At 44.6% G+C, this 144,179-nt stretch overlaps 2 protein-coding genes across 2 annotated transcripts; one reads left to right on the top strand and one right to left on the bottom strand.

The window, feature by feature from the left end:
• Nucleotides 1-10,435: 10,435 nt before the first annotated feature.
• On the bottom strand, nt 10,436-77,193 carry Slc38a4 (solute carrier family 38 member 4). The gene is made up of 16 exons (XM_052747500.1): nt 77,056-77,193; nt 38,526-38,759; nt 34,409-34,499; nt 33,778-33,893; nt 31,005-31,078; nt 30,420-30,512; nt 27,581-27,662; nt 27,412-27,494; nt 27,240-27,298; nt 26,225-26,500; nt 26,019-26,098; nt 24,804-24,904; nt 21,745-21,869; nt 15,336-15,480; nt 14,237-14,334; nt 10,436-12,918 (listed from the first exon to the last, which is right to left on the bottom strand). Exons 2-16 carry the CDS (start codon nt 38,645-38,647, stop codon nt 12,817-12,819), a joined length of 1,647 nt encoding a protein of 548 aa, XP_052603460.1. The 5' UTR covers nt 38,648-38,759; nt 77,056-77,193; the 3' UTR covers nt 10,436-12,816.
• A 60,339-nt stretch (nt 77,194-137,532) lies between these two features.
• On the top strand, nt 137,533-138,004 carry LOC128116324 (60S ribosomal protein L26-like). Its single transcript, XM_052747501.1, has one exon. The coding sequence runs from the start codon at nt 137,560-137,562 to the stop codon at nt 137,935-137,937; it is 378 nt and encodes a 125-aa protein (XP_052603461.1). The 5' UTR covers nt 137,533-137,559; the 3' UTR covers nt 137,938-138,004.
• The last annotated feature ends 6,175 nt before the right edge of the window (nt 138,005-144,179 follow it).

Genomic DNA, 144,179 nt, shown 5'->3' on the forward strand with positions numbered 1-144,179 from the left:
TAGCACATGGCTGAAATATGTTTAGCATAAGGCAACATGGGTGAAAGAGGCAATGCTCAATCCACGTTGGTTATTTTTATTTCATCGTTGCTAGCCAACACTGCTCGTCAGTGGGAAAAAGCAGCCCCTGTGCAGCTGTGGTCCACTCTCATCTTCTCGTGAGCTGGGGAAGGTCTTCGGACATGCTCCCCAGGGTGCCGGTGCTGAGAGGGCTTGGCTTCCGATGGGTGTTCCTGCTCCCCCTCCTGAGCCACACTTTCCCTGAATGCCTCATTCTGCTCTGCAACTTTGTTTCTTTTTCTCAGCTCTCTGGTGGACACCCCCCCACCCCCCAGCCCCTTCTCTTCCTTGGCTTTCTTTCTTGTCTTAAGAGTAGGAATTTCTAGAAACATTTGATGTTACTCTCTTTGACTTCACTATGAGTTAAATTTGCAAAGCATGCTAAGTATTTCCAGACACAATCTGAGCACTGTCTGAAGCTTCTCTTGTGTCGACTTCTTTCCAATTGACGTACTTCAGCCACACTCTGGGCCCTTCTTGCCCTGTAGTGATTTTCTTTTAGCATTTCAGGGATTAAACTACCTTGGATGTTATCCAAGAAGGACTTATTTCTTCTCCATCTTGCCCCTGAGTGAAAAACCCTGCAGGGGATCTTGGCTTTAGGACAGAGAGTCTAAATCCTATTATTGTAGTAGATAATGTATTACGAGGAAACCAATCAGTGTGGAGTATCGGGTCTAATTTCATGTAATTAAATGTAAACATTGTAAATAAAAACACTCCATTCTTCTAAAGGTTTCCTTTTGCACTGGTTTAGATATCTCGTTTTATACTTGCCTGCACTTCTGCTTAACAAGAGTGGGTCTGGATTCACGAGAAAACACCAAGAATATATTGAAACTGAACTCACAACTATTCATCGCCCATGCATTTTTACTTGGACGTTTTAAAACAGAGTATAAACGCAAGGTGTTTTTTAGACCTTGAAGAGTGCCTTCTGGTTAATCTTTATTGTCAACCTGATGGGATTTAGAGTCAATTAGGAAACTGGTGACATGTGTCTGTGGGGACATTTATAAGCGGGTATAACTGAGAAGCAATAGGATTACCCCGAAAGTGAGTGGCGCCTCCCATGGGACAGAATCAAAAGAGTAAGAAAAGGAAGGCAGCTAGAGGTTGGCATCCCCCACCCCCACCTCTGCTGCTTGACCCCCCCATGCTGTGAACCAATCCGCTTAACCATGCCGTCCCCACGACGACAGGCTGAACCTTCTGGAACCATGAGCCGAAATCAGTATTCCCTCTCTCCTCTTGATTTGTTTCTGTCAAGCAAGTTAGTTGCAGCTATACAAAAGCAACTAACACAGATAAGAAGAGAGCAGAGGGCATGGTGACCAAGATAAGTACCAGCAGCTCTGAGCAGTGGTACCAGAGCCTGCCTGCTCATGCTCGGGGAAGCTCACCCACAAAGCTGTCCTTGGACATTTGGAGTGTGCAGGCCCAGGATTCTGAGCAGGAACCCCTGGATCTGATTCGTCTGTGGTCTTCATAGATATCAGCTACTGTCTTTTCCTGCACTTCAAGTAAGTTGGTTTAATAGGCTGTTTTGTGGTCTTTCTGTCCATACAGGAATCACCATTTTTCCCTCTGTGGGGACTGGTCCATGTGATGGACACAGTGTACAGAACTCTCAGACTCTGAGACCGCAATGTTATCTTTGCTCAGAATTCCAGTTACAGTCCGTCACTGCAGAGAAGTGGAGGCAAAGCTTGATGATGCCAGCTAGTCACGTTCACAGTTAAGAGTCGAGAGAGAAAGCCAAGTGCTGTGACACATGCCTTTTAATCCTAACACTCGGAGAGACAGAGCAGGTGGATCTCTGTGAGTTAGAGGCGAGCCTGGTCTACGTAGTGAGTTCTAGGACAGCCAGGACTACATAGTGAAACCCTATCTCAAAAAACCAAACCAACCAAACATCACCCTTCACCTCCCCCACCCTTCCTACCCCCCCCCCCAAAAAAAAACCCACAGAGAGAATGAAGGTAACATGCTTACTTCTTAGCTTTTCTTTACTCTTTCAGGCCAGGGCCCCAAACCAGGGGATGACGCTGCCCTCAATGGGAAGGTCTTCTTATCTCAATTAAAGTTTAAGACAGTCCCCCACAGGCCAACCTGATCTACAACCCATCACTAAAAGTATCTTCCCTGGTGATTCTAGAGAGTGCCAAGTTGACAATTAAAACTCATCATCACACTGACTGTCAAATTTGTCTTCTAACTCTAGACATGGTTGAGTGAATGGGTCTACTAACAGGATACAGGTACAGTTGATGCACAAACTGGGCTGTCCTAGAAAGTGGGGACATATGGTCTGCTGCCCATAAGGCAACTATCTGAGTCTCACACAGGTACTAGATGGAGTTCTGTTGGGTCCGACAATGGCTGAATCCTTGACCGACCACAGATCACTTATGGGCTTTCATCCCCATCACGGAAGCACTTAGGTACAGTGAGTGTGATAGATGCTTTTCCGGGAGGGCATTGCAAACATCAGGATGTGATAGTTGAGAATGTGCAATCACCCTCAGAGATCTGAGCCTCCTTCCCCATCCTGTCTCCAGATCGTGCAATTGCTGAAAGTGAGGACTTTTAGGAGGTGATGGGCACCATGCTGACTACCTTATATACACTGACTCACAGTAGTTTGAATATGGAGGTGAGAGGGTTGAGGCACAGACAAGTCAGGGAAGTTTGCTAAGCTCATAAAGGCAAGAGGTGTTTGAACCCGGGCAGCTTCTGTCTGTAAGGCTTGTAGTCCTCATGCTCAATCATGCTTCTCATCTAGACAATCTGATTTGCTCATTGGAGCAATCGCTTTACGGGATTCCCTCTCTCTCTCTCTCTCTCTCTCTCTCTCTCTCTCTCTCTCTCTCTCTCCCCATCTCTCCCGCCCTCCTCTCTGTCCCTCAATCCTTTTTCTTCCCTTCCCTCCTCCGACTTCCCCTTTCCTTGTCTCCACTGCTTTCCCTTCCCAAACGTTTGCACTTCCTAGCCAAGCCGTACCCTTCCCTACATTCTGAACATCACTCAGGATTTCCTTTCCCAGGAAGCTATCTCTGCCCAGAGTGGGTGACTCAGCACTTCTGCGCATGTGTGCAGCCTGGGTTGATGCTGGTGGTGTTCCTTATTACCATTAAGTAATTATCTGCCTGTTTTATAGCTCCCAAGTCGATCTTAATCTCTTCCGAGAAAGCCTCTGTGTTCTCATTTATTTCAAATCCCTTCTTGGGTGTAATTGGGATCATGACTGACTTTGCCCACTCAAAGCATTCAATTATATGCTTGCTGAAGGATTGCAGAAGATCATGTGGTTATTCCCACTCAAGCTCAGAAGGCAGAAGTCCACAGAACTGCAGCGAAAGCATCTGCTCCGTGTAAGAATTCTATAGGACAGAAATGACATTCCCAAACCAGAGAAAACTTCTAATTACCTAGGAAGAAGACAATTTCCTCTTAGCAGCACATTCAGAAATAAATTACTGGTAAGAATCTAAGTATTTTAGATATACTTAAAAGTTTAAAACACAATGCTTTGATGTCCTTGGGTTTGGAGGAGAAAGAAAGGATATGACGGACTAGGTCAAAGCAAAGTGCTGTTATGTGAAAAAGATATTATAAGAAAAGTTATAAAAAACAGGAAAGGCTTAAAGAAAATGTCCGTAATATACAGACGATTACTGTCAGACATATTAAAATTTATGAATATATAAGAACCAAGTTGCTGTGGATGTAAAATGGCATAGCCACCATGGAAGGTGGGATGGAGACTGCTCAAAAAATGAAAATGGAATCTGCCATGTGACCCAGGAGACCCACTTCTAGGCATGTAGCCAAGAGATGGAAAGGAGGTTCTTAGACATCTGATGCCGAGAACCACGGTAACTGGGACATTATCCCCATGAGGTAGGGAAGGGCTGTTGTCCACTGAAGGAAGAATGGGTAAGAAAAACACAATGTGCCCAGGCGGAATGTCATTCAGCCTTAAGAAGGAAGGAAATATAAGCGCAGGCTAATTTCACACATAAATACACTATAATTGCATGTTTCTACCCCCCAATTCCTGCCACGACCCTGACCACCCTCTCTCACATTGATCTCTCTTCTATATTTATTTTCATTTTTATATTCATATATCTGGATCTATCTATCTATCTCATCTATCATATATATATATGCATGCAAGTGTTGAAGGCTGATCACTTAAGAATGGAGAAGTCCCACCCCTGGGGGGAAAAGCTGCCTCTTTCTCCATCACTATCCACTGTTCATCTAGGGATGACCTTGTTAAATTTTCCTCCATCTGTGTTGGCATGTCACCTGTGGGTCTTGTACAGGCAGCCATATTGTTGAGAATTCATGGGTGCAGCATCCCTGTCTTGTTAAAGGACATTATCACCAAGCAGTCATTCCGATCCCCAAGTTCTTACCATCCTTCTGGCCCCTCTTCTAGGAAGTTTCCTGAGCCTTAGGTTTTGTTATAGATGTCCCATTTGGAGCTGTGAGATACCCAGCCTCAAAAGAGACATCTCCTCCAGAGCCTCCAACCTCGCTAGCCAAGGGTTCTTGGCTAAGGTTTTAGTACCAGGTATTGAGAGGGTTTTAGGTCCAACCAGAGAGCTGTTGGTTACCGCCAAGATATGAGTGCCACTGTTGCGCCATGGGGGATAGCTTGCCAGGCCCATTTTAAATTGTGTGTCTGTGCATCTTTCCAGCCTCTTATTCCTGATTTTACAAGCTTCTCCTCAGTGGCCCTGCATTCTGCCTTCAGAGATGCTGCCCTGGGCTTGGCCCTGAGCTCTGATGAGCTGTTCACTGCTGTGTGGAACAGAAGTCACCTGTAACTACATTCCCATGGTTTTATGGGTCAGAAGAGATTGGCCGTCTCTGATACCAAACAGGAGAGGGGCCACTAGAAATCATCTAGTCACCCATCAGAAGTGTGTATTGCGGGCTGGAGAGATGGCTCAGCCGTTAAAGGCTAGGCTCACAACCAAAAATATAAGAAGTGTGTATTGCAGCCACTGTAGCCTAGTGCTATGAAAGTGGCTGGGTGTGCCAATAATGAGCAAGACAGGCAGAGTGTGCCCTCACCAGCTTACAGCCTGGAGGGGTGTGTGGATAAGGAATGAGCCAGCGTGGTCTGTGTTAAGTAGAAAGAAAGAGAAACCACAAGGTGTTCTGGGAATATTAACAGTGGTATACTAATTGTGACCACCTGGCATTTATGTGGATGTTGAGATCTGAACTTGGGTCCTTATCCTCGAACAGTAAATATTTAACCTGCTAGGCCATCTTCCCAGGCCCTCTGATGACTCTGTCTAGCGGTTCTCTCAGCTTCTGAGAGGTGGCTGGAGAAGTCCTCAGTTATAATTGTGGAATTATTTGTATCTTTTCATGTCTATCAATTTTTGCTTGAAGGGTCTTGAGTTCTGTTGTTGGAGTGTGGTAGGACATGCTAGGATGTGTTAGGATGGCCCCCTCTCTCTGCCGAGGTGATCTTTTTATTATTATGCACATGATAGGGGCAAAATGATACTCCTTGACTCTTCTGTCATCTAATTAATACAGACATTCCTTTCTCTATCATTGATTTTTATAAGTTTATCTCTTTTTTAATCTTTTTTTCTTCCCACCTACCCAGGTCATTGAATTTGAAGTCAATTTCTTACAAACAGCACATAATTATTAGGTTGTAGATTTATGTGTTCTTCCAATCACTATTGATTGGAATATTTAGATCACACTTGCCAATAAAGTAGCTATTAATATGTCAATGCCTAAGTCTGCTATTTTATTATTCATTCTCTTTGGTTTACTTTTTCCCTTCTACTTTCTTGGATTCTAGTGAGTTATCTAAACATATTTTTGTAATCCCCTAAATTTATTTATTTATTTATGTTGTTGACTATGTCTTTTGTTTGTTTGTTTGGGTTTTTTTGTGTGTTTGTTTGTTTTTTTCGAGACAGGGTTTCTCCATGTAGTTTTGGTGCCTGTCCTGGATCTCGCTCTGTAGACCAGGCTGGCCTCGAACTCACAGAAATCCACCTGCCTCTGCCTCCCAAGTGCTGAGATTAAAGGCATATGCCACCACCACCTGGCCTGACTATGTCTTTGTATTGTTTTTTTAAAGTAATGGTTCTCTCTGTGTCATGTTTATGTGTATTTTTATGTCTATGTATGTGACTTAATACAATCTACTGGTATCAATATCATCCAAATTGAATGTAATAGGGACCACCACTTCTATTTCAAACCATTACCTTCCCTATTAAAAATTTTGCTTTGGGACCAGATGATGATTCATTTTTAATAAAAATGTATTTATGGTCAGGTATGGTCATGCACACCTTTAATCCCAGAACTGGGGAGGCAGAGGCAGGTGGATCTCTGTGAGTCTGAAGCCACCCTGGTGGTAAGGTCCAGGGCAGCTAGGGCCACATAGTGAGACCCTGTCTCAAAAAATGTATTTATGAAGTTCACAGAGAAAAAGATACTCTATTTTAATTACCTGTATTTCTTGTTTTTCCTTTGTTTCTTCTTTTCTGTGTTCCAGCATTTGGGTTTTTTTATCATTGACTTTCTGATTGAAGAACTTGTTTTTTTAATTTTTTTAACATTTTATTATTATCATAGTTAATGATTTCAGAAGGTTTACAACACACTCTTTTCATTTCTTTTTTTGGAGGAACATAGCTATTTTACTTTGCTGCCTGAGAGATACTTTTGCTGGGTATAAAAGTTGCAGTGCCAATTCTCTTTCTTCCCTTGAAGATGCTACCGTACTTCTTTCTGATCTCCATGAGGAATCCTTAGACTTTTTTTTTTTTTAACTAGTATTCTCCTGTAGTTACTGTGTTATTTTGTCTCAAAATATCTTCAAGATTTCCTTGACATTAGTTTTTAGAAGCTAGACTACTAATTTAGCACCAATTTTGGGACATTTATGCTACTTGGGATTTACTCAGCATTTTGAATATGTAGATTTCAGCTTTAAGCTCCTTCTGCAAATCTAATAACAGAAATGTTGACTTGGTTTTTGTATTTTGTCCCACAGCAGCAGCACAGCCTTATTGTGCTTTGGGGGATTTATCCTTTGTTTCCACCTTCTCTCTCCTCCTGCTGTTCAGATACTAATTCATTCGAGTTCATTGACATGATCTTCCTTTGTGTAGCTGGAGAGTTCCTCTCCAGCTCCCACCAAGCCCCGGCAGTCCAACAGCCCACTTATAAAATAAACACACAGACTCTTATATTATTTAAACTGTTTGGCCTAATGGCTCAGGCTTCTAGCTATCTAGTTCTTTTATCTTAAATTAACCCATTTCTATAAATCTATACCTTGCCACATGGCTCGTGGCTTACCAGTATCTTACCTGTTGGTACTCATGGCTGCGGCTGGCAACGTCTCCTGACTCAGCCTTCCTGTTCCCAGAATTCTCTTCTCTGCTTGTCCTGCCTATACTTCCTGCCTGGCTACTGGCCAATCAGCATTTTATTTATACAGAGCGATATCCACAGCACCTTTGTCTCCACCTACCACTGGTACATTCAACAAGATGCACTTTCTGCTGCTGTATTTTTCATTGCTACATTTTATATTTGTCTGGTTCTTAAAAATCATTTTCCTTGTTGGAATATGTTAGTTTTTCAAAAAGAACTTATGGTTCACTGTTGAGTTTTTAGGGTGGGTGCCTTCAAAATCCTTGTCATCTGATTCATTTTAGTATTAGTATTAGATAGGTCTCCTTTTTTTTAAATTGTAGTTTTACTGGTTCTTGATGTGAAAGGTGATTTTCAATTATAGACTGGACAGTCTATGTCACATGTCTATTTCAATCCTTCATTGGAGCACACAGTTTTGTTTTTTTTTGTTTGTTTGTTTGTTTTTTTGGTTTTTTGAGACAGGGTTTCTCTGTGTAGCTTTGCGCCTTTCCTGGAACTCGCTTTGGAGACCAGGCTGGCCTCGAACTCACAGAGATCCGCCTGGCTCTGCCTCCCGAGTGCTGGGATTAAAGGCATGCGCCACCACCGCCCGGCTGGAGCACACAGTTTTTGACCTCTCTTGTGACACTAGTACTAATTGCAATTTAATTTTAAGAATCTTTGTTATATTATTTGCTTTGCTTGGCTTTCATGATTCTGTTCTGTCCATGGATTCTTGCTAATGATGCTTGGGACACAGAAATGCTTTCCCCAAGCCAGGTTGTAGGTGTCTCTGCTGGTGAAGGGTGTCTCCAGCTTGAAGAAAGGAATACAAAGATTTTGCTTTCTGGGATCTCAGTGTGACAGGATCCCTCAGCAAGTAGACCCCAGATATCTCAGTGTCTCTGAGCAGAGAGAGGAGTCCCAGGCACTAAGTTTCTGAGCAGTTCATAGTGGTCAAATCCCTTCTGTCCCAGAGGCTTAGTGGAAGAGGCTCCAGCCCATAGGAGCTAGTTTCTCTGGTTGCTTGTGGGAGAAGAGAGACATCTTCTCACACCAGGCTACAATGTTCTTTAGATTTGGAATTTTTAAAAAAAAAATCTAATTACTGAAAAGAGGACTTTTACAACTTGAGACAGAAGTTTTAATTTAAAACTCCTGTATACATGTAAAAGGAAAATATAACATAACATTGCTCATATGTAAAAGAAAAATATAACATATAACATAAAATAGAACATATATTTTATAACGTAAAATATAACATTGTCCATATGTTATATGAAAATATAAAATATAACTATTATTCATTTTTCATATGTAAACTATAAATCTTATGGGTCAATGTTTAATTTCTGCTTAAGAATCATAGATGTTTATATTTTTCACAGAATGATCTTTCTGCCATAAGTGCTTCTTGATGCAGAAGAAAGGCCACTGCTCTCACTGGGATGTCCCTTTATGCTCTATATATTGGACTCACATTTGGAGAACTCTAGGAGTGTAGGCAAGCACCTCTTCCTGAAAGGGCCTACAAGATGCCTCTGAGCTTCCAAGATGTGTGAGGCACTTAGAATCATATATATCACGACATTAGTCAGCCTACATCCCATCCTCTGTTTAATCTTCCTTTAATAATTTTTTTTTTTTTAAAAAGATGACTCGCCGGGTGGTGGTGGTGCACGCCTTTAATTCCAGCACTCAGGAGGCAGAGGCAGGCGGATCTCTGTGAGTTCGAGACCAGCCTGGTCTCCAAAGTGAGTTCCAGGAAAGGTGCAAAGCTACACAGAGAAACCCTGTCTTGAAAAAAACCAAAAAAAAAAAAAAAAGAAAAAGAAAAAGAAAAAAAAAGATGACTCAAATGTAAAGAAACAGACCAGAGAAATGTGTATCTGCAAGACTCTTGACCAAAAGCACTTCTTTAGTTTAAGGCAGCATGAACTTGCCAATGGGAAGAGGGGATCTTGCTGTTCTCAGTGGCCCACAACAGGCCTACAGTTTCTTCTTTTTCTTAGCTCCCTCCCATTCCACTCTCCAGCCAGTGGCTAGGACCATCTTTCTAAAATATATCTTTCACCTCCTTTTATATACTTCAGAGACATCTGCAGTATCTGGGGTAGCCTGTACACATATCAGGCACACAAGCAAACGCAAGCACTGTCCGTGGTATAGACTGGCAGATGTGTGTGGTAGAAAGAATGACCTGCCCCTGCCCCTCCCCACAAACGGTCATGTTAGTCCTTGCAGCTTAGGCAAGGGGACTTCATGGATGTGATTAGGGATCTTTACAAAGGGATATTATATGTATTATCTGGATGGACCCCATTGCAGTCACAAGAATCCTTAAAGCGAATGAGAGAGAGAGAGAGAGAGAGAGAGAGAGAGAGAGAGAGAGAGAGAGAGAGAGAGAGATCTGAATTGGAAAACCATACATTGTGAAGAAGTGAGGAGCCAAGGAATCAAGGTGGCTTCTAGAAGTTGGAAAAGGCAAGGGAATAGATTAGATCTAACCCTAGAACTCCAGAGAGAGGCAGAGCCAACCCCGCAGCTGACTTCCACAATAAAATAATGTTATTGATATCCTCTGACGTCTTTGAGATCGCACCTTACTGTGTAGCCCAGGGTGGCCTCAAATTGACAATTCTCCTGCTTCTGCTTCCCAGTGCTTGATGACAGGCACACGACCTCACACCTGGCTTTAAATTTTCTGTATGTGTTCACACCACTAAACGTGTGCTAATCTGTCACAACAGCAATAGTGTGTGTACATGTGTGAGATGAGGGCATAAGTGTGTTTTGTATCTTCAGGGGATGAGGCACTTGTACCTTCTGCCTATGCATAATGAATGTGCACCAGTTTGAGATGGGTGGTATTTAGACTTTCAATTTCGTTTCACATACAAATAATAACCCTCAGCCCTTCTTTATTGAGAAGAAAATAATCACAGCCGGGTCATTTGAAAAGTTCATTTATTATATACCAATATACAGTCTCTGTAATAAAAAAAAATCTTCCCAGTACATCGAACCACCTTACAAACGATATAAGAAAATAAAATTTGTATCTGTTTACAAATGGGTTCAATTTGCCAGAACAAGGTATTCCGCAAACCGGCCCTGCAGCTTGTGCAAACCCTAACCCTGAAGATGGCCACGCGAAAGAGCCGTGCTGTATGTAGTCTTTGGCGCTGTCATATTGCTCTTGAATAGTTATATAATTCCAAATGTGGATGCTTTCAAGTTAGTCATTCTCAATGTAAAATACTCAAAATATATACAGATTTTACAGTTTTCCAATATGTTTGGATTAACCTTTTATATTTACATTTAAATATGTTCGGACTAAACATATTTAATATTTGTAACATACCTTTTCCACTTCCTATCTTGGTTTATTTGTTGGGTGAATGAAAATGGAAAGAAATCTTAAAGATGCTATTTGGTGATTTTTTTTTTATCTCTTTCCCAAATCTTGATAACTTAAAAGTTATGATAGTTTCTAGTAATGCTCAATTTCTATTACAAAACACACCATTTTATAGTATTATAACTACGGAAAATGATACATAAAACAAATATATATTTTTTAGGCACGCTGCAGAAAAACTGTTTTAATATGACAGCATGATCATTATCTGTATGATATGTGTATTTCATACTTGGGTTTTACTGAAATGTAAAGTCTATAACAAATAATTGAAACAAAAATAGTAGTGAATGCCCCAATTCTAGGCAGTGAGTGGCAACTGAACTCTATCCCGTGAAAGCATCTACGGTCTGCCGGGTGTTGGTGGCGCACGCCTTTAATCCCAGCACTCAGGAGGCAGAGGCAGGCAGATCTCTGTGAGTTCGAGGCCAGCTTGGGCTACCAAGTGAGTTCCAGGAGAGGCGCAAAGCTACACAGAGAAACCCTGTCTCGAAAAACCAAAAAAAAAAAAAAAAACAAAAAAGAAAAAAGAAAAAGAATGGTGGTCTATGTTTTCATGTCATGTGAGGGCATTTGTTTCTAACCACTTAACATTATATTAACGACAGATGAATGTCAGCAAATTCCCATGAGAGCTAAGAGGAGCAGAGTCCTATTCTAGACATGCTAAACTCAAAGACCAATGCTGGTACCAGAAATTATTTACAAACAAAGAGTCCCTTTCTCTGCTAAGTTCCCATAGGTGATGATAGTGTTGTAAACAGTGAAGAGCATTACTGAACTACGTACAACTTTGGTTTTAATTTTTATATGTCTCCAATGGACAGATACATACCCATGGACTTTTGAGACCACTAGCTTAATTCCCTGCCCCAACCCAATAATATAAATGTTTTGACTGTGAAGAAAGAAAACTACACGTTAAAAAATAAAAATCCAATGTACCATATGTCAACATTCTGATAACTACAGAATGAGATTATATATACACAAATATGTAGCAAAATCACAGTTTCCTGCACTGAATGTTTATCAAATACAAATGTATCAAGCAATACTGGGTAGTGTGTCTCCACATGAATTATGGTCTTCTGAAAATTATGCCTGAGAATGGAAGACAAGAGGGCAAGCCTTGTTCAAAGACAAAAGTGTGACAAAAATACCAGGGGCAACGTGGAAAAGCAGATGCTGTCTCACTAGGCAGTTTAGCTGAAAGCGTTATTTTGTTGTTGTTATTTCTTGATAATTGAATACCCCCCCCCAATTTAATGAGATGTTTTAACGTTTACCATAAAAAACCCATCGACACTAATTCAGTGTAATAAGCAGGTTGGGCAAACTACCCTTTTAGTATTGAAACGAAGCACTCTAGACTGGTATCTGTCATTCATGGACCTCACAGGAACAGTTCCCAAGATACATGCCTGCCTCAGTCAGGCAACAGACCCTTAGTGGTGGTGCAGGATGGGAGATGGCCTTAAGTGATCACAGCTTTGCACTGGGGCATTTTTGTTTGATGTTCTGTGAATACAATTATTTGTTATCTGGGGTGGTGAAGTGTGGGGAGTGAGCAATGGGGGTGGGTGAGGGGGGTGGGGGCACAGTATTGTCTGCTGACCAAGACATGCAGCCACCTGGATTCTGCTTGCACACCTGCAGAACACACTTTGGGCGTCACACACTGCACTAGCAGACCTGGGTTGAAATGTGTGCCATGGATCTTTAATGCATTCGCCATCCCGACCAAACCCATCATTTCCTCTTCCATGGGTGTCAGGCAATGGAACTAGAAACTGTCTTTAGAATCTTCTCATTATTTCCCCTGGATAACATCCCAATCAAGGCAACTGAAATGTCCTTTGGAGCATAATTTCAGCCATTTCCAATAGAAAAGCTTTTCCCTAGGACTAGTGATGCTTGGTATTTGGAGGGTTGTAAATCCAGTCGATTATAATGAGCGCCATGCTTCCCATCATGAAGATAATTCCAGTCACAAGGAAGACCAAAGCCTGCAATTCAGAGGAAGCACATTAGGGAGCAGAGATGGGACCGCACAGTTTGCTCTAGGACAGTGTCACAGGGTGGTAATGTACCTTGTCTATTCTTAGTGACAAACGTCAAGTCGCTTTAAGAGCCTCGTTGGGAAAGGAGGGAAAACATACTGAAAACAAAGAGCATGAGGGCTGAGAAGAGAGTAACAGCTGATTGATTTGGTACAGGAAAATATGGGGACTACTAACAATTAAGCAATAGACGGAGACTCATGACCTCTTGGGTGGAAAGAGCCTGACGTAGTGAGAGGGGCATGTATGATACAACTCACACATCACATGAATAAATGAAAGGCCAGTGTACGTTGGCCATTTCTGAAAAAAGACAGACGTACAGGTATCTTCGTAAGGAGGAATATTGAGAACATCTGTACTTCAGAATTTTAACTGGAAGGGTTCTTAAATATTCCACATAGACCAATCTTCTAATTCTACCCATTGGAGAGCAGCAGGGGAAGGCCTAGGGGATGAGTTTACCCACTTTCTGTCTGGCCAAGATGAGTGTTTTCCTCAGGGTACACTGCTACAGACACCCAAGCCAGAGGGAACACACAGAGTGCAAGTTTGGGGGGAGGATGACAGGAGGGCTTTTCTACCAGGCTGCCCTTACATCCCTGGGCACCCCAGGGGGTAAACGGCTTCAAGACTCAAGCTTGGCTTTAGAAGCATTCTTTCCAAGCCTTACTAGAAGACCCTTTTAACTGGTCACCAATACTTACTATGGGTAAAATATCTTTTGGGATGTATGTTTCTATAATGGGTATTGTGGAAAGGAAATATGCACACCAGAGTTTAATAAGATAATATTTTATACCTGAAAAGACTGACTGAAAAATGATTGATTCTATTTTTTACAGAGCATACAGGGTTTGGTAGGAGGGAAACGAAAGCCATCTTTGCCCACGTGAATCTAGCAAATGGGACTAAATTGCCGCCATTGCCCACACCGGGAGAGAGCCCAGTACCTTCCTGTAATGTCCCATCATACCCAGCCTGGCACGGGATGCCAGTGTGCATGTAGCATGCATGCCTGTGGGGAAATAGACCAGGGCAGCACTTGGCCACCTAGAAGAACTCAGCACAATATTGAGCTATCTGCTACTTGAAATCCTAGAATCCTCTGAATGTCAGACATCCTCTCCTCCCCAACTGTTGTCCTGCCCATGTTCAGCTCTGGGGTCTTATTTTGGGGTCTTGTTTGTTTCATTTTTCCTAAACCGCATGTGTTTTCTGACTTCCTCTACATACAGTAGGGGACATTCTAAGTCTTACTTACCCCAACCTTTTGGGGGGACCTAAGAGGTTCCTTCTTGACAAGCTTGAGATAAAAAGCGGCTGGAAGGATGAAGATCAGCATGGTAGCCGACGAAGCCCCTGAGGAGAGGGATTCAGGGCAGGTTAGTGTCTCACAGTGGATACCCAGAGAAGCAGGGATCTGTAAGCACACACTTCAGGACAAACAAATATAACACTATTTTGTTTTTCTCGGCACTAAAAGCAACTTTAAGTCATAGTTCATCTTGATTATGTATTCTAGAATGTGTCTCCATAAAGAAAATTAAAATATGCCTCACATGATAGCTGTGTAAGTATAACTATAATAAGCAGTACAATACAAGTTGGCAAAGACTTAGAAATGTAACTACACACTCGGGGGGCTGAACTCAACACTCAAGCTTCCTGTCCACACCTGATTCTCTTAAAAGTCATCGTGGCCTAGCCAGGCAGTGGTGGCACACACCTTTAATCCCAGCAACTGGGAGGAAGAGGCAGGCAGATCTCTCTGAGTTCAAGGCCAGCCTGGTCTACAGAGTGAGTTCCAGCACAGCCAGGGCTACACAGAAAAACCTTGTCTCAAAAAGCAAAAAAAAAAAAAAAAAAAAAAGTAAAAAGTCATTCTACCCTGAAAATCTAGAAAACCCTTTGTACAGATTAAGAAATTAAATGCACCAACAGACCATGTGGTTAAAGGAAATGAGATGTTTTGGTCTATCAGCCTCCAGTTCCCCTAAAGACATCCTGAACACCCCAGCTGGCACTTACAGACTCGAGAGAGCTTATGGTAGTCAACCCTTACTTTTCCCTTGAAGACAGAGCTATGGCCTGTGCTCAAATCCTGTGTCTACCAAAAAGTATGTGATTTGATTTGAGGCTCAGCTTCTTTATCTCTTGAAAGGGCACTTGGACGAAATGGCTATAGGTGAATGCTAACATCAGTTAAGAGACAGAGAACACACAGGCAGTGTGGTCACTGAGCCGAGCAGGGGCTCATGGGATTCTTATTATCCTGAGAGGGACACAGTGCTGTCTTCGTATTTGCCATTTAAGGAGGCATAAGTCCGAACTAATCAAACAAAGGCTTTTCTGAAACTTACCTATGAATCCAAAGATGTATTTGATGGTGGGCACAAGGATGACCAGGACGTTGTTGAGCGCAATGATTATTGCGGCAATCAGGAAATGCTTTACCCAGCTGAAGGGTCTTTGGGGGAACAGCAGTGTGATCACTGAGGTCCGAATCTGCAAGGAGGGTGTTCAAAGACATGGTCACTTCTTCAACTTTTTTTTTTGGAGACAATGTTTCTCTGTGTAGCCTTGGCTGTCCTAGAACTTATTCTGTAGATCAGGCTGGACTGAAACTCACAGAGATCCACCTGTCTTTGCCTCCCGAGTGCTAGAATTAAAGGCGTGTATCAGCACCGCTGGATTGCTTTTAATTTTTGCTATGATTGTAAGTATTCTAGTCTAAAACGTTTTGCTTTTATTTTAACCACTCCCGAACCCTGCGGCCAAAAAAATATCTTGAGGCTTTTTTTCTCACATTTTCATTGTGGAAACACACACGGAGTAGCATATATCATAAGTTTATACAATTCAGCGGAATTCAGTCCCTTCATGTCGTGTGCCAACGTCACACTGATCTATGATGTCTGAGAGTGAGATCTTTCCTTGGTTGCATATCATGTGACCGCTTTCCTTGGATCTTAGAATTCTTTGTTCAAAAATAATCTTGGGCAGAAGAGATAAAATAGGGGCTCAGCCAGGCGGGGGTGGTGCACACCTTTAATCCCAGCACTTGGGAGGCAGAGGCAGGTGGATCTCTGTGAGTTTGAGGCCAGCCTGGTCTATAGAGTGAGTTCCAGGGCAGTCAAGGCTACACAGAGAAACCCTGTCTTCAAAAACCAAAAACCAAACAACAACAACAACAACAAAACAACAACAAAAACAAAAACCCAGTTCCATACAGCTTAGAGGCAGGGAAGCCCTTGTGATCGCTAACCACGTCTTATGCTCATTAGACCTGCCTAGGCGTTGAACCTAGACACTGAGGACTTAACCACAGACCGTGAAGCAGTTTCTGTAAACCTGGCTTTCTCTTTATTTTCCATTTTATTTAACATTTTCCACTGGTATTTGGGGTGGAGGGGGGGAGTGATACTTTTTGTGTTTCCTGTTTTCTCGTGCCCCCTCCCCCCGCCCCCACATTAATAGATTACAGATCCACAAAAGACAAACAGTGGGATTTAATAACCCCAACATTCCTCAGAGGTCCTGCTCAGTCATTTGCACTTAGCAGGCGCTCAGTAAATGCTGAATTAAACTGACAGCAGGAATCTTTTCACTCCCTTCGGGGTCCTCCACAGATTCCAGCCCCATTTCAGCAGCTGAAATACGGGGGGGCGGGGGGGGGGCGGGGGGGGGGGGGGCTCCAGGGAGGCTCCACTTGCAGGGGAGCTCAAGTAACTCAAGCAGACAAAGAGGTCGCTGTGGGAGAGGGGCAGAGAGCCTTTGGGTTTGGACAGCCCGGCCCAGAAACGTGCTTATCTTTGGAATCTCTTACGAGGAGGACACTCTTTTTGACTTAGTAGAATTACTCTATCGGCCTTTCAGTGAGCCAGCCCTTTGGTGAAGCTAGGGCTTCCTAAGTTCAGAAGTGATGGGATCGATTTTCACCTAAAAAGTTCAGTCTCGAAATCTCATGGTGCGGCGGGGACAGGAACTTGTTGCAGAGACAGCAAATGTGAGCTCCGTTTTGAAACATGTATGGACAACCCGAAAAAATGCAAGCTAAATCGCCTGCAGTTTCTCCCGGGGCATTCCTTTCATCCCATTCACGGAAAATGAAAGCCATCTGTGTGGGTCAAAAGGGTGTTTCATTTCTAGGACGGCAGACTGCACCATCCCGCCAATGGTTTAAGAGCAACTTTGTGTACGATTTTAAAAAGTGGATTAGTGAAAAATACGAAGCTCACTGTGAAAAGTACCTCAAGGAAGGGAAGGATGCCACTCTCCCCAGGAGCTGGGATGGACTACATTGTGACCTGTGATGAATGCCTGTCAGATATTGTGCACAGAGGCGGGGTTAGTGGACTTGGAGTAAGTTTTCTACAGTGGTGTGTGTTGCTCAAGGACATGTCTGACCGGGAAACTTACAAAGAAAGCAAGCTGCATGCAGCTTCATGTTTCGTGAAGATGCCACGCTTCTATATTTTTTTGTTTGTTTTTGTTAAAATGAAAGCATTCAGTTTAAACCAAACAAACAAAAACAAAAAGCCAAGTCAGGGCCAATCCTGTATGTCCAGGGTCTCTGAGAATGAGCACACTTTCCCAAGGTCATGTGGTAAAAGGTTTGGCCCTACTGAAATGAGAGGAGAGCAAATGTACAGGGGTAAAGGATCACAGTTGGAGTGAACGGGGAAAGCTTTGTTCTTATGGCAAGTGAGCTGAAGAGGATCTCTCACAGGACTGACGGGAACGTGGAGCACCAATACCCCCAGAAGAGGGCAACATCACCAGGAAGGGTAAGGCTGACCGTGGCCTTGGAGAGGGTTAGAAGAGGGTTGGAAGGAAACCAGTCATTATTCCACGTTACAGCGCTGCCTTCGTGAGAAAGTGGGTCCCAAAGGCTGGGGCAGGGTTCACCCACACCCTGTTCACCCACACCAGGACAACAGCGGCAACTCAGCCTTATTACCCACAAAGCCCCTGTGCCTTCCTCTTCCCCGTGTGCCCCTTTATCTACTGATGCAGACTGATGAGGGTATGAAAATGTGGGTCAGATGCTGCGAGGCGGGGAAGTCCCCAGCACCAGCCAGGGCTCCTGACACAGAATGACATTAGCAAGTTTCCATACACTTCCTGGGTAGAATGTCAATTGTCCTACAGACTGTCCTGTGCACAGCCTGTTGGGAGGCACTATGGAAGTCAAGTAGAAAGGGACAGCCTTGACTTGACATTTGACAAACACAGATTCTCTTTTTTTTTTTTTTTTGGAGCTGAGGATTGAACCCAGGGCCTTGTGCTTGCTAGGCAAGCACTCTACCACTGAGCTAAATCCCCAACTCCCAGATTCTCTTGTTGAGTAGAAAAGACGCCTTCTTCACGTTACAGGATTGCTTGGGGATCAGATCTTGGGAACACTAACTCTACCACATTTCTATGTCTATGTCTGTGCACGCTTCGGAACAGGAGGCCTGGAAGCAGGGCATGCTAAAGGGATGATTGTTCTGTGAGCAGAAGAAACAGCGGGCGCTGGAAAGTCTGAGAGGTGATTCTGAACACGCCACAGGTAGCACACGAGCCTGCCCACTTAGGAGAAATCATAAAGGTTGCTTGCTTTTCTGTCCTTGGTGGTGACATGTGAGCCTTGCTGTATGAAGGGAAGCATGGCTGCAAATGTCACTGTGCATGCTCTGGAAGGAGGTGCATCCATCCCCACAGTGGACTGCCTACCCACATCTAAGGAGAGCCCTGTGACGCTGCTAATGGGAAGCTAGCCTCAATTCACTCTACTTCCGCATCTGTCCGACAGACAGACAGATGGCTCCTTTACACTCGTGCTAAGAAGGAAAAGACCCAACCACAGCTGAGATGACAAAGAGGATAAGGGAAAACTGAGCGGGCAACTCTTATCCTCTCACCTAAGCAAGAGCTGGGTTACCGCGGGCTGCGAGAAGAAGAATACATAGTAATAGCTAAGGTAGAATGGAACCCAGACTAAGTTTGCGTTGTTACCTGCCTGTGAGGATACTGTGGCCGATAAAGAAGCTTCTTGGGGGTCAAGTGTTTCTGAATGCAAAGAAAGCTGTTGGGGAGAAACCATGTCTGCTGGGTGAGCCAGGCCCTCTAAGTAAGCCACGCCATGCAGGAGAGGCATGCCCTGCGGGAGAGCCAGGCCCTCTAGGTAAGCCACACCATGCAGGAGAGGCATGCCCTGCGGGAGAGCCAGGCCCTCTAGGTAAGCCACACCATGCAGGAGAGGCATGCCCTGTGGGAGAGCCAGGCCCTCTAGGTAAGCCACACCATGCAGGAGAGGCATGCCCTGCGGGAGAGCCAGGCCCTCTAGGTAAGCCACACCATGCAGGAGAGGCATGCCCTGCGGGAGAGCCAGGCCCTCTAGGTAAGCCACACCATGCAGGAGAGGCATGCCCTGCGGGAGAGCCAGGCCCTCTAGGTAAGCCACACCATGCAGGAGAGGCATGCCCTGCGGGTGAACCAGGCCCTTTGGGTGAGCCTGGCCCTCCAGGTGAGCCACGCCTGTGTTTGATTCACTGAAATCCTTGACCCCAAGTTACAAGAAATGAATAAAAACACTATCCATAATATCTACCTGTAACACGAATCCTAAAAGGTCTTATAAAGAGAAAACCCAGAGCCAGACATTGGGGTGAAAGCTGAAAGATCAGAGAAGCAGAACAGCCAGCCACGAGTTCTTACCCCTACAAAATCCTCAAACCTTAAGAGTGTGAGTTCCTGTTTCCTCACGCCTTATATTCCTTTCTGTGTCCTGCCATCTTACTTCCTGGGATTAAAGGTGTGTGTCTCCACTGCCTGGCTGTTTCTCTCATGTAGCCCAGTGTGGCCTTGAATTCACAGAGATCCCCTCTCAAGTGATAGGATTAAAGGTGTGTGCTACCACTGCCTAACCTCTATGTTTAAACTAGTGGGTGGCTCTGTCCTCCAATCCCCAAGCAAGTTTATTAGAGTACACAATATATCACCAAATCTATCACTCTGTCAGAAACACACCGGAATTTGTTTTAGATCTACCACTTTTAGAACTTGACTAGGACACAGAGGTCATCATTCTTTGTCACCAACACATTCATGGCCATTTGATTTACTTGTCCAGATCCTCATTTCCATGGATTCATGGCACACGAAAAAACTAGAGAAAGGTGGTTCACACGTTTCAGGAAAGGCAAGATTCACCCCAAGACCATTTTTCATTTTCAACGCTGTTGGCTCACCCTCTCTGCTGGCCACCATTCTGTCTGTGACCACTGTTCACATTTCCCTATAACTGTGGCAGTGAAAGACCATGCCACGCCCAGGAAATGGTAGACACTGTTTACTTCTCTGGATGTTGGGTCTTATGGCCAATTTTCATCCTTAATGGCCTCTAACACTGACAAACTACTGTAGTTCCTGATGATCAGATCAGCCTAGGGCATTCGCTCTTACACAGGATGAGAATTTTTTCTAAGAGAGGTTTGGGTTTTCAATGGTGAGAGAGAATATTTGTCGAGGCTGGCTTCTACTTCCCATTCTGGCAGTGAGCCTTGCATTGGCTTAACAGTTATTATCCACACGCTATGTGACCACCCCCACATCCATCCATCTCTCGAGACTATGGCTCAAAAACACCTTATCAAGGGCTGGCGAGGAAAACAAAGGTAGAGATTGTAACAGATCCCTTGCATAAAATAATCGATCAACAATGCAAGAGTTTCTGGTTCGCCAAAACCCACAAGGACTCCAGATATGCTTTTCACAGAGCAACTAGAAATCTCATCCTGTAGAACATCTGGCTCAAGCCTGAGCTCATAGACTAATGTTCCATGTGTGACATTCAGAATGCTCTCAGATATATTAGAGGCCAGGCGTTATTGAAGAGTAAAGTATTAGCCACGATAGCGACAAGGATTTGATTTCATGCGCTCATGAAAAAGGAATGTGACAAACTATGCTTCGGCAAACAAGCTCTCCTTAAAGTGACCACGGCACACTATTTCAGTTGCTCTCTTAGGCCGAGTCTTGTGTGGAACATTTTGTACATGGCGAAGCTGGTTGCTGGGCCACTCATTTTGACACCCCTAAAATGGATAAGTCAACTGAGTGTTTACGGAAGGGACAGAGTTGGCAGGCGGCTGAACACCTGTGTTTGTCCCTAGGTGGTGTTTTAACTCTTGTAGCCCAGTCCTTACCCCGGTACCGTGCTGTGAGCCCATGACAAACTGATACCCTGACTAGTGAGTGCCAAGGATCAAGACTCTCAAGTGGCAGAAGGCAGGTGTCCATTTTGGTGGGAGTGATCAAAACCCCCCTTCGGGTATGTCATTTACTTAATGAGTCTCCTTCCCATTAGATATCAGATTCAATAACCTGACCTTTAGCTCTTACTACCTCAGCACAGCCAACCGAGGCACAAACTGAAAAACCTTCCAAACCGTGGCAGGACGCAGCGTGGCCTTCGTGGCTCTGGCTTTCACATTTCCACAGTCAGAAGAACTGCTCGTAATTTTATTAGTTTACAGGTGGCAGCCCATGCTCTGCTCGTTTTTAATTTGAATTTAAAAATAAAGTTCATGTTTCCTCGCACACTTTAAAAACACCATCTAAAATGACCTGCTGTGTCTATATAAGAAGCGGTCAACTTTAAGTGGCTCCAGAATTCTGTGAGAAAATAATAATTGGCTGGGACGCACAACTGCAAATACACAGACACCCAAATCCACACTGAGTCAGAACAATGCACCGATCCTCAGAACATGGTGTACTTACTGGGAACAGGACAATGGGCACCGTTAGTGTCACCGCCACCAGGACTGCCAGGCGTACCATGAGCAGAGGGGTATCAAATGTGTAGACTTTGCTGTAAGCATGGAGTAACTCGTCTTCAACTTCCCCTGCAAGATGAAGAGTTGGGGGGTTGCTGAGTCGGCGCCGGCTACTTATAGAAAAACGCGTGACGATGATGGAGGAACAGGACAGTGGAAGAGGCCCAGGCCTGGGGATTCAGTTAGTCCTGAAGCTTGTGAAGCTAGAGCATGAAGACATGCTAAGATTCTTGACATGATTCGTACCCTAATAACTCTATGTCTGCTACAAAGGGCATCAGAAACCAGGACGGCATGTTCTGTTAAAAGAAAAGAAAAGCCTCAGCCCTACCAGCTTGTCCCACCCACGCCACCTCCATCCTCTGACCTGTCTGTCTGTCCACCTCCATCCTCTGACCTGTCTGTCCACCTCCATCCTCTGACCTGTCTGTCCACCTCCATCCTCTGACCTGTCTGTCCACCTCTATCCTCTGACCTGTCTGTCTGTCCACCTCCATCCTCTGACCTGTCTGTCTGTCCACCTCCATCCTCTGACCTGTCTGTCTGTCCACCTCCATCCTCTGACCTGTCTGTCCACCTCCATCCTCTGACCTGTCTGTCCACCTCCATCCTCTGACCTGTCTGTCCACCTCCATCCTCTGACCTGTCTGTCCACCTCTATCCTCTGACCTGTCTGCAGCAGCTTCTTTGTTCCCAGTGTGGAAACTCTAGGCCTGATGAACTGTGTGTGTGTGTGTGTGTGTGTGTGTGTGTGTGTGTGTCCGCGCGTGCCATGCATTCATTTATGGGGGGCAGAGGTCGATGTTGAGATGTTTTCCTCCATCACTTCTTTGCCTTACTTTTTGAGACAGGGGCTCTCACTGAACCTGGAGCCTGCCATTCTGGCCAGACTGGCCAGCCAGCAAGGCCCTGGGATCTGCCTCTTTGGTCCTTAGCACTGGGGTTACCGACACATGCCTCCGTACCCAGCTTTTACACAGGTGCTGGCGATCCCAGCTCAGGAGCTCTTGAGGTTCTAAAGGGATGTGTGTCTTATGCCGTGCATTAGAAAAGCATGCAAGGATGAAAGCGTGATTTTTACCGGACCTCCCTCCCAGTCACTTTATTCTAAGACTTCTCTGATGCCTTCTTTGAAGACAGCCAGTCAGCATGCCAGACACAAATGCACAGAGATACATATGAAATCCAGACAGGAGTGGCACACAGAGATGCATGTGAAGTCATATGCAGCCCGGTTTCCCCTCCATTCCTCTCAAGATGAGATGGGGGACGAGGGTTACAAATACACTCAGGGGTATTGATCTTGACTTTCACTAGCCTGTAACCAGTGAGAAGTTAATGCCAAACTGAGGGCAAGTGCTTGGTTAGTAGTCAAATATTAGTCAAACCGAAAAGACACCTACCTAAGCAAATGATGGCCTCCTCCTGAGACATTTCCTCCCAAATCTGTCATACACTCCATTTAATTTGCCAACTCAGTTAAAAAAAAAAAAAGTTGAGTTTCCAAGAGGAGGAAGAGCCACTTTGACTTACAACCTTGCATCAGTTTTTGAAATTCCATGTGTATGTATTATATGCACATTTCTTCTTCTATCTCAAAATAACTGAAATGTTTTCCAAAGTGTTGTATGTCTTGCAATAAACACTAACAGAACTCAAAAAAAAAGTTGAAGGTGTTTATTAAAATGTCTATTTGCGTTGACACCTTGACTAGTGTGAAAATATGATAACACACATATTTGATTGCAATAATTTCTCTATTGGGCTACACTTTCTGGAATGAGTAAATAATGCTAACCCCTTTGTGTACAGTTAAGATGCCAGACAGAATATATGTGTACTGTGGCAATGACATTTATACATATATATATATGTATACACACACACACACACACATTCACGCACACATAATTTCGAATACTCCCAGACTGAGGGAAATTCTTTTGTATCCTTTTTCTTAGGAATTTATTTCTATAACAGGACTGAATACAACGAAGTAGACATTTTACTCAGAGTTCTAAGATACCAGCTTTAACCGACTGGTAGAAAAGAAATCAGGTTCAAACTTGAGGACTATGGGTTTTTGCCATTTGCTTGGCAACCACTTTTCCCTGAAAAGAGTTTTACTACATGTAGTTGGATTCATTCTCATTGTTTCTAGCCCGAGCTGGACTGGGAAACCAGACAAAGAAATATCACTTAAGCTGGGCGGTGGTGGCGCATGCCTTTAATCCCAGCACTCGAGAGGCAGAGCCAGGCGGATCTCTGTGAGTAGGATACCAGCCTGGTCTACAGAGTGAGTTCCAGGACAGGCTCCAAAGCTACACAGAGAAACCCTGTCTCAAAAAAACCAAAAATCAAACAAATAAACAAACAAAAAAAATCACTTATACGTAAAGGAAATTAACTTAATTTGAGGGATTTACAATGTGTGCATGTCCAGATATGTGTGTGAAGGTGAACATACATGTACACACACATGTGTATGTAGATGCTAGAGGCTGGTGTTGGGTGTCTTCCTTAATTGCTTTCTACCTTATTTTCTGAGGCAGGGTCTCTCACGGACTCACAGCTCACAGATTTTGTTAGCTTAGCTAGTCTACAAGTCCCAGGGATTGTCCCGTCTCCACTTACCCAGTGCTGGGATTACAATCATGTACTACCATGAATGGATTTGTATGTGGGTGTGGGGGGATCTAAACTTGGGGTCTCATGCTTGGATGTCAAGCACTTTACCTACTCAGACATCATCCTAGCTGCAGTTTGAGAGATTTAAAAAAAAAAAATCACACATGACTTCACAAATTGCTGGAATCTATTAGCTGGGTGGATCCAGAGCTCATTTCCTTTGGAAAGTGGCAAGGCTAAGTTAGAGCGCTAATCAAGAGTGTACCATTTACATATAGACCATGCTACTCACAGGGGGAATGAAAAAGAATTTTATGCATCCAAGTGAATTATCATTCTAACCACAAAGAGAATGACTGGGGCACGGTGACCTACCATAGAAAGTTAGGTAGCCAAAGAGAGCGGCGAGCAGGTACATGATGAGCATTCCTGTGATGGAAATGTTGGACACTGTTTGCATCTTTCTCCGGGACCGACTGCGAAGAAAAAGAACACCAAGCTTCATTGTAAAAAACCTCTTTAAATATAACTTAAAATAAAAATTAGGAAACTGGGCTTTAGACACACAGCTTACAGCTTATCTAAATTTGTCTCAGAGAGCTAAGGAAGATTTATTTTCATTTCTCTTAAACAGTGTTCCTTTAATCTAAGTTCCTTTAATGTCAAGGAAGCCTGTCCACAGAAAATTAATGTAATTAACGAATTTAGTTACATTTAAATGGCCAGGATCCAACTGGCCCCATGGCAAAGCTTTCCTACTTCACACTGAGATGAATTCCATGTAGAAAATAATGTAAGGAATCAGCAAAGCCTTGCTACCAAGAGCTCAGAGCCTGGAGAAAATTTTATATTGTCACATGGAAGTTTCTAGAAACCAGTATAGAGAGCACTCACCACCCAATCTCCAGGCTTATGGAGTTCATATTGTATGTGATTCACAAGGTAAATCTAAGACCCCAAATAGCTGAACGTGTTCCAGGAACTTTATGAGGTAAATCAGAACTGACAGGACAAGGTGCCCCCACTGTTCAGGGTTAGAAAGTTAAGAATCATTGTCCAACACCCCAGCTGTTAGAATGGGTTCAGACCAAATGAGATGTCAACAACCTCAAAAGAAATTATTAATGAATCACAGATCCATGCACTGGTAGGACCTAGCCAGTGTACCCACTGCACACACAAGGCCATCTGTTCCGGTGAACACCTTTACGGCAAGGAACTGACCATGAGTAGCATCAGTTGCTTGGCAAGGCTGCCCTAACTCTTAAGTTTTCGTTATCATGAGTATTGTCATTTCCAGTTTCAACAAAGTCCACATTCAAACCCATACACCTGCCAAAATCAATGGACCCACTACCTCCTCCACCTGTGGGAAATCCTCCCCTGAACCATTATAGATGGACTGGAGAGGAAGCAGAGCTTGGCATGTGGGCTCCCTCAAACCTTGGTGAAACACATTACCAGTGGCTTGTTGTGGCACAAACCATCTCTGCTCAGAAAGCCACAGGATGTGCCTCCTCATGAAGCATCTTTGAATTCGTGAACATATTTCCAAATCAAACGAGAGTGCTAAAATGATGGCTGCCTTACTCTTTAAGTTCACTGTAGATGGGAAGGACCTCGGGATGGCACACAAAAGCAAAGGCTAGGATTGGAATCGCATAGGCGGTCTGTAAAACAAACACCATATGTTTAGAGGTCCAGCGTAGACAGCGACTCCAGTGCATCTCAGTATACGACGTAAAATTCAGAGACCACAGGGCTCGGCCCATGAGGGGTGAGGATCGGTCACTCACCCGGGAATTGAATACAAAGTATTTAGGTTGACACTTGTCACTGCTGTGGGCCTCGTATTCCACTCCACTGCTGTGAAGTGGACCTGTGGCCTGGTTCTCATCCAGCCCTGCTGGGTTCCGGTGAGTGTAATCCATCATGAAGTTCACATCAGTGCTGTCTGAGTTATTGGGTAACATAATCACGTGCATTGGAAGTGTGCTGTTGAACGTCAGATTTCCAACATTGTGATCCAGAACGGGCAGAGGGCAGGGTATTTGAAATTTTTTGTAAATCACCTACAGCCAGTCATTAAAAATTGAAACAACAAAAACAAAAGAAGTCAAGCTTTGAGGGGGAAACAATGAAATAAAAATCCATCTGTATGACTTAGGGGTACAGGTGAGGGAACTCAGTTGAGGGCTTCCTTAGTCTACTGGGCCGTGGAGACTCCTTGCCTCTGTCAAAGAAAAGAGCTGAACCATATATGATTGGCAGTACTACTTCCTAGTCAATAGTACCAGGCTTTGGAGAGTCCACTCCAGGCCTTTCTGGCTCTTCTATGACACAAGTCATCAAAAATTCTTTCCTCTTCTTTTACCTCTTTGGGGGAAAAGATTTACAAATTTTACATCTATGATATTTCAAGAAATATCTCCTTTGCTTGAGTCGATTTCTTCTTTAATTCCGCTTTGGTCAGCCTCCCTTAATGGGTAGAAAGTGGGAGAGAGAATGGCTGATCCATACAGACATGGCCCCAGCTTCTTCACGGCTGCTGTTTCCCCTACCATGGTCCTTTGTCTAAATGTTCACCCAGAGAGCCTGGAACACACCATGTGCTATATGACCTTGGCATTCTACTTCAACTATTTTTAAACTCATGACTGCCCCTTTCCCATTCCAAATTAGAATACAATAAAAATTGCTTGTGATGCAAGAACTGTTTCACGCCAGTGAGGTGCTTGGACAAAACTGGGGACACTAATGAAATATGACATGCTTGCCAGGCTACAAGGATGCTGTCAACAAAGCACTTACCACGCTGACAAAAAACACCATGCACGTCAGGGAAAATCCACTGGTGTAGCCAAGGTAACCTAGGAATTAGCAGAAATATTTTGGAAGGTGACTATAGTGTCAAAAAAAAAAAAAGCCTGCCAATTAGAATATGAAGTAAAGATAAATATACTTTCAGTTAGTGAATTAATACCTAAGTTTTTAAGGAGAGAGAGTGGAAGGATAATCCCCACAGACACAAATATGACGAGGTAGTTGCCATTGAGGTACCATTCCCTAGAAGAGAAAGAGAGAGGGCGTTGGGAACAGAAAAGATAGCAGAATGAGCTGCTTGGTATCACAGAGAGAATGTTAAGACATACCCAGTGTTTTCTTCAAGTCCCATGAATGCTCTAATTACTTCAGGTAGTTCGTATTTAATGATGAAGAGGTAGCTGGACATTGCTGAAATGGACAAAGGGGTCAGCTTAGTGGTGGTGTGCACACTCATCCCATACAAGCTGTAAGAAGTCAGAGCACTTGGGACATCCATTCATTCTCCTTGGAAAGGTGAGCATCTCATCCCTAAAACAGAATGCGAAGGCCCCCCTCACACTCCACAAGGCTTCCCAGCTCTCTTTCAAAGCAGACATGTGTCCTTCAAATGTGTACACAAGGGGCTGCCTCTAACAGTGTCTGTGCTGATTCTTGGTTGATCTGACTTGGGGAATCTAGGGGGCTTCGGGTCCCACATTTTCATTCTCACAGTTAGGGATCATTGTAGCTAAAGTTTTCCTGCCTGGCCCACAGTCAGGACAAATCTCTCTCACCTGCCAGTCCCACAGTCACTCAGACCCGACCAAGTAAACACAGAGACTTATACTGGTTACAAACTGTATGGCCATGGCAGGCTTCTTGCTAACTGTTCTTACAGCTTAAATTAATCCATTTCCATTAATCTATACCTTGCCACATGGCTCGTGGCTTACCGGCATCTTCCCATGCTGTTTCTCATCATGGCGGCTGGCAGTGTCTCTCTGACTCAGCCTTCCACTTCCCAGCTTTATTCTCCTCCTTGTCCCGCCTACACTTCCTGCCTAGCCAATGGCCAATCAGAGTTTTATTTATTGACCAATCAGCAACACATTTGCCATACAGAACATCCCACAGCAGATCATCATGGCCTGTGTTGCATGAATCTATGGGCCATTGTCTGATAAGAGAAGATGGAGGCCTAAACCAAGGTAGCTGAATGGTAAGGCAGGTCTCTGGGCACTCCAGTCACTTCAGCTTTCTCCAAGTGACACCTGTCGGGTCCTCTGTGGTCTCCCAGAGCCACAGAGAGACTCCCAGAGCAATGACCACTGAAAGTCTTCTAGACTGATAATAGAGTATAAGAGATAACAGCTTCTCCCCCATTTTGTCTGCTAAGGGTTTGGGTTTTTCCCTCTTATTCCAGTTTCCCATTGGTTAAGAAAAATTACAGAAAGGGTCAAATTTCACCTGCATTATTTTGAAAACATCATAAAATCTATAAAACCTCTCCCTGTATACATGTCTGTACACATATGTAAAACACGACAGCTTTGCCTCCAATTGGAGGGATTTGTGCAACACTCCGGTCCCAAGTCCACCGTTTGGTGCAGTTTGATTCGAATTTGTTATCTGACACATGGTCAGGGGTGCAATTAAAAAAGTAAAACTGACAGGGCTGAGGCTGTAGTTCAGGGGGTAGAATGATCGCCTAGCGTGCACAGGGATCTGGGTTCTAGTCCCCACACTACCACAACAGGGAAAGGCCAGTTTTACAGACACTCTAAGTGTGAGCCCCACCCTTCCGGTGTGGCTGTCCGAACAGGATCTATGTTGTACACTGAACTCTGACTAGTTTCAAATTAGTCCCTAAGCTTGCATGGAGGTAAGCATGGAATCGATCACTTCCGACAGTGTTGAGTTCTGTGGATTCCATCATTTGGTCGTCTGGAAAGTCTTGCAGAGAACAGGTGTATGTCATACTCTACCCTGCAGTTTAGGACATCAGGACTGTGAGGAGTTCAATGACACATCCAAGATCAGATTCTTGCAAAGGGCAGACTTTGAAAAAACACAAGGGCTCCCCCTTCACCCCCCCCCCCCGACTCTGGGTCACCGGCCCTTCTCTATTGTCAGAGCAGGATGGTTTCTCCCATGGCTGCTGTGTCGCCCGTCCACATGGCTTGGTTAATCTTTACAATGCCCATGGCCACAGCAGAATCCTACAGAGCGTCAACAGGAGGTGTTTCTGATGAGCTGGCTCGCTGAGGGACGGTTCGAGTTGAGGGCTCTTAACTGCCGACTCTTGGTGATGTCACCACCGTTAATGTGTTTGGCCTTTGAAAATTCAGGGTGCTGCAGGCCTGTTCGGGTAATGTCAACATCATCCCCGCTAATGTTAAAACGTCGGCGGTGAATGCCAAGTTTTCAGGGGGTTGAAAAATTGAAGTGTTCTAAATGTGGAGCTGCTAATTTAAGAAGTGTAAGTGGTTTCCCTTATGCCAGATCGCTAATCACATGAAATAGCCAAAGTGGGAGCATGTTCTGGGGTGGGAGTGTGCAGCTCGATCTCTCTTAAAGCCACGATGCTGCCTGTGTTTGGCCTGACCCAGAGCCTGCATTGATCCGCCCCTGGAAGCTAGCCGCGGCTAGACTGACACTTTGAACAGCCGTGGTACCATCGCTCAGCTGGGGGAGTTGAGGGCTCAACACACCCAGGCCTCTTTATTTCAGTTGTCACAAACTGGAGCAAGCAGGAGGCGGTCTCATGAAATGCATGATGGTTGAAATCTCCGTAGAGCCGAAGATTTTAACTAAATGTAGAGCGGGTTCTTTAACTGGCTCAGATGTTTATGGCCCCAATCCAATAAAAGCAAAACAAAACAAAGCACAAACAACAAAAAGCAAACAACAACCAAACAAAGACAACCCCAGTGATTCTGGAGATGTCTACACAAGACTCGGATCTTAAAACATAAAGGAAGACACACTGGGAGCTGCGGGTGGGGCTCAGTGTGAGAGCTCACACATATTCAAGACCCCAGTGGGTTCGGCGGTGCTGCAGGGGCTTTGGTGAGATTTAAAACCTAGAATACAGTTGTTTGTTTGTTGGCAGAAGTTCTGTTGTTGTTTATTTTATCGAGCATCCTACAGAAAGTTCAAGTGGTCCGTTGCAAGCTCCCCCCTTACCTCCAATATTCTGCATGGTAATAGAGATGAAGGCTCCAATTTTCCCAGGCCATCCAAATGCCTTTTCCCCCAATTTTTCATAAATTAAAGATCCTATAAGGGAAGATAAAATTGCTGTGTTAGAGGAATGTTCTCATGCCTCTAGCACTTCTTTACATAACTCTACACTAGAATATTAAGCATGTAACTAAATAGTATAGAGGCATGATAGAACCAAAGGACAGGACCTCAGAAACCAAGGAGCAATGTCAACGCTCTCCAAACAGAAGCAATGGCTCTGTTCACCTGAGCTGTGTGTCACTAGTAACGGAAGTCCACCGACCATTTGCCAAAAATCTTTCCTTCCCCCTATTTGGCTTGAACTTGAGCCAATCGGCTTTCATTCTTGATCCTCACTTGCACAATTAACTAAAAACCTCGAGAAAACACATTGCTGGGGTCAGAAAAAAAAAAAAAAAGGAACCATGAACCTGACTAACCTCCTCCTTAGCTTATAATAACCCCCTGTGAGTGGGAGGTTCTTTGATGAGAATCAAACCAGAAGATAGCCTCTTGGCTGAAGGTGTGGACTCAAAGGAAACGTACCTCCTTCTTTGGCTGTCTTTAACAGAAGGTGAACCGAATAGAGAGATAGTGTCGCCACAGTAAGCAGCATAATTCTGTAACGGGACAGAAAGGAGACAAGTTTTATAACGGGCGAGACACCGTTCTGCTAAACATTGCAATAATCTACAGCAATAATTCTGCCTCTTCAACCATTAACTTTGCAAAAGTGGATGGATTTGGAGGATTCTGGGAAATCCTTGATTGCCACCCAACAAGGACTTTCTATATTTCTACATTGTACAGCTTCAGCTACTACCTGAAGCTTTCTACAGCGTGGTGAAAGGTATCTCAGCCTAGATGCTAACGGGCATAAAACTAACACATCCCATCGACTCACTCAGTGTCCAGGTGTGTGTATGGCATATGTACATCAACAGGTAGCAGTAAAAGGCTGTTTGAGAACCTGACTAAACCTAGGCTTAGACATGCTAAGTGTTTTTGATGACATAAGAAAGGAAGGTGCTTTGCTACCTGGAGGGTCAGGTGCAATATAGAAAGCAGAGGAGGGTGAGTGCAGATGGCAGGACCATTCCTTGCTTATATTCAAAGGGAATCACATTGCTATCAGGACCCTCTACACGACCAAGTGGATGAATGGCTTCTATATGTTAGTACTGATCAACATTTCTCCAAGACCAAGAATCAGGGCGTAAAAAGAAGAGCATGGGTAGAGCCAGGCATGGTGGTACACACCTGTAATCCCAACACTTGGGAAGCTGAGGCAGAAGGATCTTAGTACAAGGTCATCCTGGGCTACATAATAACACCTTACCTCAGACAAACTGAAAAAAAATGAATGTGAATAGCATCATCTAGATAATGAATGGACAGTACTAACATCTGAAATTTGAAAAAGCAATCTTTCCCTTCATTTACCCGAGAGCACACATCTTCCCACAGCTTGTCTGATAATCCCAGGGAGATCACTGCTGCATGTGTGCATTCAGACCATGGATTACATACTTACAGCTACTCTAGCCATATGTGTCCCTATTTCCCAGAAACCAAGTCTTCCTGAACCGTCTAATCAATGGCTTACTCACTCACCTATGCCGTATGAATGGACCTGCTTTTAAAGAACTATGTAGCTCAGATTATGTAGTTTTGTTCCATGGAAAAACAATGAACATTCCTCCATCTTAAACCCATGCTCGCTGTGAGACAAATTCTAAGAGTGAACTCAGTGGAATACTATGTCACTTACAGCAAACTAAGAGAGACACCCGAATGTTTCTCAGACACACGGAACACACTCTATGGTGTCTGGAGATGTGATGACTCAGGTCAAGTTAACCTGCTTGAAATGAAATGAAGCCTCCCTTTTCAATGTGGAACACAATGCTCTCCAGAAAGTGATCTATGGCTCCATGGTTGGGGAAAGTGTTCTCTGTTTCTGCTCATCAATGATCTGTGATAATTTCTTAATTATTTTTAATGGCATGAATGATTAATGAGCAGGCAGTCTTTTTGTCTCAAAGGTTGTATTCATTACAGAAGCATATAGATATGCAAATATAGTGTGAGCCTACTATTCAGATGGTAAGCAGCTAATTGATTTCAAACAATTTACTGAAGTTGGTAGAAAAACCCGTTCAGCTAAAGACTATGATACATAAAATAGTTCATTTGACACAAGATAAATATTTATAGTTCTGATCCTCAGTCCTTAAATAGCTATGCGATTAGCAAATCACATGGGATGGCAGAACCCAAACAGCACATTTAAAGCCTAAGTGTTGCATTCTTAGACAGCTAGCTCTCTAGCTTTGTGTTTGGGACCAGGCTCCATGCTCATATGACTCCTAATGTGCAACTTCATGCTTGTGCAGACACTGATAAGCGTGTCTTGGAAAACACCAAACTGTGTGTCACCATGCCAACGTCTGTGGTTGTCCCTCACAGGCGAGGCCCCTATGCAGCCATCCTATTGGTCAGCTGTGGAACACTGCTGCTCTCAGGCAGCCTTGGACCAAGTGTGGAGAAAGCACAGAGGTTTAGAAACAAGCTTCAGGCACCCACACGTATCCTCCATGCCAGGCACTGTGTCAGGGTTTAGGAAAGGGTGTGTGGGAAGACATGGGGCCAGTTCTCTGGGTCTTATAGTCTAGCAAAGGAGCTAGACACTAAGGAAGTCAGACACACACACACACAAGCGTGTGACAGTGGAGGCACATGTGTGAGACACTGGCCTCTGTCACAGAGGTCACGGAAGGCAGCACCGAGGTTAAGCTGAACAGAGGCAGAAGTGAACTAAATGAAGAAGACAGGAAAGGAGGCTCTGAGGCCGTATGCAAAGGCCCGTCATTGGTGTCTGGTGCCCAGAGGCACAAGGTATAGGACTGGGATGTGCAGAGCTCTTAGATGACATGACGTTTTTTTTCCCTAAGATTATTCAAGAACTTGATTTGCTTTGGGGAGGAATATTTCTGATTACTGAACACTACATTATGTTATTTTGAGCATCAAGGGATGAGCTATTCTGGGAAGCAGTTTCTTCTTCCTGTGGACGGATGGGCTGCACTAACATCTTGGTGGCTGGATACATAAACACTCTGCCACTTGATTAAAGATGGTCGAATGAGGAAGTGCCACGATTAGACCCCACCAGCTATAATCCCTCGGGTGGCAGAGCTATATAAAGGCAAGAGTGATTTACTAGTACTTTCTCAGATTACTCTCATTCACAGGTTACATCAGGTTGTCGGGTTATGTCCAGGCTCGGCACTCAACACAGACATGTGTGTTCACTTACATGAAAAGGACGATCCCTGTGTTGGCCATGGCATAGGACAAGCCCAAGATCCCACTGCCCATGATGGCGTTACTCAGGTTGAAGGAGGACATTCCGAAGGAAGTCGTTCCGGGGTGCTTGAAGAAAAGAAGTGTAGTATGAGCAAACGTTTGCTAAAGGACCAGCCTTTCCTTGGTTATTCTTCTCACATTATGTCTCCTGGAAGAGACTGTATTCCCCAAACGGAAGAGTAAGATAGCATCGTAGTGAGAAAAAGCCATTAATGACTCAGAGAGTCAGAAAGAACCTTTAATTTTGAATGGAATGCAAGTCTTGGCTTCAGCATAGGTTGCAGGAAAAATTAAAAATACAGATGAGCAATAAGAAAAGAAGGGAAAACAGCGTATGGATGCAGATTACATTTGGGGTAGAATGATTTCTCGAAAAAAAAAAAAACAAATTTCATAAATGATTCATGCAGCCATATGGCAAACGGGGAAAAAACAAGCCTTTATTCCAGTAAGGGCCTGAATAAACAGAGAATGTGCTGATGAAGACTTGGAAAATTTCAATCACACTGTTTTCCCACCGACACCGCTCTAGATCAGACACCTTTCTGCCTGTTTACCTCCCGAAAGCAGCAATCACTTACATGTTCATCCCCGTAATCGGCCAGCTTCTTCTTCCCCAAAAATCCGTTTGTCAGGAACTTCTGACTTTCAGCATCTTCATTAGCAAATTGACTGGAGGAGCAGAGGAAAGGAAAGCCGGAAAAAAAAAAAAATCTCAGTAAATGCTCTGACTTGTGTTTGAGTGCAGGGTGGTCTAACGAATTGTATCAGGGAAGACAATGTCCAAAGTGCTCTTTTGATCTTCCCTCCCACTAGCGTTCCCTCTAGACCAACCACTGAACTCACGATGAACAGTTTTGGGGAAGCAGACTGTGTTATAAGGAAGGAAATGTAATATGTTCAGCTGAAAACCATGTATACTAACTCCTTTTTCCCCCCACACTGACTATGTAAGAAAGAGACTGACTGAGCTTAGTTTTGCCCCCTTACGAGCCCTTCCAAGGAGAGGGTGCAGAGCCACAGCCCTGAGTTTTTTAAAAACTACTGTCATGCCATGATGAGATGATGCTCTTACTATTGTTTATTGATTTTTTTTCTAGTTGTGAACCTAGCCTTTAACGGCAGAGCCATCTCTCCAGCCCTGATTTTTTTTTAGTGGTGCTAGAGATGAACCCTCTGTGAGGCCAGGGCTCTATATAGCCACACCCTGCTCTAATTTCACGGATGTAACAAATACGCTCAGACACTCCTCTCATCTGATGCCCCAGATATCCCTGTGGGAGGCGCTTCCACGGTCCTTCTTAAAGGCAAGGTGACTGTAGTCAGGAAAGGGAAGGAGCCTGTCCACCTGCCAGACTCCACCTGTGGCCCTTCTGGGCACCACACAGTCCCAGCAGGACTCCGAAGCTGCTTCCTCCTTTTCAGCGACATCTGCCTACGCCTGTAATTGCTTATCGGAAAATAGGTGCATAGTAACTCTGGCTGTATTTGGTTACGAGTGTGTGTGTGTGTGTATGTGTGTGTGTGTGTGTGTGTGTGTGTGTGTGTGTGTGTGCGCGTGTGTGCTCACATTACTCTGAAAATGTATTTTGGTTATTATTGGATAACAGGTAAAACTGAGAAAGTTATTAATGAAACCCGGTGAATTGGCAGAAAAGTTGAGAGAGAAAGTAAACTTTAAAGAGGCAGGAACTGCTGGGCAGTGATGACGCACGCCTTTGATCCCAGCACTTAGGAGGCAGAGGCAGGTGGATCTCTGAGTTCTAGGCTAGCCTGGTCTACAGAGTGAGTTCCAGGACAGTCAGAGCTACACAGAGAAACCTTGTCTTGAATAACTGACTGACTGACTGACTGACTGACTGACTGACTGACTGACTAAGGCGTGATCCATAAGGCTCATTGTGCTTACAGTCTGCCTGGGCACAGGCTGGAGGCTGTACAAGCTCACTGATGCCACTCCCTTCCTGTGCTGGTCAGCTCCAGCAGCCACATGCCAGGAGCTGTGACACTATGGCCAGGGGGCCAGTCTCACTTCCAAGAGGCCTGACCAGCAAGGCCAGCTCTACCATTATAGTTTTACCTATAAAAAGACAACACAAGCCTTTGTGGCTATATTACATACTCAATTCTGCCTGTTTCTGGAAAGGCCTTCCTAGCTGGTACTTTGTGGTTTTGAAGGCATTTCTCACATTCCAGAGTAAAACCAAACAGTTGGAGAATGGTTTAGGAAGATAGCCCTCAGAAATAAAATGAAAACTAAATTGCTCCAGGAGAGCCTTACAAATTGCCTTTTATTTTTTTGAGATTTATTTATTTATTATGTATACAGTATTCTGCCTCCATGTATGCATGCAGGAAGAGGGCACCAGATCTCATTATAGATGGTTGTGAGCCACCATGTGGTTGTTGGGAATTGAACTCAGGACCTCTGGAAGAGCAGTCGGTGCTCTTAATCTCTGAGTCATCTTTCCAGCCCCCAAAATGCCTTTTATAATAGGAGCTAATCCTGAAAATACGATGACAGGGAAGAGGTACAACAAATGATCTGGGGGAAGAGACACTGTAAGGTGACTCTCAGACACTAGAGTACAATACAAGTACATCTCCAATACAACAGACACACCCACATGGTGTCAATACAAGTACATCTCCAATACAACAGACACACCCACACAACACAACAGACACACCTACATGGTGTCAATACAAGTACATCTCCAATACAACAAACACACCCACATGGTGTCTATACAAGTACATCTCCAATACAATAGTATACTCCCAAAGCTTTCCGTATATTTCTAGGAACCACAGAGTAATAGTCCTGAGTGTACACGCTCTGCCCCGTGTTTCTCACATGAAACACGGTGCCCCTGGCTGTGGCTTTCTTCTGTGTTCATGTCCGCCGACTACCTTTCTGTGGTTTAACAGTCCGTGTTTAATACACTGGCTATGTAGGGAGCTGGGACACGATGCTCACAGTTGGAACCTGAGATGATAGGGTAAAATAGGACAAAGGACAATAAAAACAAGTGTTTCGCCGGGCAGTGGTGGCACATATCTTTAATCCCAGCACTCGGGAGGCAGAGCCAGGTGGATCTCTGTGAGTTCGAGGCCAGCCGGGGCTACAGAGTGAGTTCTAGGAAAGGCTCCAAAGCTACATAGAGAAACCCTGTCTCAAAACAAAACAAAAACAAAAAACAAGTGTTTCTTCCAGAACAATCTAAACTGAAGTGTGTCCAACATGCTAATTTTATTTTCCTTAGCAAATTAAAATCTCCATTGCATGAGTAGTTTTTAAAATCTAGAATTTGAAAGTAAGTATATGACTTATTTCTGAGGCATTTGCAATGCTCTTGTTTTGGCATGAGATGAGATGCAGGCATAGAACAGACTGAGATTGTACAAAATACGTGAGAAATGCCCTCAGCATGTAAAATATTTTAACATCAGATGCAACATCTACTGAAAACATAAGGAGAATGACCTCAAGCAAAGGCTACAGTATGTTGAATTAAAAAAAAACAAAAACAAAAACAACTACAGATTCATTCTAAACCAAACACAAACAAAACCCATCCATTAAAATGACATCTTATGCATGAGCTCACAGTTAGAAAGTATGTCACTGTGAGTAGCTCAGACAATGTGAAGCTGAGCAGCAGCATCCACTGTAGACTCTAGGGCTGTTCTTGGGATTGGATCCCCTTCAGCTCATCCACCCCCCCACAGCACTCACACCTGTGCGTGTTCCTTTCAGAATTAAAAGCGCCTCAGATTTGGGCCAGCATACTAAGAGCCACAATGTAGATAAAAAGAACACAGAATTGCGGAATATTGGAATATTGCCCTACATCTGGAACAGTTACTTATACCCTGGAAAAGCAGGTGTTAGTTCACTAGTCCACACTTTGATGGGAGCGCAAATGAAGATTAATCTCCCCCTAAGCCGAGCAACCACTCTGCAGGAGCCAGGGCCCCGTGTTCTACCACATTCAGGAGCCACTGAGTTTAGTAGAATCTGCCTCGATTTACCCCTTCCTAGTCCAACAATCCTAAAACTCACTGCACCATTGGAAGAGCACTGTTCCCTCCTGACTGCCCTTCCCCGACAGTGGGAAGGAGTTGACAACGACGTTCTCATTAGAAATGAGGCGGGTGAGCTACACAGGTTAGTGCAGTTGATAGATGAGCAGAATGACCTGAAACTCAGACGGAAGGTTTAACAGGCTGAGAATATGCCATATGTTTAATGTGTGACCCCATGACAGTTTGTGAATGATATGACTCAGGATATGCTTTTGGAGGAAAAAAAAATCCCAAAGCCAACCAAACAACAACAACAACAACAAACCCTCTGGAGTCACAACATCAAAAGTATAATCAAAGGAAGAAGAATTTGTGGGAGGGTCCCCCCAAAAGCGAAACAGAACAACAGGCTAATGTTGGTGAAATATGGGTTACATTAGCCACGGAGACAAGGACATTGCACTTCATTTTCCAGTCAGTCACACGAAGGACCAGAGAGCTGATGTGTTAACATCAACATTGTCATCTCACATTTATCCATGATCAATCCAACCATTCTGCCAAGACTCTGGCTCTCCCCGGCCCGTGGCGTCTGTGCACAGAGCCGGGCTCTCCCGGCCCGTGGCCCGTCTTGTCTGTCCACAGAGCCGGGCCGTTTTGCATCCCTACCTGTTCATGGCTGCCTTTTCAGAGCTTCCCATCCTCGTGAAGCTGTCTTGCATACTTTCTCCGCTGCTGCTCTCCCCGTCGTCAGGCTCGATGTTGACGTTGCTCAGCTCCATGGGGTCCATGTGACCTGTCAGCGCTTTCCTGTCCACACAAGAGCTTCTTCAGTGTAAATAATACACAGCACCTTCAGCTTAAGGCTCTTCCACTTCGAGGTGACGTTCAGAACACCCTGTTCTGGAAACAGAGCACAAAACACACCATTATAATTTGCTTTGAATTGGATCGATGAATCTGAATCCCCTTTGTGGGCGCTTCTGTAAAACACAGAAAGGAATGAAGTTCTTAGAAACCTCATGAAAAATATGCCCTGACAGTTTCCCTCACCTAATACAAAAAGAAAAGGAAGAAAAGAAACAAAGAATGAAAGAAAGAAGGGAGGGAGAGAGTGAGGAAGGGGGGAGGGAAGGAAGGAAAAGAAAAGAACATGGTGGGTATTTTGTAACTCACCATGGGAATAAATTTTAAAAAAAAATCCCACAATGTGGCAGACAGTCATCAGGAAGATTTAGGTCTTTGTAAGCAGACTGCATGCTTTTTTAAAACAGAGGGGAGGGGGAAAAGTAAATTATTGACAAAGGAAAATTTGCCAAGTAACTCACAGGCTGTAACTAGAAAGAACATTGATGCCTTCATTTAACTGAGCATGAAGGAGTTCAAGCCACCAAAGCGCTTGATAAGATGTAGCCCTGGGCAGGACTGAGCCTAGAAAGCCACATTCTAGGCACCTGGAATGCAGGCCACAGTGGAAGCTACTAACAAAATAAACACACGGGTTTACCTTTGAATCGGTGTTAGACATCATTTATATCAAATTCAGATGTATGTTAATTACAAAGAGATGCGTCTTTTATACTGTGCTCTGTCTTTAAGTCACTGGGTCCAAGCACAACTTGATTGGACTTCGTTCTCCTCAACTCTGAAATGATGAGGAGGGACTGGCTGGATGTGCCTTTTCTAAATATACCACAAATCATCCTATGTTATTGATGGAAATTTTCTGAAAAGCTCACAGTTAGAGGCATCCAGTTGTTGTTGAGCCCTTATACTAACAGAAATACGACTGTACTCAACGGGAGTGATTCTAATACCAGAGTTGCCCACCTGCTAAGCACATACTGAGCAGACATACAACCATGAAAATTGCTCCAGAACTCAAAAAGCCACAAATTCTGAGAAACATGAAGCCTACCCAGGAGAATGCCCCCACCAATCCCAGAAGCATATCTGTGAAAGGCAGCTCACACACTTGAGCTTAAGACCTCCAAATTATGAAGTTCAAAACACACGTGGAAACGCACTGATATGAATGTCGGTAAGGCACAAGAAAGGACGAGATTCCCAAGTCACGGAGCAATATAAAATAGGCTTTTTTTTTTTTTAAAAAAGATTTATTTATTATGTATACAGTGTTCTGCCTGCATGTATGCCTGCAGGTCAGAAGAGGGCGCCAGATCTCATTACAGGTGGTTGTGAGCAACACCATGTGGTTGCTGGGAATTGAACTCAGGACCTCTGGGAGAGCAGCCAGTGCTCTTAACCTCTGAGCCATCTCTCCAACCCTAAAATAGCCTTTTAAAGTGACGTAATAATAAAAAAAAATCCAAATGAGCAAATGGCATCTATTTAAGTATGTTGTAAAACAAGGAAAGTTTATTTTATGCAAGAGCAAATCCTAAAATTAAAAAAAAAATGTAGTCATTGAAACAGGACAGTGGGAGATAGAGCTGTAGAAATCACTCGAATTATAACACAGGGATAAAGAAACAAAAATGTGAAGAAGAGAGCCGCACAGTTGGTCTCACGTGGCAGAATCGCAAGAGCGGAGAGACAGACTGCAAAGAGAAACTTGACAAAGAACTGGTTCAGGATTAAGGAAAAACAGCAAGTCCCAGAACTTCAAAGAGGACATGCATTTCCAGTCAGAGGGATGAAATGAACCCTTTATTAATACAAGACAGAGTAAGTGTGTCAGATAAAGTTATGAAGAGACACATACGGGGCACAGAAAGGAGAAATGTAGATGCTTAGAAAGAAACAAACAGAAACTGCGCACAGTGGGTCCCTTCGCCCGTCACAGCTGCCCAGTCTCACTTCCAGACCCGAGCTACTCAGCGGTTTCTGCTTCCGTTCCTCAGAGCGGCCATTCCAAACTTCAGTCAACCGCGCATGGGTGGCGATGATGAGACAGTGGCGGGCTTTCTTCTACCCACACTCTCAGCTGGGTCAGTTAAAGAAACATGGTTACCATGTAGAGACCCGCTTCATCCTGCTCTACAAAACTACTAAATCTGTCCCGATTTATCTGGAGATCGCTTCCACACAGGACCAATCGTCGCCATGGACCGCCTTTCCCGTTGTGTGGATGGCATGCCTGAGAAACCCAAGTGGTGCATCTGACTGCATGACCCTACATTACCAGGATTTCGAAAGCAAGGTTCCCGCCCTTTCTTCCTTTATGAACGGCCTCATCCTCCGAACTCAGCTTCCCCCTTCATCAATTCAGGCTGCATTGTGCTGAAGTACCACCTGGAGTTGCTGTTCTCATGCGGCGTGCCTTCATTCATAACAGGATTTCTGAGCTGTTTTTCATGCTGGAAAACAACTTTGTTTTGCTTTCACACGTCCTTGCGCGAGTTCCAGATTCAGACTCATTTTCCCTCTGGGTGTGGAAGACATTTCTCCCTCCAGCCCAGCCCTCTACTGGTTAGTTTGTTTCTGGAGTCTTTGTAGCTAACATTATTTGCTGATTGATTTAAAGGTTTTTCTTCTTACACTGATCTGAATTTTCACCAGTGCCTGAGTTAGCTTCACACACCAGGGAGTAGGGACCTCGTATAAAGGATTGTGTGTGTCCCCCCCCCCCCCCATCAGATTCGCCTATGGGCAAATCTGTGAGGGATTTTCTTAATTGTTAGACTCTGTGGGGAGGGGGGCAGCCCACCGTGGGTGGTGTAACCCCTAGGCAACTGAGCCTGGGTTGTATCAGTAAGGTAACTGAGCAAGCCAGGAACCAGGATTCCTCCATGTTTTCAGCTTAAGCTCCTGCCTCGGTTTCCCTCCATGATGGACTTTAACCTGCTAAAATCAAATCTTTCCTCTCCACGTTAGTGCTTTATCACAGCAACGAAAACCAAACTAAAACAATCAGGATGGAATTAGAGGTGGGTAGCTTTTAAAATCCCTGGTTTTCAGCATACAGAGGGCCAGGTCAATCAAAAGACATGTAGCTTTCTTCAGGACAGAAACACATTTTTTTCTGCCATTATCTAAAGCCGTCTTATCTCTTCCCCTATGTTTATCCAAAGCCTGCATCGCAGGCCTCTTGGTCCAGATTGCTCAACTTCTCCCTTTACATAGCTCCTTGTTTATGGCGTTACAATGTTTCTGACTTGAAATGACACAATACCCACCTGCCCTCAGGAGAAAGTATACTTTGAAATTTGATCTTTTCTTGGGCTGTGTATCACTCCTTTGAGACACTAGGAGGCAGCAGTGAGCTCCAGGTCCCAGCCGGCCAGCGGGGGATGAGTGTGAAAACAGCCAATTCTCCATAATAAACTGTTGTGCTTGGACACTGTGGTCTTGAATGTCCCTCCAGGCCCATGTGTTGAAGGCTTGGATGTCAGTCTGTAACACTATTAGCGTGGGAACCTTCAGGTCACCGGAAGCTGGCTTTTGAAGGGCCCGCCCCTCCCGTGCTTCTGTTTGCTTTCCGCACACCAGAGATAAACAAGTCTCCTCTGCCATGCGTCGCGTGTACATGGCACTCCCACAGGTCCCCAGAATAAGAAGGCCATGCAATGAAGGCTCTGATCTCTGAGCCCAAATACCTGCTTTCCCCTTTAACCTCATTACCTCCAGTGTTCTGTCACAGTAACAGGAAGCTGACTCGTATAGTAGGTGGGATGTACTAAATACATCTTCACCTGAAGATATTTTCAACTTCAAATTCGTGTATCAAGTTGTCGCTCCATTGTTAGTCTATGTCTCCCATGTCTTTGTCCTGCTGGTCCACACTCAGGTATAATTTCCCAAACAATGAACATGACTTTTATGTCTCTCTTTTATTTTCCACCTAGCTAACAATTCAGTGTTTTCCTCAGGCATGTTCAGTCTCCTACATTCTCTCTCTGCTCTGGACTCTTCCAGATGCCCCTGCACCCGATGTAGAAAGTGTGTGTGTGTGGGGGGGGGGGGGTTTCAGTCACAGACGTATAAAGTGAGGACATGACCTGTGGCCGAGGGGGAGGTTTTTATTGTAGATCTGAGGGAGAGAACAGCCGAAGGGCATGTGAAAGAGTCCAGAGCAGGGAGAGAAAGGAGGAGACTAAACATGGCCATGGGGTGGGGGCGGGGTGGGGGCGGGGGAAGAGTGAGAGAGGAAGAGAAACCGAGGAAGATAAGAGAGGACCAGGAGAGAGGGGGGCCAAGGGAGCACATGGCCAAAGTGGCAGGATTATATAGGAATGAGAAGCTGGGGGAAAGGAAGTCTAGGAGCTGGAGAAGCGAAGGGTAGGGAGGGGGCAGGGTGAGAAGATTCAGGATGGCAGCCTGGCAACATGGCCTCTGTAACCGAAATTTGTGATGGTGAGAGAGCCCGGAGGCCAGCATGCACTTTGGTATGCTAATAGGCACCACAGTTAACCGGGTGTCCCTAGTTTTTCTGGACCTGATGAGACATGCTTTTAATTTCCACTGATAATTCCCCCCCCCCCACCTCCTCATTCTTCAGGTCTTCTTTTTGTTGTTTGATTTTATGGACATAATATTTTCCAAACTCTTTCTAACGCCATTGAATTGGCATCTTCAGGACTTGGTCAGATAGCTGGTCTTCAGGTTTTCAGGCACTGTGTGGGCTTGCTTCAACGCCGCCTTTGCCTTTGCTGGCCTTTCTGAGTAGCAGCTCCTCTGCAGTGTGTATGTGTGTGGGGGGGACCCTGAGTGGGGAAGAAATACCCTGCAGGGCCCACTCGTAGGTACAGCTGCCCCTAGGGCTGGGGCTTCTATTCCTTCTTGGTACACTCTTTCTCTGTTGTCAGAGTCCTTTGCGGATCTTCCTTATGGACTAGATTACAGAATTAAGGTTAAAAAAAAAAATGGCAGGCCACCATTTTCCTAAGCCATATCATTTCTAACTATATTCTAGATCCTGATATACACCCACAAGGGAAGTGCAGTTCTCAACCTTTATCAAACAAGTTTCTTTTTGCAGCAAACGGAGGCTACTACAGAGATCAATGTAGAGATCAAAATGTAGAGAATTAGTGACCATGGGATGCACAGTCCAAACCAGGGCATCTACAATGCAAACCCTAGACGCTGAGGTTCAAGGAGTATCACCGAAGAAGGGGAGGAAAGACTGGAAGAGCCAGAAGAGCCAGGACTCCTGTGTCTTCTAGACATACCAGGGAAAGTGCACCACGAAATCTCAACTGTAGCATTGCCTAAACAAGACCCACATAATGACCACACCAGCTGACATGCCAACTCAGATAGCAGAAATGTCACAAGGCCTACCCACAGAGGAAGAGCTACCAGCCATCAGTGGCTGCTGGGAGGGAGAATCAGTCTTCTCCAGGGACAAGCCCTAAACATATTATGTTCATACAAGCAACACTAAGTGGGCTCAGCAGGTTTATGTTTAAAAAATAAATGTTTGTATTTATATGTACCGGTGAGAACTATAGAAGAGGTCGTGAACTTGAGAAGGAGAGGGTCACAGGAGAAGTTAGACCAGCGGGGGGGGGGGGGGGGGATGATATAAATATAGTACTCATATATGAAATTCTCCAAAAAAGGTACATTTTAAAAAATGGCGGCCCCAAAGCAAAGTTCCTTGCTGAGTACTGTCCCTGGTCACCTGTGACCCAGGCTCCTCTTTGAAGATGTTGACACGACTTGGTGTTGCAGCAGAGCACTCTCTAGAAAAAACACTTACCCCAAGGCGCTCAGATTTCCCAAGTCTATCTCCTTTTGGGTTTCTTTGAGTTCTTCAAAGCTGCCATGGGTTGATGACATCACTAGCTACCACTTGTCATTCTGCCCATGGGCTTGCCTTTTATAATGTTTTCTCTTTTTTAATGTCTCACTGCTTGATTCTCTAGAGGCCATACCCCAAACCCCTTCTATCTATTTTTAAGGCTTTTAGCTGTGAAACTGATGCAGCTAAGGGACAGCCAGAAAGCTGGTAAGACATTGTCCTTCAAAGAAAGTATCCACAAATATGATTCTGGGAGAAAAAAATTAGTATTTGAATCAACAGAGCCAGTGTAGAAGGCATTCCGCCAGTGTGGCCTGTAAGCCTGAACCAGTACACCGAGAATCTGAACAGAACAAAACGGTGTGGGGAGGGCAAACTCACCTCCCCTCCTTAACCTGGCCGCCCATCATGTTTCTAGTTCACAGGCCTTCACATCCAGGGGCTGATGCAAACAGCTGCCTGGCTCTGAGGCCTGCACCCTCAGAATCCATTATTCAACTAGGCTTCCTAGTTCTTTCATTTACAGAGGACAGAGTGTGGAGCCTGTAAAGTCCTCATTATCACATGAGCCAATTCCCATAATATATTGTGACCACATCTATCAACTATCTAGTTTGAGGAATACACTGTATTCTCTGTTACCCAGGCCAGCTGCACCTGCCAGTCACAGGGTCCAAAATGGCCTTTTCCTCCTCGGCCCCATCTTTTGCTCAGCTTTCCCATCTACAGAATGACAAGAAGTTCTATCGCACGGTCCAACTTGGTCTGAGAATCAGGGAAGGCTGCTCTGTGGAAGCTCATGGCTGAGACCTTTGTCCACAGTCCAGGAGTCTCAGCTAAAGTTCATTTCACCTTATTACATCATTCACCTAAAACCATGCTAATTTTGAGATCAATACCAGAAGATACCAAACCTCACGCAGCACCTACTGTGTGTGTACAGCAAGCGGGGTCCATTTTAAGGCGTTGTAGACATCACCCCAGGTGATCCTTACAGCAGCCCTCTGAGGTGGGTACCACTCTTGCTCTATTTGCATATACAGATGAGGAATGGACATGCATGTTGAGTGGCCTTCGTGCTATTGCTCTGTCTGCCACAGAGAACGAAAGCCTGGATGGGGAACAGGAACTCCAGCTTTGGTAGCAAATAGAACCAGGTATAAATCTTGGCCAAATTACCTGACTGAAGACTTCTAACCAATGACTTCCCATTTCTGGAAAAATGGGAGTCATATCATTTACCACAAAACCAGCATAATCAGAGTTTAAGTATGATAATGTAGATCAAAGGTTAGCGTGTAGGAGGTCCTCAATAAACTTGAATCCCTTTCCTTCTTCCAATAATCAGATTCCCATCACTGTCTTTGTCTGCATTTGAACATACATACTAACATGTATACTTTACCTTAGACACCCTGAAAGAGGGCCTTATGCTCTCAGAACTCTTGCAAGCATCGTAAGCAAGGTGGGAAAAGAACTTTTTGTTTATAGTGCTTTTACTATGTATAAAACACCTTTTAATTCTCTTTGGAGAGTGATATACCCCACATAATAGTTTGAGTCCTCAGCTTCCGATCCTGATTTTGGTCATCACCAAGGAGCATTCACAAAATGTGTAGCCCATTTTCATCTCTGAATACCTGATTACTGATCTAGTTTAAAGGTCTAGCAGTGACCAAGCACAATTCCAACAGCATCGGAACACCATGGCACACGGAATACTTCAAATCAATTGCTTGGAGCACAAAGTAAGCATCTAGAAGGATCCTGGTCACATCATCACTGCCAAAGTGTAACCTCATATTAAGTCACATAAATAGACTTCAGCATGAAAGTGTTTCACAGTGGCATGCATTAATTCATTCATTCATTCAATAAGTGTGGAGAATGAACTACAAACCAGAAACTTTGGAAGTCACAGAGACTGACTTAGACAGAGCCCTCAACTCAAGGCACACAGTCTACTGAAGAAAAGAGGTTGAAAACAGAAAACTTGGACATGTAGCACGGTGACCATCGCTGCCGCTTTTCTCTGACTAAATATTTACTGACCTAATCAGCAAACTGGGGCATGAGTAAGACAGAAAGGAACAGTGCTGGGAAACAGCAGGCTGAGGCGGCCCCTTTCTGTGGGTCTAAATGTGTGCCCTGACTCAGCACACAGCAACTCTGTTTACTGGGGGCTCACTGGATGAAGCTGGTCTTCAAGCTCGACACCCCCAGTTGCTGCTCTTTATCCCCCATGACCAAGTCCTATCTGTCCTTCTTTCAACACAGAGCACCTCCACCTCTGTGGTCGCTCTAGATTATTAACCTCAAGTGATGGTCCCCAGAACTTTCTAGACTCCATACTCTTTAGCACCAAGGTGGGATCACAGTGGACATTCACGGAGCCACTGGGCGTCCTGCGGCTCCCACCGCCACCTCTGAACCTCTTCACACATTGTTTCCTCTGCATGGAAATCCCTTCCCTGTACTCCTGAGGAGGCATCTCCAGAGCTCAACTAGAGCAACTTAAGAAGCCTTGTGTCTGGAACGCCCCTTCGAGACACACACCTGAACTAGACCTCGCGTGCTCTCACAGCACGCTCTCTTCCCCTGCAGGGCTCGACTCGTCCTTATCTGACTAATGACCGTCTGTCCAACTAGGGAGGAAGCCTCATGGGAACGGAGTGGGTACCAGGTCTGCACACCACAGACTCCTAGCATCTGGCATGGTGCCCGCTGTTGTCATATTCTGCAAACACCAAAGCAACTTGACATTGTGTTCATTACAGACATGGGTACACACGCTTGCTAGTTTTGGGGGGGGGTGTGTGGCTAATATTTCAAAATTAAGCAGCAAGTTTATCTGATTACCAAGAAAAAGAACAGCTTCATTGCCCCTAAAATGCTTCTGAACACTTCTCAAAGTCAGACTTTAGACAGAATTTTCTCTCCTTAAGCCTTCCTTTCCATTGTAGCTCAGTCTCTCTGTGACATGAAGAAGTCTTACAGAAACAGGCGAGATCATCCAGCACAGCGCTCAGCAGCTCAGGTACCAATCCTCTACCCATGGAGATGCAAAGTCAAAACTTAAGAGTGGTATTGGGGGCTGGAGAGATGGCTCAGAGGTTGAGAGCACTGGCTGTTCTTCCAGAGGTCCTGAGTTCAGTTCCCAGCAGTCACATGATGGTTTACAGCCATCTGTAATGAGATCTGGTGCCCTCTTCCTCGGCCTGCAGGGATGCAGGCAGAACACTGTATGTATAATAAATCAAATTAAAAAAAAAAAGAGTGGTATTGGGACTGTCATGTTAGCAGACTTTCAGTTTAGCACATTTGTTAGCAAGTGTCTCAAGTAGCAAATCCCTCAGATCCAAACCCTGGTTAACAACCATGCTCGGGGTTTCTCCTTTGAATTACTAGTAAGAAGTTCATAGAGGAGGCTCCTCAAAACAACAGATTTCCCAAATGTTGTGGCTCGTCACCAAACCAAGACATCGAAAATGGCAAACAAAACTGTCCTGAGTCATATCAGAAGCTGGAGGGACGACCTTCTGTGGGGACTGCAAACATTTGTCCTACCTGATAAGGGACAGTGGAAGAGGAGCTAGTGACGTCAGGGTAGGCTTTCTGCCGCTGCCATTGGTCTGGTCCTTCAGACCATCTCAGTGTTGACGAGTCTACTCCAAAAGCCTGGCACCGGCAGCAGACGGCCAACGTGGCAGTGACCCCTGGGTTGGGCAAGTGAGTAGCAGCTGCCCACGCAACTTGAGGCCAAATTATCTTCCATCTGAGGAACTGATTTACAGTCACATCTAAAATGTACCTCAGATAAATGAATAGAGTGTCTGCACGAAAACCAATCTAATATTACCTGCATGTTAAAGTGCCACAATTTCCCCAGTGATTCCTACTCACACTTAGATAGCAAGACAAAGTGATTATCTAACTCACTGTTTCTCACAGGAATTGCCCTCCATGGAAACATTTCGAGGGGCTAGGGAGATGACTCTGTTCATAAAGCGCTTGTTGCACAAACCTAAGGACCTGAGTTTGATCCCCAAATAAAAAAGCCAGACATGGCAGTGAGTGTCTGCAATCCAGCACCAAGAAGGCTGAGACAAGAAGGCTCCTGGGACTTACCGGCCAGCCAGTCTAGCTAAATCCTTGAGCTGTGGGGTCAGTGAGTAATCTTATCTAAAAAATAAGGTGGAGAGTGGATGAAGAAGACATCCATTGTTGACCTGTGGCCATCACGTGTGTCCACTACACACACACACACACACACACACACACACACACACACACACACACACACACACACACACACACTTTGTCCCATACTTAGACACAGCATAGAAATAGCATCTAGGAAGAACCAGAAAATGTCCCAATCAACAGTCCCTGTGCTGAGGCCAGGTGAGGGAAGGCACGTGACTGTAAACCCAAGAGAAGGAATGCTTTGAGTGTGAGGCCAGCTGAGGCTACAGAGTGCATTCTAGGCCAGTGTGGGCTGCTGTGTGAAGTCCTGTCTCAAAATAAAAATACGATATGCTTGCTAACAGCAGGACTAGAAGACCATTCATAAAATCGGAATATGCTTTCTTCCTTATAGATTTTTTTTTCAGGTGAAGACATGGTCATCTTAAGCAGAAACCCAGAGCTACACTTTAGTCCCCATTTTCCTTGTACCACAGCCATCTTACGGAAAACACAGGGAGGAACATACACACATTCGATCTTGTCAAAGGAAGCTCTTGATGCCATGTGATTAAATGAGTGCTATCTAAAACCCGCCATGACTGTGAATACAGTACATTCCCAACCGTCTACCCAGAAGAGATTCAAGGCCACCTCTGGAGAGACCGCTTTCTTTTTCTCCCCAAAATACATGATTTCACTCCCATTAAAACAACATATATATTAAGAATAACAATCTCAACAACTTTTGGCACATACTGTAAGACACAGTTAAAGAAACCCTTCAAGTCTGACCACCACAGCCCTAAATGCTGACACTGTACTTTTTAGGAGGCTAAATACTATGAAGAGAATTCTAGAAATAATTAAAGTATAACTTTAGACCAGAAGCTCTTGGGTTTTAAAAGAATTGTAATCTTTTTTAGAAAACACACCTAACTTCATTAACTTGTCAAGAGGTTCATTGTAAACCACTGTCCAGGGCTATGACATATTTCGAGTCTGGAATGTTTCCACTGGGTTATAAAACACCCTTTGCTTTAGTCTTTTTCATGGAAACCATCGCCAGCTCCTCTATTGGATGCTTAACGCATGGCTGTGAAAAGCCCCGCCCCCTTGGTAGTTTTGAGAACAGCTGTTTCTACATCACCGATTCTAGTCCTTCAAAACCTAAAGTTCTATTTATATTTACTCTATCCCACAGGCTCTTCTGATGACTTTACTCTTTAAAACAAACAAACAAACAAACAAACAAACAAAAAAGTTCTTTGGAAAATGGTCAAGTTAAAAATAAGAGAAGACATGAGTCTTTTCTTCTTCTTCTTCTTCTTCTTCTTCTTCTTCTTCTTCTTCTTCTTCTTCCTCCTCCTCCTCCTCCTCCTCCTCCTCCTCCTCCTCCTCCTCCTCCTCCTCCTCCTCCTTTAGTGGATAGGGCAAACATCCATTCCCACCTCCACTCATGGGACATTCTTTGATTACATTTTTGTAGGTTTTGTTGAATGGTGTCACATGAAGACAGAACTTCTCCAGATATGTCTCTCTTCATAACTTTTATTACAGTCAGTGATCTGCTGGAAGCCACAAGTCGTGAAACTGCCGGCTGGTTTTGCTGTGTTTCCTTTTCCTGTTAACCACTGTCCAATTTTCTGATCAGACCAACCATTTGCAAAAGGAAATTGCAATTGGGATCTGGATAAATCATTTCAATGTCTGATAATATATCAAACTGATCTTTTAAAGGTTCTCCATGTAGCACTTTCAAACATTTTAATTTGTAATGACTAAGCAATCAACACAATATAAAGAAGAAAGCAAACACTACTGTCACTCTGTGAACATGTATGTAAAACCAACTGTACCTTAATTATTTATCCAGTCCTGTGCAGTCTTTCATGAATTGTTTGGGATGGCAGACCCTTGTCACAGAGATGACTTATCTGAACTTTTGGGAAGCAAGACAATGATTTAAAGGCCAGTGGGAGTGAACGACACAAGCCAATCAACACCCACACCTTCTTGCCCCAACACCTCCCTCAGTTCCAGCTTGCGTCAGCTTAAAAGAGAGATGTGAACTTGGTTTGCTGTTGTGCACTTGGCTGAAACGTGGGTCACACCAAGCTCTATTTGCTTTTAGAATTCTGGCTTTTATACAACAAAGTGACTGTTGAAAATTTTACTTCAGTGTCACGCTGCACTCAAAACTATTGTGTGGCCAGCGGATAGATGAAGAGGCATTCATTTCTCACGTCTCATGAATGGACAGACAATGTAAAGCAAAACATAGCAGACATTAAACAGTCACACTGTAGAATGTCACAGAATGTACAGATGTCACTGCTTACACAGGAGCATTACTTCCCTTTGCATTGTTGACCTGCTCAGAGGAAATTTTACAGAATGACAGCCAGAGCCTCCACCAGTACTGAGGTACTCAAGGTGCCAGGAGGTGGAGAGAGCATCCCATTGTCAACCACTGCTGCCTCTCCAGAGGCAGAGTGCTGAGCAAACAAGTTCAAAGAATTTCTAAATGCATAGACTTCCTCCTTAAAAGAAACAAACCTCCTTAGCCCTCCACACACCAGAGGAGGAGTTCAAATGTGTTGGCAAATAATTTATCTTCAACTGAAATTTATCAGCTAGACATTCTGAAAGGGAGGTGAGAATAAATGAAAACCAAGCCAGATTCAGGCTCTTTCCTTTTAAATATTTATGGCTTAAATAAACCTCCTAACCAATCAGAAGCAATGATCTGTCACGACAGTCTGTCAACTCCTGTTCCTATAAAAACCTAACATTGTCCTCTGGCTAGGAAATTCCCAAGTTGATGCAACACACGCAACGTTAGAGGCTCATGGGCCCACTCACTCCTCTCTTCCTTTTCTGTCTGCCCATCTGGTGTAGGAACTCTACGATGATGACTTATTCTTACCTGTCATACGTGTTCTTCACTTCGGTTGTTTTTCTTTTTGTTTTTGTTCTCCACCCTCACCCCCACCCCCAGGATAAGAGGTATTGTAATCCAGGGAGAAAAGAATACTACTCATGAATTTCAGGGAAATCTGAAAAAATAAAAATTCCTTTTCAAATGACGGTTTCCGTTATTTAATTATTATCTTTCCAATTTAAAATTTCATCCTGTTTGCAAAGTTACCAAATGAAGGTGAGAATAAGCAAGCAAAGATTTGCGGTAATCGTTAGAAAATTAAATGCTTCTAGCAAAATTCCATTTCCCTATCGGCCAACTGAGCCAGCATAGATGTACTTCTGATAGAATTTTACTGTATAGTGTCTTCGTAGTAAATAGGGAGCTGATAAGCACATATATACTTCAAACATTTTGCTTTCCTTAACATTTGATCATCATTTTTATTTTTAAGTGTAATGAGTAATTATAGCAATTAGCATGTTAGGTCAAAATTACAAACATACCTCCATGGGCTTTTTTATTCCAACCTACTCTACGTAGCAAAATTCTAATCACAAAGTTTCTAACACTGACTTAAAGTCAAACCCACGGACACTAGCTTGAACGGCCAAGGCCCTGGCTTGTGCTTAGACCATTTGTATTTTCATAGACCATTTTCACACACTGAAATGTGGCCAAATTAGTAAGGAAAGTGTGTGGTCTGGCCTTGACAAAAGGCAGAAAAAATGTTCTTCTGTAAGAAAACGGGACTTAGAAGTGATAGCCTTGATTATTTCTTACAATCATGCCATAGTGTAATTTCACATATATCTGGTAGTAGATTTATGCTGTTTTGATTTTTAAAACATAGTAAATACAATATGTTCAGTAATGTTCTAATGTGGTTGAAGTATCATTATGGAAGGAGGTAATGGATCACAAACTTGGTCTCTTAAAGGTGAAAATGGTCTCTTAAAGGTAGGCATGATGGCACACACCTTTAATCCCAGTATTTAAAAGGCAGAGAAAGGTGGATCTCTGAGTTCGAGGCCAGCCTGGTTTACACAGTATATTCCAGGACAGAGAACAGCCAGGGCTGCATAGAGAGACTTTTTCTTAAAATAAAATAAAATAAAATAAAATAAAATAAAATAAAATAAAATAAAATAAAATAAAATAAAATAAAATAAAATAAAAGTAAAAGTGATGTAGGTTTAAGGGTGGCTAGTGGGGAAAATCCGGATAATGAGGTGACACACACTTTAACTGATACCCACTAAAAGAACTCACAAGTAAATGATTCCACAAATGGGGGCAGATGCTTTGGTCTACGTGGGCATGGGGTTGGGACTGAGGACACATGTTCACATGAAGACATCCTGGGCTTCCCAGGCTCTGGCACAGTTAATATATGATTTAACTGCACGGTGTCCTCTGGGACTTGTCAAATGAAGAATTGCTAGGGGCTGAGGTCATCCAGGAAGTTCTCAGGGAGCTTTGGGGCCCCTGGCTAAGAGGAAAGGCCATCTGAGATCCCAGTGGGCAGAGAGAAGTAAAAAAGACATCCTGAGTGAAAAGTGACATGTTGTGACAACGTGAGAACCCTTCAGGCTACAGTGGAGCCTTCTGACCGGACAGAATGCAATGAAGCCATCCAGATGGAAGGCCCCTGAGTCTGGGAACTCAGATGATTATGATGAGGGGCTTTGCCATCACCAGAAGGACACAATAAAGCTGCAGAGGAGTGTGCAAAGAGGAGATGGGCGGAGCTGGAGGCGGGGACAAAGATGACTGACATGGTAGTTTGGGATTCACGTCATTGGCCAGTCTGAAAGGAAGGCAAACAGAATTCAAATTGAAGTCAACAGGAATTTGGCTTCTTTTTCTTAAAACTTTTGTATCACTTTTTTCTAGCTCATGATTCAGGCTATGGATTCTGTGTTAGAGGAAACCAGAAAACTTGAAATCAAATCTTTCTCTCACACAGCAAAGGGCTTCCATTCATTTTTGGCTATTATTCTCAAACAGAGAAGATACTAGAATGTGCACCCCAAGAGGATGTCATTAACTATAAGCACAAAACTACTGAGTCAAAAGAGACTTAGACTACATCAATGTGTAGAATCAGAATTTGCCTCGCCCATATTCAAAACCACTCAAGTATCTGTTTGAAATTTCGGCTTCAACAGTGTCCTCAAAGGGACTTCAGAAAATCCATCAACAATGGAAAACAAAAACAAACAACAACAAAAAAACAAAACCAAAAAACCCCAGAGCAGCCTTAGCCTGATCACCTCGGCACTTTGCAACAATACAGAAGATAACCCTGGTCTCATCTTGACTGTGTGCAAATTTCTAATTTTAGTCATGGATCAAAATACTTGGAAACCGATTCCGGTTACAGCCGAATTCGAGGAAGACACACAACCCCAGTGATGATTGAGAAACCAAGTCATCTATTTTTTAAATAACTTTGCAACATTCGTGTCCATTCTTTTACTTACAAGTACACACTTGTTTTTCTTGCTCCCACTTAATTTCTCTTCATGTTATCCGACCTTTCTTCATTTTTTTTCAACATTTTTATGCTATATGTGATGTATTTACTTATTTGCTTGTTTAGAGAGAGAGAGAGTCTCTGTATGTTGTCTGGGGTAACCTTGAACTCGTGACTCCCCGGCCCCTACTTCTTAAGTGCGGGTACTATGGCCCTGTACCAGCATACCTGACTTACTTAACTTCTCTATACCATGCTGTACTCACGATGTGCAAATCTTCAAGAAGAGTAACTGTTTGTCGTTTCTAGCCCTCAGGATCATCAACTCAAACTCTAACGAAGTAGATGCCAAGCTTTCTGGTATGTTCTCACAGTGTTTGCATTAGTCCAAGTGTTTTCCTAGTGGTGCAGGTAAATGACTGACTACCCAATGTACCAGTGCACCTAAGCCTGTCCCCACACGTGGAAGCTCCCAACATTCAGCAGGAAACAACGTTCTGCGGCTTCTCTGCCATGTGCCTTTTGGTTTCCAGACTGAGTGTACTGAAGAGAATATTGATCTTTTGGGATGCCACAGCTCTGGTACTCCAGAGTTATCATTCTATCACTTTGTGAAATATTGGCTCTTACAAAAAGGGGGGAAAATCCACAAAGAAATGCTACCAAAATGGTCCTACAAAACTCAAATGGCCGGGCTCCGTGTTGCCCATGTTACCGCAAGAGTGAACCGAGCTCTTCCGCGTGCGCCCCGCATTCTCCTCACCACTTGCCGGGTAGCGAAGGTGCACGCGTCCTGTGCGGACATCTTCCCACGGTTCTATATTCTTTGCCTCAACTTACATAATAAAAAAAAATAAGTAACGGAAGACAAAATTGAACATTACCATAAAGAGCCACATGCATCACATTAACTGTAAACAGAAAAGGTCGTTTTTCTTTCTGTCTGCCTTTCTTTCTGGTTTTTTTTCCTCTTTGCTTTCTGAGGCAAGGTCTCATTCCTAGGCTAGTCTCCCACTTGCTATAGAGCTGAGGATGACCTCGAACCTCTGACCCTTCTGCATCTTCCTCCTGAAGGCTGGCATTCCAAGAGTACACCATTATACTCAGTTTATTCAGTGCAGGGGCGGAACTCAGGGCTTCGTGCATGCCACGGAACCTCTCTTCCAACTCCATCCCCAGCTCCCCTCCAGTGGAACACGTCAAGCCTCCATGGAATGTTGGCCTACTAGAATTTTTTTTTTTTTTGAAAGCAGGAAATCTAGCAAAATCTGAAACAGAATTTCCGAACTGTAGTGCACTGCAGATGTTTCTATTTGTAGATTTAGAATTTCAGGACATTTTTTTTTCATTGTAACCACCGGTATGTTGCACAACTTTGTAAAAGTTCTTCTACTGGTTCTTCCATATTCCTGATGGATCTGCCCAGAAGAAGACTGCAAAGACATGGGGCCCATCCATCCATCCATCCATCCATCCATCCATCCTTTTTTTTTTGTAAATTTACGTTGTAAATTACTGCATGGATAGCTTCGTTTGGTGAAGTCATCAAAAGTCCAAATTTATGATCCTCCCAAACATGAGACCCCCAAAGGGCTTCTCAGCCTAGATCCCAGAATGGGAGAGGATGGTTTTCCATCCTAAATGCTCCAAGGGAACTGCTCCCACCTGATGGGACTTCTGGGGAAAACTGTGAACTTGATGGCATTCGCCTCCCTTCAACCCACCCTACGCCGCCTCTATGGTTATACAATGGGCCATTTTAGAAATGTTTGAATAACCAACAGCTACATTGCAAAATTAGCAAACAGGTTTGGTGAAGGTTGACAAATTTATTGACTTTGTCACCGACCTAAGTAGAAAATTGTCTTTAGCCTCAGCTGACAGAAATACTCATTAGAAGGTAGTATATAACCTTGGTATTTTCTCTTTCCCCTTTGAAACAGATTTTTCTTATACATCTCATTTCTCGATCTCACATTGAAATGACACAGAAAAAAGTGTCAGAAATTATTCTAGGCTTCCACTCAAGTAGATATGGTGAATAAAAGCAATGGGGTCTTTGAAACTTACGGGAGCTTAGACAATCTATGGAAATTCTAAATGTTAATATTAAATTGTACCCTTTTTTTTCTTTGGTTTTTTGAGACAGGGTTTTTCTGTAGCCCTGGCTGTCTGGAAACTCACTCTGTAGACCAGGCTCACCTCGAACTCACAGAGATCCACCTGCCTCTGCCTCCCAGTGCTGGGATTAAAGACGTGTACCACCACCTCCACCCCCCAACTAAATCGTACTTCTTAAAAGCTTGCTTAAATGGTGATTCACAGCCTTTAAAATTCTTATTAACAGGCTGTGGGGATGCTCAGTGGGTAAGGTGCTTGCCACACAAGTGTGAGGATCTGACTTCACACCTCAGAAAGAGGGGCACAGTCTGTGCTCCTGTAATTCTGATGTTCCTCTGGCAGATGGGAGGTAGAGGAAGGAGGATGTTCAGAAGTTCACAGGCCAGCTGGCTTGGCCTAGGCAGCAACAAAGAAGAGGTCTCGGGTGAGGTAGAAGGTGAGAACTGACCGCCGCTTACATGCACTTGAGTGTGTGCGCACACACACATACACACAAGCGCTTCACACACATACATTATATACACAAAAATGCCTACTCGATAAAACAGCATGGCTAAAGGATGCATAATTCGAGCAATATCTCCTGAACAACGTCACCCTGTCCAGTGGTTCTTCGTACTGATAGAGCTGAGTTGAGTCGGCTGTCTTTCCTACTAATGAGAGCTTGTGCTCAGAGAAAAAGAAAATCCCATCCCCTCCAGGTTGTGGCACACTAGTTCCCATTGCTTTCTTTCACATTCCCATTTGTAGTCCTGAATGAAAACAAGTGTTCTAAAGGAGCAATTTAGTTTTGCAATTCTGTTAGCTACTGAACCCAGCAAGCCTGGTATTGTTTGGAGATCTCGGCAGTTCTCCAAACTGTGACCCCGTAGGCTGTTTGTTATTGAGTGAGTAGATTAGGAGCTCCTTTGAGAAGGGACTGGGCCATCATCACACTCAGCGATAGTGTGGCTCTGCGCTGCAGAAGGCTCATGGTCCCTGCTGGCCAGACCGTTTTAGCATCCCAGCCAGAATGCTGAAATAAGGAAGTCTCTGATGTTGGAATTCGGACATGAACCACTGAAGGCTCATGGATTGTGGCTGAGTCCCCAGTGCGGTGTTTAGAGGTGGGGCTTTTGAAAAGTGACTAGATCATGAGGTTCTGACCTCATGAATGGATTAAGCACTTGAGAGAGTAGATCAAAACTGAATGGATTACCTGGAGGTAGCAGAAACTGTTGAAGTTGGGGCCTAAGTGGAGGAAGTGGGTCACGGGGACTATGAAGGCGCGTCTTGCCTACAGCCTCTTTTCTCTGACTCTCACTGTGGGGTGAATCACTTCTCTTTGCAAAACGGTCCCCTGAAAGATGCTCTGCCGCAGAGCCAAGGACCACAGACAGAAACATCTCAAACCATGAGACAGAAGGAACGTTTTATACTTGAAGTTGATTTTCTCAGGTACTTACTCATAGCAACGGAAAACTAACACACATGCCCACTAGACGGCACCGTTCAAAGGAACCTGGGGGCGGGGGGGGGGCGGGGAGGGGGAGCAGACATAGGGCTCTTGATGTTTATTCAACTCCTTATCAGTGAACTGGGAAGGATTTCTTGAAGTGAGTCTCTTCAATGGAGGAAGCACAGGTTTCTGATACAAAGATCATTTCCCCTGCGGGGTTCCAAGCAACTCCAGGGTGTGGTCACACTGGACTCAGGGCCCTCTGCACAGGGCTACCAACTGACATACAGTTGTCTTCTCAGGGAGTTGGGGTGTCCAGGCGGGCAACATAACTCAGCTTTTTGTGTTTTATGGGTTACTTTAGTTAAGAATTATAACCCTGGAGGGCTGGGTGTAAAATCAATAGAACTAGTCTTCAAGAAAATGTCTTGACCTGTTCAGTGGGATAGCAGCAGATGGGAGTCCCCCAGACAGATGGTATATTTAGGTGTGAGGATGGGTTTAAGTCTGTCTAGACAGCCAATTTAAATTAGCTATAAACAGCCTGCCTTGTTTACTTTGATTAATAATAGACTATGCCTGGCTAGAGTTGGCACTGCATAAATGTTGAATGAATGTAAGTTTTTATTAAAGGCATTGGCTCAAGCTGTCCATCCAAACCTGTCTTTAGAACTTACTTATAAGGCTGCAGTAAGACATACAATGACAATTCTAACCGATGGCTCCTGCCATACATTAAAATGCAGTAGCTCCCTAAGATCAGAGCCCCCTGTGAAAGGCTGAAGTGAATACTGAACCTGTAGGAAGACTGGTGAGCGCCACAGGATGAAGCATATGTCAGCAACCGTTCAGAGTGCATGTTCAGAAAAGGGGGACATTATAACTGATAGAACGCAAGAATAAAAATCGAATGATCCCATGCTATATCCCTAACATTATTTTAAAATGTACAAAATGCGGGGGTTGGAGATACGGCACGGTGGTTAAGAAGCACTTGCTGTTCCTCCAGAGGACTCGAGTTTGGTTCCCAGCTGATTCACACTGAATGGCTCACAACCAACTTTAAGTCCAGCTCTGGGGGATCCAATGCCATCTTCATGCCTCCTCCGGCACCCAAACACATCTGTGTGTACATACATACATATATACATACATACACACACATCATCATCATCATAAATTCTTTTTTTAAAAAAACTTATAAATGTAACAAAAATGTATACAAAGAAGAAAATGGCTGAAATTATGTATATCAAGTGGTTATTTCTAGTATATGGAAAGGTGGATTAATATTCATTTTGTCTCATCTATATCTTTGATCAACCTTTAGAAAATATGGGTTTCTTTTGTTTTTAGAAAACAATAAAGGTAATTAGAAACAAAAATAATCCAAACCAAAGAGTTCCCTCTCTTAGATTTTTTTTTTTCAAAAACTGCTGATTACTCCCAAGCATCAGCCATGAAACCTCTATTTTTAATGAGAATATTTTAGGTACTGAGTTATCAAACTTTCTTTTCAAAAAATATTTACTTCTGAATAAACATCTGTCTTGTTACTTCTGTGGCTGTGATAAACAAGTGACTAAAAACAACCTGGTAGAGGAATGGGTTTCAACTTAGAGCTCCCAGCCCATCGCTGAGGAAGCCAGGGCAGGAACCTGCAGGCAGGAACCTGCAGGTAGGAACTGAAGCAGAGACCACGGAGGAGTGCTGTTTACCAGCTTGCTCCCATGGCTTGTCCAGTCTACTTTTTTTATACAACCTAGGACCACCTGCCCAGAGGTGGCACCACAGACATTGGATTAGACCCTTCCATATTAATCACCCAATAAGAAAATGCATCACAGATGTGTCTACCAGCCAGTCTGATGGAGGCAATTCCTCAGGTGAGGTTCCTCCTATCCAGATGACTCTAGCTGACAAAGACCAACCAGTCAGCGTCTTGGAGCAAATTCAGGTCTAGATCAAATTATACACCTTCAACTTTTTTCTGAAAGGCTAGATTTCTTGTCTGCAAGTGATACTCCAGCAGGCCTCAAAATACTGTCCAAAAAACGGAGATAACCTTTTTAGTGATACTGCACAATAATCAGTTTCTGTGGTGCGGAATAAGGAGTTATTCGTCTCCATTTACTCATTCAGTAACTAATACTGAACAAAACCAAAAGACCCAGTCTCTGTCCTCAAGATCTGTTCTCTTAAGAGAATCTGTTGCTGAAATAGGTCATGATGATGTAACACGGTATGGAACTACCCATTGGAGGGGAAGAAGTATGACACCCAGCTTAACTTGAAAGGGACAGAATGAACATTCTAGAAGAGATGGCAGATGGGATGAAACTCAAGGAATCAACAAAGGTTGTCAGGAGAAATTGCATGGAGAGCAGGTTGCAAGCAGAAAACCAGCATTCACTTTCTAAGGAGGCAAGAGGTGCTACTGGCTGCCAGGAGTGTCTGCAGAAACGCAGATGGAGAGGTCACTGGAGGGATCACACAGGGCTTTGAACACCAGGACTTAGTGTTTTTATTCAACTCAAATCAGTACATAAAAAATCTAACCCGCCTGTACCACCCAGAGCTCAAGAATTCAGATATGCCAAGAAACTGCTGCTGGCTGTACTGAAGCAAGTGATCGTGGACTATGAACATCACCAGCACAGCATGAGTCTGCCTTACCTGCCTGCGGCTCAAGTCTCTCCTGGGAAAGCAAGCCTGTGCTGGCTTGGGTCTTATTGGTGAAATTATTAAGGCAACTCCACGTAGTTAAAAGGGAGGTTTATTTTGTGGGGTAACTCACAAATGAAGGGATAGGTAACAGGGTCTGGGAAAGATGTAGTGCAATCCGGCGGTGTTCTCTGGAGAACTCTGCTTGGTCTACCTCCAGCGTCCAGGGTCCAGGAACCAAGACAGCCGGCACATCCGGATCTCGGGTCTTCAGGGTCCTCTCTCGGCCCTGCCTTGTAGGTGTGACACTTACCGAAGCCTCAATGGGGGTTGGAACTTCCAGATCAAAGCTGGAATGGCTACTCACTACAGGGTCTCTGCTCTATGTCTGGACCATCGAGATTTCCGTGGGTTTGTATGGCAGAGATGCCCCTTGAGGTGAGACATAGTATGCCCTGAGAAACCCACTTTAAGCTAAAGATGTGTTTACTGCATTGCATCTATTACTGAACATCGTAGATTAGGCATCCACCTTAAACCCACCCAGAATGCTTCAGTCCACAAGTGGACGTTGCAGGGGATTACTGCGCACACTCAGCTGGCCCAGGGAAGAACCAACATTCACAAACCCACATCTAGTTTCTGCTGAGCACCCACCCACCACTTTGATCTTAACAGAAGCTCCCTGTGTGTTGATCAGGAACTAATAATAAGTGCTCGGGAGTCAGGCTGGTTTTTGTTTTTGTTGTTTTCTTTCCTAATGAGTTTCGTTTTTAAAATAGGAATTGGTTTCTAACTACAGGAAACTGTTCTTTCCTAGGTAGTTGAACTTACCTTTAAATAAGAATCTATAATTCCATTTATTTATCTTAATCACTTTGAAATTCATCTAAATGGTGATGCTTGAGTAAATCATACAAATAAAGTACTCAGTAACTGTAACGTCTTACTCAGCAAGCATGCCTGCCTTCCGATATGGTTCTCTCTGATTCTCTTTTATAGGATGCCAGATAGGGAGACTGGTAATGAATGGGATGCTGACTTATGATTTTGTCAGATGGATCATTTGATTTTCACCTGTACAGAAGATGTTCATCGGGGGTTGGGGATTTAGCTCAGTGGTAGAGCTAGGCCCTGGGTTTGGTCCTCAGCTCCGGGGGCAGTGGGGGGGGGAGATACAAGGACAGGAAGCACCACCTCCTTTGGGCCATATAGCCCTAGGTCATGGGCAGAGCAAATACCACTACAGAGACCCTGTCTCAAAAAAAGAAAAAAAAAAAGATGTTGTTCATGTAGACCCACCTAGCCTGGCTTATATATTTCTCTTCAAAAGCTAATAGCATTTTCTTGGAGGGTCCCTCACAGCTTTCACCATTAACTCTTTTTCCAGGAAGTTCCCTGCTTTTGTTTGAATCTCTCTGTTTAAAACTTTTAATCCAGTGGAGACGGTGTCGGACACACCGAGGAGCAGAACGGCCAAGCAGAGCTCTTCCGTTCTAGTGCTCGCTCACGCTGGTGTGAAGCACTGAACTGGATTTGACTCAGAAGAAATTTGTTCTAATTACCCATCAATTATTAGCTGTGCTATCAGCGTGTAAGGAGTCTCTCGGTGCCTTCATCTCCCCACGTATAAAATGATGTGCAAGGCTGGGGTGGGATCGAGAGCATCAGAGGTTCCACGTGATCCGATGGGGGAGATGGGGATGACGGGAAGCTCTAATAGGGAAGAGGGAGGTAGATAAATCCAGAAGGAGAATAAACTAACAGCAAGTCTGAAACAGTTTTAAGGAATCACGCTATTAACGACCTACCTAAAATACTTACAATATACATAATTCTGTGTATAAATATACATACACAGTTTAAATGAAATTCTCTCATCTGGGCTGACAATGCTCTCACCAAGAGTCATAGACTATCTAATCAAAACCCCAACACCAGGCATGAGAAGCCCCCTCCTCTAAGTTGCTGGTCAGTGTTGTCCAAGAGACCCCAAAACATTACAGACTGTTGCTATTGCCCCGGTTGCCCTCAGAGGCAGAAGGCAAGTCCTTATTGCTGAAGACACCCTGCACTTCTGACACAGGGCCCAGAGGCCCCTGAGCGGAATGTCTCCTTCCTGAGGACTAGCTCTCACGGTGCCAGAAGGAACCATGCAAGCTTCCAAAGGAGGGAGGCAGTCAACAGTCCTGCCCAGCTATGATGCCTGTGAACCACCACCACCAGCATGGCACAGTAACCCTCAGGGTACAGCGGTGGTACACATATCTTGGGGGTAACCAGCAGCTCTCTAATTAGACTCAAGACCCACTCAGCAAGAGGGAGATCATACCGGAAACCCAGCCAACTACCCAGAGCGAGTGAGGTCCTGGATCTTGGAGGAGAACCTACTTTACTAAACCAGTATATTCCCTAAGTACATTCTAAATCTGTGTCCTTATGCCCAAAGATTAGTGTATTCCTCACCGCTAACCAAGGAAACTCCTCTTTGCAATGGCCAGAGACAATTCCAGAAAACCACAACCCAGGAAAATGCAGAGTTGTGGAGCCCTACCTACCCCAGCTGATACATCTACAATACAATTCTTGAACCCAAGGCCCAGGGATCATTTTGGAAAGGAGGTAGGTTGCAAAATTGTAAGAGCCAGAGGATCTGGGAGTTTGCCGTGAGACTGTGTCTCCTAGGAATGTCAGGCTACACCCATAAAGTCTCACCGACATGACTGCCTAAACACGAGCTGAACAAGGACATGCTAATGTGGCTGGGGAAGCCCGCAGTGCCTCGACCCTACACAAAGAGCCACAAGCAACTAAGGATGCTGAGATCAGGAGAAAGAAATAGCTTTCCTCGGGAAAAAGTACGTCAATTGGTTATCCAATATCAGACAGTCAGTACATACAAGTAATACACAGACCAAGCAGGATGTACTCTTTGCCTTTTTCCCAGGCCTCAGTTTTCTCTCCTACAAAAGGAAACAATAATGCCTACCTCACACTTCCGTTATGAGGATTAACCAGGTTAACATCTGTAGAGTGTTCAGATGGGCATCTGGTGAGTGGGGAAAATTGTGTATTTGTATGTGCATTTAAAGAACTGTCCCCATTGCTAATGCCCTACACACATGCTTAATAGGGCTTTGTTAGTTGGAGCATAATGCTACACATCTATAATCCCAAGGTTAGACGAGGCAGAAATAGTAAGTGTGAGGTCAGCCTGGGCTACACAGCAAGACTTCGTTAAAAAAAAAAAAAATCAAGCTACAACAAACCACCAAAAACCCAACAACAACAAAAGGCATTTCTGAAGTAAACAAAACCCTGTAAATATTCTGGAACCTCAGTTTTCTCTTTCTACCTGGATCTAACAAGCTTATGCAGGTTTACGTTCTAACTAAACAAGGTATTTTATTGTTTGTTTATATGAATTAAGAGATGATTGTAAATTTGATTATAGGATTAAGTGGGTGCTAAGTTGTGACACCTCTTGCTTTGGAAGTTCTACGCTACTCAGTGGACTCTTAATTACTTCACTTGTTCAGCTATTGATTGGCGCTGTCGGAAAGCTTGGAAAAGGACAGGTTTTGGCCCTGACCCACGGAACCTCAGAAAACAACCTTGTAACAAGACATGGGCTGCAATGTGCGTTTGTTTAATATTAACCAACACGTGAAACAGAATGGCACCGCAGTACAAATCTACCCAGGAACCTGTCCTTAGCAGTGTTTAAACACACACATGTCCTGGCAGATTTGGGGGTGGGGAATATTTGGTCTAGCTTGGGGTTATCGTTCTTTTTGCTGAGTCCGACAAAAACTTCAAGATCCAAAGATGAATGAAGACACATTTTCTAAATGCCCAAGTCCATGTCACTCGCATGTCGAGCTTTAAGGCTGCTGAGCCATCATTCTTGGTCCCATCCACTTTTGGTGTCGACCCAGTGGGACAAACACAAGATCCTTTAATGAAAGAAATATGTTACATGCACCAATGCTGTTTGAGAATGATCACCTATGAAATATTGATGAGTGAATTAAGTAGATTTGAGAGCAAAAATGACCTAGTAAAGGGCTGTAAGTGGCTACTGAAAATATTGCCCACTCTCTCTCCACCCTTGTGCGTGTATAGTAATGAAATGATTTGTGTAAAAATATTAAAATGCAATCTGAGGTAGGCGTTGTAAAAGCTAACTGCGTATCAGTTAGTGTTGACCATGTAGTTTGACTCTGTAAGGACCATGTAAAGTGTCAAGCCTTGACAGAGTATTTTAAAGAAAACCAGCCTGCTCCTAAGTAGTAGGTTCCTTTTGATTCGAGTGACTGACTACACAGAAAATCACTGAATTCCAGTTCCAACACTTCATTCCACGTCCTTGGCCAAAATCCAGATGGTGAGTTGAACCGCCCGCCAGGCCTTCAGGCCAACATTTCATGAATCATTCCCCAACTTCTGACACTTAGAATGCTAACAGATCCTTGGGACAAACGGCTTCCCTGAGAAGCTTTAAAACCCCCAGCCATTGGCCAGATTCACATCTTGAATAGTTAGCCTTTTATAGATTGAAAAAAATACATATATGTAAGGGGAGGGCTTCCTGCACGGCTGTCCAATGGCTCTGGCTGCTGTTGTCTGTTTACTCTGGTCCGGTTTTTAAACAAATATATGAACTTGCCTTAGCAACAGCAACTCAAACCTGTGCATTTCCAAGACTAGAGGAATATTTTTAAAGAAACGTACAAATTCAGTTTAGTTTATCTGTGTAAATTAGATATTCTGCAGATATTTTACTATCAGACCATATGATTTTAAAATCTTTCTTTTATTTGTCATTTTGATTAAACAAACAGAATCTGAATGTTAAGTATATCTGGATGGTGATCGGAAAAACACAGCCAGAGTGGTCCCCTGATTTGGGCTAGCGACTCTCACTTCAGGGCAAAACAAAACAGTATATGTAAACAGAATGTCTAATCTTGCCTAATGTTTTCTGTTATTTGCTAAAGGTAAAACTTGAAAAGATTTTAAAAACAAGCAAACAAAAACCCCATACATTTCCAAGTACGGGTAGAGGACATTTCTTCCAGTTTATCATGGGAAAATCATTTCCGCATTATTGTCGGTCAGGCAGCCCAGCACCACCCCAGCCCACCCCAGCCCACCCCACCCCACCCCTGCCTGCCCACCAACTCCCACATCTGACCTCTTTACCTCTTCACCTCTGCCTGTATATGTTACTGCTGCAGGGTTTGTTTGTTTTTCCAGTCTATTTTGGTGAAGAATAAAGAAATCAAAAAACTATATGTATTCTCATTCACTATTTATCTAATGATTTACAAAATGAAACATTTCACAAAGATGGAAATTAGAACTTTGAAATGTGTGTGTGTGTATGCACATGCACACGTGGTTTTTATTAGTCTTATCAGATGAGTTACTTTTCTTTTTCATTCTCAGTATTTTTGGAGTGACTTTGTAGGAAGTTACAGTGCAGAGGAATTAGAGCCTCAAATTCCTGAAAGATTAGGGACAGAATTACAGCATTAGTTTCTTAACGTACTTCAATATGGCAATAATAAACACAAGTAGTTTACTTTTCCATCTCTTGCTCGATTAAAAAGTTTCTGGTTTCTCTCACCCAGAGCTCTGACAATGGCTAGTTCACACTGGGAGACACTTTTGGGGTGTGGTCCTGTTAGTCATTGTCCTTCTGCTTTTAATGATAAGGTCGAACCCAGGGCCTCTGATGAGCTAGGCAAGCGCTCCACCACTAAGCTTTCGTCCCCAGCACCTGGTGCTACCCAGATCTTCTAGACTAAAGCTGTTGGCGCTTGCACATCCTCCCTCCAGATGTGAGCCCAGGAACAGGACAAAGCTGGTTGCTTAGTATGAAGAAACTTCTGGAAACTTTTATTAGTTAACCTACTAGGCCTGGATAAGTAGGTTTTTGTTCCTTTGCCCCTCAAGGCAGATCTCTTATTTTGAATGTGAAAAATGGCATCCCAGGACACAAATGGCCAACCCTACCTCAATGGAGACTGCTCCCTCCTCAGCAACCTGAAGCCTTACCTCTGGGCAACTGTTACGCCTCCAAACCTTTATCCAAAAGCACCCCAACTGAAGTACAGTCTGCAACCACCTGTGTGTGAGCCATAGTCTTACCCATTCCAAGCCACTTTTCCATCCTGGTATATTTATATGCTTATTTCAAAGTTGAAATCTGACTTGCTTTCAGGCAAAACATGCTTGCAGCGTGAGAAAGCAAGTTCATTGCTCCTAAGGCATGTTTTTTTTTTTTTTTCTTTTTTAAACGATCCTTGGCAAAACTATAGGTTCCCAAAATGCCTCGTTAATTTGGATAATGTAGTGTAACTCAGCTTTACTCTTTTAGTGTGAAAATTTTCAAATTTGTGTACAAGTAGATAGTATAAAATACTGCACTTTTACATAGGCTCTACCATGGTACAATTAGCCATGGCCAATCTTACACCATCTAAAGTGTCACTCCCTTCCTGTTATTATACAGTCTCTATTTTCAGGATAAATGTTTCAGTACCTATCAATTATAAAAGTGCTTTTAAAACATGGCCACACGGCACAAGTCTTAAGCCCAAACAACACCTTGCATTTACTGGTTATGTTTTGCAATCTTTGGGAAAATTCAACAAACACCTCTGTTGAACATTTTGAAACCAGATTCAAAGTGCACTCCCGGTCAGCTGCATCCTGGGGGAGAACTGTCAAGAGAATCCCACACTTAATGTAGGAACAACGATGGGCAAAATGAGAACTCTAGGATGAATGGTCCTCCAGGCAACAAGCTAAAGAAAGGCAAATTCTTCCTTTTCTTCAAAATGTGGATAATGCCGGGCAGTGGTGGCGCACGCCTTTAATCCCAGCACTCAGGAGGCAGAGTCAGGCGGATCTCTGTGAGTTCAAGGCCAGCCTGGGCTACCAAGTAAGTTCCAGGAAAGGCGCAAAGCTATACAGAGAAACCCTGTCTCGAAAAACCAAAAAAAAAAAAAAAAAAAATGTGGATAACGCTATAAGACATTAAATCACTAAGTTCCATCATCAAATAAACTGTCAGGGGTGGGGGTGGGGTGGCAGATCCTGTGCTACAGCTACCTGTCGGAGAACATGATTTCAATTCTTTGGAATAAATACCAAGAAGTGGGGCTGCTAAGCAGGCCGATTTTTAACATGGGGGGAGCCCTCCCTAACTTTCATATCATCAGCAACAATGGCCAAGTCTCCCTTTCTTCATATCCCTGCCAGTACTTGCCATCTTCTGGGTTCTCCTGAATCAGCTGTTCTGAGTGGCGTGAGGCAAAACTTCACCATGCTTCTGTGTTTTCTTGATGAGTAGGCAGGCCAGCATCTTCATGGAGCTGCTGGCCTGATACATGCCTCCCTTCAAGAACTGTCTGCTCAAGTCTTTGGCCCATCTTCAGTTGGATTATTTCTTTCATGCAGTCTGGATACTGACATGTATGAATTATGCAGTTTGCAAACATTTTCTCCCATTCTGCGTTGCCCTATTCTCCCATTCTCTTTGCTGTGCAGAGGCGCTTCTTAGGATACTGCAGTCCTGGTTTATTTTTTCCCCCATTTTTTCCTCCCTATGCTTCTGTGATGTCAATCTGAAGGCCAAGGCCAATGTCAAAGAACCTTTAACCCATGTTTTCTTCTAAGATTATAGTTTCATACCATACGGTCATGTTTTTAAGCCATTTTGAGTGTGTGTGTGTGTGTGTGTGTGTGTGTGTGTGTGTGTGTGTGTGTGTGTGTGTTATGAGATGGGAATACAATTTTATTGTTTACTATGTAGTTACCAACTTTCCCCAACACTATTTACTGAAGAGGCAATCTTTTTTTCCAGTGTGTCTCATTATCAATCATACTGAACATCAATCCACCATGTTGCCTGGATTTAACCCTGGGATCTCTGTTCTGGTCTGTTGATCTACGTGGCTATCCGCATGACCAGCACTGGAGAGTCTTAATTACTTACACTTTTAAAACATTTTGAAATCAAGAAGTATGGTATCTCTAATTTTGTTCTTTCTGAAGGTCACTCAGGCTATTTTGAGTCTTTTGTGATACCATATGAATTTTGGGATTGTTTTTTCTTCCATTCTGTTTGGGTTTTCCTTTTTGTTGGGGTTTTTTGTTTTGCAGTGAGTGGGAATTTGAGAGGACCAGGGTGGACTCTATCACTTTGGGTCTTATGAACATTTTGGTAACATTAAGGTTCCATCCATGAAACCAGGATATGTTTCCATTTATTTGTTGTCTTTATGTATTTTTGTCGTCGATGTTTTATAGTTTTCTATGTGCAAGACCTTTGACCTTCCTGCCTAACTTTATGCCTAAATACTCAAGTGCTGTCTTAAGGGTGATTTGTTGCTGCTGCTGCTGCTGTTGGGACCCTCTTTTTGGGTATTACATATGTCGTGTAGTTAACAGCTGGTGTTCATATGCTGACTTCTTAGCCTGTAACTTGATGGAAATTATTTTGTAACACTTTTTTTTGTGTGTGGTTAGTCGTTAGGATTTTCCTATTTATATGATCACGAGGACCAGAGAGCTAGCTAAGTAGGTAAGGAGACTGCTGCACAAGCCTGGCCACCTGAACTCAACCCCTAAGACCTACGTGGTGGAGAGGACAGGAGCACACACTAACAACAGCGATAACGGCATTGTGAAATTCGTATGTCTCCACATGGACCCCACTCCATAACTAGAGTTTGACCTGACATAGGTGTTGACAGAGATTTCCAGTCACTCAACCAAGAGAGATTACTGAAGGTGTGTTTATTAGTGCTCTTACCGGCGACACTGATAATAACCCTTCCGTGCTCTGAGCTACAGATCCAAAGACGGTTTGTTTAGGTCTCAGCACTCAGGCTTGAGTGGGGAGAACACTTTGACTCCAGGTGCTGATGGCCTTGTTGAAGCATGCTGGGACTATTTCAAGGCAGTAGAACCTTTAGAAGGTGGATCTGGTAGGAGCCCTCAGCAGGGACGTTGCGCCCTCAGCTTCTTTAGGCCTCTTTCCTCCCTGGCTTCTTTGGGCCGAGTATCTTTACCACATGTGTCCACACCATGCTGCTCTACCTCAGCACAGTCCCAAGGCAATAGGGAAAAGAGATCATTCTTTAAAACCTCCAGAACTGTGAGGCAAAAATGAGTCCTTTGTGTAAGCTTATCATCTTAGGTAATTTTGACACTTGGACAGAAAGTTGACCAACTATCCAGCATCCAACACAAAGGAGGTACCCAAAGACCATGCACTGTGATGTTTGGGTCCCTGCTCCCATCAGGAAGAAAGTGGGGGTCCCAGCAGGAGAAAAGGAATCAGAAGATTGACCCCATTATTGCTAAGACAGCAAGGGTCTACTTTGCCTAAAATGGGGTGGTTGCATTTGGCCTATGCTTGATTTTTGTCCACACTGATGTAGTAACCGTGAAGTTTCAGGGTTACTTTGGAAAACTCTGTTTCTTTTCTTTAAATAAAATGCTTTAAAAGAAAAACCAACCATCCTTCCCATCATGCTCCAGAAAAAACAAAGCCTTCCATGTTAGGACTGTGGTCAATATATTTGCATTTCTTATCATGTCGTCCTAATGGCTGGTTGTCATCATTAGTCAATTAAGTTAATCGCTGAACACAAGAAATGGGAAAATTGAAATTCAGTGGGTCTTTTGTTCAGCCCCCCCCCCCCCCCCCCGCCCCACTTACCACAGGTGCTCCTTGCAGCAAGATTATGGGACTGAGGTAACTACCCTGCCACAGGTTGAGGGCCTCCTGACCATACACACACACACACATAGATACACACACACACACCTCAGCAGTTATGATCCAGAAGAGCAGTGAAAAATGACCAGTACCTAAGGTTTACTTTAAATAAAACATAAAAATAAGGCAAAAACTGGGTAAGACTTGGAAGGGTAAAGAAAAGGCAGATTTGCTGATAAAAGGACTTACATGTGACTTGGGCGGTGACAGTCTGCCATATTTAGGTGGTAGCACTCTACCACCCTACCTCCTCCCACAAGGTGTAAACTGAGGAGCATTTAACTGGTGACAGAAACTATCATGACAGAGTTCTCTGGCTGGGGAAGCGCCGTCACACGGAGGCAAGTTGGGTAAGACTCCAGACTTGGTGTTTTAGTCTGTGACTTGACAACAGTTTGGAGTCCAGATGTGGAGCTCTAAAAACTCAGAGGTGTAAATCCAGACTCTTTGGGGGCAGTACCGGGTAGCTCCCCCTTCCCCACTGGGGGTGTACAGCCGTCCGGTGGGTGCTGGCTGTTAGAAAATGATCTCTCTCCCTTGACCTCTGCAGCTTCCACTGATGAGCTGCTGCACAAGAAAGTCCACAAGTTCGTTTGTTTGTGTCTAATGTGGCACCATTGTAAAGGACCTGGAATATTGTTTAGCAATGAAAAAAACAAAATTACTGGTTTATTTAGCAATTGGAATGGATCTTAAGAGCAGTATATACAGCAGATTAAATTAATCTCAAGAAGAACATACAGGATGATTCCATTTACATGACACAGTAAACAAGAGAAAATACCTAGTTCTCAGGGGTTTGGGGGGCAGTGTGGGATGGACTTTCCAATAAAGAGGCAGCACAGGCCACATCTTTATGGCCATGCAAGCTCTGTATCTTGACTGGTTACAGTTACACACATCTATGTGTGATGAAATGACACAGAGACCACTCCCATCCTACCAATGTCAAGTTCCTGGCTTTGATGCTGTGTTCAAGTATGTCCGATGTAGCTACTAAAGAAACCCGGGACCTGGAGATGCTGTTCTGTGATCCAGTGTTAAACCTAGCATACACAAGGCCCTGCTGTCAATCTTCAGCACACGGTGGGAGAGAGCAGGAAGAAGGGAGGGGAGAACGATTCTGAGGGAAGTAGGAGGAAGATATCCAGCCCTCCCCTCCCCGTCCCGTTTGCTTTCTACAGAAAGAATAATTAAATGATAGCAAAGCAACTCGTGCCAATAAAGTATCCAACGTGTTTCTAAAGTGTACTGTTACAACAAAGTTCCTTAGATAGCCAGAGCAGAGTCAATGTTTCCCGGACCAGAACAAAGCAGTTCTAGTCCAGTTAATACTATGTCAACTGGATGCTTTTGCAGTAACCACAAAGCCCAGCTGAAACTCCAACCCCTAGGTGAGATTACCGAGGGACAAAGGTCAGTCTGGTCATAGAGCTTTTAGGGAGGCCCTGCCTGGGTGCAACAGGTCTCTCCCATGTGGACAAACAAGACCCAAGCCCGGGTACACCCGCTAGAGCAGGAGTCTCCAGCCTCTGTGTCCAGTGAACGCCTCCCTCACACCCCTCTGCAGGTCTTTCCGGCACTGCCCTGCCAAGTTCAGTGCCCCTCCCCCCAGGCTGGCCCCTCTCTCCAGTCATAGCGAAAGCAGCTGGCGAACCTGTCACACGCAGTATCCCAGCCAGAGACTCTGGTCCTGCCCGCGCCACCCCGCGGCTCATGCTGGGCTCGGAGACATCTCAGAGGTTGCAGGGGGAGCTCGAGGAGCAGCCCTGTAAACAGCTGTGGGCCAAAGCTGCCTCCGGGTGAATTGCGTTTTTCCCTTTTCTTCTTCAACATTTTATAGCACCCGGAGTGTGCCCGGTGTTATAAGATTATGCCAAAACAAAGAACAAAGTCCTTGTCCCGAGGAACAGGCCGCGTAAAAGGAGCGAATGACGCAAAGTAAAAAGGGCCGGACAAACAGCAGGCTAGCCCCGCAAGTGGAGGGTTCAGGAGGAAGGTAAGGTGGAGCACCAAGACTCTCAATGGCTTAGCCCAAGGAAGTCTAGGTCAGTCCGGGTCGCCCCACGGCCGCCTGCAGAGAGCTAGCCCCGTGTTTGCTAGACTCAAGCGCAGCGTCCCTATAATCTATGAGCCGTTCACTACTGTCACGTGGAACAGGAAAAAAAACGAGAGCTTTTTCAGCTTCAACAGCTCCAGCATTACTAGGCCCCCGTGCAGGACTCCAAGTGCTTTGCAAATTTGTTTACTTCCCACAGGTCCTTGGAGGCAGGAAGCCAGGTATGTTCTCTGGTTTCACAGATAAACAGTGAAGAAGTCGGGCTAACTCGCCCCAAATCATTCTAGCATAAAGCAGAAGAGCCACCAGACGGATCCCAGAACACCCAAGCGACACAGCTTAGACGGGGACTCCTCAAGGACAGGCCTCGCCCTAGCCATATGCAGCAATTGGCTCTATGTGTTATAGCAGATAAACTCATACGCTGCCTGTCAGCAATGCCTGGACCTTCAAGAGTTAAACACCAAAGTGCTTATCTGAAGAACAAATACTGTTGGAAAAAAAAGAAGCAGGTTTTCCCTTTCTTCATTCCTTCCACAAACATGGGCCAAGTGTCTGGAATGTGAAGGCCAGTGGGGAACAGCAGTCAGCAAGAGCCTAGAATGAGAGAAAACTGAGGGGTTGGAGATTGAATGACAGATGTGTGCTTGACTGATCAAGAGCAGGAAGGGCCACCTAACAGGATCCTTCAGGAAATGGCATCACTCTCTAGGCTGGACTGTCCGTCAGGGGAGTTATTCGTTTTTTGTTTTTTTTTATTATTATTTTTTCCTTTATTCCCTTCATTTTAGTTGTGGCCGTATTTTGCGTAGCTTTCCCCTCACAACTGAAATGTTCTCTCTAGGAGGTAAGGGGCAGACTTACAAGTCTCCAGAACCTAAGAAAACCTGGATGGCTGAGGGAGCTCGGAAAGTTACAAGATTCACAAACTCCTGCCCAAGATTAGGACTCGCAGTACGCATTTGCTGGGAGGAGACTCTTCAGGAGAGCTGCCCACAAACTAGGCAGGGAGCTCCAGCCAGCCAGCCAGCTTTCAGGAGTCCTCACACATGCTAAGGTGGGCTTTGCAGTAGGCCGCTGTCTTTCATTCATGCACATTCCTGTAAGTACCCTCTCATCAATGAATCGTCCCAGGAAACTCGCTGTTTCCCGAAGCGAGGCTGGGGTGAAATCACTGCTTTGATCCATCACTGGTCCTGATCTAAGGTGAAGAGACATTTTTTCCTATTTCCCCAGGGAGAAAAAAAAAAAATCACAAAACACAGAGGAAAACATCCTATCAAAAGCAAACACACAGGTACACACACAACGCACAAACATTGAAGGGGCCGGCTAGAGAGAGGGATCAGTGGGTAAGGTGACTGTCGTGCAAACACGGGGTCCTGAGATCGGATCTCCAGCACTGACGTAAAAGCTGGGCACGGCCACCCGTGCCCCTAACGGCAGCACTGGGAGGCAAGAGGATACAGGCAGAGGCTCAGATCTCTTGGCCAGCCAGGGTAGCAAACCAGTGAGAGAGATCTGGTTCACTGAGAGATACAGTCTCAAAGAATAAAGACCTCTGGCCTCCATAACATACATGCACATCCACCCACGTGCCAGTACAGATACACAGATCCACCAAACACAAACACTCAGCGTTTAAACATCGCAAATAATGTTACAGGTAATTAAAAACAATGGATTCTCTAAATAAGAGCCATCTCACACTGAGTGCTTAGGGTGGTGCCAGAAGTCAGCATAAGCGTTCCACAATGAATAAATTGTTCACTCCTTATAATCCGCTGAGACACACGCCACTATCCTGCATCACAGACGAAGAATCCCTGCTCAAAGATTTAAGGCTAAAGTGTGATGTCTAATCCAGTAAAAGAAACATCCTGGGGTATCTGTATGCTTCACTAACTCTGAATTCCCACCTTCCAACCTCCCACGCAAAGAGCTTACCAGTGTGGGTATGGCAGAGAGGCAAGATGATCCCTGAACCCACAGAGAAAAAGCAAAACTGAAAACCAAAGGTCCTTTAGGATTGATATCAGAAGCTAATTTTCAAAATGTATTTTGAAAAGCCAGGAGCTTACCTGCCATGAATATCTGCGGAAGTAGGATGACATCCATTCCCTACTTCACTATATTTTAAACAATATTTCTACGCCGTGACTTGGGTATAGCTCACTGAAGTAAACCATAAAACCACTAAAATCTAAAATCAGGACAGAAAACACCCTCCAGTTCTCCATATAAACATAGAAAGTAGCATTTGTTTAGACATCTTTTTGTGTGCCAGCGTGTCTATGCTAAAACGGACCCCTCAGACAACCAGAAAAACCAACTGGGCTTCCCACAGAGCTCTCCAAAGGTTCATCTTGCTGCCGGAGCGGGCTGTACTGTGAAGCCCATATAGTATCTTACTAATCTCCACATTCAGCTATTTGTTTTCTGTGAATACAGGCCAGTACTTTCAAAATTCAAGAGAGGACAGAGCCAATAGACACTTCAGAGAGGGATCACAGAGGGCCTCCCTCAGCCCTCCTCCCTCCACACAGCCATCTGCACTCCTGTCTCTTGTTGGCTCCTGTCTCCTGCTCAGCCTGGGCTGTCTGCCATCAGGCCCCTCCTCACCTCTTCTGATTCTTTACCTGGACCACTCCCACTAGTCTTGCTGCGTGGTGGTGTCACACGTCTTTAATCCCAGCACTTGGATCTCTGAGTTCGAGGCCAGCCTGGTCTACAGAGTGAGTTCCAGGACAGCCACGGCTACACAGAGAAACCCTGTCTCAAAAAAACCAAAAAAAAAAAAAGAAGAAGAAGAAAAAAGAAAGAAAAGAAAAAAGAAAAATGTTTCACCTAGTCTTCTGACCCTTCCTAACCCTTTCCAAAGCCAAATTCTATGAAGTGCTCGAACTCACAGAGATCTGCCTGCCTCTGCCTCCTGAGTGATGGAATTAAAGGCGTGAGCCATGCCCGGCTCCCCATCCCCTCTGAATAAAGCAAATTCTGCTGTAGAACACAACCGTCTTCTTATCCTCCGCTAGACTCTTCCATTATTCAACAAATATTTCTGAGCAATAAGAATTGCTTGGTCTTGTGTAAAGTGACGGGGAGGCAGATTTAAGAAAACAAACGGGCTGGAGAGATGGCTGGAGCACCGGCTGCTCTTCTAGAGGTCCTGAGTTCAATTCCCAGCAACCACAAGATGGCTCACAACCACCTATAATGAGATCTTGCGTCCTTTTCTGGCCTGCAGGTAAACATGCAGGCAGAGCACTGTATGCATAATAAATCTTTCGTGGTGGCGCCCGCCTTTAATCCCAGCACTCAGGAAGCAGAGGCAAGCCGATCTCTGTGAGTTTGAGGCCAGCCTGGTCTACAAAGTGGGATTCAGGACAGCTAGAGCTGTTACACAGAGAAACCCTGTCTCAAAAAAAAAAAAAAAGTAAGATAATCAAGTGATAAAAAGAAAAATTATTTAAGCCGGGCGGTGGTGGCGCACACCTTTAATCCCAGCACTTGGGAGGCAGAGCCAGGCGGATCTCTGTGAGTTTGAGGCCAGCCTGGGCTACCAAGTGAGTTCCAGGAAAGGCGCGAAGCCACACAGAGAAACCCTGTCTCGAAAAATCAGAACAAAACAAACAAAAAGCAAAACCCCTGGATAGTCGCGACCCACGGGTTGAGAACCACTCCATTAAGTATTTAGGTACTCTGAAAATGTAGGGAGTCTTACTACCCTACATGGGTGGTCCTACCACTACTTAGCTCATCAGATAGACTCTATCACTGTGCCCATTTACAGGTTAAGAAATGCAGGCGACTCTCCGAGCCTCGAATCCCTCCAGTCGCTCGGGCAATCACCTAGACCGACCGACCGACCGACCGCACATCCCTGATCCCTGTGGGTCAGTTCGCCCCCCTTCCTTCAACTGGATCACGCCCCGCTTCCTTCAACTGGGTCAAGCAGCCTAGAAGCATCGCATTCTGGGGCGCGTGGAAAGGGCGTTTTCTCTGCCTCTCCCTCTCTGAAGGTCCCCACGACCCCTCGGCCTGATCCCCACACAGATGAAGAGCCACCTTGGTCGGACGGTTGGTCCCGAGACCGAGACTGCCGCCGGTTCCCGCGCTCACGGCCCGAAAAAGTTTCCGCGTCTTCTCCCCATCCCCTCCCACCTTCCTCCTCCTTCCGTGCTCCTGCGCTGGCTTCACGGTCTCTTCCCTCCCACTGGTGCCCTCGACCTCACACTGATGCCCCGTTTTGGTGCCTGCTGTCTGTCCAGCGACTCCAACCTCGAGCCCCACACCCTGGGAGCACCGTTGGGACAGCTAACTACCAAGAGACTTCAAGTCTATTTTAAACCCTGTACCCGCGTCCGTCACTCCCCACCCCCAACCCCGCACGAGCACAGTTTCCAGCGACTCGACTCGGGTAAAACCTTGCATGCGCGATCCGAAGCCGTGCGGAGATCCCCCTGAAAGGGTCCGACCCTCTTTGGTGGCAAGGTGGTCCCAGATAGAAATCCCGGGGCCGAGGAACCAACAGCCTGGGCAAAACCGAGCCCAACCTACAGCCATGCCGGAACGGCGATCTACCGTGCGGTCAAGGGCTTCCCTTCGTCTGTCCTGGTTTACTTTAGTCCCTAGTCTTTAGCCTAAAATAACCCATTAGTTTGCAGTTCCCTAGAACAAATTCAGACCCTAGAAAGGTCGGAGAGCTTTCTGCCCACGTGCGTCTGTTCCCACTCGAGCGCACACACACAGAAGCCCACACAGTTTCCCTGTTTCCACGCTGACACATTTTTAAGAGAACATATACTACATTTTCACTCACCCGCCTGTCTCTCTTCAGGTTGGAATCCAAGGGAAGCGGCGGTTAAGAGTAGACTGAGAGACCCTTCCTTCTTTTCTTTTCGCTTCCTAAAGAGTGGAAATTTCCATACTGTGATTGTGGAAGCATCCAAGTCTAGCCCTGGACCCACCCTTCCAGCCCAGCCGCCAATCGCAGGGCGGCAACCTGAGATGTCAACAGAGCATCTTGCAGGTGAAGACCAGCTGTTCAAATGTCCTCTTAGAGGGCTCCCTCCACAGGCCCCAGGCCCTTGTCATCAATGATCTTGATGTGAGTTCACTTTTTTTCTTTCTGATTTTCCCGCCTACAGGAACGTCTGTTGCTATCCATCTTTAAGTAGGTAAAAGCGTTCGGCGTATTCAGTAAACATCTCTGTTCAGAGACCACAAAGCTGTTATGTAAAGCAAAAACAAACAGAACACAAATAGAAAATGGTTTGCTGTAAACGTTACTTTACTCAAAACAAATTACTGTGGACCTTTCCGGTAATTCTCTTCCTGGGCTCCTAACAAGTATGATCCCCAGTACACATGAAGGTATAATAAATCATATTCTGCTCGTCAGAGGCTCTACCTATCATCTTAAGGAAAAGTGTGTCTATAAAGCCATTTTCTGATACTAAGCAAAAGCAGATCATTTCAAAGAAAGCTTGTTAGTCAGGGTTTTTTTTTTGGGGGGGGGGGGGTACGGGGTTCACCAATGGAGACTTGCCCTCAGAGGATTTAACAGACTCACCAGGGACACGAAATGCTTTCTGAATTCTGAAGACACTTATTTCGTTTCTCCTGGCAAGAAGTTCATATTCTGCTAGAACGTAGCAGAATAATTTTGAAGTCCCTTTCAGCTTGGTGAAATTGGATTTTATTTAAACTACAGTATTTCTCTGTTGATTCTTCTTTAATGAAATGCAAGTAAGAATTTGTAGAAAGCCACTCACAGGTTGGAGAGGGGGGAACAGGAGAAAAGGGCTAGAGGTAGAAGAAGCAAGTGGGTTTGAATGTCTCAGTGCCTAATCTGAGACACAGTAAAAGCAAAGCCAGACCTGTAGGCGAAATATCAGCAGAGAGAAGACCCAAGGGTTTTTGATGATGAGGGATGAGGGAATGAAGAGCTCCTGACAGGAGCAACCACCCAACTTTTAAGAAACAAAAATCCTGTCACCCATCTTTCTTTCCTTTCTCAATTTTTTAAAAATTCTATTTATTTTGTGTATATGGGTGTTCTGCCTGCACGTATGTCTGTACAGCGTGAGCAAGCCCGATGCCTTGAGGCCAGAAGATGGTGTCAGATTCCCTGGAATTGGAGTTACAGGCAGTTGGGAGCCACCACCTGAGGGCCGAGAATCTAACTCAGGTCCTCTGCAAGAGCAGCGAGGGATCTTAAAACACTGAGCCATCTCTCCAGCCAACGTTTTAATAAACTCTTTATTTAATCAGTTCTGGGCATCTGTACCTTAGTTAGTCTAAAAAAAAAAAAAAGAAAGGTCAAAAGCTCTGGTTCAGTGCCTGATTTAATAGGAAACTATAGGTTATTCATTTATATACGCTGGCAATATGAATCAGGTTGTGGGCTGGAGGAAAACAGTGCTGGGTTCATCTATAAAGCGGTGGCATTCTGATTAAAGTTCGAATCACTCATCCTTTGTGGTGACTGTACATCAACGGAGCTGCAGAAGACCTCACAGGAGTGTGGAGGAGTCTGAGGCAATTCAAAAGCCTGTATCTCCATGAAGACTTGACCATGAAAGGCCATGTAGCAATGACCCAGTTCTTCAAGCGTTGTCTAAACCAGTGTTCGAAGGGACAGGAAGTCGACTGACTAGTGGTATGAATGTCCTTGAAGGACCACACTCTCTGAAACACACTTTGGTTTAGTGTGAGATTATTCACTGGCTCTGGGTTAGACAGCGTCTACGCTAATTCTACAGTCACCACCCTGGGATAAATGAGTTATGTTCTAGTGACTTGGTTTCCCTGAGAAATACAGGATAAGTGTTGATATACCGCTTGCCCGGAACAAATTCTTTTCAGACAGGATCACAAGCTCACTGGGTGATAAAGGAAAAGAAACTGTTGGTGCTGGAGAAGAAAGATTAAGAAAAGCTGACATCTGCTCATGCTGTGTAAGGCCTCACCACTTAAAACACCTCCACTCAAAAATCTGGAAGCGACTCTGCGTGCAGACAACCAGTCAAATGCACCAAAGCCTCTACTCTCTTTTTCTGGCTCTGACCCTTAGGGTACCCACCATATGCTTCCTAACTGCTGGTATTATAAAGCCTTCTCTGGTCCCCAGCTTCCCACGGCCAGTGGCCTTCCATACCTCAGTGCTTCTCAGCACTCCCTCTCTTCCCACAAACCTTTGCTATGGGGTTCTATCTGTCACCTTTTCCTTTCCTCACCCCTCAAGCCTGAGCTCACATGTTAGTGCTAGGGTGGTTTCTCTTGGCAGAGGTTATAGGGGGGCTTATACTACTTCGGTAGGAAGGGGGAAATCTCCTAACCTACCCCAAATATGGAGGAGTGTGAATCTCAAAAACTCACCTCACTGCCCCTCCACACAACTGCCACTGACCCACCAGAATTCCCTATTCTGTTTCACTGGAGACCAAGGTCCTTCCAGTGCCAACTCTGATGAAGCTGTCAGGAAAAAGGATGGCACAAAGTTGGCTCTTGTCTCTCATTCTCATCCTCTCAGGCCAGCCTTCAAGAGCCCATACACTCAGGAGCCTCCAGCAAACTCGGAGGGTGAGCCTCTCAGAAGAGTGTTCTTAGCAGGAAATAAAAAAATTGAAGCTTGGGCTCACTTGACTGTACAAAGAAGCACTCTTAGAACCCCGTGTAGTTTTGGTGTCTGTCCTGGATCTCACTCTGTAGACCAGGCTGGCCTCGAACTCACAGAGATCCACCTGCCTCTGCCTCCCAAGTGCCGGGATTAAAGGCGTGCGCCACTGCTGCGTGGCTCAAGGGAGCACTCTTAAAAGCTCATGTCCCTTAGCTGCTGCCTTCCCTTGGGACTTTCGGACTCTGTCTGGCCATAAGCCCGGCTTTGTGTGTTGTGGCCCCTCCCCCATCACTTTCTTCTGAAAACCACACTCAGTCCTTGATGTGTAAAAATGGCACAACTGGACTGAAAGGAAGGCCCCAGCATGGGAATATCACGGAGGAGTGTGAGACTGTTGGGCTCGCTCAGCCGGCTGTTGCTCACACGCCTGTGAGAGGCAGCTCTGTGGGGCTAGCGCTCCTGAGGTGGTGGGAGCCTACAGCCCATCCTTCTGAAGCCGTGGCCTCTGGGGCAGGAAGAACACCTCACCTGCTCAGGTGCTCTCTGTTTAGTCTCCCCAGAGCCTGGCAAGCACATGTGTCCAAACAGGGTCAAAGTGGGACTCCGGTTTCATTTCTGCCTTCCTGCCAGGCTGCCTGGGTGGCCTCATCCTATTGAGCACCGAAGTTCACTCACCCTCTGCCATCTGAGGGGAAATGATCTCACTTGTGTGTGTATGTGTAGGGGGTGGGGTAAGGGGTGGGGGGTCTTTCTAATGTGGAATCTTCCATTGATTCGAAAAACAAGGGAAGGAGACATTTTTTTACCCCAACTTCCCACAAAGAGTTTGGAGGATGTTTTAGAGCAATAAGAAGCCGAACTGGAGAGGGTCTCAGAGAGTTGGGTCTGATGTGGAGACCTTGGGTATCTCAGTTTTAAGAAGGGTACACCATGTCAAGCTGAGGGAAATTCCTTTAAACCTTAAACAAACAAGCAAAACCATGGGAAGGTCGGTTTGAAATTGTGATTTACAGTCAGTCCCACATCTCTTCTCAGACTTGTGTTGACATATTGCAGCATGCTGAATGTGAGGAGAGCAGTGTTGCAAGATTCTGCAATATTTAACGAGGAAAGGACAAAGTCATATCTGAACTCATGGCTCTGCTGGTAGCTTAATGCCACCAATTTCCATGCCACCAACTGCATTCATAGCATCCAGGGGAAATCCAATCAGATCAATTTGACCATTCCTAGTCAACAGAATGAATATTAGTGAGTGAGTTTGGCTTGACGTTTGGGTCTCTGGATATAAATTCCAAACATCCTCATCACTTTGTGTCTTCTGTCCATAAACTCATTATCCGGTCTCCTTGCTCTCCCTTTGAAACAATCCCATGATACAGGGTCCTGCTCTTTTGCTAATCACACCTCTAGACAAGTTAAATTGGTGACAGGCAGGAAAGTACGTAGAACAGAATTTGGTGTTGAGGCCCTGTTCTAACTTCTGCCTTAGATGTTCCTCTCCTTCCGATCCCAGCATGCCTCTTCACTGTATTAGTCTCTTTTACAAGGCAAGAAAGTTTCTTCTGGGGACAGGGAGATGGTTCAGTCAGTAAAATATTTGCCTCACAAACATGAGTACCTGAGTCTGGATCCTGAACACCCACATAAAACGCCAGACATCACTTGCAATCTCAAGGTTGGGCAGAGAAAGACAGGAGGGGCCTGGAGTTTGTTGGTCCGCCAGTGCAGGTGAATTGATAAACTCCAGGTTGAATGAGAAACCCTTTCTAAAAAAAAAAAAAAAAAAAAAATGTAGAATGTGACTACCAAAGACACCTGAGATTGAACTCTGGCCACCACACACCCACACATGCATACACATGAACACACACACACACACACACACACACACACACACACACACACACACACACGGGAAAGAGGCTATGTTGAGATCCCAAAGGTTATGATCAAAGACAGCACTAGGGAAGCCAAGAATGTTAGACATGCAGGGTTTGTCAAGGAAAAAGATGTATGACCTGTTCCCCACACAGAAGGCTGGGGGTGGAGGTGGCTAAGGGCCTAGCTAACCCCTGGTCTATCTGTAGGGCCATCTCATAACTGGCTCCCCCAAGTCCCCACAACCAGGACTGCGCAGGGGAGGGGCGGCTAATAGTCTAGGTGGCCTTTGTGCTATCTGTTTGGCCCAGGGCTCTTCCAAGCTCCCACAACCAGGACTAAAGGCGGCTGATATCCCAGGTGACCTCTGCACTATCTGTATGACTAAGACCACACCAGATCCTCCCCCAGGCCCTTAAGATAACACAGGCCACCTGTCTCTAGAAACCATCTTCATGCAAGGAGTGACACGTACTCAGAGAAGAGTTTCAGTGTAATTATGTCTCCTTGGGCACAGGGGATTGTGTGACACCAGGAAACTTTCCCCCAAATGGTATCATACTTAAATATGCTTACAATAAACTGCCTGGTATCAGGCTCTGGAAGGTGGTTCTCAACCTTCCTAATGCTGCACCCCTCTAATACAGTCCCTCACGTTGTGGTGACCCCCAACCATAAAGGTGTTTTCATTGCTACCTCATAACTGCAATTTTGCTACTGTTGTGAATCATAATGTAAGTATCTGTTTTCTGATGGTCTTAGGTGAGCCCCGTGAAAGGGTCGTTCGACCCCCAAAGAGGTTGAGACCCACAGGTCGAGCAAGAGCCACTGCTCCAGAAGTTTGAACCAACACCTGCTACTGAGTCTTGTTGGGCCGATTTCCTTCTTGCTTCATTCGGGTTATTACTCTGATGGCCCTGGTATTTGCAGACACCTCACTGGAGAGGGAGAGGGAGAGAGAGAGAGAGAGACAGAGAGAGAGACAGAGAGAGACAGAGCAACAGAAAGACAGAGACAGAGACACAGAGACAGAGAGACAGAGAGAGAGAAAGATTATTCTACCCAAATGTAAAAGTAAGTGCCCTGCTTTATGCTGTCCAGACCAAATCCAAGTCACCCTTGTTTTTAATCTTATTTCGGTCTCAGCAGATTGAATATTTAGGGCAGGCAAGCTTTAAGGCACCACAAGAGTTCGCCTGCTTTCCTACAGAGCAAACGTGGACAAGAATTCTATCATGGCAGCCTCCACACTCTTCCTGATGTCAGAGAGGCTCTGCCTCTACAGGGCACACCCCAGTGGGGTTGGGGACGGCCATTTGGATATCTATGTCCTTAGCTTTCCCTCACCCCACTGCCATCCCTCTCCATACAGAACCCACTAGGAGGCAAGGCATGAGACCCATTGGTATTTAGGGGTGAACAGATCAGGGTCCCATTGATGATTAAACACCACTTTGGAGGATAAGACAGACACAAGACACCTTTGTTCTTAAGCATTTGCCTCCTAGTTGAGAAGTGTGAAATAAAGTATGCTAAGTAAAGAGACAGCTGAGAGGCCAGGGTTACAGAGTAGACCTGAAGGAATATGAGGAGAGCTGCCCCATGGAGACTGTGTCTGAATGTATCTAACGTCCCTTCTCCAAAGCACAGTTGCTATAGCTGATGTTAATTGTTCCTATTATTTAATATTAGAAAGATGCTGCTTTCTGAGGAAAGCCTGTATTTTTAACAGCAAAATAAGATCACTTTATAGACCAAATAAGGAATGAATCTCTATGGAATTCCAAGCAATGGGGAAGAAATGTACATAACTCTATAGTCTCCAACTGTTGACAAGGGAACCAGAGGTTGACTTGAGTCATCTGGACCACGCAATAGAACAAAACCCCCAAGACTTCATCCTGAAGGAGACACTTCATTAGTAATTTGAACTGTGGCCTTTGAATCTGTATTTTAGTTACATACACCAACCACACCACCATCAACCCAAAGCAGCACCTCTCAAGCTGTGGGTCGTGACCCCTTTAGGGAACAAATGACCGAGGCCGCATATCAGATATTTACATCATGATTCATAACAGTATCAAAATTACAGTTATGAAGTAGAAACAAAAATAATTTTATGGTTAGGGGTCACCACCCATGAGGAACTGTATTAAAGGGTCACAGCATTAGGAAGGTTGAGAACCACTGATCTCAAGTGTCACCAAGTTTAGAAAACACATCTTTATCTCTTGAAATTCTAGAAGCTCCTGCTGCCAGTGGGGCTTGTTTGGAAGGCCGGTTTCTACCCTTTCCAAAAGCCCTCACAATGATAGTAAACGGCCTAGGCTCAATTAGGTTCTTGGTGTTCAGGGCTCATTCCTGTTTATGGGTGCTAAGAAATCCCTCTCTTCCTCACTCAGCTATCAGGGAGCCTCCAGAGACCAGGAATTTCACTCAGCACGCTGGAGCCAACTGGCCTGAACAAGCCATAGTTTTGTAAAGCAGGCTTCCCTCCCCCCCCCCCCCTACTCCCACCCCCTCACTGAGTGAGTAGAAGGAATTCCTGAATCTTGCCCTAGGCCTAAAGAATCAAAATCTGAGCAGTGTGCCCCAGGAACATACAGACTGTAACAGGCTCTTCCATGGCTCTTGTCCTTGTTAAGAATAGGACTATAGGGTTGGGGATTTAACTCAGTGGCAGAGTGCTTGCCTAGCAAGTGCAAGTCCAGTCTTCAGCTCTGGAAAAAAAAAAAAACAAAAAAACAGGATTATATAGACCAGGCTCACCCACTCAGGAAGTAAATTTGAGGGGAATGTATTGAGAGTGGCAGCAGACACCGAACCTGAAGGGTCCAGTGATAATATGCTGTTATGAGTGAGATGAGGTCTAACCTGGTATAACTTATGGCCTAACCTGGGTATAACTTGTGCATCCTGCCTTCAGGATGAACTTGGAAATTCTGGTGGGCAGGGTGAGAAAGTGAAGGAGAGCTGCTCCCATAGTATGTTTTACCACAGTACTCTCTGATCACGGCCCCGGGAACCACGGGAGGTGCCAGTGTCTCCAAGAATACTTGGGCCCAGGGCAAGCTGCCAAGAAAGAATTTGGACAGAAGAAAAATATGAAGAAACCAACCCACTGTCAACTCTGAGAACCCAAGTGACTCAAGGTGGGATCCCTGAATGTGGGGTTCACCTAGACTGGGATGGCACTGTCCGGGCGGCTCCGAGAGACAGCTGTGCCCTGAGAGAGAGAGCGTGGTGGAGCAAGGCAGGAGTGATGGCGCCCAGTGGAAGTCAGGAACCGGAGCTCTGGGCTGCAAACCATCCATCAGAAGATTACCTCTCCTGACCTCGGCCTTAGGAGGAAATGACCAGAGAGGAAACAGAACCCTGATGAGTTGCAAGAAAAGCATTCATTTCCATTTTCACTTACCAAGAACAGCTGTGTTGTGCAGGCAATGAAATTAATTTGCATGACTTTTGCCTGTTTCAATGACAAAAGGAAGTGACATGAGCCTGAGAAGGCCGGTAAATGACCAAATGAACTTCGGTTAGAACAACCTCATACTGGAGATGCTTTAGGAAAACCGAAACTTTATCAGCACCTTGTCATGTGAATTATAATAAAAATGTTTTAAATGTCTAAATGCTGCCTGTAACCCTGTACTGCCTAGCTCTTCTAATACATGAAGTTTCACCTTAAGTTGAATGTAGGCTAATACGATGCTTTTTTTTGTGGTCTAGAAAGACATGATATAACAATATAATTTTACTGATAAACATATATATGTAAAATTTCCAATCTAAGTACAGCAGAAGCCGTCTCTTCTCTTTCAAAGCACTTTCAATCACTTCTGAGCATGTCTAAAGGGCTCACCCAGAACATCCCCAACACCTGCAGACCAGCTACGTCCATCTGAGCATCTCCTCCTATATTCTGGCATCTCCCTTAGCACAGTGAATCAGAACGCCAATTGGAAAAAATTGAAAGAGGGACATCCGTCCACACCCAGAGTGTGACACGTAGGGATGTTCAAGTTTCCTCTCAAGGAAGGGTCTATGACCTGGATGGGCTGCTGCATTATTAGGAAGGATAGGCCCCTCAGTTCCTTGCTCTTCCTCCTCCTTCTACTCCTCCTCCTCCTGCCCAACCTCCCTCCTGCCCTAAAAGCTTTCTACGCAGGTAGAGACAGAAATTATTGGGGGCAACGGAGAAAAAGGGGCTAGGGCCAGGCATTTCCTACAGAGACAAGATCCAAGGCCAAAATGGCTAGTAGATTTTTTGTTAACTGTTGAATCTAGGCTGGACTAGGGGTTAGCACTATGGAGAAAGAATTATTATTATTATTATTATTATTATTATTATTATTATTCCTGAAGACTTTCAAGATAGCTACCAAGGAGCAATGCCTCCCACCCATTAAGGCCTTGGTGTAAGGATTCGGTCCTTAATTACGTCATCAACCTTCCACGGCGTCCCAGCCTAAAAAGCAGGTGGGCCCTCTGTGTGCCTCTCTCTTTCCTTTCTGCTCCTTCCTTCCGTCTGCCCCTCTCTCTCCCCCTCTCTCTCTCTCTCCCCCTCTCCCAATAAAGCTCTAAAAAGGTAACCATGGCTGTGATTCTTCCAATCAGCACTCTCCTCTGCCAGCATGGCGGCGGCCAGCCACAAGGAGCAGCACCACAGAGTAACCAACACTTGGAGTCAAATTCTGCTTTTAGACAAGTACTTTTGTAATTCTCTTTGAATGGGAAAAGGGGCAGGTGGGCTGGGGATGCTCAGACATGATGCTGGCAGTTGCTATGTGAATTTTGTTCTCCTGGTAAAATACCTGTTATTATTGCTTTGGGAAAAGACATAAAAATAATTTGATAAGAAAATTTAATTTAAAAATACAGGGAACATCATGTCCTCTTATTGCATATTGGCAGCTCATACATAAGCACAATACATTGGGACTGAACTGTGACAAGAGAGTTGGTCACCATGGGATCTATCTCTTGAGCATTTTGAGAATTTGGAGAGAAAGCGTGTATTGGTAGGTCTGCAGGCCTGAGCAATGGCGTGCAGAACCACAGGGTGGATAGGATTCTGGGAAGGGTAGGACAGAGGACAGGATAGGGATGGGTATACTGTTCTGCTAATGTCAGGCTGGTGGCTTTGGGTCTGGAGGCCTCAAGCATCTGAGAAACCGTCTCAGATTCTCTGTGATGAGGAGGAACACACCTACACATATAACTCCTGGAACTTTTCCTATTCCTCAATGAAGGAATCTATTCCCCTGCACTAAAGATTAGGCTCAGCTGTGCCCTTGAGGTAATTAATAAGACATGGTAAATAATTGGGGAAATGATGTATATAGGTTTAAAGAATGGGGTCTTCTTCAGAGTTCCCTGACCAAAAACACATAAGAATTTCATGATTTGGAGTATTCCTTCTATGTCATTTGGCTCTAAGAGGAGATTTGGAGCTCTGTCCTAGTGATAATGTTTAATTAAGTACCCAACCTTGTGCAGAAAAGTGTGTCGACATTGTGGAGGGAATTCTCAAGCTGCCTTCTTGGCAGCCTACTTGACTCCTTCTTTGTGGAAGTACTGAGGCTGTTTGCACACATGTGGGGAAGAGGAAGGACCTGTGGAGTCAACAAGATGGCTCCCTGTTATCTCCTGTTTTACAAAGTAAACAGGTGAGGTTTCACATATATTCCATGAACATGTCTTCAGCATGTGACTTCTTTCCACTGGAGACACAGTACAAGCACGATGAACGAGCCCATTGCCTGTGGGCCTGGCAGACCTGAGTGATACCATGAGTCACACCAGGCATAGGTGAACTGAGGATAAAGTATGCACCCAAGGGCCTGTGCTCCCCCCAGCAGAGAGGAAGGGCACAGAGGTTTCCTGCAGACCAATGTGGAACCTGATGAACCATGAACATGGAGATGCACAGCTGCGTAGTCTCCAAACAGATGAGGCTCAGTTAAGACAGGGTACCTGGGGCTTTCAGACCAAGGTTCTACAGAACAGCACGGAACTTTGGTATCCGGTCAAAGGAATGCTTTTGGCCCACGAGTGTGCTTCCATGGCACATACTCGGATTTCTTCAAACTAGTCCCAGGATTGGTCTCTTAATGACCTGCCCATGGACCCACACATGGGGAAGCTTTATTACCGAGACAAAGGGTTGTGAAAGTGAAGAGGGGAGGGGTGGGAGAGACACCGATGGCAAGTTGAATGAATATTTTCGTGATGAGCATTTTTTTCTAGTTTGTATGTGCTGCTTATAGATGATAGTAGTGCTTCCCTGCACTTTGTCCTTCCCAGGGTGCTTTGAACATGCATTCTTTCTTTCCATCTTTGATGCTGTTCAATAGCCCTGTGGCACAAGCACCTATAAACTAGCATCTCGCTTGTGTAGCATCGTGAGATGCCTAGGTACCTCCAGGGCAGTTGACTTCATTATGACTTAGTCCATGAGCCTTGGGCTTTGTTGGTCTATTTTAGAGATAAACAGAGGCCCACACAGCATCTGCACCAGAACATCCCACCTTCCCTCTTCTAGGCTACAGCAGGGAGGTTAAGCATAACTCTTCAACACTATTTACCTTATCACATCAAATTATTTTAATATTTTAAACACCTCCCCCCTTTTGCTATTAGATCAAATGTATCCATCTCCCAGTTTAAAAGGAAACTTTTTGTATATGACCACACTGGAGACTCTCCATCCAAATTCACTAGTACAGCGGCTCAGGAGCACACAGCTTGGGCTTGTCCCTGCTCCCATTACTTAATACCTAAGCAAGTTGTTCTATATGATTCTAGCAATAAAATTAGGGTACCAATAATGTACCTCACTAGGCTGTCATGTATAGAATTTAAAAATACCTAACCTACAATAAAATGGTACCTTGCATGTAGTAAGTATTTAGCATCTTAGTTCATTTTCTGTTGCTGTGACTAAACACTACAGGCTGGATAATTAAAACAACAACACAGGTTTACTTAGCTCCTAGTTCTGGAAGCTTGAGATGTCCGATAGTCTTGGCTTCTGGTGAGGGTCTTCTAGATAAGGCATGACATGATAAGGCATGACAGGTTATCTATGATGAAAACAGAGCTGTTGCATAGCAACTTCCTCCAGATTAAAACCTTCCATTCTGGAAGACAGCTCCTTGAGACAGAGAATGTTTACAGGGAGGTGAAGCAACAGGATGTTCTAAGGGTGTGTGTGTGTGTGTGTGTGTGTGTGTAACATTTCATCCTGCAGGGAAGCTGCTTAAGGTCAGGAAGGAAACAACTCAGCGACTCTAGGAAGTCCCTGCAACTGACCAGACATACTAGACCCCCTCCCTCCCAAACCTATAAGCTGTAAGGACTGCTGAATGACACTCTAAGACTAGACAAGCTGCCTAGAAGAAGCACAGACGAGCTGAGTGGCTTGGAAGGAGGCAGAGCTTTGAGCAGTCTGGCTCAGACCAGCTAAACTTCCTGGGAACGATGTTTTCCAGGCTGTCGTGCTGCCGGTAGGCTGTGCTGCGTGTTCACGTCTGTGCGCTGTCATCTAAAATACAGTGTGGATCAGGAAAGATTTCAAAGTGGTTATGAATATGAATAAAGACTTACAGAATCCTTAGGCACAGAAAGCTTGGGGAAGGCACTTGCTTAGGACGGAAAGGAGGCCAACTTCTGATGGCAGAAGGCAATAGTTAATAACAGAGAGACCAGTGACTCTGCTTAGAGTTAAGGCTTGAGTACACTCCCCACATTTCATGTGCTAGAAACCTGGGTCCTGGTGGAGCCATACTGAGAGAGAAGGTTCTCAGAGCGAGGTTGTATGATGAGTGGATTAACTCACTGAGAGATATGGACTAGTGGACTACTATGGGAATGGCTTCATTATGAAAGTGAGTTCTCTTGAGGACCTGCGCTTGTAGTAAGACACTATTCCTGGGAGATGTGAGCAAACATTTGAGCCATAACTGTAATTTGTTCTGTGCATGTTTAATATCATTTATTAAGCTACATTACAGTTAGTTACTTATATTATCTCTTAATAACTATGAACTCATTAAGACAAGAGACCACATCTTGTTTTTCCTTTTCATTTCAGCACACAGCCTGTAGACATCTACTTAATTCTAGTTAGTGAATGGGTGGTTGAACTAACAGCGCTAGAGAGATGATTCATGTTTTTAAACAAAATGGAAACTCTAGAGCAGGAAGAGTTCTTACAAATGATTTAGTCTAATTCCGTCATTTATAGGCGAGGAAACTGAGGTCCATAAAAGTAAGACTAACCTAAAGTCACACTGTTTGTTAGGATGTGGCCAGAATACATAAGTGTTGGGTCAGAATACGTAAGTGTTGGGTTCTTGGATGCAACTGGAAATTGTTGCCAAACAATAAATTGAACTACAATGTCTTATTTTTCTGTGTGGGATTTCTTTTTTTTTTTTTCTTTTTTCTTTTTTTTTTTTTTTTTTTTTTTGGTTTTTCGAGACAGGGTTTCTCTGTGTAGCTTTGCTCCTTTCCTGGAACTCACTCTGTAGCCCAGGCTGACCTCAAACTCACAGAGATCCACCTGGTTCTGCCTCCCAAGTGCTGGGATTAAAGGCATGCGCCACCATCACCCGGCTTCTTGGTTACTCTTTAGCCAAGGAGATTATAACATCCTTGATACTCATCAGTATTCCCCTATCTCTGCATTCCGAGAAAGGTGAACCCACGGTGAAGTGGTAGATATGGCAGTATTAATAATCCTCTTCCTTCTCCAATTCCATGTGAGCTCCTGCTGTGTGGCTACTCTCCGGATAAACCGAGGACGGTGTAGGAGAGAGAACAAGGGAATGAGACTGATGGAGAGCTGGGTACTATGTTCAGTGAGTGAGTTTCTTAAATGGTCTTGCTTTCTGTTGCTACCTAACAGATTGTTCTGTTTCCAAACTTAGTAGTTTAAAATAAACCAGCTGCTTATTCTGCATACAAACTTATTCACTGGGGACAACTCACCTGGGCCTTATACAGCATCAACAGTGAGGATTCATGTCTAGGATGATTTAACCATGCGGTAGCAGATGGGTGTTGACTGCCCACAGCAATTAAGCTGTGGCTGCTACTGTAGTTCAGATTTGGAAATGTCTTTGAAAAGCCTAGGTGCCAAGGCTTGTTCTTCAGCATACTGCTACTATAAGTAATGTTAGCAGGTGGGGCCTGGTGACAGGTATTAGGCCATTGGAAGATTGAGTACATGCCTATCTATCTAATCTATCTGTCTATCTGTCTGTCCGTCTATCTGTCTGTCCGTCCATCCATCCATCCATCCATCCATCCATCCATCCATCCATCCATCATCTATCTATCTATCCATCTATCTGCCTACCTACTACCATCTATCTATCTCTATTGCTGCTTCCTGGATATCATGAAGTAAGCACGTCCCTCTACCATGTGCTTCTGCCCTGATACACCATCTTGCCCCAGGCCCAAAAGCAGTGGAGCCAACTGATCACAGACGAACAATCTTCTAATAAGTGAGCCACAATGAATCCTTCCTCTTTTATTCCAGCTGTTGCCATAAACAGAAAGTTGACTTACACAGCCATAGTCCCAAGACCAGTTTTTCTCTTCATGGGCTTGTCCAGGGGTCCTGACTAACTAACTCACACCATGGTGATTTCTTTGGAAACCACTGATTTCTTCTATCAGGACCTGAGAAATGGTACAGAATCACCTACATCAGGGTTGACTGGACAGGTAGAGCTTGGCCTTTATCTCTATAGCCTGAGTGTTCAAACTTGGAGACCATACTCAATCTACTACAATGAGTGAGTTCACTGAGAATAGGAAACATTATTCTTAATGTCCTTAATGCCCCCCCAAAAGACTTAAAAATAGTGTGAGAACTTATTTCAACATTGGCATGTTGAGCTCTGCAGCCCTACTCCAAGGAAATAAAAATCTTAGTTAAAAAAAAATCACAAAGTAAAATGAAAAACAATAAAACTCAGGCTCTGGAAATGGTCTTAAGAACATACAAGTCAGGCGGTGGTGGTGCACACATTAAATCCCAGCACTCAGGAGACAGAAGCAGGTAGATCTTGGAGTTCAAGGCCAGCTTGCTCTACAGTTCTAGGAGTAAGTTCTAGGACAGCCAGGGCTGCACAGAGAAACCGTCTCCCTGTCTCAAAAAAAAAAAAAAAAAAAAAAAAGACATACAGCCAGTGAAGAACTGTTTCTGCAGGAGAGTCCACTAAACCTCAGGATGAATGATAGTCTGTGATGTGTCAGCTGTGGAAGAATCATAGAAACTGTACGATGGAGACATGGCTGAGAAGGTGGGACTCCCTTGTTTGTTAGATCATCAGGGACACAAGTTCTCTCTAGGAAGCAGGCTGCAAGCATTTCCTATCACCTCTAGCCCTAGAGTGCAAAGGCTAAATTTTCTATAAGTGCATGAAGAAGTCATGGGGCCCTTCCTGTATCCAACTCCCACCCACAAGATGGGTGCTATAAAGCCGAGAGAACGGGGCCTAATTAGCTTCACAACTGTTCAGTCATGAGGCAGGAGTTTCACCTGGAAAAACAACAGGAAACGCCAGAGCTACCAACCTCAGCCAGCACCTCGCTCATAAACAGGGGTGTCACTCAGAGAGACGTGAACAACTGTCCTTGTACCAAACAGCTCTAGGGCACACGTGGGACATTTGCCTAAAGAAAGAGAAGCCCACTGACATCACTCCAAAACTCTTCTGAGAGGTGCTGATTTTATTAAAATACACCCAGGAGGGCTGGAGAGATGAATCTGCCGCTAAGAGCACTATCAGGGCTGCTCCTGATGTAGACTGGGCTTCAGCCCAGCACTCACCTGATGGTCACGCCATTTGTAACCGCAGTTCCTGGTCATCCAGCATCCTCTTCTGGCTTCTGTGGGTACTAGACACACATGCAGCGTGCTTACCTACACACAGGCAAAACACTCATGACCTAAAATAAAAATTTAAAAATCTTTAAAATACACTCAGAGAAGGTTGATAGCGAGAACTCTGAAGAGCGATGGGAGTTTGGGTTTAGGTGATTAAGAAGAGGTGGACAGATAACTTCATGAGAGCAACATGTTAAACTATAGACCAGCTGGTTTTCTAAGAGAATCGGGGAAAGGGATAACTAAGACAGATCTTCCTTGGTTTAGTAAACCTCAAGGGCTGGCTTCCAAGACTTCCCTTCTAATACAACCTGAATGTGATTAGCAACGCTTTGCAACAACATATGCTTCTGGGTGTTGTCCAACCTGAGCCACCAGCCAGACCTTAGTGACGTCTAAACCCCGGATGTGATGCCAACAGGGCAGACAACAGAGATGGGGAAAGAGACAGAGAGAGCTCTGTGAAAGCCGCTGGCATCCCAGGGTCCAGTCTGGTGCCTGCAGGAATGAGTCAGAGCTTACACTGGTAGAGAAAACAGAATTCACCCAAAGATTCCACCGACGTCACTACACCAACAAGCAAGCAAGCAATATGTAAGGTAGCCCGAGGAAAGGGGAGAACATTGTATTAGTGTTGGTTCTCTAGGGACAGAACTAGTGGGATGCCTCTGTGTGTGTGTGTGTGTGTGTGTGTGTGTGTGTGTGTGTGTGTGTGTGTAATTTAATATTTAACATATATTTAATACATAGAAAAGAACTGATTGCATCAGCTTTAACACAGTAACACCACCAGAATCATACCTGAGAGATGAGAGCCTGGTAAGGTACTCCGTCCTTGAGGCTGGGTTCCTCAGCAGTAGTAGTAGTCTAGCAGCCCCAATCTGCCGCCTGAAGCCTGGAAGTTTCCTGGAGAGCCACTAGCCCTAGTGGGTGGATGAAAGCTGGGGAATGCCTGCTCTGGAATCAGCAATCAGCACAGCAGAAAGGGGGCAGGCTGACTGGGCGGCAAGAGGGAAACCCAGAAGCCAAAGCAGAGATGCAGGCCTTCCTTCTGCCAGAGCCTTTTCTCTCTCAGAAGGTACCGCCCACAATCCAGGTGGGCCTCCCTACAGCCAATCAAGCAATCAGGACACTTCTTCAAGTCAGACACTCTGCTCAACTGATTCTAATTTGTGGCATTAAAGTTGACATTAACCCAACCACAACACTCTTAAGCCGCCACCTCAAATCTGCAGCTTTAACGAGTAAGTCCTAGGCTCTGCAAAGATAAAACGTGGGGAAGAAATGGGGAGAAGAGCCAGCCTTTCCCAGCCACAGCTCCACAGGCCACTGCCGCGTCTATCAGCAAAGACTTGAGCAGTGAGTGCTGTTACGAACATCCCACCGGACCAGAGGAGACCCCATTTACAGAAAAGCAGAGGAAAACTGCTTCTCAGACTCTGGTCTAAGACGAACAAAGAAGCACAGGAAGGGGTGGTAGCCACAGCTCATGAAAGAGAAGTCGTCCACGGAAAGGTGTAAATTACTGAAAGAAACCAAAACGGGAATTCTGGAGACAAGGTGTGAGAACAGAATGAAAACGTCAATAGAGTTGCACCAGGTCATTCACACAGGCTGAGGGAAGACTTGTAAGCCTGGTAAGTGATGGATAAAGATTATAGCATATGATAATAAAAGTACCATATGATGATGGGGGGGGGAGGAAACATGAAGAGAACCTCGGAGAAATGAGAGACACCACTAAACACATGAGCATATGTGTAACTGAGTGCCAAAGAGAGGAAAGAATCAGAAAAAAATACCTCAAGGAATTATGACTGACAACTTCTAAATATGTTTTTTTAAAAAAAGCATTTTGGGGCTGGAGAGATGGCTCAGAGGTTAAGAGCACTGACTGCTCTTCCAGCGGTCCTGAGTTCGATTCCCAGCAACCACATGGTGGTGGCTCACAACCATCTGTAACAAAAAAAAAAAAAAAAGCATGTTTTAAATCCAAGACTCTAGGATTTGTTCAGAGATACACAGGGCCAGACACTTCGTAATTTAGAAAAGAATCCTAAAACCATGAAAAGCGGAGAGAGGCGCAGGGCCTGTTGTTCTGTACCTGAGACAACGGGCACCCCAAGGCTGCAGTGCGCAGTCAGGGTTCTCACAGGACAAAATTTCAACCGGGATTTTATGTCCAGACAAACTAGTTTTCAGAAGCGAAGGGGAAATAAGACATTGCCAGGAAATTAAATATGAGTAATTGTTGCCCAAAACATTAAAATTTCAAAGCAAGTCCTCTCTCTCTCTCTCTCTCTCTCTCTCTCTCTCTCTCTCTCTCTCTCTCTCTCTCTCTCACACACACACACACACACACACACACACACACAGAGACACACATACCACACACTTCAAGAGTACTGTAATCTTAATTATGCACTTCTAAAGGACAGTATAAATATGTATTTATACCTTCTTAACTGACTAAAAGACAACAGCATGTAACAATTTGTATTATATTGTAAAAACATACATAAACATAAAATATTTGGCAAAAGAGCACCAAGTAAATGGTTGGGAACAAATTTTCTTCCAGACAGCAACCGAGACCCAGAGTAAGGAATGAAGAGCTCTTGACATGAGAAATACCATTAATAGAGTATAAACATTCTCCTTCTCCTTCATCCTCTGCGCTTATTACAAAGACAAATGTATGCAGACTAATAATGGTAATGACGATAATGAGTGAACCGAGGGATCAAGTCAGAAGAGGGGGAGGACGAAGAAGAGGAAGGAAGGAAATGGAAAGTGATTTAGATGCAAGGAGGTGAATTTCTAATTTTCCTAAGTTAGTATTTCCAAGTGGATTCTAATAAGACAGGATATATACTACGAGCCTAGAGATCATTAAAGAATGTGAAATGTTGTATAAGATCATATTTACTCACTGCAAGAGAAAAGAGATAATGAAGAATAAATCATTTTTTAAAAGATAGGCAGAATGATAAAAACAAAGACAGAAATCCAACTACCATCAATAATAACTGTGACTGGGTTAGGCAAGCCAATAGAAAGGCAAGTACTGTCACACCGGATTTAAAAACACACGGTCCACACACTTCAGATTTAAAGTCGAAAACAGAGCAGGTAAATGAACGGGGGAAAGTCACACCAGGTAAGCAAGAATAATGAACACACGCGGCTACATTACCACCAGAGAAAGCTTGTTAGAGTGTTCCTAGAGGAGACAGAGGAGTGACAGAGGACGAGAAAATGATAACAGCAGATAAGAGGCGACAGATATTGATGGATAAGAGCCAACCTGGAACCTGCAGCAACGTTGGCTCTTTCTACACCTCACAATTGCTAGACGAAAATGAGTGACACAGAAAAAGGAGACAGAGAGAGAGCCGTGACCCCACGGGGCCAGCCGAAGCCTTCGACTCCCGTGACACACACAGATGAAGCACACTGCCCTCAGCAGGAAACTTCCAAGAACACGGGACATTCTCCAGTACAGACCACGTGACAGGGGGACTTAAAAGGTACTGTAAAATTATAGGGGGTGGCAAGAGAGAAAACACGTTCTTCAGCCAGAATGAGATGAAATTAGAAATCAGAAAACAGAAATTCAATGAACTCCCCAATATTTAGCACTTTAAAAAAATGAAGTGTAAGGGAAATTAGTAGATGTTTAGAATAAGTGAAGATGAAGACACAACATACCAACCCTTCTAGGAAAAAAAGGCAAGGTATCTGGTTAAGAGAATTTTTAAGATTCATTGTTTGGCATATGGAGAACTGGGTTTGATTGTCACCATCACACATACAGGTAGATCACTACACTTTGTTCTTCTTGGTCTCCTGTTCCCACTGTCCTTCCCCATACCCATCTCTCCCTCTTCCTGGGCCCCTTCTTCCCTGAAAATAGTTTCCTCTTGTCATAGCTAGCTTCAGCTGTCAAGTTGGCACAAACCTAGAGTTATCTGGGAAGAGGAAACCTTGGCTGAAGAACTGCCCAGATCAGAACGACCCGTGGCTAAGCCTGTAAAACATTTTCTTACTTGCTAATTGATGTAGGAGGGTGCAGCCCACTGTGGGTGGTGCCATCCCTAGGCAGGCAGGCAAGGGCTGCATAAGAAAGTCAGATGAGCAAGCCAAGAAGAAGGTCAGTAAGCAGCGGTCTTCTGTGGTTTCTGCTTCAAGCTACTGAACACCTTGTATCACACACACACACACACACACACACACACACACACACACACACACACACATTTATAATCATCTCTTGTTCCCTGCTCCTTCCTCCGTTTTGACCCCTTTCTTTCCTCTCATGGTCTCTTTTCTGCTTTGATGCGTATAAATAAATGTACATTCCACATATGAAAGAAAACGTGACATTCGTCCTTTCTGATTCTGGGTTGATTTTTGTTTTGTTTTATTGTTTTAATAATGATCCCCACTCCCAACCATTTTTTTCTGTGAATGTGATGTTACATTTTCTTTGCAGCTAAATAAAATTCTACTGTGATTATGTACCCCATTTTCATTTCTCGGCATCAAACTCCCTTTCTCAAAGCCTTGAAGACATTTGGTTTGTCTTCTTCTCTCGATGACAGGGGTGAACGAGAATCTCCCTGATGGCCAAGGACACCAAACATGTTACTAACCATTTGTACTCCTTCCTTTGAGGATGATCCAGTTAGATACTTTATTAATTGTTACATATGATTGTTTATAATTATGATTTATTAATAATGTATTAATTATGATTAACCTATTTATAGATTGTGACTTTGAGGATTGGGATTTTATTTTTGGCGTTCACTATAGATTTTAAATACTAATTCCCTGCCAGGTTTATAATTGATAGAGACTCGGTCCATTCATAGGCCATCTTTTCACTCAGGTGTGCAGGTTTTTCATTCACGAAATCCCATCTGTCAGTTGTCAGGATCATTTCCTGGGCACCTGGCGAACTGTTCAGAAAGTCATTGCCTATATCTTGGTGTCTTCCTCTAGTCAGGTCAGGGTTTCATGGTGAAGAGGCTCTGTACTGTCTAATGTATACTGCGCAGATTTTTATCAAGGCTCAGGTGGCAGTAGCTGTGTGGGTTTATAGGATGGTCTTCCAGTCTGTTCCATTGGTTGACATGTCTTTTCTTGTACCAGTACTATTCTGTTTTCATGGTTATTACTCTGTAGTGTAGTTTGAGGTCAGATTGTGATGCCTCTGACACTAACATGTCTGCTTAGGGCTGCTTTGGGTGCTCGGTCTTTTGTGTGTGGGGTGGGGTGGGGTGGGGAGTGGTGTTTTCTTTGTTTTTCTTCCATAAGAACTTTAGGATTGTATTTTCTAGTTCTGTGAAGACTGTGGCTGGAATTTTTGACAAAGATTGCTTTGAGAGTCATGTTTTCAGTCATGTTGTTTTTTACAATATCGATATTGGTCCCCTTCCCCATAATTTCATAAAATAAATACTAATGGATATAAAAGGTCAAATAGGCCCACGTACCATACAAGTGAGTCCAGCACCAAAGAAAAACCAAATCTAGCCGGGAAAACACGGAATCCTAAGGCTCCATCTGGTATCTTGGACTTGGAATGGAATCAAAGGAGCCCCCAAAATCTTAGATAGCTCCACCTCCTCCTCCCTCTCCCCGCTCTCTGCTGCCTGCAACACGCACAGATTCTCATTTGGGCCAGCTCCCTTCTATGCCTGCGGTTTTACCCAGCATGCACCTCTAAGATCCGGGGTCTGCATTACAATTTAGCTTCATCTTCACGCCCTCCTGAAGTGGCCGTTCAAGGATTCCTGGTCTTGGCTCCTCCCTGAAACCACGCAGAAAGACTCCAGGGCCTCTCCAATCTCACGTTTTCATGCCTGTAACACTGACGTCATGTAGGTGATGCTGCCAGAGTCTGCTACCGGCTGAGGTGGAGCCTAGCCCCTTCGGGCCACAGCTGTCCAGCTTCTGTGCGCTAACCTGGGGAAACACTTCCCTGGGCAGCTGCGTTCAAACATCAGGGCGATCCTTCAGTTTAGACTTCCTTTTTGGAAAGGCATTTGGACCACCAGGAAGGAGCCTCCGAAGGTGGGGGTTTGCGTCCTGACACCCTTCCTGTTCCGGTGCCGTGCAGAAGTTTCCTCTACCCTGCCTGGTGTTGGTCTCATTAACATTCACAGCCACTTCCTCAGCAACAGCCCCACCGGTCTCCATCTCCCGTCCTGAAGTTTCTTCTGCCAAACAAATTAATCCTTTACATTTAAATTCAACTCCTACTCAAGCTCTCCGGGCAACTGGCAGAACAAAGCCAGGTTCTTGGCCAAACTATCACACAAATGGTCCCTTAGCCAGTTCCTGATAGAGCCCTTAGTCCCCTCTGAACTCTCACGATCCACTGTCCACATGGCCACTGTCTCAGCATCCTTATCCTCCAATGACCCACTACACTCTGCCCTGGCAGCCAAGGGCTTTCCTAGGCTGCGGTTCCAAACTCTTGCCCATTCCTCCTTCAAATCAGCTGCAAAGGCCTGAGAGTCACATGGTCCGGTTTATCACAGCAATGACCGACCGTACTTCTCAGTACCAATTTTCTGTCTTAGTTACTTTTCCTCTTGTTGTGGAAAAAATACGCAGAGAAAGCAGTTCAAAAGAGGAAAGCCTTACGTCAACCCACAGTTCAGTGTGGCTCATCATGACAGGGAAGTCCCAGCAGCAGGAACTGGAGGCCTCTGGGTCTAGGTCATTCCACTACCAGCAGGAACTGGAGGCAGCTGGGCCCAGGTCATCCACCACCAACAAGCAGAGGAATGAATGCTATGCTCAACCAGCTTTCTCCTTTTTATACAATCCAGGCTCAAAGCCTGGGGAATGGTGCCACCCACCTTTAGTGTGGGTTTTCCCGCCTCAGTCGACCTAACCAACATAATCCCACGCAGGTGTGCCCAGAGGTGAAAACATCCCCCATAGGTGTGCCCAGGACTTAAAACATCCCCCACAGCTGTGCTCAGAGGTTAAAACATCCCTCACAGGTGTGCCCAGAGCTTAAAACATCCCCCACAGGTGTGCTCAGAGGTTAAAACATCCCCCACAGGTGTGCTCAGAGGTTAAAACATCCCCCACAGGTGTGCTCAGAGGTTAAAAGATCCCTCACAGGTGTGCCCAGAGGGGAAAATCCTTCCTGGCAGGTGTGTGCACCCAGAGTGGAAATCAGACCTCACAGGTGTGTCTGCAAACTCATCTCCTAGGTGATTCAAGTAGATAATTAAAATTAACCATCACACAGAGGAATTAAAAAAACCATAAAAGCTTAAAAATAATAACTTAAAATCAAAGTATTACAGAATTTTTGCGGAAATGCAGGGTGCCAAAGAATAATGAAAAAGAAAATAAAATAAACTAAAAGAAAAAGATTGTCCAATAATAAAAATATGTGTAAGCACAATTAGATTAATGTATAGCAGGAAATAAAAACTGAAAACATAATTTAAGGAGTGATAAAGTAAAGATGCTATTATAAGCATGGGAGAAATGGGGAAATAGAAGAGGCAAAATAAATGAAAGAAAGTATTTTTTATTTATTTATTTATTTGTTTTTTGAGACAGGGTTTCTCCATAGCTTTCAAGCCTGTCCTGGAACTCACTCTGTAGACCAGGCTGGCCTTGAACTCAGAGATCCGCCTGCCCCTGCCTCCTGATGAGTGCTGGGATTAAAGGCGTGCGCCACCGCAGCCCAGCTGTGAACAAAGGAAAAACAGACGTGAAGTGCAGCTCCCTGTGTTTTAAAGCTGGAGATGTCCTAGTGCATTCAACTGGGTGAAAGGTGAGCTGTGGGAACTTGGGAGCTCCTGCCTGCCCTACGAGTTCTGCAGCTGCTGAGCCTGTCCTGGATCAATTTCTGATGTCTTTCATAGCTGGCTTCCCTTTTTACTCTCCCTTCCTTGAGCAAGGGATGCTCTGCTAGCCACCCTCAGCTCCCTAGGTTGTGTCCTGGACAGGATTTCTCACCCTTCTGAGACCACCCCACACCCCAGCTTGTAGCCTGTGGTATGGTTGGTGTTCCCCCCCACACACGGCTCCCAAGCCCTGCCCGTGTCCACCCTTCCTAGGGAGCTGTGGGACTGGAGATGTTTTTGCTTGATTTTCTTCTCAGTGTTCCACTGGTATGTTTTCCACACTTTCCAGCTGACCTGTTCCCCTCTGTGGGTTTCTGAGGCTCTTCCCCTCTCTCTCTGTCTTGAAAATAGTCTGTTTATGTCATCCTGATGCTGCTTCACTGGGTCACGAGAGGACGGCTGCTAGTCCTCCATCGTACCTGGAAGTTCCATTAAGGAAAAGTTATAACTCAAAAGCCACTGAATTATATAAATTAGTAAATGTAGGTTAAATTAGGTGAATAAAAGGTATGTGAATTAACATCTCATTAAAGCTTTTTAAAAATTTGTGTGTGTGTGTGTGTGTGTGTGTGTGTGTGTGTGTGTGTGTGTGTGTTTGCACATGCAAAGGCACACCAAAGCACTCATGGGAAGGTCAAAGGACAGCTTTGCAGAATTCTCTCCTTCCACCAAGAGGGCTCAAAGGATCAAACTCAGGTTATCAGACTTAGAGGCAAATGTCTTTACACTTGTCCCCATCCCACGCTCTTTCAAAGTTTTATCTGATTGTTTTATTTTATGCTCAAGAACTTGTCATCCATGAGCCTTGCTAAATCATCTATGATGTTATAGAAACTTAAGTTTGTTTACCCCAAATGGTTTGTCCTCTTCAGAGCAAGATGAATGCAGGTAAGTCATGTGTCTCTGCCAAGCACTGAATTCTGAAAGGTCAGAAACGGGCTATGAGGAACACTCCCCAGGCATCTGAAGGGAGAGTGCAGTGGCGTCCAGGAGCTTGTCTTCTGCGTCGAGCTCCATGCCTTTCCAGCTTCCTTGTGAACAGGGAAGAGGCATTGACAGAGTCTGCTTCTAGGCAGTAGTAGTATCTGTCAGTTTTCTGTGACTTCAGCAAATACTAGAGAATCAACCCATCATATCTATAAAGTGAAAAGATTTCTTTTGGCTCCAGTCATGATCAGACAGACCATTGCTCTCAGGTCTTGGTAGGGAATCCAGCTAACAATGACCACGGCTGAGTAGAACTACTCACTTCCACTCCAGAAAGCAAAAGTGAGTGAGGAAACACCTGGGTCCCACAATCCCTTTCAAGGGCACTCCCTCCGGTGACCTAGGATCTCCCAATGGACTCTAACTCTTAACGTTTGCACCATCCGACAACACCACCACCCTGAGGACCACTCCTCTAACACGTGAATGAGACTTACGGTCCCAACTACAGCAGTCTGCTTGGCTATTGACCTTTGAGTTGCTCTTCCCGCCCACCCACCTCTATTTGACCTGTCAATCAACTCTGCTGCTCTTCACAGCCCCCAACCCAGGGATTCCAGTCTCTCAGGAAATGTGACCACCTTCTCTGCATTGGCTTGTTAGGGCTGCTATAGCAAGCACTACAGAGTGGGTAACTCGGCATAGCTCCAAAGGCCTGGATCAAGAGACCAGCAGGGTCAGTTCTTCAGAAGGGATGGAACCTGCCCGTGTCCATCTCCTTACTCAGCTGTCTGCCATGTTCCTTGACTGTGACTGTGCATCTTAGTTACTTTTCTATTGTCGTGACAAAATAATGACCCAGGCAACTTATACAAAGAAGGGTTTATCCAGGCTTACAATCTCGAGGCACGAGTCCATCACCATCACAGCTGAGAAGCATGGCAGCCGTTGGCATGGCAACTGGAACTAGAAGCTGAGAGCTCACATTTCCAACCACAAGCAGGAAATGGAGAAAACTGCAAATGGTATGTGACTTTTAAAACTTCAAAGGCCATCTTGCCCCCGCCCCCCACTGCCGTGACATACTTCCTCCAGCGAGGCCACACCTCCTAAACCTCCCCAAACAGTGTCACCAGCTGGGGACCAAGTATTCAAAATGCCCTTAACTATGGGGGACGGTGCATTCAAACAACCACACTGGGGTCTCTTCCATCCCTTCCTTCATGGTCACATGGCCTTTCTCTCTCTTACCATTTTCTGTCCTGTGTAAGGGCACTAGTCTTCAGATTGGGGACACACACACTCATGCTTCTAGAGATCCCCACTTTAATCACATCTATACAGACTTTTTCTAAATTATCACATCCCCAGACTCATAGTTGGCATGAGTTATTGGAGAGAAGTATTAAATCCTCTGTAGGGGATGAGCGAATGTTTCCATTTGGGGCCAATCCATAGTATCGCCACACAAAATAAGTGGTTAATCATACTCTGTTGAAAGTCTGGCAAAAATAATAAGAGCTACAGAATGCAAAGAGAAAGCAACTATATGTCAATCAAAGAGTCTTTAAGAAATTAACCCTGCCATAGCCAATGTTTCATGGGAACTTTAGCCACACGCTGAAGATCCACTAGCCCGTGAGGCTTGCACCTCAAGACACCACAGGGCACCTTTCCTTTTGGTAGTTCTGATTGGCTTCAGCCTAGGAACTGTCCTTTTTCCCTGCCAGGATGTTCACCAGGGCCAAGTCATCATTGACTATTTTCCTAAATCGAAGATATTTGCATCCTTCAACAGAAGGGCTTCAGGTGGGTCTGAAAGCCTCAGCCTGGCGGAACGGGTGTCTCCTCATGCTCAGTTACTCTGATGTCACCCCATTCTGTGAGCTCCGGTTCTGCTCCTTTCCCTCTTAATTGTCTGTGGTTCTTCTTAAAGGGAATTTCTCAGGATAATGGAACTTATATTCCCGTACCAAGAGAACATGTCCTCCACTGAGTCACACATCCCACTCTACAAGGGCTGGCATCTTAGACCAAGCGTGCTTCTAACATCACCCCTTTGGTGGAATGGAGGAAAACGAGCAGCCATGGGGGGAGCCGGTGGTACTGGAGGCAGAGAAAGTGGTGTCAATATCTGGTTATGCTACCCGAGTCAGTTCTGATGACTCTTCTTTGAAGCCAAACCGACTCTGCATTTTAAATAGTGTTCCTGTGTATACACATCACCAAGTACATCTGTTTGTTACACCAAATCTAGGCACCTTTCTGCACAGCCAGAGAAAATTCTGAAGTCCAACTTCAGAGCCAAGGTTTTTTTTATCATGACTTCTATAGTTTTAGAGATTCACATCCTGGAAGAGGAGAGGGGTGGGGTGTGGGGTGGATAACTAGTACTAAGGATATTTGAAAGAGCCAAATGGAAACCTACTCAATATGTGTGTGTGTGTGTGTGTGTGTGTGTGTGTGTGTGTGTGTGTGTGTGTGTGTGTGAGTGTGTGTGTGTGTGTGTGAAGAGAGTGTGTGAAAGAGTGTGTGTGTGTAGTGTGTTCTCTAGTTTTGATTGGTGGTGAACAGGAAGAATGGCTTCCATCTTCCCTGGTGTTTTGCTGAGAAAATGGCCAAACACAGCCACCAGCTACAGCAGGAATAGGAGACCAGGAGCTACGGTGACGTTCTATCCTCTAGAAAACCTCTGGCTCTTTAACCAGACCAAAGGGAAAGGTGACAGGGTCCAGCCTCTGCTCGGGTTCAGGTCCTGAGGTGGGGAAAGGGCATCGGTGCAGGAAAACTTCTGCCCACCATGTGGGTTGCACTCAAGTGGCCCCGAATAGCTCAGGCCATCTTTATTTATACTTAAACAGAAATTTTCTTACCAGGGTTACATGAACAGCTCTATTATTGGCTTCTATTTTTGACCTTAAGAAATAAATCATAATTTTAGGAATACCTCATGGTCATTATGAAAGCCCCCATTGTTCCCCTTTATACTTCCCCAAATACATCTTCCCACCCCCTGCATAACCTTCTAGACATAGAGTTCAGCATTTTTGAGGGCTTAACTAAATATCGAGCCAGACACATCCTGCTCTCCCAACACTTACGTCAGCTGGCAGGGACTTGTGGTTACAAAGTTAAAAAGTAATAGACATGGATACAATGCTATCAGGACAACAATATTCAAACCCAGACAACTCTTTCGTGTCTGCAAGATATGCTTTTATAAGACTCCCTTTTCTACAAGAGGGTACCACGTCTCAATCTTTCTTTAAAAGGCAGACTTTGGTAAGGCACGCTTTTCCCATCCCACTACACTGTACTTCTTCCACCAACATAAGCTCCTGTGTATGGTAAAAATGGATCTCTCCATCCCATATTTTACATTGTATTTTTCCCCCACTGGATTATACTAAATCCTATCATTGATTCTCTATGCTTGGTGTCTAGGGAACTTCCTCTCAACAGTTGGCACTATGTGTATTCCTGAGGCGTTTTCCCTATTCTGTGTGTGCATGCCTTACTCTCCTTTCCAGAGCTGTGAGACATGGTTAATGTTCCAAGTGTTGTTTTCTCACATGTCCCTAACTGTCCCTACTGAGTCAGAAAAGTTCCCAGGATTAGGAGTTGCAGTTAGTAATTCCAGATAAGAGATTTGAGAAACATTAGTCCCCTGCTGAATCTTAGGGGAAAATATTCAAGGAAGAAAAGAATTTCCAGGGAAAATGACAGCTGTTGCATGTGTGACTGACAAAGTAAAACTAAAAATCACCCAAAGAATCACCAAATAATGACAGAGAAAAAAGCCCGCAAGCTGCACGAATTTTGCAAATTCCTATGCTGTCTCGTGGATTACTGGTCCTTGCCAATTGTGAGTCCGTTTCTACGGGTGCCTTGCCCTGAGCAAACCCACTGGACAGGTCGTCATATGCTGATCCGAGGCTAGGCTGCACGACTCCCAACAGAAAGGTATCCAAGGATGCAGACCCTCAGGTGTCTGCTCATTGTAGCCCACCAAAGTAAAGCCAAGAATACGTGCGACACAGCGAACAGTGATCGACTTCATAGGAGTTCCAGAACCAGAAAGAAGAGCCTTCTTACTTGTGATCATGTAATGCATGTCTTTGTTTCGCTCACATGCTATGGAACTACTTTGCTTTTAGGATTGGAAACTTGAAGGATTATCGAAAAGCTCTCTGTTGTCCTATCTGGCTCCCCACCCCCCAATGGTTCTCTACTGCTCTGCAGTAGACTACTGACAACAGCAGACTCCTGGGAGGGTGCAGCTGACTTTCTTTCTCATGAATGGGACACCACAACTTTGGGAAAACGTTTCCAGGGTGATGTTTTCAGCTCTGAACTGAGGACAGTCTACAGGAGAGGGTCCGTTTATCTTTATGGCCTCAACCTTAGCCCTGTAATGCATTTTACACGTCTGACCTCATGTGTTCTCACGGTTGCTGTTAACCCTATGCTCAGAATCATCAAACATTCAAATTTGAGAGAGAGAGGGGCGGGGAGGGAGGGAGGGAAGGGAAGGGAAGGGAAAGGAAGGGAAGGGAAGGGAAGGGAAGGGAAGGGAAGGGAAGGGAAGGGAAGGGAAGGGAAGGGAAGAAGGGAGAGAAGAAGATTCTACCTGACAAAGCTATTAGCTCTCTGCCTCATGTCGGGATTAAAAACCTCTCATAGTTGGGTGAAGAGGCTCATTGGCAACTCTTCCAAGTCTTTGTTTTTCTCATAACTGCTAGTGGCATTGAGGTGGTTTGAAAGAAAATGGCCCCCAAAGGGAGTGGCACTATTGGCACAAGTGTGGCCTTGTTGGAGGAAGTGTGTCACTGTGGGGGCGGGCTTTGAGGTCTCTTTTTCTCAAGCTTCCCTCAGTGTGACAGTCAGTCAACTTTCTGCTGCCTTCTGGTCAAGCTGTAGCCAGTACCACGTCTGCCTGCATGCCGCCATGCTCCCCATCATGGTGATAATGGACTGACCCTCTGAAACTATAAGCGAGCCACCTTAGTTAAAGGCTTTCTTTGTGAGAGTTGCCTTGGTCATGGTGTCTCGTCACAACAATAGAAACTCTAAGACAGGCATCTAATTTTCTGTTCTGATGTTGTCTTGACCTAGGCATTATTCTCCAATATCTTTTGTTTCTCTTCTTGCTTCAGTTGTGAAATGCTTCATTCATACAGAAGTATAGAGACCTGTCACGGACTCCAGCAGTGTCAGCTCCAGATGACACATTGCAGGCTTTGTCTTGAAGTCAGCAAAACGTTACAAATAAGTGAAACGTTCTTAAAGTGGCTCTGAGCTGAGGATTTTAAACGTGGATAAAAGAAGTCATAATTCAAGAAGTGAATGCATTTCCTCAGAAAGAATTTGCTTTTAAAGGACTGAAGAGAGTCCTTCAGATGAGGGCGTAGCTCAGTCATGGGCTCTCTTGTCTTCTCATTCTTCTATTTCTTCCCTGGTTAGTCTCACCCATGTCTAAGGTTGAATTATTACTTCACAACGATCATTCCCAAGTGTACCTCCTCAGCCTGTGTGTCTCCTTGGAGTCCCAGCTTGGTACATACATTGTCATGTGCCACACATTTCTCAGTTTAACACGCACAGCTCTCCCAGCCATGACTTCCCTGAGTCCTGCTTATCCCTGTCTGGGCACATGACATCCTATTGACCTGGTTAGGAACCTCAGACGCCTAGAATGTCACCGTAAGACCTCATTCATTATCACTTATCTTATTTAATCTGTCAGAACACCCTCTGTACATATCAAATTAATCCACTTTTCTCTTCCTCTGTGACTTTCACACTAACTAAGGCATTATCATCTCTTGTTCAGACTTCAGTTACAGCTTCCGAACTGTTCTCTGCTCATCCTCCCTGGGCCCGTCCGACAGGTTCACTACACTGTGAGCACATTTTCAAAACACAAATCCTCAAGTGTCTCCATCCTGTTCCATGGGGCTGGTGTCCACTCCTCACTAAGCTCTCAGGTCACGTGCTGTTTCTTTAGGGAAGCCCCTCTGATCCTTCAATCTTGGTCAGAATCCTTTGTTATCACTTCTTACCTATTTATAGTCTTTCTCTCTCTGATGCTTTCTCAGATGTAAAAGAACACCCCCAATCCCACACCCTCCTGCTAATCATAAGCTCCATAAAATAACAAACCAATTAGCAAATCTCAAGCTGTATGATTTATGGGTAGCCTTGTTGGCATCATGTGGGAATGTGTTTGATAGTGCTGATAGCATAGTTGTGGGATTCTGGGTTTTCATTGCTATGAATCTCTCTCCCTAATCTCAGCTCTCTCTCTAATACCAAGCCACAGCCTAAGGGTCTGACTTGGCATAATGAGATAAAGAATGGGAAAGCTCCTGGCAAAGATGCTTGATGAAAGATAATATACTTTCGGAAGGTGTCTTAAAGAGATAGGAAGAAATGTGAACCAGGTCTCTTGTTTATCTCTTGTGTATTCTTAAGCACTATAGTGTGGTACATTTAACTATGTAAAGATGTGTTACATTTGTTTATGCTGTGGAATATAACTTTAACTGTGTGAAGGTGTGTTACATTTGTTTAATGATGTAAGGATGTGTTACATTTGTTTCTACTGCATTTGTTTAACAGTGTAAGGATGTGTATTGAACTATGTAAAGATGTGTTGCTGTTTCGCCTTGCCCACCTAAGGCACCTGATTGGTCTAATAAAGAGCTGAATATCCAATAAGCAGGAGAGGGATGGGTGGGGCTGGCGGGCAGAGAGAATAATTAGGAGGAGGAATCTAGAGAAGAGAAGAACAAGAAGAGAGAACGAGGGAGAAAGAAAGGGAGACACCCGGGGCCAGCAAGCCAGGCAGCCACCAGACAGACAGACAGACATGGAAGAAGCAGGAAAAGTAGGACATACAGAAAGAAAAGGTGAAAAGCCCTGAAACACAATGTAGATGAAGAGAATAAGGTTAATGTAAAAGAGATATCCAGAAACAAGCTAAGCTAGGCTGAGCATTCATAACTAATAATAAATCTCTGTGTCATGATTTGGAAGCTGGTGGGTGGCCCAAAAGAAAAAGCCTGCTACACTACAGCCACAGAGGATAATTCCAAGCCCTAGCTTCATTGTCTATGAAGTAATTATATACTCTCTTCTAGATATAGTATCCTGAAATTATATATTCACAGTACCTCAACCATGACAAGAAATACCTACAAGCCCAAATAAATCTAAATAAGCAAATAAATAGAAGTGAAACATCCAGCCCAGTGCCAAGCAAACAGAAAGTGGATAGTTGCTATCAACATACGACACAGTAACAAAGATGCTTTTATATATAAAAAAATTTTTTTAAGGAGTCAGTGAGATAATCTAGGAATAGGTTAGGTGGTAGAGCAACCCTGGGCAATAATTCTGAGCAGGTTTTGTTTTAAAATGCCATCCCAGGACCCAATAGAGATCTCTAATTTGGGTTCTCCCTCTGCCTAATGTTTGGCTGTGGGTTTTGCATCTGCTCCCATCGGCCGCTGGAGGAAGCCTCTCTGATGACGATGAGTATAGCATAATATCGATAGGAATCATTTTATTGATTTTTTTTCTATCCTAGGTCTCTGGGCTATTCGGGCCCCTTGGAGCTTGGAAAATGCCATAGAAGAGAGGGAGGAAGAACTGTAGGAGCCAGAGGGGTCAAGGACACCAGGAGAATACCACCCACAGAATCAACTAAGCAGGGCTCATGGAAGCTCACTGAAGTGACAGTCACTGAGCCTGCAGGGGCATATGTTAGGGTTGTTATATATGTTAGGGTTGTTAACATGGGTTTTTTTGGGACTCCTAACAGTGGGAGCAGGACCCATCTCTGACTCTTTCACTTGCTCCTGGGACCCTTTTCCTCCTACTGGGTTGCCTTATCCTACCTTGATATGAGGGTGTGTGCCTATTCTTATTGTATCTTGTTATGCCCTGTTCTAACAGTTGATATCCCTAGGAGGCCTGCTCTTTTCTGATGGGAACCTCAGAAGGAGTGGCTTGGGGGAGAGAGATGTGTGCCTGGGGGTGGTGGCCGAGAGCGAGGAAACTGCGCTTGGGATGTATTGTACGAGATGGGGAAAAAAATGCCATGTTAGGAAAGCGAACGAACTGTGGAGGACAAGGCAGACACACACAACCGGTTATCCACCATACAATGTTGGCTGATGTCTAAAAGCGGAGTGAGGAATACAGTCTCACAAAATAAATGAACCGATAAGCCTCAAGGAAACCGGAACCAGCAGACAGGCATGCTGGAGAGGCCCCGGAGGACGAGGTGGACTGACAAGAGTCGATTCAGATGAAAATAAACGCATACCGTCTATAGCCAATAACAGTGACTGAGGCAGGCGGTTGTGGGTGACAGGGGTACTGAATGGGAGGTGAACAGCAGAGACCCCGAGCTTATGTATATGTTGGGGATGGGGGAGAGCGCGGGGAGTGGTGGAGCACTTGCCTAGCACACACAGGGCCATGAATTTCATCTCCAGCCTGGCAGAAAATGCAGCAGCGGCTGGGGGTGGGGAGGTGGGGTGGGAGGAGCCTGGCACTAGCATAGAGATTGGTCAGAGTGCTCGAAGAGGGAGTCGCGGTCTCAGAAGGGTTTCTTGTTTCTTTTGTTCCCTTTCTCGGTGGACTGGCAGCACTGTTTATAGTCTGAGGAAGGGAGTCAGAGGGGAGAGGGACAGCCACTCCACTAGACAGAGGGCATGGTGAACACAGATGAAGTTCTGACTCGCCCTTGCTGGCCCCCGCTGGTATGACCCACCGCCAATCCCCGGTCCCCACAAACATCCACCAAGTTCTGGATATCCGGTGGCCCGGGCCTCGCTGCTGCTGCTGCTGCTGGCCTCGCCCCTGCATACTTGACCGCTCCCTGCTGCGCTCTGACCTTTGCTTTGTCCCTTGTTTTCTTGAGCGCGCCATTTGGCCTTAAGCACCCATGCCTGATTCAGCGTCCCTGGCACCCCGCCACCGCTCGGCTGGGTCACACTGCTACCCTCACGCTCAGCTGTTGCAACGTTTTGGCCACGCTTAGGAATGGCCCTGCCAGGCCTCCTCCCTGATTGCCCATGCAAAGAGGAGAAGACACCAAGATGTTGAAATCCAGGGCACACGGGAAGGGTCACTTTTAAAAGGGATTAGCGGAGGTTAAGAGGAGACTGGTACAACGTAAGCAGGCAGGGGACACGATCATACACTTCACATTTCCTTTAATAAAAGATGGGAACATTCAGAGGGATTTACCACAATAATGTCACATTAAAATAAAGCTTTTGTTTTTTAAATAATTACAAATTAGAGACATGGGAGGGGGGCGGGCTTATGGATCTTTTGAGTCCAGGAAAACCACACCCTTGAGCGCTGATATCCCTGGTAAAATAGGGCCATCCCTAACCTCCCGCACTATTAGCAAAAGAGATACAAAGACATTCAACCGACAGCTACACCCCTATTTCAGAAACCGGAATCAGGGAGAGCTCTGCCCGAGACACTTCTGCAATCACGAAAAGGCGGGAGGGTGGAAAAGAGTGAATATGGGAAGGACAGGTGCAAGGAAGGGGGGACCAGGCTGAACAAGACTATCTAAACCATAGTAGATTACACACACTCGTAACTATCTCCAAATGCGAATTCCAGAACTCGATTTTCAGCTGGCCACGTGCAATGCATGCTTGTTCTTTACAACGGCAGACTAAATATCTGTGAGTTGTAGCCCCTATTGTCACATCGTCATCCCCAGCCCTCTTCTGGAGACATGTCTTCCATTTGGACCAACTACTCCAGGAAGTGCTCATCCACGTCTTGGGGACTAAGTGATAAATGCCTGGATAAAAAGCTACAACTATGTTATTAGGTTCCTAACGAGATTTTTAGCGTGGTACTTCTCAGAGTCATTGAGCCCTACTCCTCTGAGCTTTGGTTAGCTCTGGGCCGTTGCCTTCCAAGAGCACAGGCATCCTCACCCTGCTTAAGCATCTGAACTACAGTATTACCGGCAAGTGGCCTCTAGCATGTTTAAGCAATCGCATTGTTGTAAATCACAAATATCTCAGAACTTTGAAAACTCCTAATCTCAGATCTTTTACAGTGACACATTTTCATAAAAATGCACATGCTGCAAATTAGAAAAGAGTTTAACACAAGCAGCTAATATTAATCTCTGCACATGTGTGCCTTGTTTTGTGAAACTACCAAAGACTCTATCCTCTATCCACAGAATCCCAGTTGCATTTAGAGTTTTCCGGTGGACTGCACGCTAAAATAAAGGTGCCTTTGGGTATGAAAAAGTAACACCAACAAACAGGCTGCGACAAAAAAGATTTTGCTGATGTTTCCTAGATAACTCTGAATCATGTGCTTTGTGTGTGCATACCGCCTTTATCCACCTATTCATTTGGCTTGTTTTTATCAAGCTTCTTGTTGGCACAGCTTGGTATATCCTAAGCTGTAAGATAGGAGATGGGAGAAAAGATTTGTGGCTGATTTTTTTTTTAATAACAACTGTGATGCACTGCACACCCACTAGGCAAATAATAAATATTTACTGAATTCATTTAAATTGAGCCCAGAACAAGGACATGTGACCGATGGGTGAGATAGCCGTTGCTATGGTACCAGGTACTGAGGGAGGGCAGGGGGAGAAGTAAAAGATCATTCAAAATAAGAAAACAGAAGCAAAATGAAAAGACAGGGATTTTAGGTATGGACACGGCACAGATATTATTCCTCAGAGTTAGAGGTACAGCAAGTAGCAGGACACAGGTTTTAACACAGTCAGGTTTTAGCAGTGAGACATTAAGCCACACTCACTCAGGTCTAATGCTCTGAGTTAAAACTAACTGAATTTTCACACTTCCTATCCACACGGTGATGGCTGTGAAGAGACTATTGGGAGCCAGGAGGAATGCGAAATGGTTTGGTCCACAGATGGCTGTGCTAGGTGAGGAAGGTGTGTGTGTGCTTCAGCCCCTGTCTCTGCTTCTGGGTCAGCACGGATGTAGTAGGGAAGCAGGCCCAGGCTCCCCTCCACCTTGTTGCCTGTGGGAAGGTCTGGGGGGAGGGGCACTGATTAATGATTGACATGTGAGGCCACTATGGGCGGTTTCATCCTTGGACAGGTGGTCCTGGGTGGTAGGAGAAAACAAGCTGAGCAAGCCACAAGGAGGGAGCCTATAAGCCGCTTTCCTCATCAGCTTCTGCTTCAGTTCCTGCCTCCAGGTTCCTGCCTCAAGCTCCTGCTCTGACTTCCCTTGATGATGGTCTGAGATATGGAAGCATAAACCAAATAAATCCTTTGTAGCTTGAGTTTTTCTCTAGCAACAATCCTTTCCTCCCCAAGTTGCTTTGGGTCACTTTTTTTGTTTGTTTGTTTTTTGTTTTGTTTTGTTGTTGTTGTTTTTAACCACAGCAGCAGGAAACAAATCAGGACACCAAGAAAGAGTCCACATAGGCTCTTGATGGTGTAATTAGAGCCTAGGCAGTAAGACCACAACCCCTGAGTGCTTGATTGGGAGTTTCAGGCTCGGTGTTTTCCGGGCTGGGTGCTGGCATTTGGTCTGCTCTTCCCTTGCTCTTTGCTCTTACTCTTCTTATTGCAATGACAACGAAGCACCTAATGAAGGCAACTCAAGGAAAGAACTGACGTTGGTTCACGGTGTGAACGCACAGTCACTCATGGCGGTGGAGCCATGGTGGCGGGCACATGAGGCAGCAGATCATGCCAAAGATGCACTCAGGTGGCAGCCAGGGACACATGTTGGTGCTCAGCTGGCTTTCTCCTTTCTCTTTATTCGATCTGTGACTGACAAATCTGTGAATGACAAAACCATTCCTGGGGAGACACTACTCACATCTACTCACCCTAGACAGGGAGCCCAGGAGAGACCAAAATATGGATTCCACCCAAATCCAACGTGATGAACTAACGTTTATCAGGGTTACTTATAGGAATATGGGTGAGGAGTCACTTACTGGAGCAGGAATGACAGGCAGGCAGCTACATCAGCAAAGCCCACCCCAGCATGGGTGACAGGTCACAAAGGCGGGAACCTGGAGCCCACTGCACAGCCTGCAGGCAGTTCAACATGATGGAGCGTGTCCTTTCCAAGTGACTCTGGCACTAAACTTCTAGGCAGCTCAGCTGGTTTCTGCTTCTTCCAGGAAGCTGGTCTGGTCTCAGAGTCTTCTTTGCAGCTTGGCTTGTATACTCTGGGAGGGAGGGGCCTATTGAATCTGGTCAATTTCAGGGACTTCCTGAAGCTATTTTCGGTATTTACCTTCCTGCTTTAGGTGCTTCCCTACTGGATAGAATGTTTCAATTTCAGAGGAAACTTGTATAACAAACTCTAGCTTACAGATGTGCCATCCATACTCAGGATGTGTTTTCTGTCTAGTTTTATGTCAACTTGACACAAGCAAGAGTCAGGAGAGGAAACTTCAATTGAGAAAATGCCCCCAACAGACTGGCCTGTGGGCAAGCCTGTGATACGTTTTTAATTGACAGTCTATGTGGGAGGGCCCAGCCCACTGTGGGTGGGGCCACCTGGAGGAAGCTGGTCACAGAGTGTCTAAGAAAGCAAGATGAGAAAGCTTTGGTGGGCGAGCCAGTAAGCAGCCTTCCTCGATGGCCCCTACATCAGCTCCTGCCTCCAGGTTCCTGCCCTGTTTTCCTTCAATGATGGACTGTGATGTGGAAGTATAACCTGAAATAACTCCACGAGTTGCTTTTGGTCATGGTGTTTATCACAGCAATAGAAACCCAAGACACAGGTTAAGTCTTCTCCCCTAAAATTAAACCTCTCCAGACAACCTCACAGGCACACTCAGAGGGTATCTCCTGGGTAAATCTAAATGTAGTCGAGTTGACCATGAAGATCAGCCAGCATGCTGTCCAGGCGGTGGTGCGGGCCCTGGATTGGAGCTGCACAGTGTAGTGTTTGCCCTGATCTTTCTCTGTTGTGTTCTCCTTTGGAACAGGGGTGCTTACTCAGTGCCACTGCGCATTGGAAGCTCATGGTTTGGTTTTTATCTGTTAATTTTACAAAGCCTTGCTCTTAAATGGTTGTCTTGTGTTCTAGAGGAGACCTAGGATCTTGAACAGTATCGGAACTTTAAGATTATGGAAGCTATGGGCTGAATTCATTTTGCACTAACTATTGTCGAGGATGTCACCATTGTCACAGCTGAACTGCATTCATTAAGGAAGTACCACTTCATACATTATAGATGGTATATGAATATAAGAATTCTCCTCCCCATGCCATTCTATTGGGGACTAAGGGGATCCAGCCCCTCGATAGTCCCCTCCCAGGGTCCGGGAAGAATCTACAACCAGCTGATAATTAATCTTTGATGAGGAGAAATGAATCTATGTACACGAAACTCCTTAGTCCATATACTTTATTATTCTGTGTCAGTTACAAGCTTATATTCTGCTTTCATATTTAGGTCTTTTCTTGCCTGATTTCTCTCTACACTTGTCCGCGGTCCCCTCTGGGTTCTATCTTAATTCCTTCATCTTGTTCTGCCCCTTCTAGGTTCTCATCCATCTTGTTCCTTCCCATATCATCTTCTCTCCCATCTCCTTCTCTCTCCTCATCTGGTTCTTCCTCATCTTGTTCTTCCCCATCTAGCTCATCCTCATCTTCCATCTCATTCCTCTAGTACTCTCTTCTAGCCTTCAATCTAGTTCTTCCCCATCTCAGTTTGTTCCTCTCAAGTTCTTACCCATCTAGTTCTTCCATTCTCTTCTCTTCTCCGACCCCCTGTGCCCTGGAAGTCCTGGTATATAAAGCCAGGCTTCCAGGGTCAAATGGAAGGGTTATAAGAATCACATAGGGAGGCAATAACCTTTAATTATCATTTGCAACCCCAAAGGGAAGTGACCAATGGGGAAATGAATTAACTAAAGGCTGAATTCAGGTAATATCTAAGAAGAGGGCTCTTATGTGCTCAACTATAATCTTAAACGTGATTGGTAGAAAATGTTAAGAATCTATAAGTTGCTAGGTCAATGGGAGAAAGTAAAACTGTCTTCTTTTTTCCTGTGGTTCCTATCTGTCCAAGCTATCTGCCTTTTTTCTGCAGGGTGGGGGAAAGTGTGCTCAGTCGCTAGGCAACCTGTGTACAGCTGGATGCCTCTGGTGATAGTTAAAGGGAGATCTGGAACTGGAGGTAAGGTTTGGGAAAGGAGGAAGTAACGCTTAATTGGCACATCCACCAGGCCTTCTCAAACAGGTAGCCTGGATGGTTAAGTCTGTTCTTAGAGAATACAGAGGTATCTCTGATAAAGTACTCTCCTCCATCTGGGGATGGACCTGGCCGGATGCTGCTAATGATGATAATTACAGGGAGGCTTGAACTGGGGTTCGGGCTGAGCATAGCTGTCAGTGCAGGAGGTTATCTAAATATTCCTAGAAGTGGTTAGGTAAGGAGTTAGCAGTCTATAAAGTTAGTAAGGCTGTAAGAAAGAGGGGTCTGAGCTGAATTGTGTAAAGCTATTACTTAACGTCCACCTGACCTAGGTGGTGTCTCCTTGTGGAATTTACCAGGAGACTTGCATGTGGACTGTTATTACTGCTAGTCCTTGAAAGTGGCCAAGGGAGATATCTGATTCCAGAGAAAGCCTTTCCCGAGGCTGTTCTCCAAATACCTGGAATGTGTATGTCCAGAGAGTAATCAGTCCACACTGTTAGCCCTTCTTAGGGAAAAGTCAATTGGGAAAACTATGAAGGCACACATGATTTTCATAACAGAATACAACTGATATATAACAAGCCAAGTAACACCAAAAACTCCTTGGGATTTGGCTTCCTCTGGAGGAATTCCCTGATTCCTCCAGGTAGTGACTTTGCCATAACCAGCTGAGTTCTTATGATATATTCCTGCGGCCTGCAGCACCATTCCACCTCCTGATGTTTCAGCCTTCCTTACATGTCTCATTACCTATAGCAAGGCTCCTGGAACCACCAGCACAGCGAGAGGGCACAGGACCACACACCACACAGGTTCCGATTCCCCACCAGGCTCCATCCCCAGGATGTTCAGCCTCCGTGGCATGCCTTGCTACCCACAGCTTTGGATAAAGCATGTTTATTTGGGGATATCTGTCAACCGTTGTTTTTTCTTTTATAATATCTTGGTTATTTCTTGGCTTCTGTGGGGACATGTCTGGAATCTCACTGAAATAAATTACGAAGATTGAACTCTAAAAAAAAATTGCATTTTCTAATCAATTATGATCTGTCTTTACGTATAATTAAATTTCTCTCAATAACATTTATCTATAATGAGCTTGCCTATTTTCTGTTCTGTTCATTATTAGGTGTTTCCTTTGTAAGACTTTATGAACCATCTCTTTGATTTTGATTTTCAACTGTTGCTGGTACTGAGGCATGCATATGGACATTTATTTGATTTAGTCTCCAAGTTTGCTAAGCATTCTTGTTAATTTCACTCATTTTTTTTCTGGCACCTTATTTTAGAGTTTTGTGAAGAAAATCATTCTTTGCAAATTATTTTAATTTTATTTCTTCCTTTACTCTGTTTACTTTTTACTGTCCTGTCTTTGTGTGAAGGCTTGACAAGTGGAAAAAAACTGTGCTGTCTTATTAACAGATGGAACACCCGAATTTCACCTCTGTGCTCATCAACTGGCAGTAGATGGCTGGTAATAACTGGTCAGGTAAACACAGAGTAAAGAATGACCAACAGCGCTATTAAGTGCCACTCTGTCTCTCGTATTTGACTACTTGAAAGAATTAAGTAATTTTCCTTTATGATAAAGTTTAAAATTCTTGATTCAGAAACCTCTACACAATTTGCTTCTTGTGGGAGGCCAGCTGGGTGACTGGCTCCCACATTTTACCCCAGGGTACTCTTGAGGAGTGAGAGATAAGAGATTTAGATAGAAGGATAGAGGGGAGAGAAACAGATAGAAACACAGGACAGCCTCGGGAGGGCCTGGGTCCTAATCCACCAGCTCCTTCTGTCTCTTCTAAAGGACAATAGGAATGCCAAGGAGTGGCACAAAAGACCTTCCCCTAGCACAACCAAGTGCAGACCCTATCCAATCAGCTGGTAACCATGTTCATGGTCAAGCAATCCTCTAATGCAGCCCTGCTGGGTAAAGCAAGCTCAGATCTCACTAGTAAACCATTGAGAGCCTCCACAGCTTCCAGCCACCTCTCCGCATCCATCTTTGCAAACCGTTCCTTCCACAGCTGACTGCTGACAGAAAGCCCCATCCTTCCCACTTCTCAGATCCAAACTCGCCTGCCTCTAACCTCCAAAGTAGACACAGGAGCCAATCACGTTGTGTGTTTCCATACAACGTGGCCCCTGCCACCATCTCTCGGTAGACTTTTGTCCTAATTTCTCCACTGATGCCCTTACTTCTGCACCAGATTTCTGCTGCTCCTTTTAAAGGTTGTTGCCAACTCAGCAGCTGAAGACTGTCTCGTTTCCATAGCGATTCCTCCTGGCATGGGTGCTGCTCCAGGTCTCACAGAGTCAGTGCTGATAGGGCTGTGTTCCTTTCTGCAGACTGCAGATAGATTCATTCCTAAGCTAACCCAAGTTGCTGACCAAATTCAGTTTTATGTGGGCATAAGACTGAGGCCCTGATCCCTTCTTGACCATTTCCTGGGGAGCAGTTGTCAATAGTTAAAGTGAACCCCTGTTCCTTGGCTCCTTGCATCCTTCTGCATCCTCAAAGAAGATCAGGTCTAAGCCTTCGGATCCTCGAATCTCTCTCATATCCTTTTTATCATTCCTCTGCCTCCCTCTGCTTCTTCTCTCTCTCTCCAGAGGGTTCCACTCCTCCAAGGACACAGTGATTAGATTTGTCCCATCTGTATAATCTAGGACAATCTATTTTAAGGTCTGCTGATTGGTAACTTTAATTCCATCTTCAAAGTCCCTTCTGAGGAATGCCTAGACCAGGCTTAGACCAGATAGTTACAAGATAGGAATACTGGGGATAATCCGCGGAATTCTGCCTGCCATAGCTTTTCTATAATCTATTTCTACCACAGCTAGATTGGACTTCAGAACACCATTAATGCTTTATTGACTTCCCTCTCGCTCAGTATATGCGACAAAGACCTTCAGAGTCACTACAGAACCGTACAGGATGTCGTCTCTCCCCGAGCACCTGTGTGTGTTCATGTCTCCATTCTTCTTCAACTGTACAAGCTAGAGCTTTGTGTCTCTTCTCCAAGGTCAAGCTCCTTGGTCCCTTACTGACCTTTTCTTCCTCTTACCCCTCCCCACCCTGTACACCTTAAAATAAATCGGAATAGTTGCTTAGGCAACATTTGGCTCCCCCACTAGAATCTAAGCCGCCAGAGGATGGGGAAGGATCAGTCTTGGTCACCATTGCATCTTCAACATAGAGCATAGCACTGGGCATGTGGGTGGCACTCCATTAACATTTATGGGGTGAATAAATGAGGTGTTTGCTATTTGGGGAGGATATGGGCATGCATTTCTTTTCTTTTCTACTTTCTTTCCTTTTTCTTTTTCTTGGAAATAGGTTCTTTTCTTGCATAATATATTCTGATTATGGCTCCTCCCTCCACTCATCCCAGTTCCTCCCACCTCCTTCCCATTCAGATCCACTCCCTTTCTGTCTCTAACTAGAAAATGAACAGGTTTCTAAGGGATAATAATAAATAAAATAATATAAGCACTAACACAAGGAAAAGAACCCAAGAGAAAGCAAAAGAAACAGATAAAGGCACAGAGATCCACTTGTTAGTTAGAGCCACACTCAGGAATCTCATAAAAACACTAAACTGGAAATGATAATATATGCAGAGGACCTGGTGCAGACCCGTGCAGGCCCTGTGCCTGCTGCCTCAGTCTCTGTGAGTTCAGATGAGCTTTGATCTTGTAGATTCAGAGGGCCTTGCTTTCTTGGTGTCCTCCACCCCTTCAGGCTCTTACAATCTTTCTGCCTCCTCTTCCACAGGGTTCCCTGACCCCTGAGGGGAAAAGTTTGACAGAGACATCCCACTTATGACTGAGTGTTTCCAAGGTCTCCCTGAAATATGTCCGGCTGTGTGTCTCTGTATTTGTTCCCATCTGCTGCAGGAAGAAGCTTCTCTGATAATGGATGAGCAAGGCTGTGATCTGTGAACACAGCAGAGTGAGTCATTTTATTTTAGAAGCTGAAGTTTTCTCCAGTTCTGTTCAACCCCACGGACTGAAGCTTATATTAATTAAACTGCTCAGCCATTAGCTCAGGCCTACCACTGACTACCTCTTACACTTAAACTCAGCCCATTTCTTTTAATCTATATGTATTATTCCGTGGCTTTACCTGTTGTCTTTACATGCTGCTCCCTGGATGGCAGGCTGGCATCTCCCGACTCAGCCTTCCTGTTCCCAGAATTCTCTTCTCTGCTTGTCTCGCCTATACTTCCTGCCTGGCTACTGGCCAATCAGCGTTTTATTTATACAGAGCGATATCCACAGCATAGCAGAATGAGTCATTTTATTACTATATTTTCTTTTGAACAACAGTGTTTGTTTTTTTTCCCTAGGTACCTGGGTTGTCTAGTCTTAAGTTCTTGGCCACCGAGCAGTGTAGGTTATAGGTTCCATCTTGTAGAGTGGGCTTTAAGTCAAATCAGACATTGGTTGGTTACTCCCACAAGCTTTGTGCCACCATTACCCTAGCATATTTTGCAGGCAGGACACCACTGTAGATCCAAGAGTTTGTGGCTGAGTTGGTGTTTATGTTTCTTTTTTGGTAGCATGCAGAGTACCTTTCTCTACCAAAGACACTAGCACTTAGGGAGGGCTCTGTGTAGGCACCAGCTTGTATTGTTTTCAGTATGGGGCCTTGACGTCAGTTAATGAAGAGCAACCATAGTCTTGGCAACATCCTGGGTTGTTTGGGGATGCCCATGGGACCCTCTTTGTTCACAACTCAATGAGATGTAACCCAGGCTGGTACAGAAAGCTTCATTTGGTGAGAAGAGATGGTTGGGGCTCCCCCCGCCTTTATTTGGTGATTTCATTTAGATCGCTCATCGTATATGTGTATATTTTAGGAAGCTTCTACTATATGAGGTTTCCAAGCTGCCCCTCTGCAAGAGGCTCAGAGGTCCTTGTGCTCCCAGCTTAGCCCTAGGGAACCAGGAATGTTAAAAACACAGGGCAGTCTCTTCAAAGGGAGAGGTAGATAGCCTGTTTTCTGCTCAGAAGGCTGGGAGCAGAGGTGGGAGCCTGGTGACCTTTGGGCTCTCTGTGGGGCTGAGGCCACAGAGGATCCTCCCCCAGACCCTTATCTTGATCCTATTTTCTCAGTTAATCTGTAGAATCTGTCTTTATGGAAGATGTCACTTATGCTTTATAAGAATTTCGATGTAATTGTGTCTTGGCTTTGTTGTGCATACAGAATTGGGTTATTTATCACCAGGAAACTTTTCACCGAATTGTGCTGTGCTTAAATATGCCTAAAATAAACCACTCAGGTCAGACTCTCCAAGTTTGAACCAACACTGGCTACTGAGTCGTGTTGAACAGAACTGCCTTCTTATCTCATGGGTCTACACTCTGCTAGCCTTGGTGGTCACAGAGGCTCTTGCACCCCTCAAACGGTCCCTAATATTAGCTGTCCGTCCCCATATTCCCCCCTCATACCCCTTTTCCCACCCCTCCCCATTTGATCCACCACTTCAGTCTCCCCCCACCCCCAACCATCCATAATTATCTATTTCCCCTCCGTATAAAAAAAATCCCTTCCACCTCATTCCTTACACCATATCTACCCTCTATGGTTTATGGATTGTATCTTGGTTATCATCGACTTGACAGGTAATATCCACACATAAGGGAATACATATCACATTTGTCTTTCTGGGTCTGGAATACCTCAGTCAGGAAGATTTTTCTAGTTCTATCCATTTACCTGCAAATTTAATGATTGCATGTTTTTAAAAAGACAGAATAATACTCCATTTTGTAAATGCACCACGTTTTCTTTATTCATTCTTCTGTTGGGGAACATCTGGATTGCTTTCAGCATCTGGCTCTTATGCCTGGAGCAGCAGTGAACATGGTTGAGCAAGCGTCTCTGTGGTGGGATGACCCTCCTTTGGGTATGTGCCCAGAGTGGTACAGCTGGATCTTGAGATAGCTCGATTCCCTCTTCCCGAGACACTGCCACACTGATAGCCATTGAAGCTGTATAAGTTGCCGTCCCACCAGCAATGGATACCAGTGTTTCCTTTATTCCACATCCTTGCCAGCATGAAAGTCATTTGTTTTATTGATCTTGGCCATCCTACAGATGTAGGATGAAATCTCATAGTTTTGACTTATATTTCCCTAATGGCTAGGGATGTTCAACATTTATTTAAGTGTTTCTCAGCCATCTGAGTTTCCTCTTTTGAGAATCTGCTGTTTAAATCTGTATCCCACTTTTAGCTGGGTTATTTGTTTTCTTGATACCCAGTTTTTTTAGTTCTTTATATATTTTGGATATTCACCCTCTATCAGATGTGTAGTTGATAAAAATCTTTTCTCATTCTGTAGGCTACTGCTTTGTCTGAGTGACATTGTCCTTTGCCAGGCAAAGATTTTCAGTTTCAAGAGGTCCCATTTATTAATTGTTGCTCTTTGTGCCTGTGCTAACAGTGTTCTATTCAGACAGTCTCTCCTGTGCCAATGCATTCAAGACCATTTCCCACTTTCTCTTCTATCAGCTTCAATGTAGCTGGCCTAATGTTGACATCCTCAACACATGTGGAGCTGAGTTTTGTGCAAGGTGTTAACTATGGGTCTATTTGCATTCTTCTACATGCAGGCATCCAGTGTGGCCAGCACCATTTGATGAAGGTGCTGTCTTTTTCCAGTGTGTATTTCTGGCTTCTTTACTAAAATCAGGTGTCCATAGGGGTGTGGATTTATGTCTGGGTGGTGTTTTCTACTCAGTTCAGTAGCTGCGCCTTAAGCAACTGCTGTCCTAATCTTAATCCCAGCACTTGGGAGGCAGAGCCAGGCGGATCTCTGTGAGTTCGAGGTCAGCCTGATCTACAGAGTGAGACCCAGGACAGGCACCAAAACTACACTGAGAAACCCTGCCTCAAAAAACAAACAAACAAACAAATCAGCAACGGCAACTCTGCAGCTACCAGCATCCGTTCGACTGCAAGGGCCAGAGATGGGGGGAGGGGATTCTGTTCCCTCAGGCACTAGCTCTCTCAAGGCCACTAAGGAAAACTTCATCTATATCAAAGGTTGAGGTGAAATATCTACTTGCTTTGAGAGACTAATAGCAAGTAGCTAACCTCCTCTCTTAGCTCATGTCTCTCAAAAAAACAGTATACTTCTGCTCCGCTCCCACTTAAGAAACTTAGCTACACATGGTTCCTCCTGCCACTTCCTGTCAGTTTGTTGCTGACTCAGCCTCTTGACCACAGGTTATTTTTGTTTAATCAAACAAATGTAATATGTCTTTGCATCATTAAACAAATATTTCACAGCATAAACAAAAGTAGCACATCTTAAAATGATATTCTACATCTGGGTCTTCAATTTGATTCCATTGATCAGTGTGTCTGTTTTTGTGCCAATACCATGCTGGTTTTATTACTATAGCTCTATAGTACAACTTAAAATCACAGATGATGATACCTCCTCCAGTTCTTTTGTTATTCGGGATTGTATTAGCTATCCTAGGGTTTTTGTTTTGTTTTGTTTGTGTGTGTGTGAATGTGTGTTTTCACATGAAGCTGAAAATTACCCTTTCAATTTCTGTGAAGAATTGTGTTGAACTTTTGATGGGGATTTCATTAAGTCGATAGACTGCTCTTGGTAGGATGGCCATTTTTACTATTTAATCCTATGGATCCATGATCATAGGAGATCATTTTATCTCCTGATAGCTTCTTCAGTTTCTTTTTCCAGTATCTCAAAGTTTTTAATCAAACAAATCTCTTACTTGCTTGGTTAGAGTTACCTCTAAATATGTTCTATTATTTGAGGCTATGTGAAAGGTGGTGTTTCCCTGATTTCTTCTAAGTCGGTTTGTCATTTGCGTATAGGAGGTCTTCTGAGTTAATTTTGTATCCAGCTACTTTGCTCAAAGTGTTTATCAACTGGAGAAGTTTCCCAGTGGGATTTTTAGGGTCATTTGTGTATTCTGTCATGTCATCTGCAAATAGAGACTTTGACTTCTTCCGTTCTTATCTGGTATCCCTTTGGTCTCCTTCAGTTGTCTTACTGCTCTAGCTAAGACTTCAAGTAATATGTTGAATAGGTATGAAGAGAGTGGACAGCCTTGTCTTGTTCCTGATTTTAGTGGAATCGCTGTGAGTTCCTCTCCCTTTAAGTTGATGTTGGCTGTGGGCTTGCTGTAAACTGCCTTTATTATGATGAGTTAAGTCTCTTATATCCCTAATCTTTCCAGGACTTTTATCATGAAAAGATGTTGGATTTTGTCAAAGGCCTTTTCTGCATATAATGAGATGATCACATGAGTTTTGTCTGTTAGTTTGTTTATATGATGGATTACAAATATCTGTTTGCATATGTTGAACCATCCCTGCATGCCTATGATGAAGCCTCCTTGATCATGGTGAATGTTATTGTTGATGTGTTCTTGGATTCAGATTGCAAATATTTTATTGAGAAGTTTTGTATGTGTGTTCATAAGGGAAAATTGGTCTGTAATTCTCTTTGTTGGGTCTTTATTTGGTTTGGGTATCAGGGAGACTGTGACCTCATATAATGAATTGGCCAATGTCCCTTCTGTTTCTATTTCATGAAACAATTTGAGGAGAATTGGCACTCACTCTTCTTTGAAAGTCTGGTAGAATTCTGTGCTAAAACCATCTGATCTTGGTCTTTGTTGTTGTTGGTAGACTTTTAATGACTGCTTCTATTTCAATGGGGTTTAAGTCTGTTTAAATTGCTTATCTGATCTTGATTTGACTTTGGTAAGTGTTATGTATAGAGAAAATTATCCATGTCTTTTTTATTTTCCAATTTGGTGGATGTGCTGGCTAGTTTTGTGTGTCAACTTGACACAAGCTAGAATCATCAGAGAGGAAGGAGCCTCAGTTAAGGAAATGTCTCCCTGAGATCCAGCTGTAAGGCATTTTCTCAATTAGTGATCAAAGGAGGAGGGCCAAGTCCATGGTGGGTGGAGCCATCACTGGGCTGCTGGTCCTGGGTTCTATAAGAAAGCAGGCTGAGCAAGTCAATAATCAGCACTCCTCCATGGCCCCTGCCTCCAGGATTCTGCACTTTTTGAGTTCCTTTCCTGACTTCCTTCAGTGATGAACAGCAATGTGGAAGTGTAAGCTGAATAAACCATTTCTTCCCCAACTTGCTTTTTGGTCATGGTGTTTCATAGCATCAATAGAAACCCTGACTAAGACAAGTTGGTACCAGCATAGTGGGGTATTGTGTGACAGACCTGACCATGTTTTTGGGAGGATTGTGGAAGGACTTTGGAACTTTGGGCTAGAAGAGCCATTGGGTGTTGAGAGCTCTGTGGGATGTTCTGTGGGAACTTGGAAGATAAGAATGTTGAGAGCAGTGCAGAGGATGGAGGCCTGGCTTGTAAAGTTTCAGAGGGAAGTTTAAAGACTCCATCAGGGCCACTTGCTAATTTGAATTAAGATCCTGTGGTTCTGGTTAGCTGGGGCTGAAGAATCAGCTGTGATTAACAAGATACCAGAAGTACTAAAGTGAAACTTTGTTTTGCTGGGATACTTGATGCTGGTCAGCTGGAGCTAAGAAATTAGCAGTGACTAAGAAGAGATCAGCATCACTGAAGTGAAAGCATCTGTGAAGTGTTTCCTGAGAGCCTAGAGCCTATGTTTCAGAGGTGGCCAAGATTGCACCTCGTACTGGCAGCCAGACTCAGTAACATCTAAGGGTCACCCAGGTGGTACTGGTTTTGAAGACATGAGGGGGTCATGGAGAGCAGCTGAGGCTCGGCACTGGGAGAGGCCAGGAGATGCCATGGATGAAGGTGCAGCCTCATTGGCAGTTGAAGGCCCAGGACTGAAGGAGTCATGCAAATAAGGCTTGGCACCCTGAAGAGAGCCTATGAGAGGCTATTGGTGAAAGTGCAGCCCAGTTGCAGCAGAAGACCCCAGCATTTTGGAGATGCCAGTACCGTGAGATGACCACCAAGAACAGCAGCAGCAGTGGAGTGGAGCCAGCTGGAGCCTAGAAGACAAGCTGTGTGTGCTGCAGAGGGCAGAGCTGGAGAAGAGACCCAAACCCTTTGGAGGAGTCCAGAAAATCGTGAGTGGATCCCAGCCATTGTACGGTTGGAATTTGGTTTTGATTTGATTATGCCCTGATTTTTCCCCCTCAAAGTAAAAAAGTATTTTACTGGAGTCCACAGTTGAGAGACTTGCATTTTAAAAGACTTTGGATTTTAAAAGAGATTGGCTATATTTTTTAATTTTTCTTCTTTGAGATTGGCTATTTTAAAGGAACTAAAATTTTAGTATGTTTGAATTTGTAAACACTTGTGAGACTTTTAAAGTTCTTTATGTTTTTAGTGTGATATCTTGGGGATGAATAAGAAAGGAAAGGTTATGGCTCAATAGTGATGAGTGTCAGGTTGACAAGGGGTCAGTTGTGCTGGCTAGTTTTGTGTGTCAACTTGACACAAGCTGGAGTCAACAGAGAGGAAGGAGCCTCAGTTGAGGAAATGCCTCCCTGAGATCCAGCTGTAATTTTCTCAATTAGTGATCAACGGGGGAGGGCCAAGCCCAAGGTGGGTGGGGCCATCCCTGGGCTGATGGTCCTGGGTTCTGTAAGAAAGCAGGCTGAGCAAGCCAGTAAGCAGCACCCCTCCGTGGCTTCTGGACCAGCTCCTGCCTCCAAGATCTTCCCTGTTTGAGTTCCTGTTCTGACTTCCTTCAATGTGAACGGCAATGTGGACGTGTCAGCCAAATAAACCCTTTCCTCAAACTTGCTTTTTGGTCGTGGTGTTTCATCGCAGCAATAGAAACCCTAACTGAAACAGTGGAGTACAAGTTTTTAAAGTATGTCCTTAGGATTCTCTGGATTTCCTCGATATCTGTTGTTATATCCTGTTTTTCAGTTCTAATTTTGGATATTTCTAAGTTTGGATGTTCTTTCTCTGCCTTTTAGTTAATTTGGATAAAGGTTTGTCAATCTTACCAATTTTCTCAAAGAATCAACTCTTTGTTTCATTGATTGTTTGAATTGTTTTTGTTTGTTGATTTCTACTTTATTGATTTCATCCCTGAGTTGATTATTTCTTGCCATCTACTCCCTTTGGGTATGATTTCTTCTTTTTGTTCTAGAACTTTCGGGTGTACTGTTGAGTGACTAGTATGAGATTGCCCCAATTTTTTCATGGAGGCATTCAGTGCTAAGAACTTGCCTCTTACACCTGCCTTCATTGGGCCCCATAAGTTTGAGTATGTTGTATTTTCATTCAATTCTAGAAAGTCTTTCATTTTTCTCTTGGCCCATTTTTTATTTAGTAGTAAGTTGTTCAGTTTTCATGAGTTTGTAAGCTTTTTGTTATTTCTGTTGTTGAAATCCAGCTTTATCCCTTGTGATCAGATAGGATGCAGGGGATTATTTCGATTTTCTTCTATCAGTTTAGACTTGCTTTGTGTCTGAGTGTGTGGTCAGTTTTGGAGAAAGTTCTATGAGGTGCTGAGAAGAAAGTATATTCTTGTGTGTTTGAGTGAAATGTTCTGTAAATATCTGTTAAGTGCATTTGGTTTATAAGCTCTGTTAGCTCCAGCATTTCTATGTTTAGTTTTCAGCTGGATGACCTGTCTATTGGTGTGAGTCAGGTATAGAAGCCTCCCACTATCAGTGTGTGAAGAGTTAATGTGTGATTTTAGCTGTAGTTGTATGGCCTTTTTTTTTTTTTTTTTTTTTTTTTTATGAACTTGGGTGTCCTTGTGTTTGGTGCACAGATGTTAAGAATTGCACTATCTATCTTGTTGATTTTTTTCAAAGAACCAACTCTTTGTTTCATTGATTCTTTGTATTGTTCTCTTGGTTTCTATTTTTATTGATTTCAGCTCTCAATTTGATTATTTCCTGGCGTCTATTCCTCCTGGGTGAGTTTGTTTGTTTCTTTTTTTTTTTTTTTTGGTTTTTCGAGACAGGGTTTCTTTCTGTGTAGTTTTGCGCCTTTCCTGGATCTCACTCTGTAGACCAGGCTGGCCTTGAACTCACAAAGATCCGCCTGCCTCTGCCTCCCTAGTGCTGGGATTAAAGGCGTGCGCCACCACCACCGCCTGGCCCGAGTTTGTTTCTTTTTGTTCTAGAGCTTTCAGTTGTACTGTTAAGTCATTGGTATGAGATTTCTCCATCTTCTTTATGTGTGCATTTAGAGCTATGAATTTTCCTCTTAGCACTGCTTTCATAGTGTCCCATAAGTTTGGGTATGTTGTACTTTCATTTTTATTGAATTCTAGGAAATCTTTAATTTCTTTATTTCTTCCTTGACCCATTGGTGTTTCAGGTGGGCATTATTCAGTTTCCATGAGATTGTAAGCTTTCTATAATTTTTGTTGTTGCTGGAATCTAACTTTAAGGCATGGTGGTCCAAGAGCTAAGACTGCATCAGATGACATCTTAAGCCTATAGATAGAATAGCATCCCCCATTACATTGTACCTACCTCTCTGGTGCACTCACCAATGGATTTTAAACTTGCCTTGATTCATGACTTTCTTTGTTGTGCAAAACTATAAAAACTTTGTGAAACTGCTTTCAAGCTGGAATATGGAATTTGGTGTAACCTAAATCTGTGTTCTCAGGCCCTGGTCATTCAAAATGGCTCCAGAATAAACGGTCTCTTATGCCTTTTAAAACAAAACAAAACAAACAAACAAAACAGAATTGCACTGTCTCTCCCCTTGGTGGATTTTTCCTTTGAGTATGGAGTATCCTATCTCTTCTGATTAGTTTTGGGTTGAAGTCTGTTTTGTCAAATATTAAAATGGCTACACCAGCTTGCTTCTTAGGTCCATTTGCTTGGGATATCTTTTTCTTTTTTGTTTTGTTTTTTGAGACAGGATTTCTCTGTGTAGCTTTGCGCCTTTCCTGGATCTCACTCTGTAGACCAGGTTGGCCTTGAACTCACAAAGATCGGCCAGCCTCTGCCTCCTGAGTGCTGGGATTAAAGGCGTGCACCACCACTGCCCTGCTGGGATATCTTTTTCTATCCTTTTACCCTGAGGTGTTGTCTATCCTTGATGTTAAGGTTTGTTTCTTGGTTGTAGAAGTTTCTAGGTTCAAACAACAGATGGAACCTGTTTTTTTACATCCCTTCTGTTAGCTTGTGCCTTTTTATGGAGGAAATGAGACCACTAATGTTGAGAGACATCACCGACCAATGATGGTTGATTCCTGTCAATTTTTGGTTTTGCGTGTGTGTGCGTGTGCGTGTGCGTGTGCGTGTGCGTGTGTGTGTGTGTGTGTGTGTGTACTTCCCTTCTTTTGACTTTGCTGGTCTAAGAATGCTTATTCCCTGTGTTTTCTTGTATGTAGTTAACCCTTTTAGATTGGAGTTTACCTTCTGTAGGACTGGATTGTAGACAGACATTGCTTAAGTTTGATTTTATCATGGAATGTCTTATTTTATCCATCTATTGTGACTCAAAGTTTTGCTGGCTATAGTATTCCAGGCTGGCATCTGTGATCTCTTAAGAGTCTGCAGCACATCTGTCCAGGCCCTTCTTGCTTTTAGAGTCTCCATTGAGAAGTCAGGTGTTATTCTAGTCGGTCTGCCTTTATATGTTACTTGGTCTTTTCCCTTTGCAGCTTTTAATATTCTTTCTTTGTTCTGTATGTTTAGTGTTTTGATTATTGTGTGAAGAGGGCACTTTCTTTTCTGGTTCAGTCTATTTAGTGTTCTGTAAGCTTCTTGTACTTTGATGGGCATCTCCTTATTTAGGTCAGAGGAATTTTCTATGATTTTGTTGAATGTTCTCTTTGCCTTTGAGCTGGGTTTCTTCTTCTTCCTCTATTCCTATTATTCTTAGGTTTGGTCTTTTCAGAGTGTCACAACTTTCCTGGACATTTGTGCCAGGAACTTTTCAGATTTAACATCTTCTTTGACCAAGGTATCCATTTCTTGAGTTGTGTCCTCAATTCCTGAGGTTTTCTCATCTCTTGCATTCTGTTGGTCAGGCTTGCCTCTGAGCTTCCTGTTCAAGTTCCCAAAACTTTCATTTCTACATTTCCCTCAGTCTAGGTGTTCTTTATTGATTCTATTTCCACTTTTAGGTCTTGAACTATGTTATTCATTTCCTTTGACTCTTCGTGTTTTCATAGATTTCTTTCAGGGATTTATTCATTTCCTCTTTAAGAACCTCTATCTATCATATTCCTAAAGGCTGTTTTAAGGTCTTTGTCTTGTGATTCAGCTATGTTGTGATTCTCAGGGCCTGCTGTGGTAGGGTTGCTGGGCTCTAGTGGAGACATATTGTCCTGGCTACTATCGATCAAGTTTTTATGCTGGCATGTAGACATCCGGGTTTGGGAAGGTTGTAAATCTAGGTGCTGATATCTGGTTTTGTCTTTGTTGGGTGGATGGTTTGTTCCTTGGTTTCTGTTGCCCTCTCTGGTTCTTAGAGTGTGGTGGCTGTGTGTTGCCTGGTAGGAAGTTCTTCTGGGATCCTGATAGGTGTGGCCACTGCGGTTCCTAAAAGGTGCTTCTAGGTATTGGGAGCTGACACTTAGGAATGGGGATGGGCTGGGGTGCTGAGGAGGTCTGTAGGAAAGAGGAAAGCAGGGTGTTCCACCAGGATCTGCTTAGTCCCCTGGGAATGGGGGCAGAGGTCAGGCTACAGAGTTGGGGATGAGACTGGGTGATTGGAGGAGGGGTAGATGTGAAGATCAGCAGTTAGCCTATCTGCTTCCCTGGTTTGAGTGGCCCGGCAGGTTTCCAGTGATTTCATGTTGGCGTTGGGGGCTGGGATAAAGTCAAGAGGGGGAGGTGGAAGTTAGGAGGGGAAGATCTATGTGATCCACTGGAGATGGGGTAGGGTGGGGGCTCAGCAGGTGGCCTGCTGCAGAGCTGGGGACCAGACTAGGTAGGGTTTGGATTTGGAGGAAAGGAGCAATAAGTGAAGATCTGCAGGTAGCCTGCCTGCTTTCCTGGTCACAGTGGCCTGTGGGTTCCTAGGAAGTGCCTGCTGGATTTGGGGTAAAGCGATGAGTGTGGGGAGTGATGTTAAGAGGGGGAGATCTGTGGGGTCCACTTCAGAAGGAGGCAGGTGGGGAAGGGAGGCTGCATGTGGTCTGCAGCAGAGTTTGGGGTGAGACAGGAGGGGCTGAAGGTGAGGTGGAGATCCTGCAGTCCGCCTACCTGCTTCCCCGGGCTGGAGCAGTATTTATTATTCTTTACGTTTCTATCTACATGCAGCTTCCTTGCGGGTGACAGTCCCCAGTGCCACAGAGTCGAATGTGTTCAATGAGTATCTTGCTCTTTGCCTTCATAACATTGACCACAGAGTGTAATTATAGGATTAGTGTGGGGAGCGGGAGGCGGAGAGTTCCTGGAATTGGTCAGTGAGTCAGAGCCTGGTGGGGATAGTTAATATTAGGTTCGTGTGCTAGCACGGGGCCCATGAGAAACAGATGCCAAACGCGCCAGGATTTTAGTAGAGGGATTCCCTAGGTTTTAAAAGGAACAGAGAAGGAGCTGGGGCCGGCTGGAAGAGCTGTCAGAGCCAAAGGAAACTATGAGAGGTCCAGAAGTTGGGGAAGAGCATTTAAATCCTAGAGCTGTTGAGAAGCCGAAGACTGAGGCCAGACCCTTCCTCCTTCCCTCAGTCCCTCTCTCCTTCCCTCCTCCCCTCCCTCCCTTCCCTCCCTTACTCCCTTTACAGGATCTACTTGAACATTTGCATCATGCTTAGTGTCTCAGCCCCTGTCAGGAACAACCCAGGAGAAGCATGGCCCCGGCACTTACCATGGTGAGTTCCAGCACAGTCCCAGTGGATGGCAGCTGGGACCTTGGGCGGTTAAGCTCCCCACAGCACGAGCCTCCAAGATGAACAGTTTTGTTTTGTCTAATGGCTGTCCCAGAGGTTAAGAACTCTCCTGTTCACCTCAGGGAGTCTGGGGCTGTGGTGTGTCCACCAAGACCCTGGCAACTAAAAGACACAGCTACATTAATGACATTCCCTGAAAAGTCAGTGATGTCTTTGACATCCTGGCCATGTATAGGTCTATGCCCACTGGACAGGTGGACAAAGATGGGTGGAGATCCAGCAACAATCTTGGCCTAAGAAGGTCCCCTAGCTCTACATCTACAAATCACAGCCTTTCACAGGGGATGGTGTGCTCTGACTTCGCTCTCTCAGAAGCAGAACAGGAGGTCATGTGGGGATCCACCTTCCTGAATTTTCCACAGTGTCTACTTTTCCCATTAAGCGGCCCCTTGCTCTTTTTGCTAGTCCACAGTATTGGAGAGCAAAGTTAATCTGAGAGCATGTGAAGGTTGGAATGCTGTTTTTGCTAGCTCTAGTTGTCAATTTGACACAGTCTAGTCATCTGAAAGGAAAGTTGAGGAGCTGCCTGCATCAGATTGGCCCATGGGTGTGTCAATGAGAGTCTGTCTTGATTGTGAATTATGGTGGGAGGGCCCAGCCCACTGTGGGTGCTACCATATCTAAGCAGGTGGTCTTGGACTGTACGACAAAGTTAGCTAAACACAGGCCTGGAGCAAGTGAGCCGGCACACAGCCACTTCCACGGCTTCTGCTGCAGGTTCGTGCCCTGACTTCCCTCAATGATGAACTGTGACCTAGAAGGTCTACGCCCACTGGAAAAGGGTACAAAGATGGGGGAAGATCCGGCAACAGTCCTGGTCTAGGAAGGTCCAGGAATCAACCCTTTCCTCCACTGGCTTTGCTCGGAGTGGTTTATCCCAACAGAATGAAACAAGAGATGGTCACCATGACTATCCCTCAGCTAACAGAGAAAGAGACCCAGATCCAATAATGCAGAAAGGGGGAAATAACTATTGGTATGGGTGGTGAGTTTTGTCTGCTTACAGTGTTAGAGATGCTGTAGGAACCAGGAGAGTCTCACATCTGTCAGAGACTCGCCAGCAGGCTGTGTCATGCAGGACTCAGGAGTCTACCTTTTCAAACTCGGCACTGACCCAAGCATGAATTTATTTGTTCAGTCCTTCATGGAATAGACATTTCAAATGCTCATAATTCAGTTGCTGCTCATGGTCCGACATAGAACGCTGTGCTGGCTGATGCTCTCAGTGCTGCCCGGCTTTGGTGGACCTGTGTTGCTGTCCAACAAGGCCAAAGCTACAGAGACTTCCAGGCGAGGGCTAATGATTTGCTGGTGAATTTGGATGTGGTTTCTGACCTATCTGGGCTTGGTTCCCTCATCTCTAAGACAGGATAAACATCTCTCACTAAGGAGTTAGAGAAACAATTGATGAGATAATTATAAAACATTTTGCCTGCAGACCGACCACACAGGGCTGGATAATGAAGGCCACTCTGTAGCTGCAGAATCTTTTGAAAGCCCATCAGAGACCCTGTGAGTGATGTTAATTTGCAAGTTAACATTTTTGTTTGGTTCTGTTTCCTCTCCTTGCTGGGTGGTGCTGGAGGAGGCTGTGGATCAGAAGCCAGGCAGGCCAGCATGGGCGGCCTTGCAGTGGGCATTTTGATAGGCAGTGGGAAGACAGAAACAAAGAAACAGTCCTTCTGATCAAGGAGCAGAGAGAAAGGGATAAAGATGGGCACTCTTCCTGCCACAGGACGTTTCAAACTCAGAAGTCAGCATCGGCAGCCCGTGCAAAGGAAAACACAGAAATGCAGTGAAACCCTGAAGGGATTTGCGGGAAGGGGAGGACGCTGAGGATGGCTTGGCCTTTCCAGCGTCTCTCCAGAAACTCAAAATCATTGCTTTTGTGGGGAAGCAGTGAAGAATGTCAGGGTACTTCCAGACAGCGTCAAGCCTTCAATGTCACGCTAAGGGCACTAGGAGGTTGGAAGGGATGGAAAGCTGCTAAGATGTTTTACAGAGGGAAGCAAGTTGACTTGACTTGTGTTTTCCAGGCTACCCTGGAAAGGAGTAAGTGTCACTGTCGCCATTCCTTTGTCGTGTTTCTGTCTGACTTACTCTGTGCCATTGTCCTACAAAGAAGAATCGCAATAAACTGAACAGCATCGAAACGAAAACCTTTTACTCTGTGAAAGGTGTGAAAGCGATGAAAAGCTACGGACCAGATGGAAATATTTGCAAACCCCAGAGCCAACGCATCAGTGTTGAGGACCTATAGAGAAATCTTCCAACTTAGACTGAAACCATCAACAAAATGATGAAATTAGAAAAATAGACCGAAGGGCCAGGGACGCATCTCAGAAGTGGAGGTTTGCTGCCCACCTGTCTCCCGCCTCACTCCCACCCCCAGGCTAGTTACAAACACGTGATTCTACACCCGGTGCTGGGGATCTGCCCTTAGCCCCTCAGGTTTGTGCAGCGTGCGGCCATACCCACTGAGCCATCCAGCTCCCCATCCCCCGTGAAACATTTTCAGATGCCCAAGCTTTAGGAGGGGAAAGCAGATTAGTAGGTGACGCTGGTGGGGATGAGAAGAAGGGGGGCCCTGTGGAGAAGGGAGATGGGTGTCACTGTAAAGGACACACTGAAGGACCCTTCTAGTGTGGGGACCTGACTGGTGCTGTAGTCACGAAGCTGCTGAGAGATGAGACTGTATAGGACCACAAACTCCACATCTGCTCTCACTGCTGATATCAGTCTATGGTGAGCACCTCAATTCAGTTGGGGTGTGTCACTGTCATGTGAGCACGGGTCGGAGGCAGTGGTCCCTTCATTTTATTACTGGGGCCTTGTGGGACTCTGTTAGCAGCTTTCTAATGGGGCCTAGGTGGGTCCCCAGGTGATAACACTTGGCATAGCAGAAGCCATCAATGAGAGGTCGTTGTAGCTTTTCTGCATTTGTATTCGGTTCAAAGGGGAAACCAGGGCGCCTGGGTGTTTCTCTGTTCGTCTCACAAAGCCTCAGTGTCTTCATTGGCAAAGCCAAGGCTTTGAAGACTGCCAGGCTTTGTTTAGGCACCAAAGGGGTGAACGCTAGGAACGTCCGCCTTGGGCTCCATCCTAGAATGAGTGAAAGAAGTCCTCCTCAGGGTGGGGCGCCAGCCACCAGTGTTGTAACAGGCACACCAGATGACTCCCGTGCATGCCCCAGTTTGAGGATGACTGGATTAGAGCGAGATGGAATGTTTGTATTCTCCATCAGCAGACAGAAGTCTGTGTCCCCCCCACCCCCACCCCAGGCCGCAGGGGTACTTCAATTAAAAACAGGATGTGGCAAAGGGAAGGTTGAGGCGTGGCCTCTGCGGGATAGTGGCTATTAGCCTTGATGAGGCCCTCACCTGCAAATCAGATGGCCAAGTCAATTAGCTCCCACACAGCAGTGCTGCACTAATTAACCAACTGAGCGATGAGAGAACACACAAAGCCCACCACTGGCACTAAGTGAGTCAGTGATGCTAAGCAGGACCTACTGTATGCTCATAAACCAGCCACCACTGTGTGATCTGAGAAGGAATTCAGACAAGAAGGCCAAGTGTCTGGCTTTCCAGAGCCTCTGACCTAGGACAAGAGCAGACTCAATCGCTCATCAATAGTTCCCTCATGAGTAAGAACTCTCCTGACCCAGAACTGACTTTTGAGTTGCCTGTTGAAGGCCACTCTGCTTTTTCCCATCATGCTCTTGTGAGAGTTCTGAACTGTGAGAGCGGTGTTTGGTTTCTTGGCCTTCTTCCATTCCTGGCTATGGTTTGAGCTATGGCTGTCAACGTTCAGGGGAGCAGTAAGCTCAGGGTGTGCACACAAGCGTGTGTTTCGTACCAACCACAAGCATGAAAAGCATCGCTGCTCTCTTTGTAGAATGGGGTGAAAACTGACCAGAGGCCAGCTGAGCCTGACTTGGCTGTGCAGCTACTCAAGTTCACGTGAAACTGGAAGAAATCTGCTCATTCACTCTGCCTGCAAATTGGCCAGTGAAGTATACAAAGCTGCAACAAATTCCAACACGTGAATGAGGAAAATTGTAACACCTTCAACAGGTCAATGGCAGATTGGTAGATCTTGAGAATTCCTGTTTGTTGATTGTTTCTGTGAGATCTGAAATTTCTCACCAACTTCTGACCTTCTAAAGAGATACCGTGGTACAGAGGAGTGAACCTGAGTGTTGAGATATAATAGACTTGGGTCTGACATTCTGAAGTGCCACCATTTTCATATCTATTTGGTGAGGTTGCCCAAAGGTATTAAGCCTCAGCTTTCCCATCGGCAGTGTGGGTTAAAGTGCCTGCCTGAAGTGGATAATTTAAGAAAGGGATAATGACATGCATGACAAGCATGGCATGCATGGATACAAAAACACCGCAGGTGAGGTCTTCGTCTTGGCGTAGTATGCACGAAGACTGATCTGTGGTGGCCCCTTTGCCGTCTTGTCTTTTCTTTCTCTTCTGTGCCCTCCGTCAGCATAAAGTTAGCCCTTCTGAGGTTGAGTCAGCTCTACCCTGGTTGCCAAAAGCTCTTAGGCTCCTTTTATGGTCTGAAAGATGATATTTGTGTCTGGAGAGCACCCAAGACACCATGATACTCTAGCTCATGTCTGGCAGCTCCGCCGATAACAGAAGACAAAATGTTACAGAGAAGAAAACTATCATCCTCTACCTGAGAGGACACAACAAAAATGCTGAATACTTAGATCAGGATGACCAAAACCTTCTGGAATCTAGAGTTAACATAAGAAGGTAAAGTGGGGTACAGATTGCTCGTGTCAACCGTGAGAATAAAACTGAACTTGTGGGCTAGAGAAGAGGTTCAGCTGGCCAAGTGCATGCCACCCAGGCCTGCGGACCAGAATGTGGATCACCAGAAATTATAGAAAAGGCCGGGCATGGAGGCATATATCTGTAATCCCAGCACTTGGGAAAACAGGAGGATCTCTGAAGACCATTGGCTGCCCAGTCCAATGCATGAGCTTTGGGTTCAGGAAGAGACCCTGTCTCAAAAAACAAAGATGAAGAGTGATAGAGGAACACACCCCATGTGGAACTCTATCCTCCATACCATGTGCACCCATGTTTATGTGTGCCTACATGCACACATGCACACAATCATACTCTCACACACACACACACATACACACAATCCATTCTCTCTAGGGAAGTGTTTGTTTTTCGTTTTTTCTTTTAAGGGTGTCAAATGGCAAAAATAAATGTTTCTCTAACATAGCTCTTTAAATATTTTCTGAGAGGAATCCAGGAAACACAGAATAAAGAAGAAAAGATTTGCAGCTAGATATAATTTCCCACATAATAATTAGTGAGTTGGCTGAATATGAACTGGGCAACCAGACAAAATAATTATAGGAATTAAATCATAGAACAATGCACAAAGACCCCATAAGGTAAGGAATAAGGGTAACAGAACATTACTAGGCTAGTCTAAGCATGTTACATATTACTTATTTCCATTCATACTTTTTTACTATGGAGCCTCAAGTTGCCTGGGCTAGTCTCAAATGCTGAGCTCTCTCTCTCCTCGGTCCTAGCCTCCTCAGTGGCTGGGTTTATGGGTAAGCACAGCTGTACCTGTTGTACAATCCCATTGCCCATCCTCCAACAGAGAACTAACCAGCAGTGTGTATATGGAAAAGGTTTCCTGACGTGCCAACATGGTATAGACGATGACAGCCAAGCTGTAGTTGAAACCCAGGGACTCCAACCCGAGAGAGTTTCCTCAGAATTAGTAGTCTACTTCTAGTTAAAGAGGAGGAGACTGGGGAACTGAGAGGGTGGCTTGGTGACAAAGAACTTCCCATGAAAGATTGAGGACTCGAGTTCGGACCCCAGAAACCAAGTAAGGCTGAATGTAATGGCTCACGTCTATAATCCTAGTGTTCTATGATAGCATGGGAGGGGAGACAGGGAATCCTTGGAGCCTGAGAAGCCAGCTAGTCTGGCATAGACAGTAGTAAGAGACTCTATCAAGCCTTTTGCGGCCATCGATGGATCGTAGCCGCCAAAATGAAGTTCAATCCCTTTGTGACTTCGGACCGAAGCAAGAACCACAAACGGCATTTCAATGCACCTTCTCACATTTGGAGGAAGATCATGTCTTCCCCCCTTTCCAAAGAGCTGAGGCAGAAGTACAATGTTCAGTCTATGCCCATTCGAAAGGATGATGAAGTTCAGGTTGTCCGAGGACACTACAAAGGCCAGCAGATTGGCAAAGTGGTCCAAGTGTACAGGAAGAAATACGTCATCTACATCGAACGAGTGCAGCGAGAAAAGGCTAACGGCACAACCGTCCATGTGGGCATCCACCCCAGCAAGGTGGCTATCACCAGGCTAAAGCTGGACAAAGACCGCAAAAAGATCCTGGAAAGGAAAGCCAGGTCTTGACAAGTCGGAAAGGAGAAGGGCAAATACAAGGAAGAAACGATTGAGAAGATGCAGGAGTAGGGGTGTGTCCTACGCAGCTTTCATTAAAGACTGCTTAAATAAAAAATAAAAAGAGACTCTATCAAACAAGGTGGAAATCTAGGACCGAGAAAACTGTGACTGTCTACAGCAGCACTGTGGCATGTGCTCACCTGCACTCTCACATGAACAGAAACACATAACACACACACACACACACACACACACACACACACACACACACACACACTAAAGACGAGGATTCATTCAGAAGAGCCAACATGTCCCTAACTAGAAGAAAGCTGATGACCAGAAGAAGAAAGTAATTCTGAGAAATAAGAACAGAAACTATCAAGTAGAGAAGAGTTCCTGCTAGGTTCTAAGAAAGACTTAAAAAAAAAAAAAAAAGCAGGTGAATGCTTGTAAATAAAATTGTATACTAAAGGAAGTAAGGGCTGGCAAGAGGGAACCAAATCCACGAAGTTGTCCATTGACCTCCACACACAAGCTGTGGTGTGTGCCACACCCCCAAGGAAACTTTTTAATGAAAGTCAAACAGATGCATATAGACTCCGTGAAGGTGAACAACAGATGTTTTTATATAGCAGCATTCTAATGCTCTGTACATTTTCCAGTTTGGCATTTAGTGTTCTTTGCTCAGGGGCTGCAGAGATGGCTCTCTAGGGAACTTACTGCTCTTCCCGAAGCCCCGAGTTCACTTCTCAACACCCACATCAGGTGGCTCATTATCACCTGCAACTCCAGCCACAGAGTATCCACACTGGCCTCTACAGCACCACAAGTATGTGCACACACATGCGCGTATATGAAAGTTTTAAATGAATATTTTTGAAAGAAGAATATAATCAGGCATATGGGCGGGGTCGGGGGGGCATTTGCTTATAGGAGAGCTCATAAGGTCTAGTGTACAGGACAAAACGACTCCATAAAGTAGGGGATGAAGGAGATGGCTTAGTTCATACAGTGCTTACTGTATAAGCGTGATGACCTGAGAGTTTCATCCTCAGAGCCAACCTATAAAAGCAAGATGTGGTGATGCATGCTTGTAATCCCAGTGCTGGAGAGGTGGAGACTGGCAGATCTCTGAGGCTCACTGGGCATCCAGACTAGCCTACCTGATGAGCTCCAAGTCCCAGAGAGAGGATATACACACACATGCAAGCAAGCAAACAAAAGCAAGGTAGTATACTGATCTTGAACAGCACCCCAAAATGACCTCTGACCCCCAAAGGCATGAGCACATGCACATATTTGCGCACACCATCCCCACACACGTACACAAAAACAGGTGCAAGAAATACCATTATTTAAGTATAACTCAGACAAGGAATATTCTAGAAAGAAGTTAAAGTGAATCTAGTAGGCTGGTGGATTGGAGAGTCTAGTTTTCTATAAATGATAATGAAACATTTACTTCTCTGTCTCCCCGTAAGCTCAGTATTTGACGCTATGAATAAAATATATAATGACAGTATTATGAATGACCTTTCAAATTACTATGATTATCTGAGAAGTTTAAAAATCCATGGTCATCTCCTTTTGGAACATACCTAGTGGATGCTAATGGAGAAAATGACTAGGTGTCACCAGTTAGAAAGTGATTTAAGCCAACACCAAACAAAATGCCTTGTAATTACTAAGCTGAGCTCAGTTCAGATCAAGCAATTTTCTCTCCCTTTGGAAAGAAACACTTTAGTTTGACATTTTTTCCCCCAGAATAATGGGACCATGTTCTCTTCTTGATCATGTCTCAACTATTCTTGAAAAGACAGGCAACAACACCTTCCAGCAATCTTGAGAAATCGCCAGGCAACAATCCAAGACACAGACTGTGGCCAAGGCCAACCTAACCGTTCACACGGGATGACTCTAAATGCCATAGGAAACTTTCTCAGCAAACTAAGCATTTTGAGAAGTCAAACAACCAGTACCTCCTACTTTGCATTTTCTATTTCCAGATTTTACTGTCATGTCAAATCCCATGGCCGTGAATATGCTAAGCAGAACCGCAGGAAACAGTACCATGACACTGTGATGGCCTTGTTCTCTTTCTCTCCTGCTTCTTCAGTGTTGAGTAACTCATCTGATTCATCATGGTGTCTTGGTGGATTCTTCTCAGAATATCAAAGTTGATGTACTCATCTCTAGGCAACATATATCTAAGTATGACTCAATTTTTATGACCAAATGAAACCAAAGTGTATTCAGAAGACATGCTCTCATCTCACACATTGCAACAGACTTAAAAATAATCTGGGGACTGGAGGGATGGTTTATTTGCAAGAACACTTGCTACTCTTGCAGAGGACTGCATTCAGTTCCCAGAACCCTCAAGGAGACTTACAAATGACTGGAACTCCACTTTCAGGAGATCTGATGCCCTCTTCTGGCATCCTTGGGCACCAGGCATGCATGTGGTACACAGACACACAGGCAGGCGAATACTCATGCACATGAAATAAAGCATTCTAAAAAGATAAGTAACATTGATGCAACATACCAATATCCTTTGTAAATGTAGTTCTCTTTCATAATCACCAAGATGGGTGGGACTGACTAAACTCAATGTTAGCACCATGCTGGTGAACAATAGCACCTTGTGTTTTTCTGTTGGTGGCAGGAAGAATTTGAGATGATTGATTTAAAAGCAAGTTCAGCTTTGCTTTGAAGTCAGGTTTCTTTGAACTGGGAGTAAATTCTTACATTTAATTAGCCTGTGGTGACGTGTGTATGAGTAACATACAAGTCTAGCTTTGGAGCAATGGCTGAAAGAAATGCAGTATTTTATCTACCTCTCCCAAGTCAGGACATAAAAAATGAGTTAAATCACCACTGGAGTGCTGAAGGAGTTAGTGTATTAGAAGCCATGCCACACAGCTGCTTATTAATCTTTCTCTTCATTTGCCAAGCGTTTATGTGGGAGATGCCGTCTAAGCTTTGATAATCAATGGGAAAATAGATGCTTGATGACTGCCATCAGGAGGCAAATGCTGGTGGATAGGCTCCAATTTATTAAAATTGCTTCCTGTTATTCTCTACCCTTAACTGTGCATGTATATCTGTCAAGACAAAATTTCCTTGTGCCAAGAACCATAATCTGTGTGGAATGAGGTCCCTTTGAAGCTGGGCACAGTTGGAACCAAAGAGAAACGTACTCCTAAATGTGGTAAACACCACACGGCAATCGCTCCTGAACACCATGAAAATAAGAAATGAGCAAACCCAGAAAGGAAGATGTACCACAGCAAATGAAAGCTTTCCAAGCATCTTCAGATGATGAGCTTAGAAGACTGGGTGGCGGTTAGCTGGGCGGGGCAGCAAAGATGGAGTGCCCACTGCCAGAAGCACTCACTGGTAAGGAAGGAGCCCACAGGCTCCATGGACTCTCATAAAAAGTTCCAGGACTCAGAGGCACCACAGTGTGGATATGGCAAGAGGTTAAATCTGGAGCAAGCCGGAAGGAAGTCTGTTTGCGATATTTGAACACCTGCAGTCTCCAACCTACAAGGATGGATAGCAGTCTTTCCCTACCCACCTATGTCCACTTCCCCTTAAATGACTTTATGCTAATTGTTTGATATAGCTGAGTGATGCTCTGGACCTGGAAGTAGCAGGTACAGGGAGTTAATTTACAGGGTTGAGAATAGTGACTTATCATTGAGCATTACCTTTTCATGGAGTTTAGAGAAAATTAGCTCACTGTCAGTACCCAAGAATACAGCCTGCCAGTCACTCAGCATGGAGCACTCCATGGATGGAAGTCTTTTTAACGAATGGAACAATCACATAGCCACTAGAACAAGAATGACGTCATGTCCTGTCTTTGTGCTGCACACATGGAGAAACTCAAATACACCCAAATAGAACTACAGAACGCACAGAAAAATACATAGGAGTCAACATTTGTAACTTCAAGTTAGGAGAAGCTTTACCTAAATATGATACAGAAAGCATGTGTGTGCATGCACACACACACACACATACACACATGCACATGATAAATTAGACATCATCAGAGTTCCAGATTATGGGTGTCAAAAGGTCAAGATGTTGAAACAACATCCCACAGAATGGGAGAGGAAGCCTGCAATCAGATGTTCTGATTAAGAAGTTGCATTTAGCCAGGCGGTGGTGGCGCATGCCTTTAATCCCAGCACTCGGGAGGCAGAGCCAGGCGGATCTCTGAGTTTGAGGCCAGCCTGGGCTACCGAGTGAGTTCCAGGACAGGCACCAAAACTACACAGAGAAACCCTGTCTCGAAACCCCCCCCCCAAAAAAAAGAAGTTGCGTTTAAAATATACTAAAAATATTTACATCTCAAGAGTAAAAAGATTAGTAGCCCAATTAAAACTTGACAAAAGATTGTATGCAGAGATGTTTCTTCAAAGAGAACTAACAAGTGATCGATTTGCACATGGAAAAGTGGCCAGCGTCATTAGTCACTGGAGAAAAGTTTATCAAAACCACAGTAAAAACCATTTGACCCCCTCTGATGGCTACAGAAGATGAGAACTATTGACAGGATGGGACCAGTTGAAAATGTAGGTAGGAATACAATAGCTTTAAGCATTTTGAAAAACTCCCTCGTAGTTCCTTAGAAAGCTATGTAGAGTTAGGATCCTGCAATTCTATTCCTAATACATGTCCAAAAAAGATGAAAAAATATTCCTACATAAATATTTGTACATGAATGTTCGTAACAGCTGTTTCCTCAGTTGAAAAGTAGAACCATTTCAATTATCTGTAAATTAGTGAATGGATAAACAAAAATGTGGTAGATCTGTTCAATGGAATATTGTTTAACAATGAAAAGGGATAAAGGGCTGCAAGTGAATAAATCATTAAAAGTATTATGACAATTATTTGCACAGCTGTCTTATTACAACTGCAAACTAGTGATGTGGACACTTTAAAAGGGGTAGGTTACATGGTATATGAAATATAGCTTCAATAAGGCTGATGTAAAAAAAATGATGGACAGCTATAAACAATCCAGGACCTGTCAAAGCCTCTACCATGGAGAACAGCAGCAAAACAAGACTCGAAATGAGCTTGGATGACAAAGAAGCAGTGTGGGTAGGACTCGGAGGTGGCAGGCGTCAATATGGAGAAACTACTTCTAATCCATCAAGGGATCATAGCTCTGAAGACCCAGTACATGTACCGACAAAGTTTGTCAGAGATTTTATGGAATGTAGAGATTTGTTTCCTTATTTGGAAAACCATTGCCAAAGTGAAAATTGAACTGAGATAGCCTGATTTTTATTTTTAATTGTATTATTATTGTTATTTGTAACATGAATTGCTAAACGGCCTTATTAATTTAAAAAAAAAAAAAAAACAACCCCCAGAGCCAGACACTGGGATGAATGTTGAAAGATCAGAGAAACAGAACAAGCCACAGCCAACTTTGCCCCGCCAACTCCTCAGCTACTCCTGTTTCCACAAATCCTCAGACTGAAAGCCTCCGAGTCCCCATCCTGAGGGTCTCAGTTGAACTGCTGCTTAGTTCCTGTCTCCTCACGCCTTATACCATTCTCCACCCAGCCCTGTCACTTCCTGGGATTAAAGGCCTGTGTGCTTCCCAAGCAAAATTTATTAGGGGACACAATATATCACTATAGTTATTAATTATTGGTGCTCAGGATTGAGAAGTGTGCACATACTAAGTAAGCACTCTCCATCCAAACTCCATCCCCTTTTCTTGTTTTTGTTTTTAATTTCGAGGCAGTTTCACTAACACCAGCCCAGGCTGATCTTGCTATCGCTCTGTAGCCCCGGCTGGCCTTAAATTTGCAATCTTCCTGCCTTGGCCTCTCAGGTAGCTAGGATTATAGGCCTGTGCCTCTAGGCTCAGACTACACTTTTTTTTTTTTTTTTTTTTTGGTTTTTCGAGACAGGGTTTCTCTGTGTAGCTTTGCGCCTTTCCTGGAACTCACTTGGTAGTCCAGGCTGGCCTCGAACTCACAGAGATCCGCCTGGCTCTGCCTCCCGAGTGCTGGGATTAAAGGTGTGCGCCACCACCGCCCGGCAGACTACACTTTTTATTGACTTCTTTAACATCCAAAGGTGGTAGTTTCTTGCAAGAAAGATGTTCTAAGAGAAACAAGAGCCTCCTCTCTAGTTTTACAGCCAGGAAAGGCTTCCCCATAAATTGTGCCTTGGAACAAAGCCAGGAGGATTCAGAAGTGAGAGAGATGCTT

Source organism: Peromyscus californicus, unplaced genomic scaffold, assembly GCF_007827085.1.
Source record: "Peromyscus californicus insignis strain IS unplaced genomic scaffold, ASM782708v3 Scaffold_20__1_contigs__length_68692818, whole genome shotgun sequence".
Taxonomy (NCBI): Eukaryota; Metazoa; Chordata; class Mammalia; order Rodentia; family Cricetidae; genus Peromyscus; species Peromyscus californicus.

Bases quoted from the DNA above. Each gene is read 5' to 3' on its own strand.
- Slc38a4 (XM_052747500.1), bottom strand. From the start codon at position 38,647: ATGGACCCCATGGAGCTGAGCAACGTCAACATCGAGCCTGACGACGGG. The intron at 33,894-34,408 runs GTAAGTGATTGC...CTTTTCTTCAAG, and splicing joins CCGATTACGGGGATGAACAT to CACCCCGGAACGACTTCCTT. The intron at 30,513-31,004 runs GTACGTTTCCTT...CTTCCCTTATAG, and splicing joins AAAGACAGCCAAAGAAGGAG to GATCTTTAATTTATGAAAAA.
- LOC128116324 (XM_052747501.1), top strand. From the start codon at position 137,560: ATGAAGTTCAATCCCTTTGTGACTTCGGACCGAAGCAAGAACCACAAA.